This window comes from Pararge aegeria, chromosome 27, assembly GCF_905163445.1.
Source record: "Pararge aegeria chromosome 27, ilParAegt1.1, whole genome shotgun sequence".
NCBI lineage: Eukaryota > Metazoa > Arthropoda > Insecta > Lepidoptera > Nymphalidae > Pararge > Pararge aegeria.
In genome coordinates, this window is record NC_053206.1 from 7,650,130 (window position 1) to 7,794,308 (window position 144,179).

The 144,179-nt window shown below is 37.0% G+C and overlaps 3 protein-coding genes across 3 annotated transcripts in view; 2 read left to right on the forward strand and 1 right to left on the reverse strand.

The window, feature by feature from the left end:
• Window positions 1-25,887: 25,887 nt before the first annotated feature.
• On the forward strand, window positions 25,888-118,478 carry LOC120635765 (nucleolysin TIA-1). The gene is made up of 9 exons (XM_039906911.1): window positions 25,888-26,218; window positions 83,225-83,312; window positions 89,621-89,696; window positions 95,174-95,276; window positions 104,091-104,271; window positions 105,977-106,106; window positions 111,443-111,624; window positions 116,730-116,889; window positions 118,106-118,478. Exons 1-9 carry the CDS (start codon window positions 26,017-26,019, stop codon window positions 118,145-118,147), a joined length of 1,164 nt encoding a protein of 387 aa, XP_039762845.1. The 5' UTR covers window positions 25,888-26,016; the 3' UTR covers window positions 118,148-118,478.
• LOC120635766 lies at window positions 112,480-113,556 on the forward strand. Its single transcript, XM_039906912.1, has one exon. The coding sequence runs from the start codon at window positions 112,480-112,482 to the stop codon at window positions 113,128-113,130; it is 651 nt and encodes a 216-aa protein (XP_039762846.1). The 3' UTR covers window positions 113,131-113,556.
• Window positions 118,479-138,276: 19,798 nt separating the features above from the next.
• LOC120635846 (ras-related protein Rab-24-like) overlaps window positions 138,277-144,179 on the reverse strand; it is a 7,571-nt gene continuing 1,668 nt past the window's right edge. The window contains exons 3-5 of the mRNA XM_039907034.1: window positions 143,298-143,424; window positions 141,087-141,234; window positions 138,277-139,508 (exon numbers count right to left, since the gene is read on the reverse strand). Of these exons, the coding sequence (XP_039762968.1) occupies window positions 139,372-139,508; window positions 141,087-141,234; window positions 143,298-143,424 (412 nt within the window). The 3' untranslated portion in view covers window positions 138,277-139,371. The remainder of the gene's footprint in view (window positions 139,509-141,086; window positions 141,235-143,297; window positions 143,425-144,179) is intronic.

The following is a 144,179-nucleotide window of genomic DNA, read 5'->3' on the forward strand; positions in this document are numbered from 1 at the left end:
GGTGGCACCCTGGATAGTTTAGATTCACAAATCAGCCAGACAGTTGGGTCCCCTAGTAATTCATAAACATATTCATCAGTCATCTTCATTCATTCATTCAATGCCGCGTGCGGCAACAGCGAATGGTTCTGTTTTTTTTTTTTTTTTTTTTTATTTCCTTTTTTTTAGATTAGATTACATGTAAGGGCTTCGCCCATGCGCCCTGATGTGACTTATATATCCTATTTTAGCACTAAATATGCGTGCACAGTGAGGACATGTAAGGGTACCGTCAACGTAGTTATAGGTAATATTGGAGGGTGGCCTTGCTTTAAGATGGTCACGATAAGCATCATGTTCGATCCTCCTTTTGTCTTCGAAGTAGCTGGTACTCTGCTGGACTAAATGCCTCCAATGCGTCATTTGCATCAGTCATCTTATTACCCATAACACAAGCTACACATACTTTGTGGCTGGATAGCGATCTGTGTATTGTCGTAGTATATTTATTTTTTAGTAGTGGGACCTTTTGTTATATACCTCGTCCGGGGAAGTACTAACGTCATGCTTATTTCTGCCGCTAAGCAGCATTGTTGCAATGCTGTGTTATAATCTGAAAGTATTTCAGATCATACCACATATCTCTTAGCCATTCATTAGACCCTGGTACTTCTTAGCCAGCCACAATGCCATATCTTTATATTTTTGCCAGTTTATTCTGGCACTCCTTGAATCATGTTGTAGCAGTAGTATAGCTTTTTGTGACAGAGCTCGTCCGGGTAAGTGCCGCCATGCTTATTTCTGCCGCTAAGCGGAATTGTAGCATTGCTGTGTTACGTTGTGAAGCGCGTGGTCGCCGGTGTAGTTACAGGCGCATGTGGCTTAACACCTACGTCTCGGGTTGGTGGACACATGCGGCATGTTGCGGGACGTGCTCCTTGTACATTTCCAGCCATGTAAGCAATCAGCTTGGTCAGTCTTTTAAAAAAAAATAGTATTTAAAAAAAAAGAATTTACCTTTTGAAGTTTTGCTCTTTTTATAGGCGATGATTTTCCACTTACCGTCCGTCCGTTGGTCCGTCAATTATTATTACAAAAAAGAACATTTTCTCATTGAAATTAATTTTCTTTACCAAAATATAAATGTATTTATAGTTTTAGTTTAAAGCATTTCACTCTTTCCCTAGTCTCGAAATTAACTTTGATCTAAATAGAATATGAACTGAAAAGGATAAAAATCCATGCGCTTTTTAACTTGCCAAAATTTCGCAGTTTAAATTGTAGAGAACGCTTCGGGTTTTGCGATGTCGTTGATTTTTTGCTTGCTTTCTGCTGATGAGGTTTGGGCTACGTCTTTATTTTTGAAGTTATACTTCTTTAGCGGCGTTAGGAAAAAATCATGGAAGTGCAATTATACGATGTAACGAAATGCGCCCGCATATGGTTACACGATTTTAAGAGGATGAAGGTAATTGCGAAACCGAGTGAGAGGGGAATGCATCGTCCGCCAGCTCACTTTTTACGATGCGTGAAACCGACACGTGAAACCGACACCCTGCAGGTTTGACAGTGTACACTATCAATTGTCAAAGTCTGCGGGCTCATTCCGGGGATTGTACAAAAATCTCAAATTTTAATGCTCAGTAAAACTTTGTGGTCTGATATTAAGATAACTAGTAAAGAACAGAATAGGATAGAATACAACAGAACATAAAAGAATAGAATAGAAATATACAGAAAAGAACAGGCCAGAACAGAATAGAATAGACTAGACCATAACAGAAAAGGAAATAATAAAACAGAAAATAAAGGATCTTAGCTTCAACGGTGAAGGAAAACAGCGTGAGGAAACCTGCATGACCGACGGTTCTACATAATGTTCACAAAGGTGTGCGAAGTCCACCATTCAGCACTGGGACAGCGTGGTGGACCACGGCCCCTTCTCATTGTGGGAGGAGACCAGTGCTGTGTAGTGGGCCGGGAATGGGTTGGTCTTGGTGATGATGAAGAAAACGCTTTCATTAAGAAATTAATCAATTGTTTAGTAACCTCGCTGTAATAAATGTGTTTTACCACATTCTTTAAACTTATGCATTGGTAGGTCCAAAATTACCTTAGGAATCATATTATAAAAGCGTATACTCAATCCCACAAATGACTTCTGCACGTTTCGCAGACGATATGCAGGTGTCACTTATTTATGACCATTTCTGCTAAGTCGACTGTTTATAACCACGTTTTGTTTATAAAGACGAATATGTTGTCTTAGAAATACTCTATTATTCTCTATCATTTATTGATTTTTATTTCTTTTTAATTCTTAATAATGCTTTAAAAAATTCAAAACACTATTAAACATCCACTCTCCGCTTGCGGGGCTTTTGAATGCCCAAGCAACCGGCGGTCAGGGCTCCAGAGTGAGGAACCTCCTCAAAATACGCGCCGTTTCAAGGACTACTGCCTTCTGTATTATATTGTATAAGTAACAGTTAAATATGCAATCGCGTAACTGTGTCACAAAGCCTACCTGTTTACTGAGCAACCCCTATTTAACACCCCATATAATATTCATTATACCCCTAACGTAAAGCCATTAAACATATTAAGCGCACAAACATAATTAGAAAAAAAATATTCGAAAAATATTTCGTGACGACGTCGCGTGGCGATTTCACTGGAGTGTTTAGGCTTGTGATCTATTGGAAGCTGTTTATAGCGACGTATGTTTGTACTTGGATGGTTATCTCTTAAAGTCGAAATTGCCTCGATGGCATTTCGAATCAGTGGTCTGAAGGTCTGATGTATGATAAAGATATCCTACAGATTATCTTTTCATATCTGTCGCCCGCGTTCTTCGTGAGTTTATTACGGTTGTTTTATTCGGAGTTGAGTTGTCTTAACAATTATTCATTAGAAAATCAACATCTACTGAGGATGTTTCGGTTTCACAGAGAAACGTGCGTAGAAGGTACATTGCCGAAGATCAGTTTGGTGTTGAGTATAAGGATTGAAGGAGTTATAAATTTCACCATACAGATTCTCCTGCCTTTCGCGGAGTATAGCAAATTAAGCTTAATTTTCATAATATATCATGGAATTCCTCAAAGTAACACCTGCTTCTATCCAATATTTAGAATAGTTTGGATAATATAATTTTTCAATGATTCAATTTGTAGTTATTAAGCTCCTTAATTATTCAGATGTTGTTCGACGCTGGTAGACAGACAGACCGACAAAAAACACACACGCTTACTCCAAGATCTCGCTTTGCTTAGTCAATATTTATTTTATGGGTATATGTATATATGCACCGCCTAATTATTTTCTGTACTTGTTTTTTATCTTTGCCATTGGTTGCCTGGAAGAAATCGCTATGGCCGCCATATTGTATACGTTGTTTTGTTATACTTTTCTTTTTTTTTTCCTCTTATTTTTTTGGTGTGCAATATAAGTACTCGTATAACATTACAGTATATTAATGAATTAATTCAATTAGGTATGACAGTGGCTTGAGAGTTTTATTTTAATTCTACTACAAATTAGCCCTGGACTGAAATCTTACCTAGGGGGCGGTGATGTTAATAAATAATAAATAAATAAATATACTACGACCATACACACCCCCATCTAGCCCCAAAGTAAGCGTAGCTTGTGTATGGGTACTAAGATGACTGATGAATATTTTTATAAATAACTAGCGGATCCCAGCGCCATCTGTCGGGCTGATTTGTGAATCTAAACCATTCAGGGTGCCACCCAAACGCATACCAAAAAATTCATTCAAATCGGTCCAGCCGTTTAGGAGGAGTGACATACACACGCACACAAGAAATATATATATATAAGATAAGATATGCATAAATTAAAAACTTAAAAATGACTTATATAGTTCAGCGGATACATACCACGATAATTTTTTTGTATTTGTCGATATTTTGACCCAGTTGCATGGATCGTGGTCACGAGACTGCTGTAGGTGACTGCTGTCAAGTTGGATGTCACGGGCAGAATCTGACTACCCGCTTCTGTGTTCTTTTTGTCGGTACGCCACCATCTTAGACTGCATCATCACTTACCAATATGTGAGATTGCAGCCAAGGGCTAACTTGTAGTGGAATAAAAAAAAACATACCAAACAAAAAAAAGAATCATCAAAATCACACATTAAAAAACATACAGTCGAATTGAGAACCTCCTCAGTTCTTAAGTCGGTTGAAAAACAAATCATAGCTAGTAGCTTCCAGTGGTGAACAGGTTTTAACCCGCGGCGTTGCGTGCCGTTATCAGTTTAAACGAACCCCGTTGGGGAAATATGAAAATTAACACCAGTTAGAGGCGGATACGTCTCTCTCTCTAACCGACTGTGAAGCGAGGCGTTCAATGTTTAACCACACTGTTAGTATAGTTTAACGGCTGGTAAAAGTATAGATATCCGGTACTTGCGTACGAGGGTGGGAGCGGGGGGGGGGGGAGGTAGGGGAAGCCCCCCCCCCCACCTTTCCCCTTTGTCGGAAAAGTATAGTTTTCGAGTAATGATTTTTTTTATAAATCATAACCTCACTTCTTTTACATAGGAATATTGACCTATATATTAAATATCCTATGTTAAATATACCTTTTTAGTGTCAGATTCTAGGGGACGTCACGCTCCGCTCTGCTTCGCTCGGCTCTCAATGGTCTTTTATGTTCTAACCTAACCTAACCTAGCTTCATAAAATAGATTTTGACCTATGTATTAAATATCCTATGTTAAATATACCTTTTTAGTGTCAGATTCTAGGGGACGCCTCGCTCCGCTCCGCTTCGCTCGGCTCTCAATGGTCTTTTATGTTCTAACCTAACCTAACCTAGCTTCTTAAAATAGATTTTGACCTATGTATTAAATATTCGCGTGACCACTAGAGAAACGGAATGACGATTGACAATCTCAAAATACATATCTAGCTGCATTTCGTTATACGCAATTTTTAGTGAAATTTATTTTTATCGTAATTAATTCAAAATGCATTTCCGAAATCCAAAAACAGTGTATATGGACCAAGTTTAACCCAGACAAAGCTCCTAAGCAAAAAACATATGTAAAATCAAGTACCGGATATCTATACCCAACCCTAACGGCTAGCTTTAATGGTAAAATTAAAGAAAGCGATTCATTATATTAACTCATTATCAGCCCACTATAGGGCACTGGTCTACTCATACAATGACAAGTGCTTAAGCCCGTAGTTCACCCACCACGCTGGCCCAGTGCGGTTTTGTGGACTTCATTAATGTCCTCAAAGGTTTATAAGGGAGAACTCTCAGGGATGAAGGTCTTCTCAAGATGTTTTCCGTCACTGTTGAAGCACTTGTATTTTAATTGCTTAAAACACACATAACTTAGAAAATCAACTATCTACCCTCAATATAGGTCAAAACTGTATTATATACTGTTTGTATAGATATCTTATGTTTATTTATTTATTTATTTAAGGGACAATCAACAGGTTACAACAACAACTGAGAAAACATATAAATGTAATATTGTTGACCCACTTAAAGACTGCCACAACTTGCGAATACAAAACTATATTGTCAGTTAGAAGGAGAAAAAACGATTAAGAGAGACATTAGAGTACTTATTAGCTGTAAGATCCATCAGGCTGTGACAGAAACTTGACGAATCTAGCACCGCGAACAAAAACATACATTTAGAATAAATTAAAAATAATATTAAAAATGTTGACAATAAATACTACGAGTATATAACAAAACTAGCTAAACTAACACAAAAAAGAACAAAGGAAAAAAAAAATAATAACTAAGTTTAAACAGTACCACAGTATTGCGATAGGAAGTGGTCCTTTAGTTTCTTTTTTAAATATAGGGAGACTATCCCCTATGTTCATAAAGTTACATCCATTGAGACCTGCATAAATAGTTTTATGAACAGCCATGTTATTTATTAAACTGCCTTTTAAGGTGCAGAATAGGGGATCAAAGTTTCTACGGAAATTCGCGCTTATCAGTATATGTACGTGCAAAGTTGTTTTATAAACTTTCATTCGTCTACTTTACTATGGTAAAATATGTTCCGAAGTTTTTAGATGATCGTATAGGAGCTACATTTGAATGAATGAGGGCGAATTGTATGGCTCTTTTGTTTTATTTACAAGTAACATAATTTATCAAGATTGGGTGCAACTTCGATGCAGTCCCATACCACGAACTTTTTTTAAGTTATATGCGTTTTATGTTATTAAAATATCACTGGCTTCAACGGTGAAGGAAAACATCGTGAGGAAACCTGCATGTTTGAGAGGTCTCCATAATGTTCTTAACGGCGTGTGGAGTCCACCAATCCGCACTGGGCCAGCGTGGTGGGCATTCTTAATAAAAAACATATTTTCTGGAAATAATTGAACTGCTATTGTATAATGATTAACGAATTTTTGCACGCCAATCTTGGCAGGATATGTGACGCTTATAAAAATAAATTAACACCTATGTAAACATGTTGCGTATTCAAGAAAAAAATAATTTAAACAAAAACTAAAAAACACGCTTTTTATAGAAAACCGAAATAAAAAATCGAAAATAAATTTTAATAAATTTAAATGAATAGTGTCAAAAATTTCAATAAATATAAATTATTAATAGTGTGAATAAAAAAAATATATTTTATTGTAAAAAAAGCGTAGGGTGCTTTTTAAGATATTATCAAAATAATAAATAATCACTCGTTCACAGTTCACAGTTCGGTTTTCTATAAAAAGCGTGTTTTTTAGTTTTTTTAAACTATTATTTATTTTCTACTTTTTAGTTTGGTTTATTTTAAACGGTTTTTTTATCTAATCTACTATCAATTCCGTGATAACTCTAAGCTGTCATTAATTATTATTTTAAACAGGCCATTAAAAAGTAACAGCTGACGCCCTCTACCATCTAGTAGCTTAATGTTTTCTGTGGAATTTGTTAGGTACGCGAACGCCATCTGTTGGTAAAGCCATAGGTTTTTTACATTGTTGGTAACGCCATAGGTTTTTTACATTTGGGTCTAGATGGCGCTGTAGTAATTAGTGAAAAATCTTATTTTTTATATTGAAAATTGGAATAATCTTCTCAGATTAGTGTATTGTCATCGGTCCTCGATATGTCTACAAAGTTTGAAAGAAATCTGTCCGTTCAAAGTGGGACAAAATCGAGCTCAAAGAAGTCGGTTACAAACATACAAACATACATACAAGTGAAGCTAATAAAAAGCGTATAAAAATAAAAATTGATTGATTGATAATCAAAATTTACTTCACTAACTCTGTTTTGCCTACTTATCTATACTTATAACAGAACTGTAACTGGACGATTTCTGTACATTTAATATATTTTGAAAATTTTGACCGGGGGATGCTTTATAATCGATACTGAGTACAAAACAGATTTTTATTTAAATTTTTGTCTGTCTGTCTCTCTGCCCTGCATCACGTGAAAACTATCGCACGGATTTTAATTAAATTTGGTATAGTTGTAGCTGATATTTCAATATAATACACAATAAGTTTCTTCCGGGAAATACGATGAAATTTTTTATCAATTTTACTTTATAGCTTCGTTAAATTTGAACCGATTTTAATAATTCTTTTTTTATTTAAAAGTGTATAAAACATGTAGTGTCTAATTTTAATGAAGATCTGATAAATATTGTCGGAGACAAAGGACATAACTCTTCACAAATAACAGCAAGTAGCGAGGCATATGGGACAACGATCGAATACATGCGTACCATACTACTTAATATTATAAATGCGAAAGTTTGTGAGGATGGATGTATGGATGGACGTATGTATGGACGGACGTATGTATGTATGTATGTATCAACTAAAATAATGACAACTTGCTGACTTATTACACAGTGGCCTGTACTTGGTTTCTTACCAGGGTACAGTAGGTGCATACAGCAGTAAAATTGCATAAAACGGCACAAATCCTCATGCTATACGAGATATATATCAATTTTAGGGTATGCAGTGCTTTTGTGCATGTATTAAGTGCACGCCACTTTCAGTACACAACGTAAAATAATAGCTAACCACGATGGTTAGCATCAAATCTATTTTAGCTTCTCGATTGACTCCTACGCGGACAAAGTCGCGAGGGTCCGCTAGTCATTTAATATTATTAATGCGACATTAATTAAACATTGTGATCGTAATTAGATTATTTACTTAAGTTTATAGTATAATATTTGATGGCCGTCTGTTTAGATTGCTTTTCTGGGCCGTGTCGACTGTCTTTCGTTATGTAAACGGTGTGTCATATAAATGTTTTATATTCTATTCCATCTAAGACTGCATCTGCGTTTAACACCGGGTGAGATTTCACTCGTCCTCATCATCATGTGAACCATTTGACGTCCACTGCTGGACATAGGTCTTTTTTTGGGAGTTTCACAATACACGGTCCTGGGCCGCTTGCCTCCAGCGGCTCCCAGCGACTCGTCTGATGTCATCTGTCCACCTCGTTTGGAGCCGGCCTACGCTGCGTTTACCGGTGCGGGGTCGCCATTCCAGCACAATAAGACCCCAGCGTCCATCGGTTCTCCGAACTTGTGCGAGACTATATGTGAGATTTCACTCAAGTACCTTAAAATGTCAATTTCCCAAGACATTATAACAAATATTTTCTTAATAAACTGCGTAAAACCTGACTGATTCCATGCAAACTCAATTGAGACTGTTTTATTATTTGCATTGACTGCGATATCGGACATGAACCTACGATTTTGTAGCGTAGAACGTAACAAAGGAAGGTTTCGTACGCATGCGCGGCACGAAAGAGACGGACAGCCGGTCGAAGGCATTGACTGTTACGCGTGCGAGAGGGACGGGTGTACTCATAAATTTCGTAGTAATTAGGTGGAGGGAGTTTTCAGTGGGTGCTAGATTTTTTAGTGTGTTAAGTACAGCGAGCTGTTATCCGCTGTCCCGTGGAACGTTTTCACCTGTCACGAACTCTGCTATGTGGTTTAAGCCCACCACGCTGGCCGAGTGCGGATTGGTGGACTTCGCACGCCTTTGAGGGCATTATTGAAGACTCTCGGGCGTGTAGGTTTCCTAACAATGTATTCCTTCACAAGCAAATGATAAACTCTGTATTGGATAGAAGCAGGCGTTACTTTGCGGACTTCCGTGATCTTCTATATCTATATATATAAAAGAAAAAGTGTGTGGGTACGTTCCGTAAAGGCTCCGAAACGGCTGGACCGATTTCAATGAAACTTTCAGGGGATCTCCGGATTGACCTGGCGAGTAATCCTGTAAAGTTTGGTAACAATCGGAGTACTCCTATTTTTGAAATGTCAAACTGTCAAATACAGCTTTTATTTACTATGATGATATTCTATTATTGGGTGTACATGGGTGTAGATAATGATCTTCACCCGCTCGAGAAGAGAATAGAAGAGAATGAATACGGAGAGAAATAAATGATTTAATAAATTATGAGACTTAAATTAAAAATTTAATGATGTAAGTTTATTGTTTAAATAAAATGAAGCAAAAGAAGAACCCGGCGAAGCGGGCTGGGTACGCTAGTATATTATGAAAATTAAGCTTAATCCTTCTCGCGGAGTATAGTAAGTTAAGTTTAATTTTCATGATAAACTCTGTATCGGGAGGGATTAGGCCTCAGTTTTGCTTCAAGCAGCGGCGTGCACTTCATACGTGCACAAAAGCACTGCCTACCCAAATTATTTTATATTACTCGTATGCAAAGGGAAATTTTGCATTTTATGCTGTATTCCTGTTTTATGCTTACCCTGGTAGTAATAAGAGAATTCCAGAATTTTATGATACCATCATGAATGACACGTTTGTAAAAAAAAATTGTCGACCTCCCTGGCGCAGCGGCGGTGAGGTTTTAAGTTGGAGGTCCCGGGATCGATTCCCGGATGGGGAGGTTTGGGAATATATTATTTCCGAATTTTCTGTGGTCTGGTCTGGTGGGATGCCTCGGCCGTGGCTAGTTACCAGACTGGCGCAGTGGGCAGCGACCCTGCTTTCTGAGTCCTAAGCCGTGGGTTCGATTCCCACAATTGGAAAATGTTTGTGTGATGAACATGATTGTTTTTCAGTGTCTGGGTGTTTATCATTCATAAAAATATTCATCAGTCACCTTAGTACTCATAACACAAGCTACGCTTACTTTCGTGCTAAATAATCTTAATATATATAAATCTCCTGTCACGATGTTTGTCCGCGATGGACTCCTAAACTACTTAACCGATTTTAAATTAAATTGGCACACCGTGAGCAGTCTGGTCCAACTTAAGAGATAGGATAGCTTAGATCTTTAATTATAGTCGCAATTTTATTTTATTGCAAGTTATTTGTCACATGTTATATGTATATGTATATATACTACAATACTCACTTAAGGCTAAGCGATACTGAATACTTTAAAAACAAAATCAAACGCAGACGAAGTCGCGGGCAACAGCTAGTATAATATAAATAAAGGGCGGTGTGTGTATTGTCGTAGTATATTTATTTATTTAATCCTCACAGCACTTTGCGCCAGTGGCACAAGTGGAAATAATATCCAAATAATATATTATGTGTAATAATAAACGGGGTAACTTTCGCTTGGTTGTTGGATCAAGGGTCGGATACAGAAGGCAGTAGTCCTTGAAACGGCGCGTATTGTGAGGAGGTTCCTCACTCTGGAGCCCTGACCGCCGGTTGCTTAGGCATTCAAAAGCCCTGCAAGCGGAGAGTGGATATTTTTGTTTAAAAAATTTTAATAGTGTTTTTTATTTTATATTTAAGCATTGAAAAGAAAAAAAAAAAATTAAAAAGAATAAATGATAGAAAATAAGCTTAACGGGGTAAAATTCCGTACATGTACAAAATCCCGTTCAGTTAAGTTAATGTGACCTCTATCTTATAAAACGATTTGTATTATCGCTCGCTAACTTTTTCTTTAACCACCCGCAAATAAATTTACTTTTGAAATAATATAGTACATTTGTAAAGTACTTTAAGATTTTGTAACTAGTAATTTTAAAATATTATTGTATTCTCGACGTGAGTGAACTATTGTGTTCTTTTTGAGAAATGACTTTAAGCCGAAACTTCTCCTATTCCACGTTCCCGAGATTTAGCAGGTGGCAATAATCACACAATTAGAAGGGGTTAAGGGCCACCATGCTCGCCCATTGCGGATTGGTGGACTCACTCACACACACTCTTTCACAAGAATACTCAACTCAAAATGTACTTTAAAACAAAAACTACCGCGGACGAAATCACGGGCAACAGGTAGTATATATATGTGTATATACATTGTTGTATTGTATGATACGACAGCTTATTGGCGCAGTGGACAGCGACTTTGCTTTCTGAGTCAAAGGCTGTGTTCGTGTATGACACTATAAATCTCAGAACATTATTTTATATAATTGAAAACAAATAAGATCAATTATATGACTTAATGTCTAAACCAAATCTTAATGTCTAAATTTTGCATGTTAATGTATTAACAGAATATGTTGGAACTTTAATAATAATTATAGGTAGTTTTGGACCTACCAATGCATAAGTTTAAAGAATGTGTTAAAACACATTTATTACAGCGAGGTTATTATACAATTTATGAGTTTCTTAATGACAAGGTTGCTTGGAAGCATCCGGCTCCGCTTTCATCTCTCACAAGATAGAAAAATGAATGTTAAAATATAAAATTTAAATTTTTGATGTTGGAAAAGAGCAACTGCTGAGTTTCTTGCCGGCTTCTTCTCGGTAGAATCTGCCTTCCGAACCGGTGGTAGAGTCACTACACACGGACAGACTTGACGTTTCAAAAGTGCTTGTATTAGGCCTACTTGAAATAAATGAATTTTGAATTTTGAATTTTGAAAATTTATATCCTAAACACCAATAATTAACCCATATTTAGCAAAATAAATATTTCATTTCATTTCGATTCCCACAACTGGAAAGTGTTTGTGTCATGAGCATGCACGTTTTCCAGTGTTTGCCTCATCTGTATGTTATAAGTATTTATGTAAATTATTCATACAAATACAAATATTTCAAGCCACATTATGGCGAACTCTTAATGCATGCAGTTTTCCCCACGATGTTATCCTTCACCGATCGAAACAATTGATATTTTAATTAATAAAATCGCACCTACCTTACAAAAGTTGGAGTTTGGATTCGAACTCGGCCCTACGAAAATGAAGCCATTTCGCTATCACCGCTCGCAATAATATGAATAAAATATAAAGGATTTTCCGGATTATAACCCAGCTAATAGTTTTATAATAATATCAGCAATTTTTGCAATAATCACTGACAGGTATATTACAGCTAATAGACCTGATATAGTGCCAGTCGATCGATCAGTGCGCCGTGCAATAATTGTTCACATTACTATTCCACATGACGATAATCTGGTGAAAGCTGAAAAGGAAAAAGTATCTAAATACTTGGACCTTGCTCACGAGATTACCGCCATGTGGAGTGTTCAGTCGATCGTTATTGTTCCGATCGTCGTTTCAGTCAATGGTCTTCTCGCGAAAAGCTTCGACCAACATCTTAAGAAGCTCTCGCTTGGTTGTTGGATCAAGGGTCCAGTCCAAGGCACTGCCTTGGACTGGACCCTTGATCCTTGAAACGGCGCGTATTGTGAGGAGGTCCCTCACTCAAATGCCAAGAGGAGAGTGGATGTTTTTTTTTTATAAATTTTTAATAGTGTTTTTTATTTTATTTTCAAGCATTGTTAAGAATTTAAAGAAAGAAAAAAATGATAGAAAATAAAAACTGCAATTTAAAAAAAACAACCTTCTCTAAACTCACTGGATTCACAAAATCATTTATGTACATCCTTCCGTAGGGTTGAATGTTTAGATTTCTATTTTTTTACGATATTGAGCTGTGTACATATTCATAAAAATATTAATCAGTCATCTTAGTACCCATAAAACAAGCTACGCTTACTTTGGGGCTAGGTGGCGATGTGTGTATTGTCGTGGTATATCTGTTTATTTACTTATATTTGTATATATACGTACGCATCAAAAGTGCCACCTACGGGCCTACTTCAATAAAGATATTTTTTGACTTTGACTTTGACTTTGACTATATTATGTACTAATGATTAAATTTGCTTTGTTACAGATGGTCCTAACAGTGTGAAAACGAACAAGGATATGTCAGGTGTGATAATAATTACTTTAATAGAACTACGATTTCTGCCCCTTGCCCTCTTATAAAAAAACAGTCAAATGGGAGTCGGATTCACGCACAAAGTGTTCCGAGCCATTATCTATAAAAATGGCAAAAAATATCATGTCTATTGTATTGGCGCCCCCTCAAATATTTATTTTATTCAGTTCTTTAACCCCCGACGCAAAAACGACGCTTTGTATTATGAAAATTAAGCTTAATTTGCTATACTCCGCGAAAAGCAGGAGAATCTGTGTTGTGTAATTTATAACTTCTTCAATCCTTATACTCCACGCAAAACAGATCTTCGGCAATGTACCCTACGCACGTTTCGCTCCAACACCGGAGCATCCTCAGGAGATGTTGACTTTGTAATGAATTATTGTTAAATTACGACGGGCTGTTTTAAGTTTGGCGTATAGTGTGTGTGCGTGGCTGTCTGTTGCGTCGTATTTCCCGAACGGATGAACCGATTTTGATTTAGTTTGTTGTGTTTAAAAGGTGAACTAGTCGGAAATGGTCTTAGCTATTTAAGATGAAATTCGGCCCAAGTTGGCCGCCCCATCTTACCGCCCCGGCGCGTTTAGTCATTTTAGTACCCACATATATATATTTAACATAACACAAGCTACGCTTACTTTGGGGCTAGATGGCGATGTGCGTATTTTCGTAGTATATCTATTTATTTATTTAAAAATAAATTCTATATGTGGGAACCGAACCCACAGCCTTGAAATCAGATAGCATGGTCACTGCCCATTGCGCCAATCGGCAGTCAAGTCAAGTCAAGTTGATTAGACGTTAAGTGAGGGCGTGAAGAAAGGACAAACAAAAAAACAAACAGACTTTCCATAGTATTAGTAAGATGCTAAGGATTTGCCGGATTATTTACCAAGCAAATAGTTGTTCAAAATTCATTTATTTCAAGTAGAATATAAGCACTTTTGAAACGTCAAGTCTGTCTGTGTGTAGTGACTCTTCCACCGGTTCGGAAGGCAGATTCTACCGAGAAGAAGCCGGCAAGAAACTCAGCAGTTGTTCTGTTGCAATGTCAACAATTTACATTTTACATTTTAAAATTCATTTTTCTATCTTGTGAGAGATGAAAGCGGAGCCGGATGCTTCCAAGCAACCTTGTCATTAAAAAATTCATCAATTGTATAATAGCTGCTACCTAGCTGTAATAAATGTGTTTTAACACATGCTTTAAACGTATGTATTGGTAGGTCCAAAATTACCTTAGGAATCATATTGTAAAAGCGTATACTCAATCCCACAAACGACTTCTTCACCTTTCGCAGACGATATGCAGGTATCACTAATTTATGACCATTTCTTGTAAGTCGACTTATACAGTGTGACTGAAATATTTAAAAAAAAACAACCTACTCTAATCCTTGAGCCAAAAACGTAGTGAAAAATCACTAGATTCATAATATAATTCATGTACATCCTTCGGTAGGGTCGAATGTTTGGATTTCTATATTTTTTTAAGATACGGAGCTGTGTTTTCCTAAAGCACCCCGTGGAATGGAGAATCTTCAGAAAACATTATAATGTTTTCACAGGCATACCGTAAGACAAATAACCTTTCATATCACCGAGGCTTTGTATTCTTTTGTGTTTAAACGCTACTATTTATTTTGAGAAAATATAACGAACGAATAATAAATTAAGAGTGTCTGGTTGTAGGCTTCGGCCGTGGATTACCGACAAAGTGCCGTTGAGCGATTCAGCGTTCCGGTACGATGTCGCGTAGGAACCACAGATAAATAAAACTACTCACAATTAAAAACTAAAACACAAACACGACGATACATGGATTTATAAGCAATGCAAAATACTCACAGTAAAACAAAAAATTAAATTACAATTAGTCATCGAGAACTTTTTTAAATATAATGAAAATAATACGTATAAGCCGGCAATAATAACCAGAAGAATGCATGAAAAAAAAATAAACCTTACAGGAGCGAATAATTATTACGGCAAGAGAACCACTAAATATTTGCTACCTAGATTAATAAATGAACTACCCCTAACGTTGAGAAATTCAGTGACAGGCACTTATGAAGCGCTCATACATACATGTTTACATAATTATAAGGGGATGGTGATAACTTCGTTCGCCAACTTAAACCTAAAGCTACGAGGGTTCCAAACGCCCTGGTCTCAGAAGAGCCCACAACAAACTTAGCCGGGTAATTTTTTTTTGTTATCACCATCTTCCAGTAAATTTAATTTAAGCTATGAAGCTAGAGCAATTCACACCCAAGCTTTTTTATCGTTTAAGATGGTGACGCGTTAATACGACTGTTATATGCCTAACAGGTTAGCCCGTTACTATTTTAGGCTTCATAATATACCAGGGCTAACTTGTAGTGATATTAAAAAAAAAAAAAAGATTTCCAGTTCCAGATAGCCCAGTGGGTAGGAGCTCAACTTTGGCCGAGTTCGAATCCCAACTTTTCACCTCACCTCTAACTTTTCTGAGCTATGTGCGTTTTAAGCAATTAAAATATCGCTCGCTTCAACGGTGAAGGAAAATATCGTGAGGAAACCGCGGATCACAAAGTTGCACTGAACATTACAATTTGAGATTTTTGTACAATTTAATAATAACCGGAATGAGCCCGCAGACTATGACAATCGAAAGTGTACACTGTCACTGTCACATTTTAGTTTTTCAAAAAAGATTTATTTTTTGAAAAACTAAAATGTCGACTATAGCTAACTTGGGTGCCGGTTGTTTGAGACGGTGAAGGCGCGCGCATCGTAAAAATTTACTCTCATAATTTTTCCCTGACGCGGCAAACGAAGTACAACTTTAAAAAAAAAGTGATCGGGCGGAAGATGTATGGGGAATATTCCGCCCGCTCACTCTTTTCACTCGGTCTCGCAACTACCTTAATTCTGTTGAAATCGTGTCATCATGCGCGCGCGCATTTTGTTACATCGTATAATTTCACTCCCATGTTTTTTGATGTGAAACATCTATAGGCGGAGGGTAAACCTGATTGTTGGCGTGGCGACACATGCCGTGGCAACGCATCGCCACGCTATATGATTGAATTTTTGGGTTTCGTATTTAACAATAAAAATGAATATTAATTTTGGAATAAAACAGTCATTATTAACCGACTTACAAAAAGGAGTGGTTATCCATTTGGTATTTCGTATGTAACGATAAAAATAAATTAAATTAAATAAAAAATTATTAACCGTAAAAATTATTACAAAAAGTCATACATTTGCTTGTATTTGTTTTATTTGTGTTTCATATTTTGTAATGCTATATATTTTCATTATGAAATATCTGCAATAACTTACAGAAAACAATTTCGACGTTTCACATCTGCTAGACGTCCCGTGACAGCTCACACGTTTTTTTTCTAAAGCCGCTAAAGAAGCATAACTTCAAAAACAGTGACAGCACCCCTTCGTGTACATTCGGGCGAAATAAAACGGTTTAAAAGCCAAATCCTGGAAGGCTTATCAATTTACAGTTCCATTATTAGGTGGCTCCTTTGTAACTTAAATGTAACTTCAAACTTAATTGAAGTCGATGAGACCTCGAAAATATCAAATTGCTCTCTAAAAAGGTGTCATAATAGACGATCAAGTTTACTTTTTATTATTTATTTATCTATTTATTTTTATTACACAAACTACTACAATTATTATTCTTCGCATCCTGAAACTCACATGAGTTTATTTGGACGCTGCACATTGCTCTAAAATCTAATAAAATTAAATATATACAATATCATCCCTATCCCTACTCCCTACTAATATCGTAAATGTCAATGTAAGTTTGTTTGTTACGCTTTCACGCAAAAACTACTTCGATGCTCATGAAACTTTGTACACATATTCTTAGAAGTGTTAGAAGTAATATAGGCTACTTTTTATCCCGACATTAAGCTCGGTTCCTTTGGCGACTCGCTTGATGTCGTCTGCCCACCTGGTTGGGGGTCGACCAACGCTGCGTTTACCGGTGCGGGGTCGCCACTCCAACACCTTGGAACCCCAACGTCCATCGGTTCTCCGAGTTATGTGCACCGCCCAGTGCCGGATTAAGTGCGGGGCCCGTCGCAAATTGTTTCCAAATTCTTTCCAAAAAATGCGTTTACCGGTGCCTTGGAACCTCAGCGTCCATCGGTTTTCGAGCTATGTGCTCACCCATTGCCACTTCAGCTTCGCGACTCGTTGAGCTATGTCGGTAACTCTAGTTCTTCTACGGATCTCCTCGTTTCTGATTTGATTACGTAGAGATGCTCCTAGCATAGCTCTTTCCATTGCTTACTGAGTGACTCTCAGCCTTCTTATGAGGCCCATAGTTAGCGACCATGACTCTGATCCGTAAGTCATCACTGGCAACACGCACTGTTCGAAGACTGGTATAGTAGAATTAAAAATAAAAATAATGACGAAGACTCCGCACGTCACATTGTTAAAACGAGCGAAGTAGCGTTCACAAAACATATCGACCCGGAGTCCCCCTAATCTGGAGCGAGACCAAATTTCGGCAAATATGTTGAAATGGGACACACATTTTACCCTTTTTACGGGACAAGACATCGGGTAAAGTCAGCAGCCGCAATTCGAGAATGGCGACATAACATAATATTTAACTTTTATTGCTGTTTAATTTTAGTACGATTTATACGTGTTCTGAATTAAACCGATTACTAAAATCATCATCAAAAAGCCTATATAATAAATGTATGATATTTACCTTTTATTGTTTTCTATTTATTTTATTTCGTAGATTTATACGTGTTCTGAAATCAACCAATTATTCAAAAAAAAAATCAAAATATAAAAATGTTTTATTTATCTAGACCTTATTAAAGAAAAAAAGAAAACTTTATTTGGACATACACACTAGAATTAAAATACAACTTAATAGTCTACACAAAATAATAGGAACGGTGTCTTCACTCAGCATGTATGCAGTGCCTGTCAAGACCCAGCGCTGATCTACCGTGAAGCCAGACGTGACGTTTGGACGGTAGGCACTGACAGAGCGACGCTTAAAAACTATGGATAAAATAATATAATTTAAAAAAAAAAAGATATACAGGCACTATGAAGCGTTCAGTGATGGTGATAACTGCATTCGTTAACTTAAAACTAAAGCTAGGCGGGTTCCAAATCCTACTATCTATCCTACCCACAAAGACGTGCCGCCAAACGATTTGGCATAACCGATCGTGGTATAGAAAAAAAAAAGATAGTATACTTTATTAATCCCTACTAATATTATAAATGTCAATGTAAGTTTGTTTGTTTTAACGCAAAAATCTTTGCGTTAAAGCGTAACAAAAAAATCCCGACATTAAGCTTGGTTCCTTTGGGAGGGTGGATGAGTGTTTAACGATTTTACACCATAACTCCGACAAATTATAACCGATTTAAATAATTATTTTTGTGCTATAGAGGTTATAATATGTGTTTAATTTTGCCCAAACTGTGGTTGGAGATAGAGGGCAGAACTCCTCAGCGGACAGCAGCAAACCCCTCATTCAACGCTTAGCGATACTGAGTACTTTAATTTTTATTAGATCTACAACTAAATTTAATGCCACATCAAAAAACCAAATCAAACACAGACGAAGTCGCGGGCAACAGCTAGTAAATTATAAAACAAAATATTAAATCAGTTATACTTTAATTCATCCTACAAGCGTCCACTGCTGAACTGCCTTTCCAAGAGCGCGCCACCACACACGGTCCTCCGCCTTTCTCATCCGCTTCCAGCCACCTTTATAAGGTCATCTGTCCAGCGGGCTGGAGGTCGTCCCACACTGCGCTTACCGATTCGCGGTCTCCACTCTAGAACACGTCTGCCCCAACGGCGATCGGTCCTACGACAGACATGACCCGCCCATTGCCACTTCAAAGTCAAAGTCAAAGTCAAAAATATCATTATTCAAGTAAATCGCATCAAAAGTGCCACCTATGGGCCCATAGGTGGCACTTTTGATGCGTACATAAGAATTACGCGGTAGTGAGATGATAGCGATAACCACATTCGTAAACTTAACACTAAAGCTACGAGGGTTCCAAACGCGTCCTGGTCTAAGAAGAAGCCCACAACAAACTTAGCCGGGTGTTTTTTTCGTTTTTTGTTATCACCATCTCACAATGTCATTAATTTCAACTTGCTTATCCTTCAGCTATGTCGGTGACCTTGGTTCTTCTACGGATTTCGTCGTTGCGAATTCTATCCCGAAGTGAGATTCCCAACATTGCTCGCTCCATAGCTCGTTGCGCGACTTTAAATGTGTGGATCAGGTCGACTGTCAGTGTCCACGTCTCGGCTCCATGTGTCATTACAGGCAGGACACACTCGTTAAAGACTTTCGTCATGAGGTATTGGGTTATCGGCGGATCGAAGACCTGACGCAGTTTACCAAAAGGTATAGTTTAATTATAGTTTTTAATATAACCTACCAACTCAGACTGCTAGCTTTAAAAAGCTAACTTGCAGAAGAATAAAAAAATAAATATTTAGTACCAAAACAAAGTAAAACTACGTATAAAAAGTCAGGACGTTTAATTATTTATAATAATTTTTTTTTTTTTGCAAAAGTTTTTTTTTGCTGACCGTGGCAATGCATTCTATACACCATTAAAAGGTAAATATGTTACTAGTACCCACATTAAGTTAAATTACTGAATACCGCCGCCATGTTTGTTAGGGCCTTACCACACCGCGCGAGTGCAGGTAAGTGAAAAGTTGAAAACTCAAAGTTGCCTTTCAACTAACTTCGCAAGGAGCGATGTGTTGAAAAACAAATAAAAAACTTTGTAGAGTATGCGTAGAACACGTCCTACAAACTGCTGTCCTGAGTCCATCAATCTGGGGCGTAGGTATAAGGCTACTTGAATAAAATAATAATAATTAAATAGTTCAAACAAACTAAAAAAACACGCTTGGTATAAAAAACAAAACTAATTTCTTTCTTTTAGTTTATTCATAATAGCGATTTTTTTTAGTTTTTCTTGATCTATTATTTTTATTAGAGCAAAATTAATCGGTAACCCATCCACCATTAAAGAGATAAAATTTTTTTTTTTTATTCAGTGTGCCCGTCTTTAGAAATGCAAGTTCTAATTATTATTTAAAACAGGCCATTAAAAAGTAATAGCTAACGCCCTCTACCATCTAGTTGCTTAATGTTTTCTGTGGAATTTGTTAGGTACAAGAACGCCATAGGTTTTTTACATTTGGGTCTAGATGGCGCTGTAGTAATTAGAAAAAAATAGTATTTTTTATAGTGAAAATTTGAATAATCTTTTCAGATTAGTGTATTGTCATCGGTCCTCGATATTTCTACAAAGTTTGAAAGAAATCTGACCGTTTAAAGTGGGTCAAAACAAACATACAAGTGAAGCTAATATAAAGCGTGTAAAAAAATTTAAATAAAATAAACAAAAAATTGTTGCTTAAATACTCGTATTATTCTTTTGGAGATCTGAACGGAGTGATACCATCTAAGTCTAGTTGCAATAATAGGGGTCAGAGCGATAGTCAATGTTGCCCACTCGTGGGCGCCGCGATGACGATGAATCAAAGTCAAAGTCAAAGTCAAAGTAAATTATTTCTTTATTCAAATAGGCAAACAGATGGCACATTTGATGCGAACATTAAATGTAAAATATGACATAGAAGTGAGTTGATGGCGATAACTAAATTCGTCAACATAAAACTTTGCCGCCTAAGGCTGACTGCGCTTGCTCTAGGCAAACGTGCGTAGAGGATACATTGCCGTAGATCCGTTTGGTGTGGAGTATAAGGATTGAAGAAATTATAAATTACACCGTACAGATTCTCCTGCTGATCGCGGAGTGTAGCAAATTAAGCTTAATTTTCATAATACAAATATATTATTTGAAAATTATTTTCACTTGCGTGCCAGTGCTCTCAAAGTTGATAATGCTATTACCGGGCCACTACAGGGCACGGGTCTCCTCCACAATAAAAAGGGGTTAAGGCCGTAGTCCACCCCGCTGGCCCATTGTAGATTTTTTTTTTTTTTTTAATAAATAAATAAATATACTACGACAATACACACATCGCCTTCTAGCCCCAAAGTAAGCGTAGCTTGTGTTATGGGTACTAAGATGACTGATGAATAGTTTTATGAATAATATACATAAATACTTAGAATATACGTATTGGTGGATAAAGCTGTGGGAGAAGATAATTTTATAATATATATATACCCCTATAGGGGATATAACTGTCTCCTGCCCATAGTCGTGCAGACGAGAGAAAATTCAGAAATTATAAATATCCAAATTACCCCGCCGGTAATCGAACCCAGAACCTCCCACTTGTAAGGCAGCGCTCATTGCTGCGCTAGGGAGGTCGCCAGACGCGTTACTTTAGAAACAACCGCGTGACTTCGCACTCCACTCTTGGTAATTGATTACCTACTGTGCTAACACAAAGCTGGAACGGTTTACATTAAGTCGCTCTGTTTGCTTTAGCTCTTACAAACATGATGTATAAACTATACCTTAAACATAATTTACCAGGCTACGTGATAAACGGGGGAAACAAAAATTCCATTATGAAATTGTGAAATAATGAATGAATAAACTAAAGTAATTTACACCAACCCAAAGAAAAAAGTTGTTACACATAAGAGTGAACAAATATTTTGAAATGACAATGTGATAACAAAATGAACAGCCAACTAAGTTTGTTATGGGCTTATTCTTAGACCACGGCGCGTTGGGAACCCTCGTAGCTTTAGTTTTAAGTTTACGAATGTAGTTATCGCCATCACTACTCACTGCTATGTACACATTTTGTAAGCAACGCATCAAAAGTAGCATTTATATGCCTATGTAAATAATGAAATATTTGATTTCACTTTTGACAAATTTGGGGCATTTTTTTTTTATCAAAAGTATTAAACCCCGGCCCGTAAGTGAAGATATTACTTATGAAAATTAAGACAAGAGATTTTGACCTTACAATGAATTTTTAAAATAATTATACATAGTAACAATAACAATATCTTCTGAGGATACTCCGGTTTAGGAACGAAACATGCGTAGAGGGTACGTTGCCGAAGATCTGTTTGGTGTGGAGTATAAGGATTGAAGAAATTATAAATAACACCATACAGATTCTCATGCTTTTCGCAGAGTATAGCAAATTAAGCTTAATTTTCACAATACGTCATGGAATTTCGCAAAGTGACGCCCGCCGCCCGAATATTGGATATATTTGAAGATATTACGTTTAATGCTAAGTCTACGATATTGGATAATTTCTTTAATTGGAAGGAAATTGCATACAATTCTACAATAAACTACCCATTGACATCTTGGAGATGTCTCTTAAAAAGTTCAAAGTTTAAACGTAAGCTTATAGAAAAGTCCTATTATAGTATAAAGGACTACGTAATCGATAAAAAAGCTTGGGTGTGAATTATTGCTCTAACCAGGTTGCTCTTCTAATAATTTTAAATGACAATGTGAGATGGTGATAACAAAAAAAAACACGCGGCTAAGTTTATCGTGGGCTTTCTCTTAGACCAGGACGCGTTTGGAACTCGTAGCTTTAGTTATAAGTTTACGAATATGGTTATCGCCATCATCTCACTACCGTGTAATTCTTATGTACGCATCAAAAGTGCTACTTATGGGCCTACTTGAATACAGATATTTTTGACTTTGACTTTGATTGTAACTAGATGTACAAAAGCCCATATATGATATGTGGTAGTAAATCAATAAATGCATTAGTTTTGGCAAGCCGCGCGACATTGTAATCCACTCTGGGTAAATGATTACATGCTGTGCTAAAACCTAACTGGGATACGTTCCCAGTTACATTGTGTAGCTTTTCTTTAAAAAATTAGACTGTACTTGTCTGTCTGTTTCTGTCTTTAAAAAACGAGGCACAGTTCGCCGCTGCCAAAAAAACGTGTGTGTACTTATGTACACGCGTTAGAAGTTATACTGCTTTGGCGTACCGAGATATTTTTTTTTCAAAAATGTTATCTTTCATCTTATTATACGTTTAAAAAAACTACACTAACACTAACATTATAATAAAACTATATAATTCATTGAAAGTTTTATTATAATGCATTATCTAGTTGAATTTTTTTTTTTAAATATTATATTAGTATGGGCAAACCGCCGCGCGACATTATTTCCCACTTTTGGTAATTAATTACCTACTGTATTCACCCCCAACAATAACATATTTAATACCGAACTATAAACATAATCCAAAATTAAAGATTCATTTATTTCAAGTAAAGAAAGAAAAATCGTATTTATTGTCACACATTTGTGTAAAATGTTACATTTGTGCAATAAAATAATTGTTAAAGCATAAAAATTAAAAAAGAAATGTGTGACAAAGGAGCTGGCTCAGTATAGCTGCAAACTAAAACGCGCAGCACTGGTTTTCAGCCAGCCTCAAGTAGGTCCATTTTATAAGCACTTTTGAAAGTCAGTCTGTTTGTAGTGACTCTACCACCGGTTCGGAAAGCAGATTCTACAGAGAAGAGCTGGCAAGAAACTCAGTAATTGCTCTTTTCAACATCATTTTACAGTTTGCAATCTTTTAAATTTACTATCTTGTGAGATATGAGAGCGGAGGCTGCTTCCAAGGAGCCCAGTATGCATAAAATCCTTTTTCCATTCAAAATACATGTATTTCAAGTAGACCTACTTTATAAACACTTTTGTAACGTACAGTACGAGTACGTATGTTTGTAATGTTTCTATCACCGGTTCGGAAAGCAGATTCTACCGAGAAGAGCCGGCAAGAAACTCAGTAGCTGCAATTTTCCAACATAAACATTTACAATCATTAATATACATTTTTATTATTGAGTCCGCAAATCCGCACCGGGCAAGCGTGGTGGACAGAACAACCAAACTGTAGGAGGAGATCCGTGCCCTTCATTGGACCGGTAATTACCAATAAATAAATAAAATAAATAAATATACTACGACAATACACACATCGCCATCTAGCCCCAAAGTAAGCGTAGCTTGTGTTATGGGTACTAAGATAGCTGACTAATTTTTTTTATTTTTATGAATATAATACACATAAATATTTATACAGATAAACACCCAGACATTGAAAAACATTCATGATCATCACACAAACATTTTCCAGTTGTGGGAATCGAACCCACGGCCTTGGACTCAGGAAGCAGGGTCGCTGCCGTAAATAAATACATTACCCTCGTTTTAGTCGCTCGGTCGGATAAAAAAATAGTCAAAATGTAGAACCTTTTTGTCCGTTAAAAACAGCGTGTTTTATTTTTACGTTATACAGGGTGTTCTGTGATGAACAAAGAAACGTAGGGCAAACGGCCGCGTATCGTTTGTGAAGATAAAAAACGTATGAAACGATATTACAAAAAGAGAGAAAATAATTATTTCGCTAATTAAAAGATCACTCGCCCGCGGGCAAAAAGCAAATTGGCTGTTATTTCTCCTTTACAATTCGTTTTATTGTGCTTTTTTTTAATTTTTTATATCTCTCCCATTTGATCCCGAAAAAATATGAAAAGGCCGCAATCGAAAAATGAAACTAAAGAAAACAAATTACATACCCTATTAAAAAATGCTTTAAGGCCGGCTGTACATTGGTTATGCGATGAGATACAATAATATGCGATACTATAGAAATGTACTATTACACTTCACTCTACCACAGCGCTATCAAATTTGAACATTCTTCACAGTATCAAGGGAGGCGAGCCTTCCTTCTTTTCATTCTAAAAAAGATTACCGAGAAATATTAAATATTTAGAGAATGTTATGTGGAATTTTTAATCATTAAAATCACCAGCACGTATATTACGATAGGCTCTGGTATTTCCTAGAAATATACGTGAAGCTCGTTCCAGAAAAACCTATTTTTCTCCCTGCACGCACAACGTAGGTGGTGCTAAGCGAGCGTTAAAAGATAAGCAAAAATGAGCGTATTTACAAATAAAAAAATAAACAACGTGTTTCATTTTATTAGCAATAATTAATAATGCATGAGTGCATAAATATACTGTTATTATACACCACAAAGAACATAAAATAAAAAAGCAATCCTTTCACACAATTCTAAGAATAAAAATTAATACTGACCCAGTTCATACCACTAATTAGACTTTCATACTTCAAGAAAGGATTTTCTTGGAGTGACCCATCCTTGACTAGAAAAGATTATAAAATCTAAAAGAGCTTGTTTATCAAATTACATCCACTATGATATACTTTTGCGTCAAATGAATAATTAGTATTATTATAGAACAAAATTTTATCCTTTTGAATGAAACAAGGTTGTCATACGAATATCTAGTGCAACAAAAGCTGTACTGAAGCCACTTTTGTATCGCTGTGCTTGAGTTCTATTAGGAATAATTCGTTATTGCTTAATTCATATATCGCATCGCATATTCAGTGTAGAACTGTCCTTATCTTACAAATGTTTCATAAAGTAATATTTTTCCACAGACGCCATTTATAGTTTAGATTGAATGACATAGGAACATAGATTAATAAAAAAATATATATTTTAAATATATTATAAAATAAAATAAATAATAATAAAACAAAACCAGTGATTTTAGTGAATACGAAAAAAAAAAATATTATGTGATTTTAAACAAAACTAGATAAACTATTTACACCAAAGAAACAAAACGACATAATAAAAAAACTATTGACTCAATTTGCCCCAAGAAATTTCTGGATTGTCCCCAAAAATTTCTCAAGTGTACCCAAACCTGTGAAATAATGGCGACGGTATAAAAGCTGATTAAGATTGGTAGCGATCAAAATGTTAACCATGTCCACTTTAATGATGCCTGCCGCCACTATGACAACAATGACCAATGCGGGGCCAATACCAGTGGCTGCAGCGACGAAACTCGAACCCAAATTACTGCAATTGCCCCACCCAGCGCTGATGCCACAGATACAACAGCAACCACAACAGCAGCACCACCACCAACATCCGCACGGGAACAGCAACAAACTCGGTAAGTCAACCTATTTTCACCGTATATTACGTCTAGCCCCATTTTTTCTACAACTCGTGTACATTTTGACAACGTTTATTGTGTTCGATTTTTAATCTATACAGGTGCATATGCGATATAAGTGGCGACGGAGGGAAACGAGACTTTTTTACTCTTTTTCAGCCCACTTGCGAGGTCAAACTTGTATTTTTATTAACTTTTAATTTTCATTGAAGCAATAAGTGAAATAACTGTTTTTAAAATGATACCAAAAAAAAATCGTTTTGTTTTTATGATATGGAATTCTATTTTTATTACGATATACATTCGAAAAAAGAAAATCAAATGTTGCGTATCTAATCTAAGAACAATGAATAATACATGTTTAACAGTTCAATGGCTTTGCAACACTTTTAGTAGGTTTTTTATTCTTTATTCCATTACGAGTTAGCCTTTGACTGCACTCCCACCAAGTGGTAAGATGATGCAGTCTAAGATTGTAGCGTGCTAACCTGTTAAAAAATATGGCAGTTTTATTAAGCCAATAAACTTATCAGCCTATAGTCGACATCGCACCGGAACACTAAATCGCTCAGCGTCTTTGTCGGTAGGATGGTTACTAGCCACGACCCAAGCCAGACCAGACCAGATAAAATCCAAATTATAGATTCCAAAATCGCCCCTGCCGGGAATCGAACCCGCGAAATCCAACTCACAACCACAGCGCTTACCACTGTGCTAAGTGGGTCGTCAAAAAATAATGTATCCCCAGCATAAAACAATCATCTTCAGCATCATCATATCGACCCATTAACGGCCCACTACAGGGCACGGGTCTCCTCCCAAAATTAGAAGGGGTTAAGGTAGTCCACCACGCTGGCCCAGTGCGGATTGGTGGGCTCCACACACCATTGAGAACATTATGCAGAACTTCTCAGGCATGCAGGTTTCCTCACGATGTTTTCCTTCACCGTCGAAGCAATTGCTATTTTCAATTACTTAAAACGCACATAACTTAGAAAAGTTAGAGGTGCTGGAATTCGAACTCTGCCCCCGGAAAGTGAAGTCGAGCTCCTACCCTCTGCGCTATCATTCAGCTATATGAGGTCTTAAATCAACACAGTTATTAAGAAAGTGCCATAATGTAAAAGCATAATATAATAATGCCCTTTTTATAGCCCCGCCTGTTTTATTATCCAGGTAAATGGAACCTGACTAGCTTGCCAACTGTAGCTTTTCTGAAACCGTGACTTAGAAAATATTATATTTATTTTTTATATAATTAGGTATTCTGATATTTCGCGGATTATAGCAAATTATGCCAAATGTTCATAATATTAATGAATCATATATTATTTTTTTTAATAGTGTTTTTTATTTTATTTTTAAGCATTGTTAATCATTAAAAAAAAAAGAAAAGAATAAATGATAGAGGAATTTAGTTATATTAATGATGAAATAATATAAATGATCTACCATACCATGTCAGTGGAGCGTGCGACATTTTATTGTTTGCAGAAGATACATCTCTAATTTTTAAGACTGACAAGAGTAAAGATTTAAAAAATGTAAATTGTCGATGTTAGAAAAGAGCAAATGCTGAGTTTCTTGCCGGCTTCTTCTCAGTAGAATCTGCCAATTCAAATCCAATTTAAACTGTTCATTTTAATTATTAACAATTGTTAGGATTTAAATTTAACTAGCATTGTAATTTCCACTTCTTTGTTATTTTTTTTTTATTTAATCTTATTTTTGAACGAGACGATCGGTTGTCATTCTCCGATTGGTTAACGCCGGTAGACGCATAACGGCGGGAACCAATCAAATTGCTTGGATTCTACCTGGACGCTATGAGTTTTGGCGGGAAATTGGGTTTTCTTCTTGGCGGGTTGGATCGTTCTTTAGAGGGTTATGAAGTGAATTGCGAGGTTGTAAAACGATAAGTTCATATTGTCATAGTTTATAAAGTAAATTAATAAAGTGATATTTGTATGGTATGTTTATTTGCATCTTTTCGTGGCCTCATCGCTATCCTACTAAAGTTCTAATACAATTGATCAAAAACGTAAGTATTAGCAAAATTTTTTTGGCAAAATGTATTTCAGTGGCTGGGCGTTCATCAGTATATTATAAGTATTTGCGTGTATTATATTCACTAGCTGACCCGTGCAACTTCGTCTGCACCAAATCGGTTATTACCGGAAAACACAAATAAAATTACATTTTCTAAAAATGAATCCTAGCTAGATCGATTTATCGCCCCCGAAACCCCCTGTATACTAAATTTCATGAAAATCGTTGGAGCCGATTCAGCGATTCCAATTATATATATATATATATACATATATACAAGAATTGCTCGTTTAAAGATATAAGATAAAGGTATCCATCAGCTATCTTAGTACACATAACACAAGCTACGCTTACTTTGGGGCTAGATGGCGATGTGTATTGTGGTATTATATTTATATTTACTTATACTCACCATTGCGCCAGTGGGGTGAAAGAGCTACAAGTTTATTAACGGGCAACTCTTGCAAACTCCACGGTGGAAGTTATCGGTGCGGGCGACCATGTTTTCAAGCTCTAATAATTTCATCGATATTTATAAACCCACCCCTTTCCATAGTTAAAGAGCTGATGGCGGAAATGTTCAACTCATTAAACTTTTCGATTGACAGTGATTGTAAATAGGGAATGATTGATTCATAATACAAATGTAGTAGTTTCAGTAACAGTGGATTATTTCTGCTGTAAAACAGCATCCTTGCAATGCTGTTTTCAGCATGGTGATCAATTGTCACTTATACTTATAAAAAAAAATTATAAATGACATTTGACAGTAAAGATTGCAGATTTACGCTTGTCGCTCGCTTGTCGTGAGATACGTAAACACCCGCGGTAGTCTGAAGGCCCGTGAGGTTTAATAACTACGCCTCAGGTTAATCGACTCAGGGCGCAACTTTCACTTTCAGCAGCACGGGCATGCAAGGACGTGTTCCTTGCATGCTCTGCGAACTTTTAGTCGGTTTATAGGAATTATTGCCGATGGTTTACTTTTTACCATAAGATGGGCCATCAAAGTCAAAAGTCAACATCATATCTTACGTGCTTGGCCCGTCAATATGACGTCATAAAAAATGTGACAAGATTTTTGGATGCTTTGTTGTTTGTTCTTTGACACCGAAAGCGTGTTATGCACATAAATAGTTTATGGTCGGCACAGCACATTCACATGGGCAGGAGACATTATCTTTGCGGGGAAGTAACAAGTATCTTGTTCCACAATATTATCCACTCTCCGAGCAAGGGGAGGAAATAATATCCAAATTCTATACGTGTGTTATCAAACGCGGGTACTTTGGCAGGTTGACAAGTAAATTGTATTCTTTATCAGTGGGTATAATCTGGGGATAAAAAAACTGTCACCTTCCTACGCTAGGGGTGCTAAAGGGCGACATATGCTACTTTTTATCCCAAAAAAAAAAGAAATTCTATTAAATATTAATTTTTTTAGCGGCTATAGAAATATACACAGCGTAAATTCCAACTGTATATTTTTTACGTTTCATGAAAAACTATGAATGCTTACATGGAACGATGAAATTGCATATGGACAATAAATTCGAACAAATTAATACTTAAAACTGAAAAAAAAAGTTATTCCGCCGCACCTACAGACAGACGGATGGAATTAAATTCTAAACAAATTGAAACTTTTGTCTAGATACTTTATGTTTTGATAACATACGCTAGCTCGTGGCTGTCCGAACTATATAGTTAAAAATTAAAGGTATATATAGTTCCTGTGGTAGATTAAAAAATTGTTAACGAGCGAAGCCAATTCTGAAGTCCACGTAGAACAAGTCGCGGGCAGAACCTAGTATGATATAAAAGCTTGTCGCAAGATTAATGTAGCTACTCGTATTCAATTATTGCGAACATTAAATAGTAGTAGTATAAAAGAGTGATAGCCTAGCAGTAGAGTCACTACAAACAGACACATAGACCCTCGTAGCTTTAGTTTTAAGTTGACGAATTTAGTTATCGCCATCAACTCACTTCTGTGACGGCCGATTGGCGCAGCGGGCAGCGACCCTGCTTTCTGAGTCCAAGGCCGTGGGTTCGATTCCCACTACTGGAAAATGTTCGGTGATGAGCATGAATGTTTTTCAGTGTCTGGGTGTTTATATGTATACTAGCGGACCCCAGCGCCATCTGTTGGGCTGATTTGTGAATCTAAACCATCTAGGGTGCCACCCAAACGCATAACAAAAAATTCATTCATATCGGTCCAGCCGTTTGGGAGGAGTTCAGTGACATACACACGCACACAAGAAATATATATATAAAGATTATACAAAAAAATATTCATCAGTCATCTTAGTACCCATAACACAAGCTACGCTTACTTTTGGGCTAGATGGCAATGTGTGTATTGTCGTAGTATATTTATTTATTTATTTATATTTTACATGTAATGTACGCATCAAAAGTGCCATCTATGTGACTATTTCAATAGAGAAATATTTGACTTTGGCATACTGCTTATAAAGGCGGCCTGCTTAAAATAAATGAATTTTGAATCTTACGACGGTCTTTTAAACGGCATCTAGTCAAGCAAAAGGTTAACATTAACTATGCGACATACGCATATCGAGTATACAAAATTAAGTGATATTAATTTTAATACCACTGCAGTTAGCGTACGTTAATTAATACGATATTACGATAATACGATATTTTACGACCATTATTCGGGTTAATTTCTCAATTTGCCCCAAAAATGAATCGTCGTTACATTAAAATTGAAGTATTTTCTGGGTGTAATGATCGGATTCGGATGCTTATAAACGTTATTGACGACGACGACGAGGTTTTCAGTTTGAAGTCCCGGGTTTGTTCACCTGCATTTACCTGGATAATGAAACCCGCGTGGTATAGCCACAGCCAAAAAGGCATTATTACAGAGTCTCGTCACAAAACGAGAAGGGGTTACAGACGTAGTACACCACGCTAGCCCAATGCGGATTTGTGGACTCCACACACTTTTGATTACATTATGTAGAACTCTCAGGCATGCAGGTTTCCTCGCGATGTTTTCCTTCACGGTTGAAACAAGTGATATTTTAATAACTTAAAACGCACATATCTTAGAAAAGTTAGAGGTGAGTACTGGGATTCGAACTCCGCCCCCCGAAGTTGAAGTCGAACTGCTACCCACTGCGCTATCACCGCTTCTTTGTAACCGCTTTCTTGTAAGTGTCTCTGTAATTTGAGTTAGTTTTTCGGGAGTTTGAAGCTCTCCGATAACCTCTAAGATATTTATTTGAATGATATACTGTAAAGGACAATTTTGATTTACTCCGAACGCACGACGTATGTAATATATATTTTTATTTTTTTCTGCTTCAAGTAGGCCTAATATAAGCATTTTTGAAACGTCAAATCTGTCTGTTTGTAGTGACGTAGCGTTTGTTTACGACATAAGTAGCCTCTAAAATTATCAGTACTATTTATCTCTATTAAATAAATACAGAGATACATATAATCAAATTAGAGTGTCTTTTTGTGATATTGAAATAACGGTTTTTTACTACGTGTATATGAATACCAAAACTTTTAACACCAAAATCTGTCTGTCTGTTTGTTTCGTCTAATCTCTGAAATGGCTGGACCGATTTTGATGGGACTTTTATTGGCAGCTAGCTGATGTAATAAGGAGTAACTTAAGCAACGTTTATTTTATGTAATCGTGAGTTTTAAAAAAATAAGGACACCTAAACAAAACATAATTGGAAAAGTTATATTTAAAAACTGCACCCGATTTTTTTTACAAGAATACACAACTTAAAAACCTGATTTGAATATAACAACAAACGCGGACAAAGTCTTGGGAGACAGCTAGTTAAACATATATGTGTATCTCTTGAATCATTTTTTCTATTTAAAAAACCGCATCAAAATCCATTGCTTAGTTTTAAAGATAAATAAATAAACTAATATACTACGACAAAACACACATAATATCTAAGCATATATAAGGACAGACAGACAGCGGGAAGCGACTTTGTTTTATACCATGTATTGATTATCAATTACAATGTAACTTTTAAACTTTTAGTAGTAAAAAAGATCATTACTTATAATAAAACTGTAACCGGAAGATTTCTGTTCATTTAATATTTTTTTTAAATTTTGACCGGGGGATTCTTTATGATCGATACTGAGTCCAAAACAGATTTTTATTTAATTTTTGTATGTCTGTCTGTCTGTCCGGGCATCACGTGAAAACTACTGAACGGATTTTAATAAAATTTGATATAGTGGTAGCTGATATTCCGGGTCAACATATAGACTACTTTTTATCCCGATAAACAATAAGCTTCTCCCGGGAAATGAGATGTACATTTTTATCAATTTTACTTTATAACTCTGTTAAATTTGAACCGATTTTAATAATTCTTTTTATTTGAAAGTGTATACTATCAAGCATGTATTGTGAAGTTTTAATGAAGATCTGTTAATAAACAATATTGTCGGAGATAAAGGACATAATTCATCATAGATAACAGCGTGTCGTAAGGCATCTGGAACAACGATCGAATGCATGCGTACCATGCTACTTATATTATAAATGCGAAAGTTTGTGAGTATGGATGTATGGATGAATGTATGTATGTATGGATGGATGGATAGACATGTTTAAAGTAATCATTATTACCTACAAAAAAGTCCGGGAGGCTAAATGTCTAACTGTTAAGACACAATGTTATAATTTGTCAATCACGGGTACAATCTTAAGATGGTGACGTTCCCATCAGATCCTTATCCAAATAAATAGTTTTATAGTTAAAATTGATTATGTACCTGCAAATTACTCTTTAAATTATTCAAATTGGACCTATCGTTTAGACGTTACGACGGGTATAGAAATGCTAAAAAATATTAAATCCGATAATAACCGATTTGATGCAGACGAAGTTGCGCGGGTCAGCTAGTATTAAAATAAAACACATAATATTTTAATTTCTAGTTTGAGAACGTGTTAAACGCTAACAAATCGCGATTTCTAATTGTTTCTGCCGCGGACCCGGCTGCATCCATGCGTGAAAACCGCAAATTTTATTATATTTATCCATGTATGAAATTACGCAATTAATTTCAGACTCGCCCAGCTAGGTGGTTAAAATTAAAAATGGCGGCAGGGTGTGGCATGTAGGGCGACCTCTTAACCGGGGATAGAAAGTAGACGGACGTGCTGCGGAATTATTTACTTAGTAATCGCCCGGGAGTTCAAAGTAGACCTTTCTGTGACAGGGCTCGTCCGCGGAAATATATAACCTAAAAAATTAAAAAAATCATTTATTTCAAGCAGACCTATTTTATAAGCACTTTAAAACATCAAGGCAGTATTATTTGTAGTGAATAATCACATGTACTCGTCCAGGGAATTATACTACCTAAAAAATTCAAAATTCATTTGTTTCAAGGCCTTTTTTTTTTTGTTATCGGGGGGGATCTTCAAAGATACCCGATCTCAGGGAAGATCGGGTTGTGTGGGATTTTTACTCACTAAAACCCCCTCTGTGGCCATCCTCGGCACATAATTGGGAGGCTCCGGGATCTCGTAAGAACGCACCGGTGCCTCCGACGAGGCAACAATACGAGATTGTTTCAAGGCCTAGTTCATAAGCACTTTTAAAACGTCAAGTCAGTCTGTTTGTAGTTAATATCACAGGTACTCGTCCAGGGAAGTGCTACCTAAAAAATTCAAAATTCAAAATTAATTCATTTCAAGTAAGCTTTGTTTTTAAGTACTTTGGAATCTGATTTTAGTGATCTACTACCGGTTCAGAAGGCAGATTCTACCGAGAAGAGCTCAGAAACGAGAAAAACTCATCAGATTGCTCTTTTTCAACATCATTTTACAATTTACAATCTTTATTATTCTAATTCTACTATCTTGTGAGAGATGAGAGCGGAGCCTACTTCCAAGCAGCCTTGTAGTTAAGAAATTCATCAATCGTATAGTAACCACGATTTATTAAATGTGTTTTAACACATTGTTTAAACTTATGCATTGGTAGGTCCAAAATTCCTACTTTAAATAAACCTAAAAATTATTTGTATTTGTAAATTGGCATTGTGTTTCCAGTCATATGTATAAACTTTATTTAAAATAAATTTTAATAAATTCAATAAATTCATTGGTTTTTTTTTATTACAAAATTACAAAGGTGTTTCCCAATCGATTTTATTGTGCATGGAATAATAAAATCGATGATTCCTTAAAAAAAACTAAATTTTATTCGCGGTTTCTCAGACAATACTTAGAAAAATAGAACATCCCGTTCAGACACGGACTATGACTGCTCCTGCTAACATAGCTTATATGTATGTTAGTATTACATACATATACTGACAATTAGTCTTGATTACTTGAAAATAAAAATTAATTTAACATACATAAAAACAGCACTATTAAAAATTTATAAAATAAACATCCACTTCCCCGCTTCCGGTGCGTTTGAATGCCCATGCAACCCGCAGTCCGTGCTCGTAGTCTATTTATTTATTAGGTTAGGTTTAAAGACATTTATTCCCATAAAAATACCTATGTCACTTACACAGGAAACTTAAGAAATTAATACACTTCGCCATTAGACTAAACAAAATTCAATTCGACTATTATCTACTCATTCAATGTATTCATCTTTAAATTTATTGGTATTACTTAATATATAAGAAGCTAATTTAGTTTTGAATACATTGAATGAGTTAACATTTTTTTTAGGTTAAGGTTTTTTACTATAAAACTTGGCGCCTTCAAAGGTGAGGGAGTTTTTACCATAATTTGTTATAGTTCTAGGTAAGGTAAGGAAACTGGCTCGACGAGTTATATATATAACTAGCTCTTACCCGCGACTTCGTCTGCGTTTGATTTTGTTTTTAAAGTATTCAGTATCGCTAAGCCTTGAATGAGTATAGTAGTATATATATAAAACATGTGACTGTAAATTAATTATAGACAATAAAATAAAATTGCGACTATAATTAAAGATCTAAGCTATCCTATCTCTTAAGTTGGACCAGACTGCTCACGGTGTGCCAATTTAATTTAAAATCGGTTAAGTAGTTTAGGAGTCCATCGCGAACAAACATCGTGACAGGAGATTTATATATATTAAGATATTAGTGTGGATTGTTTTGTTTATTGATTTTCTAATAAAGATGTTCGTGCTTGTAAATATAATTCATGAATGTTCATTACGGCCGAGTGGCGCAGTTGGCAGCGACCCTGCTTTCTGAGTCCAAGGTCGTCGGTTCGATTCCCACAACTGGAAAATGTTTGTGTGATGATCATAAATGTTTTTCTGTGTCTGGGTGTTTATCTGTATATTGTAAGTATTTATGTGTATTATATTCATAAAAAAATATTCATCAGCTATCTTAGTACCTATAACACAAGCTACGCTTACTTTGGGACTAGATGGCGGTGTGTGCATTGTCGTAGTATTTTTACACTCTTAATATTATTATTGGTAAACCACGTAATTAACGTTTCAATTAATTTATATAAATACGAAAGTTATCCAATTAGTCAACACACAATAATAATTACAAACTAAAATTAATATTTACAATAAATACAAGATGTCTAACTGTTCACTTATGGGCATGGTACCCAAAACGCTGGCGCTATTGCCCCTTTGAATTGCCTAGCTAGACTAATTGTAATTATGTATTAAAATTAATATACAGGGTGATCGGCCACGTTTTGACGTCACAAAAAAAAATTAGGTTCGCTATGTTTTGGAGTATCCGAATCACCCCCATGTATGTTCCGCGATTTTTTATAGTTTTGGAGTTATGATTTTTAAAAAATATTTCTAAAAAAAAAGCAAAAGACTTTTGCTTGTTAGTTTTTTTTTGCAACTGAATTCTCACGAGCTGTACTTTTAAGCATAAAATAATCAGCTTCGTATCTTTGATGAAAGTTAAGAAAATGTTAATCTAAACTTTAAAATTTAAGTTCCTAGAATTATTACTTAGATTTTTAATTTAAAGTTGAAAATTTAAGCTAAACTTTTAACTTAAATTTTTGCCTTCGTGGAACATTCGGGTACCCCATAACATACCGGCCCTAAATTTTTTTTGACGCGTACAAGTAACGCGGATAAAATCGCGGGAAACGAAAAATAGGTCAACAGTTATTTTTTAATATTAGTGGATACGGTTTGATGCGTCCGTGCGTGCGTCACCGGGACAGTCCCATAATAGCTCACGCCACTGCCACCCCACTCTCCGTGCCGCTCGCCTATAAATGTTATATTTACCCGTAACCATAACTTAATAATGACCTCATTTGCTCCACAAACATGAAGATTGTTACAAACTTTCCTTTATTTAGTTGACTGTTTATGACTTTATAAAATTGCTATAATGGTTATGACGGAGCTGGCAAAGGCTTACGCGGTCTTACCTGCGAGTTAACTCACACTGGAATTCATAGTCTAGATAACATATCATCTTCTCACAAGATAGAAAAATTAATGTTAAAATGTAAAATGTAAATTGTTTCTTGAATGTAAATTCAAACTGCTGAGTTTCTTGCCGGCTTCTTCTCGGTAGAATCTGGCTTCCGAACCGGTGGTAGAGTCACAACACATAGACAGACTTGACGTTTCAAAAGTGCTTATATTAGGCCTACTTGAAATAAATGAATTTTGAATTTGAGATAACTATAACTCGTTCTTGGGCACGATTCAGACGCTATGCGGTGTTTCCAACATTTATATATTACATAGAAAATATAAACTAAACCCTGCGTTTAGCCATTTTTTTTTATTTCTCTGTAAGTTCTTAGTTCTGTGGCAGTATCACAACACATTTCTTAGTTCGTACGAATGAAATGCCATGTACAGGATGTTCTGTATGAAATAAATACAATCGGTCACAAATAAATAACGTGAGCGTTACTCACGTTATTTATTTGTGTTTTGAATATGAGCTTATGGTTTTTTTTTTATTCTGTCACTGAAATCTCTTCTACTAGTAAAATTCTCCCTAAGTTCCACTTTTGTTAAAGCGGTCTATATTCCATACAAATCGTAGTTAACTTTTACGCAACCGAATAAGTAGAGAGGTAGTAAATTTCGCATTACGCAATCAGGTAATTTATTTTTCGCTCTGTTCGTTTCCCGGTGTGGGGTCGCCGTTCCAGCACCTTCGGAACCCAACGTCCATCGGTTCTCCGAGCTATGTGCACCACCCATTGCGCTTGTGTGTTATATTTAGTGTTTTGTTTATAATTTCATTCTGTAAGGTGTACAATAAAGTGTAGTGTGTGTGTTTTCATTTCATTTTCATTTTGATTCTCCGAGCTATGTGCACCACCCAATTTCACTTCAGCTCTACAAGCGTCAAAAATAAACTGGCAACTTAATACATTAGACTACACAAAATAAGCAATTCATTTTTAGGAAATTGTATAAAATTATACAATAAATTACCGGTTGATATCTACGCTTATAGAAAAGTCCTATTACAGTATAAATAAATAAATAAATATACTACGACATTTCACACATCGCCATCTAGCCCCAACGTAAGCGTATCTTGTGTTATGGGTACTAAGATAACTGATGAATATTTTTATGATTAATATACTTAAATACTTATAATATGCAGATAAATGATTACGTAACAGAAAAAAACTAGGGTGTTAACTATTGCTCTAACCAGGTTGCTTCTTAAATATTTCAAATGACTGTGTGAGATGGTGATAATGAAAATAACACCCGGCTAAGTTTGTTGTGGGCTTCTTCTTAGAGCAGGGCGCGTTTGGAACCCTCGTAGCTTTAGTTTTAAGTTGACGAATGTAGTTATCGCCATCACTACTCACTGCTATGTACACATTTTGTATGTAATCAACGCATCTATGTGCTTCTGTGAATAAAGAAATATTTGACTTTGACTTTAACTCCAGATATGTTGGTAGCACTGGTTCTGCTACGGTTCTACGTATTGTTGTAGACCCTCTACGCTGTCTCTACCACTCTACGCGCCGCGTATATGCAACGGGACATTTGAGCTAAAGATCATCCTTTTTTTTAATTTTCCAATTTTTTTATAGAGTTTTTACCAACATTTGGAAGAAATATTAACATTATGAAAATTAAGCTTATTTGCTATACTCCGCGAAAAGCAGGAGAATCTATATGGTGTAATTTTAATTCCTTCAATCTTTATACTCCACACCAAACAGATCATCGGCTCGTGGCTGGCTCTTTTCAGTGGAATCTGCCTCCCGAACCGGTGGTAGAGTCGCTACAAACAGACTGACTTTACGTTTCCAAAGTGCTTATATTAGGCCTTCTTGAAATAAATGATTTTTTTATTTTGAATTTGAGTATTGTGGACTTATGAGTTTCTATTCCCAGGCAGAGACAAATTAACTGCTATTAGTTCATTGAGTTTGTCTGGTGGGACGCTTCGGCCGCGGCTAGTAACCACCCTAACGACAAAGACGTGCCGCAAAGCGATTTAGCGTTCCGGTACAATTTCGCGTAGATACCGATTAGACGGGAGGGCATAGATTTAATATAACTGCCATTCCCCTAACAGGTTAGCCCGTTACCATCTTAGACTGCATCATCACGTTCCACCAGATGAGATTGCAGTCGAGGGCTAACATGCAGTATTATGAAAATTAAGCTTAATTTGCTATACTCCGTAACAAGCAGGAGAATCTGTGTGGTTTAATTTATAATTTCTTCAATCCTTATACTCCACACCAAACAGATCTTCGTCAATGTACCCTCTACGCACGTTTTGCTCCGAAACCGGAGCATCCTCAGGATATGTTGACTTTACAATAAATAATTGTTTACGGATTGAAGAAATTATAAATTACACAATACAGATTATACTGCTTTCCGCGGAGTATAGCAAATCAAGCTTATTTTTCATAATATATAATGGATTTCCGCAAAGTAACGCCTGCTTCTATCAAATATTTAACATGCAGTAGAAAAGATACGGCAAGTGGAAACAATTTCGGAACTGAATTTAGGGGTGGAAAACACATCCACACTGTAGTTGCTTAACAGTTATTAAACCAGATGCACACCGGCTTACATAATACCAAGGATAGTGGGGATAAAGCTGAATCCGCACTGATGTACGCGGAGGGTGCGCAAATGTTATTGGTTAGATCGCGTCGCCCGTGCGCCACTGAGCCCGCGGGACAAAGCATACGCGGTAGCGGGTTCGATACAATGCTAATATTAAGGTCAAAGTCAAAGTCGAAAATATCTTTATAAAAGTAGGGCCGAGATATAGATGGCGCTTATAATGCGTACATGAGAAATAAATAAATAAATATACTACGACAATACACATATCGCCATCTAGTCCCAAAGTAAGCTTAGCTTGTGATATGGGAACTAAGATGACTGACGAATATTTTTATGAGTAATATACATAAATACTTAGAATATACATAAAAATATATATAAAATGTGTACACGGTAGTGAGATGATGGCGACAACCATATTCGTAAACTTAAAACTAAAGCTACGAGGTTTCAAAACGCGTCCTGGTCTAAGACGAAGCCCACAAAAGCCTTTTGTGGGCTTCTACTTGTGTCTGTGTTCTGATTTGTTATCACCATCTCACATTTTCATTTAAATTATTAGAAGAGCAACCTGGTTACAGCAATATTAACACTCAACTAAGAAACCAATTAAATTGAATTGTTACTTAGTTAGAGCGAAGGAAAACATAGTATTTTTATGAATGAGTGAATATAGTTCTATGTTACACCACACTTGAATGAATATACCTACATTTACTTTAAAAAAAAGTAAAATGAATCTATGTATACAATTTGGCGGCCTTATCGCTTCATAGCGATTTCTTCCAGGCAACCAAAAAAGAAACACTTCATTGCACGTATAACAAACTGGAAACGAAACAGTAAGGAGTATACAGTACACAAATGTAGACACGCAAAGGCGGCCTTATTGCTGCAAGCAATCTCTTACAGGCAACCTTTGTAGATACGACTTACAGCAAGATAACAGGATGGTGCCAAGAGTGTTGATATATCTATATATATACTAGCTGTTGCCCGCGACTTCGTCTGCGTTTGATTTTGTTTTTAAAGTATTCAGTATCGCTTAGCCTTAAGTGAGTATTGTAGTATATATATACATATATATATAACATGTGACAAATAATTTGCAATAAAATAAAATTGCGACTATAATTAAAGATCTAAGATATCCTATCTCTTAAGTTGGACCAGACTGCTCACGGTGAGCCAATTTTGTTTAAAATTGGTTAAGTAGTTTAGGAGTCCATCGCGGACAAACATCGTGACAGGAGATTTATATATATTAAGATAAGAGAAAGTGTGTGGGTATGTTCCGTATAGGCTCCGAAACGGCTGAACCGATTTCAATGAAACTTTCAGGGAATCTCCGGATTGACCTGGCGAGTAATCCTGTAAAGTTTGGTGACGATTGGAGGACTCCTATTTTTGAACTGTCAAACTGTCAAATACAGCTTTTATTTACTATGATGATATTCTATTGTTGGGTGTACATGGGTGTAGATAATGATCTTCACCCGCTCGAGAAGAGAATAGAAGAGAATGAATACGGAGAGAAATAAATGATTTATTATATTATGACACTTAAATAAAAAATTTAATGATGTAAGTTTATTGTTTAAATAAAATAAAGCAAAATCTAGCCCGGCGAAGCGGGCTGGGTACGCTAGTATAAACATAAATACCAAAATAATATATGAATATATAAAATACATAACACATATAAGTAGATTTTAAAACATAATTTACAAACAATGATACAGAATCTACTTTAAATGCCATCGCTCTAAAATACGACTCTTAAATATCGCTTTATTTTTATAATATATCATGCATTTCCGCAAAGTAACGCCTGCTTCTATCCAATAATTATGACGTCACTTACCCGTAAACAAACAGCCGCTTATGACTTAGCCCACACCGTGACTGGCGTAAAAGCATCGGCTAACGAACCGAGAGACGGGTGATGCTATAATAATTTACATATATACAGAGTGTCCCGCCTATCGATCAGCACTGTCTACTCGCTCCGTGGCGGCTACATATCGCAACGCTCTGATATTGACGTTTAGTTATTGATAACGGCTAAGACACCGGGAGGTATCTTTGCATCGTTCGAGTCGATGTAGGACTGTATTGTATTGATAATGCAGTAGTAATCAAAACAGTAAACATCAAAATACCCACTAACTAACTTAACGTCATTAAAATTGGTTGGTAATCAAATATAATTTAAATTGTTTCCTGAAAATTATTTATTAAATAAAATTTTCAAAAATCAACATGAATTTATAGTTATCAAAAGTTTTATTGTTTACGCACTTTATAAATTTACTGTAACATTGTTTATTCCTTACTCATTAGCGTTCGCGCGGATCGGTTTTTAACCAACAACGTAAAAACGACAGGGTGTTTTATGTTTCACGAGTGTGTGGGTCTGTCTGTGGCATGGAAGCGCCCGAACGGATGAACCGATTTTAGTTATGTTTTACTGTTTGAATGGTGAATTAGTCGGGAGTGTTCTTAGCTACGTTTGATGGATAGTCCAAGATGGCCGCCACTGTGCAATGACGGTTTACATATTATTTCACAGCTCTCTCAAAATGGATTACGACAAGGCTAGTTGTAAGCAGACCGCTCCCCTCTCATCTTTCACAAGATAGAAAAATTCCAAAGATTGTAAAACTGTGAAATTTTGTTGGAGAATAGCAATCTGTTGAGTTTCCTGCTCTTTTCAGCGGAATCTACCTTTTAAACCGTTGGTAAAGTCACTACTAACAGACTGACTTGACATTTCAAAAGTGCTTATAAAATAATATTCTTGCCTATTTACTACGAATAAATTCAAACATATATGTGTATATGTAATTTTTTTTATGAATTTTTTGAACGGTATAACTCGTATATTTTTTCCAATTCTCCCTCAATATTGTTTTCAAATGGCTTGACTAATAGAATAATGTACACGACATTACAAGTTTGGGGGTATTCAAATTTTAAACGTAACTTGGATTATATCCAAATAGAAACATTTACACGCGCTGCCTAATTTTGTTATCTTGTCATCAACTTCAACAAGGACTTCTCATAAAATCTCGATTACTCAGCGGGAGATAAGGAGAGCTATGCTAGGAGTATCTCAAGATGATTGAATCAGAAATTAGGAGATCTGTAGAAGAACTAGAGTTACCGACACAGCTCAGCTAGTAGTGATGCTGAAGTGGCAATAGGCGGGCCTTTAGCTCGGGGAACCGATGGAAGGTAGGGTTCCAAAATGCCAGGATGGCGACCGGTAAACGCAGCGTTGGTCGACTCAGAATGAGTTGGACAGATGGCACCAAGCAAGTCGCTTCATCATGCTTTTTACCCTGATACCGAAATGTTGATACGTCCCACTTTCACCCGCGACTTTGTCCGCTTTGATGTGTTTTTCTTGGCTATAAAACATCCTTTTTTTTTGTTATCGGGGGGGAAATCTTCAAAGATACCCGACCTCAGGGAAGATCGGGTTATGTGGGATTTTTACCCACTAAAACCCCCTCGGCGGCCATCCTCGGCACATAATTGGGAGGCTCCGGGATCTCCTAAGAACGCATCGGTGCCTCCCTCGTACAGCGCATGTGGAGCTCGTCCCGGGAGAAAATATTCCCCTGACCTCATTTGCCTCGCTATGGCTACGGCAAGCTGCTGTCCTATCCGGGTCGTGTAAATTGACGTTAAACGGCAAGAGCCCCATCCTGTCCGACACGACCCGATGCCCCTTCATCTGGGACTATTGATCAGACGGAATTGGGCGATGATTGCCATCTGCCCGCCTCGGTCGTCTCCGAGAAGGATCGGCTCTCTCTCGATCGCGCTCGGCAGCCTCCTTTTTAGCCATTATGATCTCGCAGAAGGTGATCATCGCAATCCATGCTTCATCCTCTGCTTGCATTGCAGCTACTACTGCTAAGAGAGAAACATCGCACCCAACGTAAGTAATCCCAAGGAATAAATAAATAAATATACTACGACAATACACACACCGCCATCTAGTCCCAAAGTAGCTTGTGTTATAGGTACTAAGATAACTGATGAATATTTTTATGAATAATATACATAAATACTTATTATATACATATACTGACCCAGACACTGAAAAACATTCATGTTCCTCACACAAACAATTACCAGTTGTGGGAATCGAATCCACGGCCTTCGACTCAGAAAGCAGGGTCGCTGTCCACTGCGCCAATCGACCGTCAAACAAATACAGAAATATAAAACATTCTATGTAACTTTCTGTAACTAGTTTCGCGGCGACATGCAATCGTAGGATGTATCTACTTGATTTGACGAGATTGAGTGAGTTCTTTATTTCAGTAAAGACTAAACCGGTGTTTACATCACTTTCACAGTCTTGCTTCTTCTTGGTATCTGCTTTCCAAACTAGTGGTAGAGTAACTACAAACACACGTACTTGAAGTTCCTAAAGTGCCTTTAAAGTAGGCCTTCTTGAAATGCCTTAATGAAAAAGTTTATGTAGATTTTGAAAGGGATAAAAACGAGAATTAAAAGATAGTATTAAATTGCTAGGTTTATGAAGTATGTTTAAAATTTAAAAGCGTTGTTTTACACAATTCTTTAAGGTAGTAGAGAGATAAAAAATTGTTTAGAACTATTTAAATTGGATTCTAATTTGATCGCTTATAGAAACTCCGAATAAATTTCTATCCGTCCCCAGCTAACTAACTAATATCTGAACAATTCATTAAGTATTACAGCATTTATTTCAAATAAGCAATTTTAAACATACAAGGGACTGTGTAAAAGCTATGAAAAATAGATATATTTATATCTATTTCTTTGTATTTACAAAAAAAAAATTTTATACCAACTTACTCCAATAACGCGTATTCCAAAACACAGCGTATCCTATAAAAACAGTTACCAAGTAAATGTTATACTACAAAAAAAAGTCGAACAATAAAATAAAAAATTCAAATCACCCTCTATACGGGCTTAGCCGAAATTGCTGGGGTGCAAATAATATAATTACATACAAAATTCAACTTTAATACCCAACTTTGAGGGCTCAATTTCCTTTGAAACGATTGAAAGTTTAAGCTTATTGGAAAGTTATCTTTGTAGAACGAGGATTTAAAGTCGATTTTTCCACAGCAAAGTACCTAAGAGATGAGTGTATTGAAATTTAAACTTTATTCCAAAGGGCTTAGAGTGGGATTTTCCATGTGCCAAGATTTCGTTTTAGGTGTATATTCCCGGATAAATACGATACGGATAAATCTTGTTAGGACGATGACCTTTACCATCTTCCAAGGGAAGAGAATGTTAAGTATAGTTCTGACGACCTGGGATAGCGCACTGGTGAGAGTCTTAGAAGTGGGAGGTGCTCGTTCGATTCCTCGAGACTGGGAGAGGCATTCCTTAATGACAAGGTTGTCAAAGTCAAAGTCAAATATTTCTTTATTCAAATAGGCACATAGATGGCACTTTTGATGCGTACATTACATGTAAAATATGACATAGAAGTGAGTTGATGGCGATAACTAAATTCGTCTACAACGTCTTACGTCTTAAAACTAAAGCTACGAGGGTTCCAGACGCGCCTGCTCTAAGCCCACGACAAACTTAGCCGGTTGTTTTTTTTTGTTATCACCATCTCAGATTGTCATTTAAAACTATTAAAGAAGCTACCTGGTGAGAGCAATAATTTACACCCAAGCATTATCGTTGACGTAGTCCTTAATACTACAATAGGACTTTTCTATTATCTTACGTATAATAAAAACTTTGAACTTTTTAAGAGACATCTCCAAGATATAAGTTGGTAATTTATTGTAAAATTGTATACAATTTCCTTTCAATTAATCATTTGTATATTTTTGTGAACATACATTAAATTTTCTGTGTATTGGAAAACAACTGTCATTATCTTAACATCTTTAAATTTATCAAATCATTGTTTCTTGGAAGCATCCGGCTCCGCTCTAACAAGAAATGTATGTTAAATTTCAAATTGTTGATGTTGGAAAAGAGTAACTTCTGACTTTCTTGAATCTGCTTTCCGAACCGGTGGTAGAGTCACTACAGACAGACAGACTTGACGTTTCAAAAGCCTATACGAGACCTACTTGAAATAAATGAATTTTTAATTTTTAATTTTTTTGAATTACATATTTACATTTTTGCTGCTCTGAGACCTAGTTTAGTTACCAATTTTTCAAATAAATTTTCGCTTGTATTAAGGGTTGTTAAATTTTTATTGGCAATTGTGGATTTTATCGATGCTGGGTTTTTAACGATCTAATTGAGATAAGTGTAGTTTCAGAGCTTTTTGTGACAGAGCTCGTCCGGGCATGTGATAATCTGTGAAAACATCGTGACCCGACCTGCATGCGTGAGAGTTCTCCGTAATGTTCAAAAGGCGTGTGAATCAACTATCTGCACTAGCCCAGCCTGGTAGACTAGGACAAGTGATATTTTATTGTTTTAACTAAAAACGCACGTAACTCTTAAAATTTAAAGATGCGTGCCGGGATTCAAACTCGGTCCACCGAAAGGGAAGCCGAAGCTACCACTTCGCTGCTAGAATATTTAAATTAGACGCTGGACTCGGCTGTCTGAGTCCTTATTTCCAGCGGCCCTCATCGACTCGTTTGATGTCGTCTATCCACCTCGTTGGGGGCCGACCAACGCTGCGTTTACCAGTCGCCATTCCGGCACCTTGGAACCCCAACGTCCATCTGTTCTCCGAGCTATGTGCCCCGCCCATTTCCACATTCCAGCTTTGCGACTCGCTGAGCTATGTCGGTAACTCCGGTTCTTCTACGGATCTCCACATTTCTGATTTGATCACATAGAGATACTCCTAACATACCTCTCTCCATCGCCCGCTGAGTGACTCTGAGCTTTTTCATCAGGCCCATAGTAAGCGACAGCTTTTCGGATCCGTAAATCATCACTGGCAACACGCATTTATGTATATCTTTATATATATAATATTGGTTGTGTGCGTGTGTATGTCACTGAACTCCAACTAGACGGTTGGACCGATTTGAATGAATTTTTCGGTATGCGTTTGGATGGCACCCTGGATGGTTTAGATTCACGAATCAGCCCGGCAGATGGCGCTGGGGTCCGCTAGTTATTCATAAAAATATTCATCAGTCATCTTAGTACCCATAACACAAGCTACGCTTACTTCGTGGCTAGATGGCGATGTGTATATTGTCGTAGTATATAGTTATTATTATACTAACTAAATAATTCAAAATAAACATTATTTAGATATTATTAAATTTTATTTGTACCTTTTCCTTTAAACTCGCGTATATAATCATTTTCACCACTTAACTGAAGGGTAGTGAGCCCTTAGGCAAGATATTAAAAATAGGAAATAAAGGAAATAGGTCAAAGCTTTCGTCCTTTCTTACGCTGCATTTAACTTGAAGCCTTCCTGGCGAAGGTCCGACACGCCCAGTGCGGTCGTGGCTTAAACTAGAAATACCACGAGACGAGACTCTTCATAAATAAATAGAGAATAAAAAATAATCTTATATATATTTCTTGTGTGCGTGTGTATGTCACTGAACTCCTCCTAAACACTTGGACCAATATAAATGCATTTTTGGTATGCGTTTGGATGGCACCCTGGATGGTTTAGATACACAAATTAGCCCGACAGATGGCGCCGGGGTCCGCTAGTATCTTTATATATATATGTTACGTGTGTATGTCACTAAACTCCTCCTAAACAGCTGGACCGATTTGAATGATTTTTTTGTATGCGTTTGGACGGCACCCTGTATGGTTTAGATACACAAAGTAGCCCGACAGATGGCGCTAGGATCCGCTAGTATCTTTATATATATACGAGTATATTACGTGTGTATGTCACTGAACTCCTCCTAAACGGCTTGACCGATTTGAATGAACTATTTTGTATGCGTTTGAATGGCACCCTGGATTGTTTAGATACAAAAATCAGCCCGACAGATGGTGCTGGGGTCCGCTAGTATCTTTATATATATATATATATATATATATAAGTGTGTATGTCACTGAACTCCTCCTAAACGGCTGGACCGATTTGAATGAATTTTTTTGTATGCGTTTGGACGGCACCCTGGATGGTTTAGGTTCACAAATCAGCCCGACACATGGCGCTGCTGTCGGTATCTAGTTTATTTATCTATTTCAATTGTGGGAATCGAACTCACGACCTTGGAATCAATTGTTATAAAAAATACATAGGTCTTTTGTAGTTATTTCCACTCGCTACGATTTCCAGCGATTTACTGCGATTACTTTCATGCTGTCCATCAAGGGTCGATATAAACTCCTTCTTGGAAGTCATTTATAAATACATAAAATTAAACGACGTGATTCCAGCCTACCCTTAAACGAACAGAATCTGTTCAGACGGCCCTAAATGATAGTATTACTTCGATTTCCTCAACTGACTCCTAACTGTAGAGGTTTATTTACAGTGAGGGGCCTGAAAGAATACACTTTGGGATCTTTGCTTTAGAATAACTACCCCGGGTTCTATACTCGGTAGGGGTAACGAACTAGGTTAGAGAAAATTCAGAAATAATAAATTCACAACATTTTGACAGCTGAATGGCGCAGTGGACAGCTAACCTGCTTTCTGAGTACAAGTACCCTGGACAATTCCAACGACTGGAAAAGTTTGTGTAATGAACACGAGTGTTTTTCAGTGTCTGAGTGTTTATCTTTATATTAATTAATAACCCATTCCCGGCCCACTACATGGCATGGGTTTCCTCCCATAAAGAGAAGTGTTTAAGGCTGTCCACCACGCAGGCCCAGTTTGGATTGGTGGACTCCACACACCTTTGAGAACATTATGTAGAACTCTCAGTTAGAGGTCGAAGTACGCATTTTTTTTAACTACATTTTAAATTTATAAAAGAGTTACCACCGAAGTTTCGGTAGGACTATCATACTTGACACGGAGTCACCCTTGGCTCTTTCATTAATTCAACCATTCCCCTGTACAGTCCTTTCATTAAAACTTCTCTTTTGGGAAAGTGCCTTTTCTCAACTCCACTTGGAAACATAGCAATAATGCATGGGACGGTGTGCGACTTTTCAAGGCATGAAAGAAAATTATTTTCTTGCACGTTTATTATGCTCGGAAATTTTTCATTCGCACGAGTTTCTTTTTAATTTTATTCGTTCGTATTTCTAACTGTATTTCCGGTTGGAAATGGATAGTAACTTTTATCATCATCATTCTACCACCGGCCCACCTACAGGTTCGGTATCTATGAACTTGTAATAAAATCTCTTTGACTATACTATTTATATCTGGCTGGTTTTGGTATCATTGAAAGTTATCAAAATTAAGCTTAATTTGCTATACTCCGCGAAAAGCAGGAGAATCTGTGTGGCGTAATTTATAATTTCTTCAATCCTTATACTCCACACCAAACAGATCTTGCGCAAGGTACCCTCTACGCACGTTTCGCTCCGAAACCGGAGCATCATCAGGAAATGTTGACCTTACAATGAATAATTGTTAAGTAGGGTATATTGCCGAAGATCTGTTTGGAGTGGAGTATAAGGATTGAAGTAATTATAAATTACACCACACAGATTCTCCTGCTTTTCGCGGAGTATAGCAAATTAAGCTTAATTTTGATAATATATCATGAATTTCCGCAAAGTAACGCCTGCTTCTATCCAATATCATTGAAAGTTCAAATTTTAAAGAAGATAATTCCAAGTTCAAATTAGGAAATTGTGTGATTTTTATTTGTTTAACGGACTGTGAAGATGAGTGAATCTAATGAAGAAATTTGATTCATTTTAAAATTTTACAACAAAAAAGGTAAATAAAACGCAAGCCGTGAAAAAAATTTGCGATGTTTATGGACCTAGTGCAGTGTCTGTGAGAGTAGCACAAATATGGTTTAAGCGTTTTCAATCCGGAAATTTTTATGTTAAAGACGCATCTCGCTCTGGTCGCCCTATCACGGATAAAATAGATGCCATTTTTGAAAAGTGGAGCCAGATCGGCATATAAGTAATTACAAAGTAGCTGAAGAACTGGGAATTGACCACAAAACAGTTTTGGCGCATTTAAAAAAAACTGGATACACAAAAAAGCTGGATATTTGGGTACCTCACGATCTCACTGAAAGAAACCTAATGAACCGTGTACTAATTTGTGACTATTTATTACGACGTAATGAAACCGAACCATTTTTGAAGAAACTGATAACTGGTTATTAGAAGTGGATCATGTACGACAAGAACGTGCGCAAAAGGTCGTGGTCAAAGGCTGGTCAGGCCTCACAGACTGTGGCGAAACCCGGGTTAACTCGGTGCGGTGCAAGAAGTTGAGAGAAAGCGGTCAGAATAAATCAACAGAAGGTGTGTGGTTTTTCATCATGATAACGCTAGACCTCACACATCTTTAGCCAATCAGCAAAAAAAAAAGTTTGGCTGGGAGGTGTTAATGCATCCGCCGTATACCTTGCACTTGTCCTGACCTTGCACTTTCAGATTTCCACGTGTTTCGGTCTCTTCAGAATCCTTAAGGCAGTGTCAGGTAAACATCACGAGAGGACTGTTAAAACTACTTGTCGCGGTTTTTTGATAAGAAGCCTTCCAAAATCCAAAAGCCAAAATTTCTACAGCAATGGGATTATGTCCCTACCTACAAGATGGCAAAAAGTTATCGAACTAAATGTACCTACATAATCTAGTTAAATGTATTGGATATTGGATATTGGATATTGGATAGAAGCAGGCGTTACTTTGCGGAAATCCATGATATATTATCAAAATTAAGCTTAATTTGCTATACTCCGCGAAAAGCAGGAGAATCTGTGTGGTGTAATTTATAATTTCTTCAATCCTTATACCCCACACCAAACAGATCTTCGGCAATATACCCTCTACGCACGTTTCGCTCCGAAACCGGAGCATCATCAGGAGATGTTGACTTTACAATGAATAATTGTTAAGTGAAAAATTCGCCAAATGTGTCGCCTTTTATACCTTTCTGACCCCCACCTAATCTATCTAAACCACTCCCACCTCATTAGTGCCTCTGAATATGTTCAATAGAGGTGAAGTTGATAAATTTATTTGTTCGTTTAGTAATTCGAACCTCCCATTCCTATGTTTAATAATTTCTAATTGTTCCCTCAAATCAAGTCTCAACCCTTTGTCGCAAGCATGTAATATTTCGTATGAATGATTACTGGTTACGTTATGTCCACTGTCTAAAAGATGTTTTGCAAAATGAGATTTTTCAGGATGGTTATGATTGAAGGCTGCCATATGCTCTTTGTAACGTGTTTCAAATTTACGTCCGGTCTGACCCACATATGTGGCGTGGCATTCAGAACATTGGAGTTTATATACCCCTGATCTGTGCTTATTGTCCAATCTGTCCTTACCGTTACAAATACCTCTCAGTTGGTTATTTGTTCTAAAAGCCACATGAACTCCATGTGATCTAAGTATCCTTGCTACACGCTCTGATATAGATCCGAAGTAAGTCAGACTGGTCTTATACCTATTCAGTTTGTCCATTGGTACGGCGTATAACTCCTTAGCAATCAGCCTCTGTTGTTTCTTTTTAATTATGCTATCAACCAAACCTGAATTGTAACCATTTGCATTTGCCATGTTATAAATGACATATAACTCTTTCCTATAATCCTCCTTAGTTAATGGAATAGATAATAATCTATGAACATAATTAAGAAATGCTGCATGTTTATGCTGCCAAGGATGACACGATGAAGCTGGTATGGTGTTATCTGTATATGTAGTCTTACGATAAATCTCAAATCGATGCTTATTGTTACTACGAGTTATTACCAAATCCAAGAAATTTAATGAATTGTTTTGTTCCATCTCTGATTTGAATTTAATTTTTGGATGAATTTTATTAAGCTTTTCCACAAAAACATCTAGCTGTCTATCTGTCCCCGTCCAGCATATAATTATATCATCTACGTATCTATAGTAATACAAAATATTATTATGAGTTACTATGTTCTTATTTTCAAAATAATCCATAAATATTTCAGCCATTAAGGACTTAGTGGAGATCCCATAGCTAATCCCTCTCTTTGATGATAGAACATATCATTAAATCTAAAATAATTTTGCTGCATACATATCTGTGTTAATTCTATTAATTCTGATACTTCTCCTGGATTTAGACGTTTAATTTCTAATAATTCAGTCAAAATATGTAAAGTTTCATTAACTGGAACATTAGTAAACAGACTGTCCACATCCAATGACAGCAATTTGCAACGGATAGGTAGATTTATATCTTTGATTTTGTTTACTAATTCAATACTATTTTTGAGGTGAATGAGGTGGGAGGGGTTTAGATAGATTAGGTGGGGGACAGAAAGGTATAAAAGGCGACACATTTGGCGAATTTTTCACTTAACAATTATTCATTGTAAAGTCAACATCTCCTGATGATGCTCCGGTTTCGGAGCGAAACGTGCGTAGAGGGTATATTGCCGAAGATCTGTTTGGTGTGGGGTATAAGGATTGAAGAAATTATAAATTACACCACACAGATTCTCCTGCTTTTCGCGGAGTATAGCAAATTAAGCTTAATTTTGATAATATTTTGATAATAGTTAAATGTAAATAAACTATATACACATAATATAAACTATATAATAAAATTTTATTATGATTTAAAAGAATATTTATTATAAACTAAATAATTTTAAATATAAATTATGGATCATTTATTTCGATTTGGTTATTTATTTATTTATTTACTGTCATTTTATCATGTGTTTGTAGTGTTTTAATTTGACATTTAATTAAGGTTGATCTTTTTAATATCCTTGAACCAAATTTGCACACTATTAATTTAGTATAATTTATGCTCTCTAAAATAACTATATTGTTTACCAACACCTTGTTTACAAACGTTCTTGCAAATAAATGATTATTATTATTTTTTATTATTATATTAAAAAATGTTTTGAATGTTCTTAAAAAAATCGAAGAAACTTTTTCCCCAACCTAATATATACCCAGGCTAGTTTGAGTGCAGCCATTTTTTAATGATTCTACGCTTATGAACCGTGAAAATATTACACTGTGGTCGGTTAGTTAGGACGTTACGTTTAGCTAAAAGCACGCACTCATATACACACGTAAAAAGTTCCAAGTTTGTAATAAACGTAAGCTTATAGAAAAGTCTTATTATAGTATAAATGACTACGTAATCGATAGAGAGCTTGGGTGTGAATTATTGCTCTAACCAGGTGCTGTTCTAATAATTTTAAATGACATTGTGAGATGGTGATAACAAAAAAAAAACACCCGGCTTAGTTTGTTGTGGGCTTCTTCTTAGACCAGGACGCGTTTGGAACCCTCGTAGCTTTAGTTGTAAGTTTACGAATGTGGTTATCGCCATCATCTCAATACCGTGTAATTCTTATGTACGCATCAAAAGTGCCACCTATGGGCCCCACTCGAATAAATATATTTTTGACTTTTGACTTTATTACTTAACTTTACTTTGAAACAGACCTGACTGCTGTACACAACGTAACTTCAGCTTGCTACAGAGTTACAGGTTTTTAAGGCGTGAAGTACTCCTTGACATTGTTGAGGACTTCAAGCTTTTCAGCAGTTTAAGACTTCAGTTCCCCTCGAAACCGCCTTTAATCTCTGCTATAGATAATAAATAAATAGAAAAATAAACTATGAAAGTACAAAATTGAAAAAATTCATGATTCATTTATTTCAAGCAAGCCTAATTATAAGCACTTTTGAAACGTCAAGTCTGTCGGTGTGCAGTGACTCTACCACCGGTTCGGAAGGCAGATACTACCGAGATGAAGCCGGCAAGAAACTCAGCAGTTGCTCTTTTCCAATATCAATAATTTACATTTAACATTTTAACATTCATTTTTCTATCTTGTGAGAGATGAAATCGGAGCCGGATGCTTCCAAGCAACCATCGCCATCTAGCCCCAAAGTAAGCGTAGCCAGACCTCTATGGCGCATCGGTGAGCGCTGTGAATTAAGGTAGGAGGTCACTGGATCGATTTCCGGCAGGGGCAATTTATAGTTTCAGATTTTTTGGCCATGGCTAGTTAACGAAGACGTGCCGCGAAGCGATTTAGTGTTCCGGTGCAAAGTCGCGTAGAAGCCGATTAGGGGTACGACTACTGTACTCCCTTACAGTTTAGCCCGCTACCACCTTCTGCATCATCACTTAACACAGGTGAGATTGCAGTCAAGGACTAACTTTTAGTGATAAAAAATGAATATTTGTATCGCACCTAAAACATAATTTATGTAAACATTTCAAGCTAAGTTCAATACAGATAAACACCCAGACACTGAAAAACATTCATGTTCATCACACAGAAATTTCCCAGTTGTGGGAATCGAACCCACGGCCTCGGACACAGAAAGCAGGCGCCAATCGAACGCCCACCGCATACATAACTTAAGTTAGTCTTAGGAAGTCCGCTAAACGGTAAAGGAAAACATCGTGAGGAAAGGTGTATGGAGTCCACCAATCCGCACTGAGCCAGCGTGGTGGACTACGTCCTTAACCCTTTCTCATAGTGGGAGGAGACATGCTCTGTGAAGGATAGGTAATGGGTTTGACATTGATGATTATTGTAATTAAATAAATAAATATACTACGACAATAGACACACCGCCATCTAGCCCCAAAGTAAGCGTAGCTTGTGTTATGGGTACTGAGATAACTGATGAATATTTTTATAAATAATATACATAAAATACTTATAAGAACTGAAAAATGTAAGATGGCATATTCTGGGGTTAAGTGAAGTCCGTAGAGAGGGGGAGGATACTACAACTCTAGAATCAGGACACGTGTTCTACTATCGACAAGGAGACAGCCCATCTCATGGTGGCGTCGGATTCCTCGTCAATAAGGTCCTCATTGATAACGTTGTAGAGATATCCAGTGTATCGTCAAGGGTAGCGTATCTTATAATTAGACTCACCAAAAGATACTCTTTGAAGGTTGTACAAGTGTACGCTCCAACTTCATCACACTCGGATACCGAAGTCGAAATTATGTACGATGATATTTATAAAGCCTTAAACCACACCACTAAGGCCCACTTCAGCGTTATAATGGGAGACTTTAATGCAAAAGTCGGCACACAGAGCGGTCCCGAATTTGTTTTGGGTCAGCATGGATATGGGAGCAGAAACCACAGGGGCCAGATGCTGGTAAATTTTCTTGAGATGAACAGTTTGTTCTTGATGAACTCGTTTTTCAAGAAAAGGCCACACAGAAAGTGGACTTGGAAAAGCCCGGATAACATAACCAAAAATGAAATAGACTTCATTATAACGGATAAACGCTATATATTTAGAGATGTTTCTGTGATCAGTAGGTTTAATACAGGAAGCGATCACCGACTTGTTCGAGGCACTCTAAATATCGATTATAAGCTGGAAAGGAAACGTTTGATGAAGTCTTCACTCCGGCCTACAATGTTTCAGACCCAGGCTGGCTCAGATCGCTTTCAGATGGAACTAACAAACAGATTTCAAGCTCTGGAACCTTTAAGCAATATTGACGAGGATTTTGAAACAGTTGCAAATATCATACGGGAAGAAGGCTATAAGTTCTGTGGTACAAGGCGTATGGGCAAAAAGTCTAAGCTCTCAGATGAGACTCTTCAGCTTATGAAAGAGAGGCGTGGAAATGTATTTAAAAGTCAGGCAGAACAACGAGCCATTAATAGAAAAACAAAAAAATCTATACGTAGAGATCTCCGGTGCCTAAATACTCAAAACATACAAAAAGCTATAGAGGAAAACAGGGGGTCCAAGGTATTTACACAAAGTCTTGGAAGAAGCCAAATGACTAAGCTGAAGACTCCAAGTAGTAGAATTGTTAGCACTAAGCCAGATATACTTGCTGAGATAGAAGACTTTTACGGTCGACTATATGAGTCCCAAGTTCCTCAGCCAGAGGAATGCAACCAAGATCCCAGAGCCAAGCTAACCCGCCACTTTACTGACGATCTTCCCGAGGTAAGTTTGGATGAGATCGTTTTGGCCCTGAAACAACAAAAAAATGGAAAAGCCCCAGGTGAAGATGGAATCACCTCAGAGCTAATAAAAGCTGGAGGTACGCCATTACTTAAGGAGCTACAGAGGCTTTTTGATTCTGTTATTCAGAATGGGAGAACTCCGAAGGCGTGGAATAGGAGCATAGTAGTTTTGTTTTTTAAAAAGGGTGACAAAACACTCCTCAAGAACTACCGTCCTATCTCGCTCCTAAGCCACATCTATAAGTTGTTTTCAAGGGTCATCACGAACCGGTTGTCACGTAGGCTCGATGATTTCCAGCCGCCGGAGCAGGCAGGGTTTCGGAGTGGATACAGTACCCTAGACCACATACACACGTTGAGGCAAATTCTACAGAAGTCCAACGAGTACAACCAGCCTCTGTGTCTTGCATTCGTGGATTATGAGAAAGCGTTTGACTCAATCGAAACCTGGGCAATTGTGGAATCCCTGCAGCGATCCCAAGTAGACTGGCGTTACATCGAGGTGCTGAAATGCTTGTATAGCGCAGCTGTTATGTCTGTCCAAGTACAAGGCGCGTTTACAAGACCTATCCAATTGCATCGCAGGGTGAGACAAGGAGATATCCTGTCTCCAAAGCTATTTTCAAATGCTTTGGAAGATGTCTTCAAAACGCTAGATTGGATAGGACATGGCATAAATATAAATGGTGAGCTTATTTCACATCTTCGATTTGCAGATGATATCGTTATCATCGCGGGTTCGCTGCAGGAGCTTCAACAAATGATCGATGGCCTTCATGCTGCCTCGCAAAATGTCGGCCTCCGGATGAACTTGGACAAGACCAAGATTATGCTTAATAATCTGATCGTTCCGGGGCAAGTCACTGTCGATGGGTCTATTCTCGAAACTGTTAAAGAATATACATATCTTGGACAAATCGTTCAGTTGGATAAAAACAGTTTCGAGAAGGAGATCGATAGAAGAATACAGCTGGGCTGGGGAGCGTTCGGCAAACTCCGCCGAGTCTTCTCGTCACCCATACCGCAATGCCTGAAGACAAAAGTTTTCGATCAGTGCGTCCTGCCGGTCATGACTTACGGTGCCGAAACGTGGACACTGACAGCGAGGCTAATTCAGTATCATCATCATCAGCCATTGTGCGTCCACTGCTGAACATAGGCCTCTTTCAAGCAGCGCCAACTTTTCCTATTTTCGGCTTTCCTCATCCAGTCGATGCCTGCCACTTTTCGGAGGTCGTCGCTCCATCTAGTAGGGGGGCGTCCGACACTCCGTTTACCGACACGCGGTCTCCACTCGAGAACCTTTCGACTCCAACGTCCATCGGTCCTCCGACAAACGTGACCAGCCCACTGCCACTTTAGTACGCTAACACGAAAGGCTATGTCAGTTACTTTAGTTCTTTGGCGAATCACTTCGTTACGGATCTTATCCCTCAAAGAAATACCAAGCATAGCTCTTTCCATAGCACGCTGAGCGACTTGAAGTTTGTGAATTAGCCTCGCTGTCAGTGTCCACGTTTCGGCACCGTTTTTGGTAGCCGGCTTTTACCCGGAGATTCTTACACCCCCTGCCCCACCATCCCCTCGACCGCTACCAGAGTCGGAAGAAGTGGGGCCGCCGGGAACTAGGGGCCTATTTTTTGTTGTGCTACTCATAAGGATAATGCCCTAATCACCACGCTGGGCAGGCGGGTTGGTGATCGCAGCACTAGACTTGATTGCGCTGATATCGCTGCTGCCCGACATCGGCAACTGTCATTTTTTCAAGTCTAGCTAGTTTAGTTTAATGGTTATCCCGCCACTAGTCGGCCGCCAGAGCCTCGTTCGTCAATCAGCAGGTGGTACCACGAGCAGGTGAGGTTGGCATTTGGAGTGTCTAGATGAAAGTGCACTCCCTTACCTCCCTAGTTCTTTTACTCGTAATAGTATTAAGGACTACGTCAACGATAAAAATGCTTGGTTGTAAATTATTGCTCTAACCAGGTTGCTTCTTTAATAGTTTTAAATGTCTATGTGAGATGGTGATAACAAAAAAAACAGCCGGCTAAGTTTGTTGTGCGCTACTTCTTAGACCAGGGCGCGTTTGGAACACTCGCAGCTTTAGTTTTAAGTTGACGAAGTTAGTTATCGCCATCTATGTTTCATTTTATATGTAATGTACGCATCAAAAGTGCCATCTTTGTGCCGTTTTAAATGAAGAAATATTTGAGTTTGGAAGTGTGTTTTTTTGTTTGTCTGTGTTTGTTTGTGTACGCTCTAACTAAGGAACTAATCGACTTGATTTCTAGTATAGAGTTAGTTGGAAGAACGGAGAGTAACATGGGCTAACTACCAGAAACGGACATAAATTAGTGATATCTGCATATCGTCTGCGAAAGGTGCAGAACTCCTTTGTGGGGTTGAGTATACGCTTTTACAACAAGATTCCTAAGGAAATTCTTGACCAACCAATGCATACATTTAAAAAATGTGTAAAAACGCATCTAGTACAGCGAGGTTACTATACATTTGATGAATTCCTCAATGACAAGGTAGAATGGAAGCAGCCAGCCTCGCTCTCATCTCCCGCAAGATAGCAAAATGATTGTAAATGTTGATGTTGGAAAAGATTTACTGAGAGAACTACTGAGTTTCTTGCCGGCTCTTCTCGGTAGAATCTGCTTTCCGAACCGGTGGTAGAGTCACTACAAACATACATACTTGACGTTTCAAAAGTGCTTATAAAGACATTTCTACCGCGCACTTGCAAATTATGGAACAATCTCCCTTCTGATGTGTTTCCTCAAAAATACAATCTAGGGTTATTCAAGGGGCGGATAAACAAATTCCTTAAAAGCCGGCAACGCATCGGTGACTCCTCTGGTGCTGCAGATGTTTATGAGCGACGGTGATCACTTATCATCAGGTGACCCACTTGCTCGTTTGTCCGCTATTAATATTAAAAAAAAAAAAAAATAGGCCTACTTGAAATAAATGAATTTGAATTTTGAATTTGAATTTAGTTTTTATCCCAGGGAAAAATGGTTCCCCCGGGATTTGTAAAAACCGTAATAAACGGTGACAAAGAAGTCTATAACAGGCTGGACTAAAGGCCTCTTCAGACGGGAGTGTTTGCCAATATTCAGCACGCTGGGCAGACGGGTTCGTGATCACAGAAGATACTAGTAGTAGCACATACCGCGATGTGCACTGGATTTTTAACCAGCGCATGCATGAAGAAGGAAAATGGCATAAAATCCTGCTCCTTCAAAGACAAGTCAAAGTCAAAGTCAAAAATATCTTTATTCAAGTATGCCTTGTATTGTATTTTGTATTTCCGTAGTATATTTATCTATTTATTTTTTATCTATAGCAGAGATTAAAGGCGGTTTCGACTGGAACTGAAACTGCTGAAAAGTCCTCAAAAAGGTCAAGGACTTCACGCCTTAAAAGCCTGTAACTCTGTAGCACGCTGAAGTTACGTTGTGTACAGCTGTCAGGTCTGTTTCAAAGTAAAGTGAAGTAATCAAGTCAAAAGTCAAAAGTCAAAAATATTTTTATTCAAGTAGGCCCATAGGTGGCACTTTTGATGCGTACATAAGAATTACACGGTAGTGAGATGATGGCGATAACCACATTCGTAAACTTAAAACTAAAGCTACGAGGGTTCCAAACGCGTCCTGGTCTAAGAAGAAGCCTACAACAAACTGAGCCGAGTGTTTTTTTTTGTTATCACCATCTCACAATGTCCTATTAAATTATTATAATTTACACCCAAGCTTTTTTATCGATTGCGTAGTCATTTATACTATAATAGGACTTTTCTATAAGCTTACGTTTGATACAAACTTTGAACTTTTTAAGAGACATCTCCAAAATGTCAATTGGTAGTTTATTGTAGAATTGTATGCAATTTCCTTTAAACCTATTATGAATTTTATGTAAGCTAGTATATTGCACTGTAAGTTTATTCTTACTTCATGAGTTAAACAAAAATTTTAGGGTAGCCAGTGCTTTTGTGCATGTATGAAGTGCACGCCACTGCACAGAGACCGCTGCTGCCCGCTCTCCGCGGGGAGAGGAGAGGTTGAAGCCACTGTATTCTGATCTACCGTCACCACACGCTAAATAACGTTTAGTTTATTGATACAAATAAATAAATCTTTCCTCTTTATAAAAAGAGTATACAGATTTTAAAAAAGTGCGAGTTAGAATCGCTCACGACGGTTTCAATACAATTATCTATACAAACGGCAAAGTTGACGGCCGAGTGGCGAACTAGTTTGACGGCCGAGTGGCGCAGTGGGCAGCGACCCTGCTTTCTGAGTCTAAGGTCGTGTGTTCGATTCCCACAACTGGAAAATGTTTGTGTGATGAACATGAATGTTTCTCAGAGTCTGGGTGTTTATTTGTTTATAATAAGTATTTATGTGTATTATAATCATAAAAAAATATTCATCAGTCATCTTAGTACCCATAACACAAGCTACGCTTACTTTGGGGCTAGATGGCGATGCGTGTATTGTCGTAGTATATTTATTTATTTATTTATATTTAAGTTGTGAAGGAGCCCCTCTGAAATATTTGTTTATTTTAATTTAATTATTTATTTTGTAAGTGAATAAATAACTTAATTACTATAATTACTTAATATTCTGTAATATTAGTCTACCGGTTGCCGCTCTCAGTATCGCATTAAAAAAAAAAATACTTTTGTGATATGGGAACTCGCTATAAATGTATATTTTATTCCATTTTTTATAAATAGCGGCACAGAAATACACAATCTGGAAAATTTCAACTATCCGTGACAGACGGACAGACAGATAGACGGACGGATAACGGAGTCTAAGTAGGGTCCCGTTTTAGCCTTTGGGTACGAGACCCTGAATTTAAAATTGTTAGCTACCTTTAAAACCACGGAACCCCCAGTGCGAGAGACTACTCGCGCTTGGCGGTTTATTTTTATTACTCCGGGATATATATTACGCGTAAGCCATCGTCTTAGGACTCGGGGAGTGAAGTGATACGAGAATGTCGGGATTCCCGCCGGGGGGAGCGGGGGGGGGGGGGGGGGATGGAATAATTGAAACCCGCCCCGACCGGGTTCAAAGGCAGCAGGAATTAGTTGGAAATCTTTCCGGATGGTCGACCTTGTAATTTTCCAAGTATCCTATGTTTTATCCGGCTGCTCTACGATAAGATATTTTTAACCCCCGCGAAAACGACGGGGTGCTATAAATTTGACGTGTTTATGTGTGTGTGTGTGTGCCTGTGGCATCGTATTTCCAGAAGGATTGAACCGATTTTGACTTGGTTTTTTTATTATTTTAAAGGCCTTATATGGAACCAATCCAAGATGGCCGCCGTAACAAAATGGCGGGTTAATTTTTTTTCTAAAATTCCCGCAATATGGCTTCACTAGAATACTATCATCATCGTCATAATCATATCAACTCATTACCGGCCCACTTGGCACGGGTTTCCTCCCACAATGAGAAGGGGCTAAGGCCGTAGTCCACCACGCTGGCCCAGTGCGGATTGGTGGACTCCACACACCTTTGAGAACATTATGGAGAACGCTCTCTCTGAAAGTATATTTATATAATGTTCACTTTTTGACAATCACCTTTGTGGATCTTCCAAGTATACGTGACATTGGCGAAATACAACCTGCCGATTTGGCACACCTAGAAGCCAAAAAAAGCAAAAAAAGAAGAAGAAGAAAGATATCTTACTAGCCACAGTGACAGATATGTTTGCGTTAGTATTTATTTAATTATTTAAACATCTTTATTGCGTAGTAAAGGAGAAATTACAAATATACTTAAAAAAAATTAAAAGCAAAAGGCTAAAAGTGATCTCTGCTAGGTAACCTTAACGATAGTATACATGAGAGACGGGAAATCGCAATTAAAATTAACAATACATAAATATACACACTCAAGTACATACTACTAATAACTAATATAATAAATTATTAAAAGAGTTAGTAATGCATATACAATTAAAAAAAAACAAAAAGTTTTTAGTCTGTTTTAAACGTCAGTAAATAAACGAAAGAATAAACATACGCGCTCGACTTAAATCGTGTTCTAAAGTGGAAATAAAAAGAAGACAAAGTACAGTCTCCGCAATTTGCAAAGGAAATTCTCATTTGAGAATTTATAAAAAGGCTTTTTAGATCCCTTTGAGTGTGGCCCGGTTCAGAACGCTTTGCGAATACATCTTTTTTTTCCACTATTCAGTTCTCGCTGATAAAACACGACTTGCAGCGAATTATGCGAATTAGTGCTTGTCTGCTTTCGGCTGTCTATCGAAATTACTGGTTATTATTTACAATTATTTATGTATAAACAAATCGCCTCTCTATGGGTCTCATTAGAAGGCTCAGAGTCACTCAGCGGGCGATGGGGAGAGCTATGCTCGGAGTAACTCTACGCGATCGAATCAGAAATGTGGAGATTCGTAGAAGAACCGGAGTTACCGACATAGCTCAACAAGTCGCGAAGCTGAAGTGGCAATGGGCCGGGCACATAGTTCGGAGAAAGGATGGACGTTGGGGTCCCAAGGTGCTGGAATGGCAGCCCTGAACTGGTAAGCGCAGCGTTGGTCGACCCCCAACGAGGTGGACAGACGACATTAAGCGCGTCGCACGTAGCCGCTGGATTCAAGCGGCACAGAACCGTGTAATTTTGAACTCCCTACAAAAGACCTATGTCCAGCAGTGGACGTCTATTGGTTTTTTTTATTTTTTTATTTTATTAACATCACAGGTCTTAATTTAAAGGTGTAAGCATAAACTCAAAAGAATTTTTCCGTACACCTAGCCGTTGACAAATTTTTGCTTTGTTAGTCTAATAGATTAATATATTAACATTCACAATTAATGCTACAAAATCGTTACTTATTCACATTACCATTTAGAATGTGGGTAGGTAGACAATGATAAATGTAAAAACCTTTTTTTTACGTTGATATACAATATTACTGAAGTACTTTCAGTCAGGAAAATATATATCCTTCATGTCATTTTAAGGAAACACCGTGAATTGCTTTTTAATCCAAGTGTCTATACGGAAAAGAGAAGATCTAATCGCGTCTGTCAGATTAAACCATGCCGCACTATGCTTGCTAAAAGACAATTTCACAATGTTCTGTAGTAGCTGTACCCTTTATAACAAAATTAATTTTACTTTAAATATATATCCTTTAACTGTCCATAAATGTAGAAGTGCTATTATGCATTGGCTGTAGGATAAAGTGATGTAGACAAGATAATAAAATGATTCTTCCTACTTCAACAGATTTTTTTAAAATAGGCCCAAACTATAGACATTCACATAACACACATGCATATACACACACAAACACACACACACTCACACACACTTGAACACACACACACACACACACCCGCACTAAATAAGTCGCTGCATGTTTTTATTATTTTAATTGACTCATATGCTCTATTTTTTTTATTGGCATTTACTATGTTCTACTTTTGTCTTATTGGTACTATACATTTACTGTTGGAGGTGGGCGTTAATTGTTGCGACACAGTTTATACTACTGCGACAGTTATCGTGGCACCATTTTTATTGTGTCAATTCTGTACCCTTACCAATATTCTGAATAAATGAAATAAACGAAAAAATTAAATGATATGATCATTATGATGAAACAAATCGCAGTCGTTTTATAATTATTCGACGATCTCCCTGGCGCAACAGTGAGCGCTGTGAATTTTGTGAAATTAAATAGGAGGTCCAGGGTTTTATAATTTTTGAATTTACTCTGGTCTGGTCTGGTGGGAGGTTTGGCCGTTGCTAGTTACCACTCTACCGACAAAGACATTCATTTATTTATTTATTGTATTGTATGCAAAGTGAAGGACGAATAGAGAGAAACACAAAGTCTGGAGTAGAATACAAAAGGCGGCCTTATCTTATCGCTTAAAAGCGATCTCTGGTAGGCAACCTTAGGATTAGGACAACAAGAAATAGGCGGTGTAAAATTATGTAATTAAAATACGAATACATAAACAAAATATACACAAATAAAAAAAAATATATATAGTTTTTTTATTTGCTTATATTTTGTTATATATATCCGATTGTAACTGATGAGACGTCAGCCAATGCACCGACCACAGATTAGAGAGACAATTTCCGATCAATCAAATCAAATTTCGAATCAAAGCCGAGCCACCATGTTGTATTACCTCACCGCCATGCCAAAAATGCCGCCATTATGGTGTGGTACGTCAAGCTAGCCCGCCATTTCTTTGAAAAATTATTAAATTATTTTGTTGTACGAATATTGTTTTTATTTTGGTACCCGCTACAGTTATATATAAAATGAATATAAAAATAATAAACTAATACATATATTGATAAGCTATATTAATGAATAGATGGAAAAAAAATAAAAATCAGTCGTCTTATTGCGCGTCATTTGATAATAAGACTTAACTGCATTTTTAAACATATCAAGCGATTTTGCCTGTCGTATGTTCGTAGGGAGAGCATTCCATATTGTGACATGTCAACAAGTCTTTTAACAATTCACCACCTAAAGATTGGATTTTCTATGAAAGAATTATTAGTTTCCACCTGGAGTTAGGAAAGTGGCAGTGTCAACCCCGTGCCCCGGAGAGCACGTTAACCCGTCGGACCCATTAAAATCTCGTTGTCCCATTTATTGCCTTATTTCATATAAGGCAATTTAACCTTGACGATCTTTAATAGTAACTAATTCTCCTGACATCTGATATATATTTCTACTAACACTAATTAGAATCCTGAATACGTGTATTTGCAATAGTTATAAGGGTCGAACTGTTTGTTATTGTTACGCCCTGACAGGGCCCCGTGACTATGTAAAGCCATGGATGCAAAATAAATAAATAAATGAAAATAGCTGGAGAGAAGAATGGAAAGCTACCAGATCTTTTCGATCCCACAACGAAACCCAAGGGTTTCCATCTGCCTTGTAACCTGTGGTGTCGACTGAACCGGCTTAGAACAGGGTCATGGACCCTGCAACTATCTTTTGCATAAGTAGGGTTGGAAACCATCAGCTACAAGTGCCTGTGGCGAAGAAGATCAGACGATGGAGTCATCTTTTTTTAAGCACAGAATTCAGAACACGCACAAGCCGTGTCCACGGAAGAAATAGGTATACTTACGGTAGCATCACAATATATTTATAACAATATCGTATTGGTCTATATAAACAAAAAGTGGATATAAACAGTGGACTTACAAGAAATGGTCATAAATTAGTGACACCTGCATATCGTCTGCGAAATGTGCAGAAGTCATTTGTGAGATTGAGGGACGCTTTTATAATATGATTCCTAAGGTTATGGACCTACCAATAAATGCATGTTATAGCGAGGTTATTATACTATTGATGAATTTCTTAATGACAAGGTTGCTTTTAAGCATCCGGCTCCGCTTTCATCTCTCACAAGATAGAAAAATGAATTATAAAATGTAAAATGTAAATTGTTGATATTGGAAAAGAGCAACTGCTGAGTTTCTTGCCGGCTTCTTCTCGGTAGAATCTGCCTTCCGAACCGGTGGTAGAGGCTCTACACACAGCATACTTGACGTTTCAAAAGTACTTATATTAGGCCTACTTGAAATAAATGAATTTTTGAATTTTTGAATTTTGAACGACTAATATTAAAGCATCAAAAACCACTCCATTTTAGAAGTTTTTCTCGAACAGGCGTTTAGTGACATCAGTCCATTTAGCAGTTGACAGTCATTATTTTACCCCTAATGTTCTAAAATTTTACCCTAAAATAGGGAAAATGGGAAAAGTTTGTGAGCTAGCAACCTTACGCGGGTGTGAAGGGAGACGTGCGGGGCGTTTTCAATGTTTTTGGACAGAATGCACTGCATTCAGCTTAATGAAGGTGAGCATCATATAGCTTAATGAGGGTTCTGTATGTTCTCAATGTGAGATGTTGATAGCAAAAAAAATTACAACCGGCCAAGTTTGTTGTGGGCTTCTTCTTAGACCTTGGCGCGTTTGGAACCCTCGTAGCTTTAGTTTTAAGTCTACGAATTTAGTTATCGCCATCAACTCACTTCTATGTCATATTTTACATGTAATGTACGCCAAAAGTGCCATCTATGTGCCTATTTGAATAAGGAAATATTTGACTTTGACTTTTACTTAAATAAAACGAAACTTAGATTAAGCAACATTTTTCGATTTGTACCACACGCGAATCTAAGAACGCGTATCTCGTATATTTATTTTTTTATAACTCCGTTTGTATTTTTAATGTCCCTCTGATAAAACCCCGACCTCCCCGAGGGCCTTTTTCTATTTCTTTTTGTTTTCGCTGCCCTCCCAAAAGAAATGTAATTTGGATTTGGTATTAAAACAATAAATGACAAATGAATTCAACATGAAACCTTTTCGCTCAACCGTAAATACCTTTGGCCGACTACGAAAACGAGGTTAGGAAAACTCTGATGTGATGTGATTCATATTTTTTTTATTAGAATAGAATAAAATAGAATTTGTTTATTTACCAGAACAACACAAACAGACTTGCATACGAAGTAACTTAAAAATTTATACTGAATTATTAATAACCTAGCTTTAGTTTTAAGTTTACGAATACGGCTGCCATCATCTCACTACCGTGTAATTCTCATGTAATGTAAGCATCAAAAGTGCCACCTATGGGCCTACTTGATATAGATAAAGATATTTTTGACTTTGACTTTGACCTTGAATAGTTTGTTATTTTTAGGTTATTTTTTAAACCCCAGACTGAATAACGACGGGGTATTATAAGTTAGACGCGCCTGCGTGTGTGTGTATGTCCGTCGTATTTCCCGAACGGATGTGCTTTTGTACTTTTTTTGTTTAAAAGGTTAAAATTAGATTAGTCGGGAGTGTTATTAGTTATGTTAAATGATAATCGGTCCAAGATGGCGGCCGATGGGGTGTTATAAGTTTGACGCGTCTATGTATGTGTTGTAATAATCTTTCTCGTTCTCTACATACTGCTTTTGACGTATCGGAGTGCGTTTTGCTAGTTTACATTTTGCTTGTCACGTATAACATGCCAGTAGGAAGGGTCAAAGCGGAGGGACAAGTTAGCGTACTGTTTGTTGATCAAAGGGCCGTTGGACCCTTATTTATTAATTAGACACGTCTGGGACGCTTGCCTACGAGCGTTTGTCACAAACAAACTACACAACGGTTACAGATTCTCCTGCTGTTCGCGGAGTATAGCAAATTAAGCTTAATTTTCATAATAATTTATTAAGTTTCAACAATGTGTTAAAACACATTTAATAAATCGTGGTTACTATACGATTGATGAATATCTTAACGACAAGGCTGCTTGGAAGCAGGCTCCGCTCTCATCTCTCGCAAGATAGAATGTTTATTATACATATATACTTTTTCATTGTAAACTGTAAAATGTTGTTGAAAAAGAGCAATCTGCTGAGTTTCTTGACGGCTCTTCTTGGTAGAATCTGCCTTCCGAACCGGTGGTAGAGTCACTACAAACAGACTGACATGACGTTGCAAAAGTGCTTATAAACTGGGCCTACTTGAAATAAAGGTTTTTTGAATTTTTTTAAATCTTTATTAATATTTCGTATGAAATACATACTCGTATATTATTATTAAATTTTGAAAAGCCGTAGAACAAAAGCTGCTAGTTTTAATGATCCGAAACACAAGGTTAAGAGCTTTCTTGTTTTTTTTAAATTAAACTCTATATATCTTTTTAAAATACCGTCCCTAAGATAGTTATACAGGAGATGAAATGCTGTTATATTACAGTCGAAAATCGATATTTAGGTTGTCAAATATAATTGCAAAATACATTTTTCAGGATAAATAAAAACTCCAACCCCAAAGGGGTTAATTTGTTGAAAAAAGTAGACCACAGTTCTAATAAAGTCAAAGTCAAAGTCAAAAATATCTTTATTCAAGTAGGCCCACAGGTGGCCCTTTTGATGCGTACGTAAGAATTACACGGTAGTGAGATGATGGCGATAACCACATTCGTAAACTTAAAACTAAAGCTACGAGGGTTCCAAACGCGTCCTGGTCTAAGAAGAAGCCCACAACAAACTTAGCCAGGTATTTTTTTTTTGTTATCACCATCTCACAATGTCATTTTAAATTATTATATTAGTGATTAAAGTCCGATACTGACAAAGCCCGTCGTCCAAACGACGAAAGATAAAATATAATGCTCTTATAAAAAAAAGATTGCTACAGCGAAAGATTAGTTAAACAAACAATAATTAAAAGTAACTGATGATATTCGATGGGCGATGGATAACAAGCAGCTAACAATTCTTATTCTGCTTGACTTTAGCAATGCCTTTAATACAGTTGACTTTGACATCTTGCTTAGTCTTTTACGCTCTATTAACATATCTCCATCAGTAATAGACTGGTTTCGGAGTTACCTCAATGGCCGTCGACAGCGCATTCAGATTGACGAGTCCTTTTCGTCTTGGTGTGATGTAGCGGCTGGGGTACCTCAGGGTGGCGTGTTATCTCCTTTACTTTTTTCTATTTTCATTAACTCTATTACTCAAAACATCTCTTCTCTCTATCACATGTATGCAGATGATATCCAAATATATCGCTCATCTACCCTTCAAAATCTTGGTTCTGCTATTGCAGCTATAAATAATGATATGGCTGCAATTTCTGAGTGGAGCAGGCAATATGGGCTAAAGGTCAATCCTGCAAAATCAAAAGCTATCGTTATTGGTAGCTCAGGAATGATCGCGAGGGTTGATTGGCTGAGCATTCCTTCTGTTATTTATAATGGCATCGCTATTCCTTTTTGTGACTCTGTGAAAGATCTTGGTGTATACCTCGACCGGGAATTGTCATGGACAGTGCATGTCAAAGAGCTGAGTCAGAAAGTGTTTGTGGCGATGAGCTCGTTGCGAAGGCTGCAATCATTTCTTCCAATTCCGACCAAAGTTATGCTAGCACATTCTCTTTTTCTATCTATTCTCGATTATGCGGATGCAAGCTTTCTTAATCTGACCGAGGATCAGCTTAATAAACTTGAGCGTCTTCAAAATCTGGCTATTCGGTTCATATTTGGCCTTCGCAAATATGACCATGTTTCCGTATTTCGACAAAAACTCAAGTGGCTTCCTATTCGTCGTCGCCGGGATATGCATGTACTTTCTCTTCTGTACTGTGTGTTATTTCATCTAAATACTCCCTCGTATTTAAAAGAGAAGTTCACTTTTCTTGGTGAGCAATCTGGTGTAAGATCGTGCCGTGCGCTGACGCTGTGTATGCCTTATCATAAGACAAAATTTTATAAGCGTTCGTTTAGCGTACGAGCTGTGGAATTGTGGAATGCGCTTCCATTGAGCATACGACGATCCAAATCACTGGCGATATTTAAAAGAGCAGTTAAGGCCCATTATATTGTTAACGACTTTTAATAGTATGTATATATGTACTTACTCATTTATTGTATGTTAAAGTATTTAATTATGTAAGTGTTGTTATTATATATATTAGTTTATTTTTATATTTATTTATTTATTATATTATTTACTTTTTATCTATTTGTGCACACTAGTTTATGTATTGGCATGTAGTTATTTGCATGTATGTATTTTAATATTTGTACCACCAGCAGTCTATTCTCCTCTTCTTTTTTTTTTCCTAATTCTAAGGTTGCCTGGCAGAGATCGCTATTAAGCGATAAGGCCGCCTTTTGTATTACTACTTCTTTCGATGTTTCTGTTTTTGTTACATTTTAAATGTTGTGGTATACAAATAAAGAGTTTAATAAATAAATAATAAATAAATAATTATTTTCATTTGAAACAGTTTTATGGGTTCCGCAAACAAGGGTGCTGATCCTTATAGGGCGGGCATACTCGTAAAGATTTGCTCTCCGTCTGTCCATCTATCGATGATGTCGATATTCGTGAACGAGGTCTAGGTCTAGGTGTTCATCTGTATATTATAAGATCTATATATTATAAGTATTTATGTATAATATTCATAAAAATTATTCATCAGTCATCTCAGTACCCATAACACAAGCTACGCTTACTAGGGGCTAGATGGCGGTGTGTGTATTGTCGTAGTATACGTATTTATTTATTTTCACATCATCATCATCATCATATCAAGCGCGTCTTTTCGTGGGAGTTCAAAATTCCACGGTTGGTGCCGCTTGTGTCCAGTGGCTCCTGCGATGTCTGTCCACCTCGATGGAGGGCGAAAAACGCTGCGCTTACCAGTGCGGAGCTGCTATTCCAGCACCTCCCAACGTCCATCCGTTTTCCGACTATGTGCCCCGCCCCGCTATTTTGTACATATGACAATTCAATACAGAACCCTCCCTCTGAAAACCCAACACGTACTTACCGGTTTTTTATTTATAATTTGGAATGCGCTTCGCTAAGTCCGCTGCAGACCATTACACTAATCTCGGCTAATCCCTACAATAATTACGGCTGTCACATTACGTTGTGCCCCTTTGTATTTAGACTTACACTTTGGACAGTCGCGTCTCGCGGTGGATGCGACAGTCGCGTGTCACCGATACGCCGCGACGGCCTCGCTTTTAAACCACAGCTCTCACTGTTGTACCAGGGAAGTCGACAGAAATAGTTGCGACTCGTGGTAGATGGTCCCAGTAGATAGAGAAGATGCGTAGCCAGCGGCACGCGACTGTCAGATAGACAAACTGATTACATGTATGTCAAACAGAAGGACAGAGGGCAGAATTCAAAAATTCAAAATTCCTTTATTTCAAGTAGGCTTCTTTATAAGCACTTTTGAAACGTCATTTATGTATGTTTGTAGTGACTCTACCACCGGTTCGTAAAGCAGATTCTACCGAGAGGAGACGGCAATAAAATCAGTAGTTGCTCTTTTCCAACACCAACATTTACAATCATTTTTCTATCTTGCGGAAAATTAGAGCGAAGTTGGCTGCTTCCAATATACCATGTCATTAAAAATACATCAATTTTATAGTAACGTCACTGTCCTACAAGTTTTTTAAAACATTCTTTACATACAGAAAGCAGAATTTATTAAAAAATATTTTTTTTTGCTTAAAAATATTTTTTCGGTATGACCTCAAGTCCGCTGCAAATCATTACAGTAATCCCAGAAACCTCTACTTAAATTAATGATGTCCGAATTGTGCCCCTTTGTGTTTAGACTTAAACTTCAGACAGTCGCGTTGCCTGGATGCGACAGTTGCGCAATGCGTCGCGACTGCCGCATATAAATTCATGTACAAACATCCCAGTCCATATTTTACTTTGACTTTAGAATTATAGGCAAATTCAGGCTTTTACACAACGCAATTAAGATCCATTTTACTCCGTTTCAAGTATTTCCATACTCGAAAACGTCCTCGAAAAAAGTTAGTGTTTTATTTTTTGTGCCTATGTAATTAAATAAACCGGAGGAATCTATATATATCAACACAGCTCGGTTAAGGTGACATATATTTAAAGTTGTAAGTGTACCGCGGGCCTTTAAAGGTTGGGAGCGCCTGGCCTAATATATGAACGGTTGAAACTTCAACCATTGCTTAAAGATTTGAATTTATAATAAGGTCAAATTGGGTTGCAGGGCAGTTCCGAGTTTTGGGACACTTGGATCGATAAAGTCGCGTTGCTGTTACAAAGTTTTCGCAGTCCGTTGCGTCTATCGTCTAGCGTGTCTCAACGAAACATATGATTCGATTGAGATGAGGGTTCGATTTTGTTTTATTCCACCACAAGTTAGCCCTTGACCGCAACCTCACCTGGTGGTAAGAGATAACCCATACCGGACGATTGGCGCAGTCAGCAGCGACTCTGCTTTCTGTGTCCAAGGCCGTGTGTTATGGGAATCCCATAACTGGAAAATGTTTGTGCGATGAACATAAATATTTTCAGTGTCTGGGTGTTTATCTGTATATTCAAGGTATTTAAGTAAATCTATCTATCTATATAGATAAATAACGTGAAAAAATATATAAAAGAGAAAGTGTGTGGGTATGTTCCGTATAGGCTCCGAAACGGCTGGACCTATTTCAATGAAACTTTCAGGGAAACTCCGGATTAACCTGGCGAGTAATGCTGCAAAGTTTGGTGACGATCGGAGCACTCCTATTTTTGAACTGTCAAATTGTCAAATACAGCTTTTATTTTATTATATTATGAGACTTAAATTAAAAATTTAATGATGTAAGTTTATTGTTTAAATAAAATAAAGCAAAATCTAGCCCGGCGAATCGGGCTGGGTACGCTAGTTATTCATAAAAATATAGGTATCAGTAGGTAGATTTCCTCCAATCTATGCATCGAATCCAAAGCTAAAACTGCTGGCATCCTCAACAAAGTTAAGCGCTACTTCACGCCGGAACAGCTTTTAACCCTAGCTCAAGTCCGGCCATGCATGGAGTACTGCAGCCATTTATGGGATGGCTCTGCCAAGTACCAGCTCGATGCTTTGGATTCGGTGGATCGTCGTGCAAGGAGACTCATTGGCAACGACCTTGTAAACTTAAAAGTCTTGAACACCGGCGCAAGGTTGCCTGTCTAGCTGTATTCTACAAGACACAGGGCTCAGGAGCTATTCGATTTGGTTAAACCATCTCCTTTCTACCATCAAACTGCGAGGTACCGAAAGAATCTGCACCGTAACGTTGTTGAAATACCATTAACACGTACGAAGCGTTTTGCTTCTTCCTTTCTGATCCGCACCGCAAAGGCCTGGAATGCCCTCCGATCTTCCGTCTTCTCCGATACCTATAATCTGGGTACCTTCAAATCAAGAGTGAAGGCTGCATCACCACTTACCATCAGGCTACGCTTACTTTGGGGCTAGATGGCGTTGTGATTATTGTAGTAGTATATTTATTTATTTATACCCCTAGTGGATTTCTACGTGACATCGTGCCACGTCATGTGTCACGTGCCACATCTTTGCCTGTAGGGTAAGCTGCGGTAAGTAGGTACGGCCGAAGCCCACCAGACCAGACCAGAGAAAATTCAGGAATTGTAAATACCCAGTTGAATAAATGATACACTCTACGCACGTCTCGCTCACAAGGGCATCCTCAGGAGACGTTGACTTTACCATGAATAAGGTTAAGGTTTACAATTATTCCTGCTTTTCGCCGAGTATAGTAAATAAAGCTTAAATATCATAATAATATTAATCAGTGAATTCCGCAAAGTAACGCCTGCTGCTTTCTCATAAAAACTTTGGGGTGCAATAAAAAAAAACAATTCCATTGTTTTAAAAGTTGGCATTTAAGGCTTATGATATTTACGCACGCATTAAGCGTACGTACTGCTGTATTAGAAGACTAAAGTCTTCGAACAGTGCGTGTTGCCAGTGATGACTCACGGATCGGAACGTGGGCGCTTACTGTGGGCCTCATAAGAAGGCTTAGTCACTCAGCGGGCGATGGGCAATACTGGGAGTATCTCTACGTGATCAAGTCAGGAATGAGGAGATCCGTAGAAGAACCAGAGTTACTGACATAGCTCAGCGAGTCGCAAAGCTGAAGTGGAAATGGGCGGGGCACATAGCTCGGAGAACCGATGGACGTTGGGGTTCTTACTTTATAGACCTCAAAATCACGACATGCATTATCTAATCGGGTGTATTTTAAAAGTAGATAATAGGAAATAATAAATGTATACTAATATTATGTTATATAATATAACATAATCGCCTTATTTAAATTTTTTAACATAATTTCATAATTCAAAATTTCATGACAAAACAATTGGCTGAGCAATTATTTAATATTAAAATTGATTTCTTCACGATCTTTTATGGTAACTAATTATTCTGACATCTGATATATATTTCTACTAACACTAATTAGAATCCTGAAATTGTGTATTTGTTATAGTTATAAGGGTCAAACTGTTTGTTATTGCAATGCCCCGACAGGGCCTCATGACTATGTAAAGGCATGGATGGATCCAAGATAAATAAATAAAATAATTGGGTTCCAAGGTGCTGGAATGGCGACCCCGCACTTACCTGTGCGGGGTCGCCATTCCAGCACCCGCAGCGTTGGTCGCCCCCCAACGAAGTGGACAGACGACATATAACGAGTCGCTGGGTGCCGCTGGAGACAAGCGGTCCAGGACAGTGGATTTTGGAACTCCCTACAATATATATGTCCAGCAGTGGACTTCAACCAGTTGGAGTGATATTAATCAATTTGCCACCAAACTAGCTGTTACCCCCAACTTCTAGCCCGTTTTTTTCTAATTAAGAAATGATTTTAAACTAATATTCACGTGGTTATGCAACATTTCTTAAATATAGTTCAACGGGTACTTACCACGATAAAGTTATGGGACGGGACTGCAGAGGTACGAAATGTCAAGTAAAAAAAAAATTTATATACGACTACATCAATACACACATCGCCATCTAGCCCCAAAGTAAGCGTAGCTTGTGTTATGGGTACCAAGATTACTGATGATTTATATACAAAAATACTTATAATATACAGATAAACACCCAAAAGAGAAAAACATTCATGTTCACCAACATTTTTCTAGTTGTGGGACGCCACATCTATACATTTATAATGTAAAATAAATAAATATACTACGACAATACACACATCGCCATCTAGCCCCAAAGTTGTAGCTTGTGTTATGGGCGTGCACGGGGTTTTTGACCAGCGTATGCATAAAGAAGCAAGATGCCATAAAAGGGGAAAATCGTTCGTATTTATGAGTTAAACAAAAATTTTAGGGTAGGCATTGCTTTTGTGCATGTATGAAGTGCACGCCACTGGTTATGGGTGCTAACGTTAATTATGAATAAACTATTTATAATATACAGATAAGATAAACACCCAGACAATGAAAAATATTCACATTCACAGCAACATTTTTCCAGTTGTGGGAAGCCTTTGGACTCAGAAAGGGTCGCTGCCCACTGCGCCAATCGGCTGTTTTTGTAAGATTGTTTCTGATTAAAATCCCTTATTATACATTATAGCCCTTTGTTTTAAAACGTCTTTATTAACTCCGGCCCTTGCTGTCCCGGATCGTAAAAACTTTGGGGGTACAATAACAGAACAATTTTATTGTATGAAAAGTTAGCATTTATTTCTAAGCCTCTTTTCAGTTCAAATTGTGCGAGACTCTTTGTCTTGGGGGAAACTTCCACCGCGTTTACCCGCCAGTGAAGCCTTACCCCGGAGCTATTTGGTAATATGGATTAAAGGTAAAAGTTAAAACAAGTGGGTAATTAAAAAAAAATCCATGAATGCGGTACGTATAGAATATTTAAACAATAAATTATTCCAATATTTAAATGAATTAGAATTATGATTATCTACATCTTTACTTATAATAAATTGTATCTGAAGATTTCTGTACATTAAATATTACACATCGCCATCTAGTCCCAAAGTAAGCGTAACTTGTGTTATGGGTACTTAGATAACTGATGAATAATTTTAAGAATAATGTACATATATTTCGTCGTCATCACACAAATATTGTCCAGTTGTGGACAGTGGACCAGTTGTGGGAATCGAATCCACGGCTTTAGACTCAGAAAGCAGGGCCGCTGCCCACTGCGCCAATCGGCCGTCGGAAAAATACATTAGTTAGAAAAACTCGGTAACTGTTAACCGACGAAAACAGTCACCAGATAAAAAGTACTCTTATATGTGTTACAATTAATATTTCATAGAAGCTGTGTAAAGAGCGTTGCGGTGACAGCCCAATGGGTACGACCCCGACTTCACTTTCGGGGGGAGTTCGAATCACGACACGCACTTTTAACTTTTTTAAGTTTCTAAGTTTTTTTTATTTTATTTATTAACGATAGGCCAGCGTTTGAAGACAATCATGCCCGTTAGAAAGCAATGATGAGGTCTAGGTTGGAGCACGCTTGCCTAGAAGAAGCCTATTCACTCAAGCCTTGAAGGTACTCAAATTATACGTGGCAGGAAACACAGTTGCCGGGAGGGCGTTCCACATCTTAGCGGCACGTATCAGAAACGTGGATAAAAAACGTTTCGTACGTGTTGATGGAATATCAACCACATAAAGAAGCCACCGCTCACGGTGTGTCGCTGTTCTGTGGTAGAACGGGGATGGAGGAACAAGACTGTGAAGTTCCTGAGCACACTCACCGAAGTATATCCGGTAAAAAACCGATAAACAGGCAACATTGAGTCGGTGCTGGAGACTATGTAGTTTCGTTCAGTTGCGTTGAAAGCAATTGAAATATCACTTGCTACAACGGTGAAGGAAAACATCGTGAGGAAACCTGCATACCTGAGAGTTCTCCATAATGTTCTTAAAAGTGTGTGGAGTCCACCAATCCGCACTGGGCCAGCGTGGTGGACTACGGCCTGAACCCCTTCTCTTTGTAGGAGGAACCCCGTGCCCTGTAGTGGACCGGTAATCGGGTTGATAGGATGAGCAAAGAGCTATGCGAAATCACAGACAAAAAATTCAATTTTATTGTATATATTTTTTGCATTACGAGTTGAAAAATGCCTTCTCAAGGGAAATTCCGAATTGTCAATTCTGTGCGTAAATTGTTTGTGATGCTATGGGAATACGCGTCGATTTTACCAATATCAACTTTTTTATCGGCGAGGTAAAGTTGATTTTTCTTTAAAAAAATATGTTTATTCACGCGAGTGATTACATAATCAAATAACTGGACAGTGGCGTGCACTTCGTATATGCACAAAAGCATTGCCTACCCTAATTTTTATCTGGAACGTGTACAAGATGAGCCTTTTGCCATTTTAGTAGTAGTAGAGTTATTTGTGACAGAGCTCGCCCCGGGAAGTGCCTCCATGGTTATATCTGTCACCAAGCAGGATTCCTGTTTACCGTTCTGAAGGATGTGGTTACGGGTGTAATTTTTTTATTCGACTACTAGTCAGCACTTGACTGTAATCTCACCTGGTGGTAAGTGATGATGTAGTCTAAGATGGTAGCGGGCTAACCTGTTATTAGTAGTAGTTAGTATGTAGTCATACCCCTAATCGGTTTCTCGGAACACTAAATCGCTTAGTGGCACGTCTTTTCGTCAAAGCGTCCCACCAGACCAGATCCAAGAAAATTCAGAAATTAAAAATTCCTAAAATGCCCCTGCCCGGAATCGAATCTGGGACCTCTCGCTTAAAATCACAGCGCTCACCGTTGCGCCATGGAGGTCGTCAAATACAGGAACATAAAGGTAAAAACGTATTTTTTTACACAGTTGAAGCAATATAAATTAATTCTATTCTAACACCTACGCCGGAAGCTGCGTGGCGCGTCATTAATTACAACGAAAAACTTATTAAAAATGCGATCTCATCTTACGACGACCGATTCCGAAAAATCAAAGATATGAAAATGATTTTTAAAAACTAGTTTTGATTGAAATAACGCCTTACGAAATCGAATAGCACGATCAGACGGGCGATGAATTGTGGATGAAAGTTTGTGAGGGAAAAGTTTACTTATCAGAAATTGTACGCGAAATAAGTCGCGGAGAATCGCTAGTTCTCACAATAAAGCAGAAGGGCATTTTTTTATTTGTGTGAATGCGGTTATCACTGAAACTTGAAACTACCAGCCGGAGTGGAAGGGACGAGATGAGCTATGATATCACGTTATTAAATATTTAACATCATCATCACATTAACGTATTAGCGGCCCACTGCAGAGCACGTTTCTCCTCCCACAATGAGAAGAGGTTAAGGCCGTAGTCCACCACGCTGGCCCAGTGCGGAGTGGTGGACTCGACATACCAAAGTCAAAGTCAAAGTCAAATATTTCTTTATTCAAATAGATGGCACTTTTGATGCGTTATTATATACAAAATGTGTACATAGCAGTGAGTAGTGATGGCGATAACTACAATGGTACACTTAAAACTAAAGCTACGAGGGTTCCAATCGCACCCTGGTTTAAGAAGTTCTTTTTGTTATCACCATCTCACATTGTCATCAGAAAATATTTAAGAAGCAACCTGGTTAGAGCAATTGTTTACACCCAAGCTTTTTTATCGTTTACGTAATCCTTTATACTATAATAGGACTTTTCTATAAGCTTTCGCTTAATACAAACTTTGAACTTCTTTAGTGACATCCCCAAGACCTTTGAGAAACATGTGTGGAACTCTCAGGCATGTATTCCTTCACCGTTGGAACAAGTGATATTTTACTTTAAACGCAGATATGAATGGGGTTCGAACTCGGCCCCCCGAAAGTGAAGTCGAGCTCTCCTACCCAATACGCTATTACCGCTTAATTAAATAATTAGTTTATTTAATTACGTGATATCATAGCTCAAACATTTACTAACCTATGTTAAATTAATTTATTTTCCGTTTTAATTTTATATCAACACTTTTCTTTGTATAGTATTGCAGGTATTCAGGTTTAAATTTTGCTTTGTTATTTGATTAGCTTTTAGTTTATTTTAATTAAGCATGCTGTGGTCATTTCTAGAAGGTTTCGATCTCCTGTCTTTCTCTTTTATTTATGTTATTCTCATAACAACGTCATTGATTGTTAAAAATCTCTCTGCTGTGCATTTTTTTTAAATAATTGTCGATAAGCTGATGACCCACCAGACGGTACGCAGGAACCATTGACTATGAATACAGCAATACTTCGCGCGGTATGCAAGGAAAACGTCCTTCAAAGTGTCGCCCTGTGTCCATCAACCTGATGCGTATTTGTTAATGCTCATGTAGAAACCAGTTAAACCCAAAGCCATACCCATAGCCAAGCAAAACACACATCCACACTCACTGCCACACCCACAGCCACCGCCACACCCTCGGCCACACCCACCGCCACACCCACAGTCATGCTCAATCCAACTGTTGCACACAGAGCCACACCCACAGCCACACCCACAGTCATGCTCACTCCCACTGCTGCACACAGAGCCACACCCATAGTTACACCCATTGCAACATCCACAGCCACAACCACTACACAGACCCATCCACATACACTCCCACTATGTCACCCACTACTAGACCTACTGCACACCCACAGCCATACCCACTCCCTCACCCACCGCCACATCCACAGTCATGCTCACTCCCACCGCTGCACACAGAGCCACACACATATTCACACCCACTCCCACTGCAACATCCACAGCCACAACCAATGCACAGACCCATCTACATCCACTCCCACGGTCAAACCCACTACTAGACCTACTGCACACCCACAGACACACTCACAGCCACAGTCACAACCACAGCCTCACCCACCGCCACACCCACAGTCAAGCTCACTCCCACTGCTGCACACAGAGCCACACCCATAGTCACACCCATTGCCACACCCACTCCAACTGCAACATCCACAGCCACAACCACTGCACAGCCATATCCCCATCCACAGCCACACCAATAGCCACTCCCACAGCAAGTCCCACTGCCACTGAATACTTTACGATTGTCAATTAATGACAATGGCGTTCTTTTACATCGTCTTATAAGCTATGTACAATTTTTTGTTTTTATTTATTAAGTTTATTTAGATAGCATTTAAAACTCTTCACTTAAAATAAATCCCTTTTTTTATTCAAATGTAAACTAGTGTTCACATCTACAATATCAATAAAAAGCTGATAATATTTTAAATGAGTTTATTTATGAATTTTTACTATTTTATTTAGGCATATTATCACGTTTTTATAAATTCGAATTTAGTAACATATGCATTAGATATATAAGTAGATAAAGATACATACGTAGAAAAAGTGCTGAGTTTTAATTGTGTGCAATGATTCCAAAATACAGTTAATTTAAGTATGTTTTTTTAAACCAAAAATGAACTTATCTCCGTAACTATTCAGTCATGTACGCACATGCTACATGCACGTATACACGGCACTTATCAGGCGACACGGCGTAATCGTGTTTCCAGGTCAACCCGCGTCTCACGTGTATACATAATGCATTAACAATTTACATACACGCCTCGGCCACTAACGAGAACCCAGGTCGTGCCACACGTCACTACCGCGGGAAGTTGCGAGTTAGTTGCGAGTTTGTTGCGTGTTTTTACCAGACTACGCGAGAGTAAAGAGTTAAAATCTTTAAACTATATGAATGTTATTTTTTATTCCTCTACAGTCTACATGTTAGCCATTGATTGCAATGTTATCAAATTCATATATTTCAAGTAAGCCATTTCGTTTATCCATAAGCACGTTTGATACGTCAAGTCTGTCTGTTAGTAGTGACTACCACCGGTTCGGAATGCAGATTCTACCGAGAAGAAGCCGGCAAGAAACTCAGCAGTTGCTCTTTTCCAACATCAACTATTTACATTTTACATTTTAACATTCATTTTTTTACCTTGTGAGAGCGGAGCCGGATGCTTCCAAGCCACCGTTCCGTAAAGTATCTGATGAAGATGCCGTTTAGAATGGTTGAAGGCTAACAGGTTAGAGATATGACAGTCATATGAAAGCCGGTTGGCGCAATGGTTAGCGACCCTGCTTTATGCGTCCAAGGCCGTGGGTTCTATTCCCACAACTGAAAAATGTTTGAATGAAAAACATGAATGTTTTTCAGTGTCTGGGTGTTTATCTGTATAAGTATTTATATGTATTATATTCATAAAAATATTCATCAGCTATCTTAGTAACCATAACACAAGCTACGCTTACTTTGGGGTTAGATGGCGATGTGTGTACCGTTGTAGTATAAAAATTATTTATATGTAAACCCGTACCCCTATGATAACGTAGAAATACGGGTTTAATATTGTGAAAACCCATTATTGCCGATTTTAATAACTTGGTTTTCGTTGGCTGCCACAGCGTGACAACTTTTTAATCTCAACCTCTCGTAGGGTACATTACAGAAGTTTCACTTCTTGTGAATTGCAAAGGATTTTTTTTTCAAACATTAACTTATCTTAATAACTATTCAGTCATGTACGCACATGCTATATGCACGTATACACGGCACTTATCAGCGACACGGCGTAATCGTGTTTCCAGGTCAACCCGCGTCTCACGTGTATACATAATGCATTAACAATTTACATACACGCCTCGGCCACTAACGAGCACCCAGGTCGGGCCACACTATCGGGAAGTAGCGAAGTAGTTGCGAGTTTGTTGCGCGTTTTGAGCGTTTTACACCTACTACGGAAGAGTTATGTGTTTAACATTCTATGTATATATAGATGTTTGTGAAGCCGATTTTAATAATACAAAATAAAAAAAAATCTGTATTTGGAAAAGCTATGTTTCTTAAAAAACAATGTTTCTTAAAATATTGACCATAATATTGATTGACGGCCGACTGGCGCAGTTGGCAGCGACCCTGCTTTCTGCGTCCAAGGCCGTGGGGTTCGATTCCCACAACTGGAAAATATTTGTGTAATGAACATGAATGTTTTTCAGAGTCTAGGTGTTCATCTGTACATTATAAGTATTTATGTATATTATTCATAAAAATATTAATCAGCTATCTTAGTACCCATAACACAAGCTTCGCTTGCTTTGGGACTAGATGGCGGTGTGTGAATCGTACCCACGGCCTTGGACTCAGAAAGCAGGGTCGCTGCCCACTGCGCCAATCAGCCGTCAATATAGTAGCTTCATAGCCGTAAGTATAATAGAATTACGCTATTTCCAGCCTTAGTGCTATATACATAAAGGTCAATAGAGTTTACAAGCTCTAAAAATCACAAACTTCTGTCTAGATTCGACCCGAGAAATGCTTTACCATAAATAAATCTAATCACGAAGGCGTTGTAGTCCAAGAGACCGCCGTATAAAGATTTATGTGATTTATTCATATTTTTTACTTGCCTTATCATGTAAACAATCTTTTCATTTACTTTAGTGTTAGTTACGTTTTAAATACACAAAAAATAAAAAAAAACAGTCAAATATAAAATCTCTGTTATTTATTTTCTGTATTTAAAACATAATCTCCCAAACGTAAATATAGATTTTCATTGAACACGTAGTTCATTCTTAATTTTTAGAATGAATACTTGGATCCATAGGAGAAGAGTTCTTTTAACTTTGTAAGCATTAAAATTTTATTATTATTCTATTTTGTATTTTTTACTTTATGTAAACTTCGCCTTTTGCCTTTAATAAAAACTGTATTATAACTATAACTTTTTTGATATTTAAAGTATCATTGGTCCTTCCTGTGGATGCAAGATACATTGCATGTTTCTTTGTCAATATCAGTGCAAATGTAAAAAAAATATATACAACATCACATTAGTACATACAAAAGGTAATTTTTCCGTGATAAATAATAGCTTTTGTGCTATTCCGGACTAAAATCTATCTCTGTGCTAAATTTTTTCCAGGTCGGTTCAGCCGCTCTGGCATGACTGAGCGACAAACATCCATCGAAACTCATTTATAAAATAAGTACAGATATAACTTTGTGGAAAAGCAGCCTGTCCCATTATCTTCATTATCGTGACTTAAATACCGGTATTATTAACCGTTGCCTCTTGGACTATAACTCCGGATCCGGCCAAACTCCGGTTCGATTCCCCGTCCGTGCAATCAACGCGATTAATTAGTGTTTGCTCTTTTCGCATAATTTATTCTCAATTGTGCGGAAAAAGGGGGAGCGTTTTCCGCATTTTGCCTAATTTCCGAGTTTATTCATTTGTAAAGAAGTAATTCTTTGGTCTAGTATTCAAACACAAAACACAGCAAAATCTTTGTGGATGTCACTGCGTAATTTTTATGAAAACTTTTTTCATTTTTATGATCAAGAATACTTTAATAACCCTATCGTCATATAAATTCATCATTTTAAACGGCTGATTGGCGCTGTTTGCAGCGACCCTAATTTCTAAGTCCAAGGCCGTGGGATCGATTCCCACTACTGGGAAAATGTTTGTGTGATGACCATAAATGTATTTCAGTGTCTGGTTGTTTTTGTTCTTAGTATTTATGTTTTTTATTCATAAAAATATTCATCAGTCATCTCAGTACCCATAACACAAGCTACGCTTATTTTGGGGCTTGATGGCGATGTGTGTATTGTCGTAGTATATTTATTTATTATTCATTTCATTCTTTATATAATTGCTATACTCCTGAGAGGTTATGCCGTACCATCTTAGACTGCATCATCACTTACCATCAGGTGAGATTGTAGGCTATCTTATAGTGTAATAGAAAAACGGTATGTTCTATTGCACTTGAATATGTACGGAGTACTTATTCATGACGTGACGCGGCACTAAAGTACGTCTCATTTTTTAAGTTACGTCAGGGGGAAATGCTGAGAGTAAATTTTTTCTATGCGCACACCGTCACAAAAAACCGACACCCTGAAGTTAGCTGTAGACAACATTTTAGTTTTTCAAACAAAACAAGACAGTGTACACTTTCAATTGGCAGCGCCAAGCCGGTCGCTAGTAACGACTGAGCGACGCGATGGCTCGCAGTACAGAATTACCTACACTGGATTTATTAGTGTACTACCTGCTGTATGCTGTATTGCTTTTTAATGGTTAATATATTATATTGTATATATTTAAACTTATGAGAGTTTAGAGGAATGTGCAGCGTCCAAATAAACTCATGTGAGTTTCAGGATGCGAAGAATAATAATTTTAGTAGAATGTGTAATAAAAAAATAAAAAAATAAAAAAATAAAATAATAAAAAGTCTTTTTATTAAAATTGTCAAAGTCTGCGGGCTCATTCCGGTGATTTAATATATTTAGATAATAAAGAAGCATAACTTCTAACGTGTGTACATAAGTACACAAACATTTTACTTTTTAATAATTAATGTATTTTTTGTCCTTTGTTCCAGAACATTACCACATCTTCGTGGGCGACCTCAGTCCGGAAATCGAAACGCAGAACCTCCGTGACGCATTCGCACCTTTTGGTGAAATATCGTAAGTATACCTATTGTATACTAGGTTAAGTAGTAGCTGTGCTTTTTATGTCAGAGCTCGTGCGGGGAAGCACTGCCGCCATCTTTATTTTCTATTCCGCCAAGCAGTATCGCTGCGTTCCGGTCTGAAGAACGGTCTGGAGTTGCTGTATGGTATATAAATGTGAATAAAACTAAAACCATGCTGATTTGCTTTAAAAAATTAAATAAATAATAATAAATATACTACGACAATACATCTACATCGCCATCTAGCCCCAAAGCTTGGGTAACTTGTGTTGTGTTGTGCCGCCCCCTTCCTTCGGACCCATTACAACAACGTGAAATTAGGCAGATGCAAATATCGCAATACATAATAAGTTAATTACAATGATGTGATTGTTTTTTTTTTTGTGGAATTGTGGTGTGTGTGTGTGAGTGTGTGTGTGTGTGTGCATGTCTGCTCACGGTTACACAAAACGTCAAAAGTTTTGTGTAACCGTGAGCGGTGGCATCCTTATGTGGTTGATATTCCATCAACACGTACGAAACGGTTTTTTATCCACGTTTCTGATACGTGCCGCTAAGATGTAGAACGCCCTCCCGGCAACTGTGTTTCCTGCCACGTATAATTTGAGTACCTTCAAGGCAAGAGTGAATAGGCTTTTTCTAGGCAAGCGAGCTCCAATCTAGACCTCATCATTGCTTTCTAACGGGCATGATTGTCGTCAAGCGCTGGCCTATCGTTAATATAAAAAATAACCCTAAAATTCCATTTTCCACTAGGTATCGTGTTCTCAAATGCTATGTGTGGTCTACTCTTTTTAATGGATGCGAATATTGGATTTTAGAGAAAGAAAGTTGCGAGTTAGTTGCAAGTTTATTGCGAGTTAGTTGCGAGTTTTAACTCGACGAATGAAGTGTAATATCTTTAACAGGCTATGTACTGTGTAACAAAGGCTATTTAAGTGTAGAAAATTATCAATTAAGATAATACGAGTTACTTTCGAATTAGTTTCAAGTTTGTTGATTTTTACTCGACTACGGAAGAGATTTATTAGAAACTTTTACTTTTACTAGACTACATAAAATAAGTAATTCATTTAAAGGAAATTGTATACAATTTTACAATAAACTACCAGTTGGTATCTTGGGGATTTCTCTTAAAAACTTCAAAGTTTGTATTAAACGTAAGCTTATAGAAAAGCCCTTTTATAAAATACTTGGGTGTAAATTATTGCTCTAACCAGGTTGCTTCTTTAATAGTTTTAAATGACAATGTAAGATGGTGATAACGAAAAAAAAAAACAACCGGATAAGTTTGTTGTGGGCTTCTTATTAGACCAGGGCGTGTTAGGAACCCTCGTAGCGTTAGTTTTAAGTTGACGAATTTAATTATCGCCATCAACTCACTTCTATGTCATTTTTTACATGAAATATACGCATCAAAAGTGACATATGTACTTTCTTCTTTTGATTTATGGCTTTTCGTAGTGCCAAAACAGCACAATGTACTTTGCCAGTGTCAAGTAGCTTGGAAAAGGCACGAACTAGAGTGGTCAGTAAAGAAAAAGAAATGTCTATTTCATAACTTCGACCTGCAATAGTAGTTGTTAGTGAAATGAACTAAGTACGCATGAATTTACATATGTACTTTATTGGTATAAAGAAATATTTGACTTTGACTTTAATTTGTTGGACTAAAACAGTCTATGTACTCTGTAACAAAGGCTTTTTAATTGTACAATATTATCAATTAAGATAATACGCTACATAAAATGGCGTCCCTCAAAATAATCTGGCTGAACCATAAGCGATGAGATCACGCTGGAGCCTGCCAGACAATAAACACAACTGGGGATGCGGCGACTGGCTTATTGCCAATGGGTGTGGCGTCAGTGACAGCGGTTAGCGTCCGCTTATGAATACGTCTTGCACAGCCGCTTTCCTTCTGCATAATGTTTATCGCCTGTTGCCATGTTCATCGATTTCAGGTTGGGCTTGCTAAAAATTAGAGTGTCATTAACAACTTAAATATTTTGTTCATTGGCTGCGACAACAATCGTTTCATACCTACATTTCAACTGTCGAAAGTCATTCGGTCCAAAATAACAGTCCGACTTTATCACAAACTAATAAATGCCTCGGTCCAAAATAACAGTCGTAATTCCGACTCTAATAAATGTCAATTTCATTACTAAAAACGGCGAAAATATTTTGCTACATATTATTGGTAAAATCGTTTATTTATTCAAAAACACTAATGTCATTTAAAAATTCATTTATTTCAATTAGTTTATAAGCACTTTTGAAACGTCAAGTCAGTGTATTTCAGTGACTCTACCGCCGGTTCGGAAGGCAGATTCCACCGAGAAGAGCCGGCAAGAAACTCAGAAGATTTATCTTTTTCAAAATCATTTTACAGTTTACAATTAAAAAATATATATATAATAAATTTTCTATCATGTGAGCGATGAGAGCGGAGCCTGCTTCCAAGCAGCCTTGTCGTTAAGAAATTCATCAATCGTACAGCAACCACGATTTATTAAATGTATTTTAACACATTCTCAAACTTATGCATTTGGCAGGTCCGAAATTACCTTGGGAAGCATATACTTAATTGAAGCCTCAATATTTCTATATAAGTAGGCCACTTAAATTGTCTTTTCCGCTATAAATCGGACCGCGCTTTCAACATGAAAAGTTGTCTTCAAGCCAAAAAGTTCTTTCCTTACTGAGATGTTACCCCAAATTCATGTTGACAGCCTTCAAGCAGTACTTTCACCAACTTCTAGAAAAAAGAGGTTCAGAAAATCGGATATACAAAAAAGGATTGTGTGGTTTTTATGAAACCACGGTAAAAGTAAAACCTTTTTTTCACATTATAGACATTTAACTAAAAATTTTCGGTATAACATTCCATAAAGGGTATAAAAATCGCTTCATCGTTTTTAATTTTATACTTGGAAAATGATAATGGGAAATGATAAGAGTACGACATACATAATACTTAACGATTATTTAGATTGCGATTATACACATATCAAAAAACTGAAAACAATATTTTATAATTAACATTTTGAACCGTTTTTCAATTATTTTAAATCAATTCAATCAATCAATTTTCAATTATATTATCAATTCCATCTTCATCATATATGTAACCAATATTGTATGGAGCACTGGTACAAATGTGTGATAGTCTTTACACTGCGCGGTCAGCTGATGCGAACTATAGGCGCCGCCATATTGGACTCGGCTGCTCTGACGAGCGCCTGTCACTTTATCCGTACTCCGCGGCCGACCGTCACGCGACATGCAAATTTGTTATCCTTTCCCAGAAGAGATAATTGTCTCCTGTCTATGCTAGCCGTGCTGGCAGGAGACAAAAAATATATTCCCCGATTATATCCCTGACAAGAGATATTATTAACGTGTCCACCCGCTAAAGCCGTAAAGAATTTTATCCCCGTTTTACGCGTCCAGTTGTGCGCCAGTACTCTGAGAGCTGAAGCTGTGGAAGAAGATACATTTGTATCCTTTCCCCGTTGAGATAATTTTCTCCTGGCCAGCTAGCCGTGTTGGATAAATTAATACAACCTTGCGATGTCATGCACACAGTTTATTACTCAAAGGATTTAAATGTTACAGGCGGCCTTCGTTTTACTTATTGCCTCGTCCCGCGGGAACAAAAAATTCAGTCCGCCATCGGTTTAATAAACTGTTTCCGACGTGTCACGTATTTAATTCAGAAATATGCCGCAGTGAGCCTGATGGCTCCAAGATACACTTAGTATATGTGCTCCGAGAAGTCGTTTTAATTTATACACTTTATTAGAACACCACAAAAAGAAGAAAAAACCATAGACTTAAAAAGGGGGATAAAAAGGCGTCCTTATTAGTAGCGATCTCTTCCAGGCAACCTTAGGATTAGGAAAACTAAGAGAAACCGATTGGTATTATTATAACATACATTTTTACGAATAATTACACACTAATTTTTATCCCGAGTACATCAACATTGGAGTAAAAATAACTCATCGTCAGTTTTTTTTAAATATAGTTCAAATTCAAATTCAAAATTTATTTATTTCAAGAAGACTTAATTAATAAGCACTTTTGAAACGTCAAGTCAGTCTGTTTGTAGTGACTCTACCACCGGTTCGGAAGGCAGATTCCAATGAAAGAGCCGGCAAGAAACTCAGCAGATTACTCTTTTCAGACATCATTTTAAAGTTTAACTATCTTTAGAATTTTTCTGTTTTGTGAGAGATGAGAGCGCAGGTGCCTGCTTCCAAGCAGCCTTGTCGTTAAGGAATTCATCAATCGTGTAGTAACCACGATTTGTTAAATGTGTTTTAATCTATTGCTTAAACTTAGGTAAAGGTAGATCTAACATTACCTTCGGTATCATGTTATAAAAGCATCTACCCATCCCCACAAAGGATTTCTGTACTTTTCTCAGACGATATGCAGATATCACTAATTGATGTCCGTTTCTAGTTAGTAGACGGTTTATATCTACTTTTTGTTTTTAATTACTTATGTTTTGTTTAAAAAAAGATTATATTATTATAAATATATTACGAGGCTACATGGTTCAACGGGTACAGACCACGATAATATTTTGGATTTGTCGATATTTCGACCCAGTTGCATGTATCGTGGTCACGACCGGACAGTGCCCCCTTGTAGAAACGAACACGAAAACAGGTAGTCAGATTCTGCTCGTGACATCCATTTTGAAATCTCGTACCTACGCAGTCCCGTCGGGACCACGATCCATGCATCTGGGTTGAAATATCGACAAATCCCAAAATATTATCGTGATATGCACCCGTTGAACTATATTTAAGAAATGTTGATTTACCACGAAAATCTTAGTTTAAAATCTTTAATTATCGTCTTCTTCTTCTTCCTTGCGTCCTACGTCCCCCCTTTGGGGCAAAGGGCACACACAACACTTCTCCATTGCGACCTGTTTGTGGTCGCGCGCTTAACTTTACTCCAGGTAAAGCCAAACTTCTGAGCCTCCTTTATGTCACTCCGCCGCCAGGTTTGCTTTGGTCTTTCCCTTTTTCACTTCCCTTGTGGCTTCCAGTCATGAGCCTGTCTGGGAACGTGGCTCTGGTTACTCCGCAGGGTGTTTCGACTGTGCCATGGAGATCCAATTGAAATCCAAATACGCCGCCGCAAATAGAAGCGGATTGGTTATCAGTGTATCAAAGCTTAAATTTATCCGCAATTCTATAGCTCCTGAGGGAAATTTCGCAACCCCGCCTCAAAACTTTAAGTAGTAAACCTTATTGTCATATTAAGCAGTTACTGGTCCACTACAGGCCACGGGTGTTCTCACACAGTGAGAAGGGGTAGAATAGAATAGAATAGAATATTTTAATATTTAATTTTTTTTTGCTTTAACTGTGTACATGTTTTTGGTGGTGTGGGTGGGAATAGTTAAAAAAAGTTTGCCACTTTCTGGTGTGCAATTTGCTTATATATTTTGAGTTTATTTTACATATGACTATTAAAATTTTGAATATTAGACACTAAATAAGAACTGTCACAAAAATATTCGTTAAAATTATAATATGCCTTACTTATTAAACAAATTCTTAACCTATTTTTAAAAATATTTCCGTTTAATTTTTTTACCATGAGTGATAATTGGTAAAAAAAAAATTATACTACAAGCGTAAGTACTTTTCGCAAGTACGTAAGGTTAAGTGTCCACCAAGCTGGCCCAGTGCGGATTGATGGACTCCACACGCCTTTGAGAACATTATGAACCACTTTGAGGCATGCAGATTTACTCACGTTTTCCTTCACCGTTGAAACAAGTGATATTTGAATTGCTTAACATGCCCATCACTTAGAAAAGTTAGCGGTGCGTGTTGGGATTCCAACTCGGCCCCGTGAAAGTGAAGTCGTAATCCTAATCACTGGGCTATAACCAATACTCGTAGCTTGAGTTTTAGGTAATGAACGCATCAGAAGTGTCATCTATGGGCCGCAGCAAATTTATATTTTCTTCAATCCTTATACTCCACACCAAGAAATTATAAATTACACCACACAGATTCTCCTGCTTTTCGCGGATTATAGCAAATTAAGCTTAATTTTGATAATATATCATGGATTTCCGCAAAGTAACGCCTGCTTCTATCCAGTAATTTTTGTTTATTTATTGTATGGAAAAGTGCCGTTTGACAGAAGTGATTGCAAGATTTACGCCTGTCGCAAGCCTGTCGCGAGATACGTAATCACCCTGCCGGTTTGAACAAAGAAATATTTAAATTTGACTCTAACATATTTTTTCTTTTGTTGCAGCGACTGTCGAGTGGTCCGAGACCCCCAGACCCTTAAATCCAAGGGATACGGATTCGTTTCATTTTTAAAGAAATCGGTGAGTACGCCTTTTAGCAGTAGGTACTATAACAACTCGGATGGGCAGCGTTCGGGAAACTTCGTGACATCTTTTCGTCCAAAATCCCTCAGTGCTTGAAGACCAAAGACTTTGAACAGTGCGTGTTGCCAGTGATGAGATACGGATCTGAAACGTGGTCGCTTACTGTGGGCCTGGATGTGTGGTGGTGGATCAACCCATTACCGGCCCACTACAGGGCTTCCTCCTCCCACAATGAGAAGGGGTTAAGACCATAGCCCACCACGCTGGCCCAGTGCGGATTTGTGGACACCACACACCTTTGAGAACATTACGTAGAACACTCAGGCATGCAGGTTTTCTCACGATGTCGACAGTCGACTTACAAGAAATGGTCATAAATTAGTGACATGTGCATATCGTCTGCGAAATTCAAAATCAAAATTCAAAATTCATTTATTTCAAGTAGGCCTAATATAAGCACTTTTGAAACGTCAAGTCTGTCTGTTTGTAGTAATTCTACCACCGGTTCGGAAGGCAGATTCTACCGAGAAGAAGCCGGCAAGAAACTCAGCAGTTGCTCTTTTGCAACATCAACAATTTACATTTTGCATTTTAACATTCATTTTTATATCTTGTGAGAGCTGAAAGCGGAGCCGGATGCTTCCAAGCAACCTTGTCATTAAAAAATTCTAGGTGCAGAAGTCATTTGTGGGATTGAGTATACGCTTTTATAATATGATTCCTAAGGTAATTTTGGACCTACCAATGCATAAGTTTAAAGAATGTGTTAAAACACTTATTACAACGAGGTTATTATACAATTGATGAATTTCTTAATGACAAGGTTGCTTGGAAGCATCCGGCTCCGCTTTCATCTCTCACAAGATAGAAAAATGAATTTAAAAATTTAAAATGTAAAATGTAAATTGTCGATATTGGAAAAGAGCAACTGCTGAGTTTCTTGCCGGCTTCTTCTCGGTAGAATTTGCCTTCCGAACCGGTTGTAGAGTCACTACACACAGACAGACTTGACGTTGCTTGCTACGTCAAAAGTGCTTATATTATGCCTACTTGAAATAAATGAATTTTGAATTTTGATGTTTTCCTTCACCGTTGAAGCAAGTGATATTTTGATTACTTACGCACATAACTTAGAAAAATTACAGGTGTATGCCCACGGCCCTCCGAAAGCGAAGTCGAGCTCCTACCACTGTCCTATCACCGCTTGTTATCTTATTATTATTGTCCCTAAATTCGAAAAAAACGGACGAAGTCGCAGGCAGCGTCTAGACTTTTACAAAGGGTGTGCGGGAATTTAAATCCAAATGGCGGCGAATCGATTTAAATATTTAATTAATAGCAATGAGTGGCCATGTGCGATTTCTCACAGTTTGAATTTAATATCGGACTATAATTCACTCAATATTATTGTAAGAATGATATCATTCACTCGCTGCTGTCCGCGACTTCGTTCGCGTTTGTTTCAATTGATCTCTTTCTACGGATGCTTTAAAAACAAAACCGCCGACTTTTGATGAAGTGTACATTATTGTACTAGTAAAACCCCTTTGTGCAATAAAGTCAAAGTCAAAGTCAAAGTCAAATATATCTTTATTCAAATAGGCACATAGATGGCACTTTTGATGCGTTATTATATACAAAATGTGTACATAGCAGTGAGTAGTGATGGCGATAACTACAATCGTAAACTTAAAACTAAAGCTACGAGGGTTCCAATCGCGCCCTGGTTAAGAAGAAGCCCACAACAAACTTAGCCGGGTGTTCTTTTTGTTATCACCATCTCACATTGTCATTAGAAAATATTTAAGAAGCAACCTGGTTAGAGCAATTGTTTACACCCAAGCTTTTTTATCGTTTACGTAATCCTTTATACTATAATAGGACTTTTCTATAAGCTTTCGCTTAATACAAACTTTGAACTTCTTTAGTGACATCCCCAAGATATCAACCGGTAATTTATTGTAAAATTGTATACAATTTCCTTTAAATGAATTGCTTATTTTGTGTAGTCTAGTGTACTGCACTGCAAGTTTATTTTTGCTTCTAACGTTCAAATTATTGCAGTCACATTTTCTTTTAAATTTTGATATATTTTTGTGAACATACATTAAATTTTCAAATATGTATTGGCTATAGAGTGTCATTATTTTAACATCTTTAAATTTATCTTTCAATGACTCTCTCCGACCCATTTTATAGATCGCACGAACAGCCTTCTTCTGCAGCACGAAAATAGTGCCAATATCAGCAGCATTACCCCATAGTAAAATTCCATATGACATAATGCTGTGAAAGTAACTAAAATAGACTAGCCTAGCAGTTTCTATGTCTGTCAGGTGGCGTATCTTCTTTACTGCAATATGCACATATGCACATTGTGCCATGGCACAGCGCGAAGAACCTTTTAAGTTACGCAGTCAAAAAATTGACACCACCTGTAAGTGCTCGTAAAAGACAACACTGGATGAGCGATAATACTCTGGCACTTGTAGAGGAAAGACGAGAGATGAAAACTGTAGGAACTGATGTGAGGACACTGAATGAAAAGTCTGCACAAATACAGGCAGCATGTAGACGAGACCTTAACACCCAGCTTCAGAATATATGCGCAGAAGTTGAAGCTCATGCTCACAAACATGAATCTAGGGACCTCCATCAAAAAATCAGATCGATTACACGATCTCTCTCTACGAAAACATGGGCTATAGAAGACACAGATGGACAAGTAGTGACAGAGATAGCAGATATTTCAGAAACATGGAGAAAATACTGTCAGTCACTATTTGAAGATCCAGATTCACAGTGTTTCGCCTCATTAGAACCCCTGGATAAAGAAAAGGAGCCAAACATTCTCAGGGATGAAATCAGAGCTGCTATAACACATTTGAAGGATAGGAAAGCCACAGGATCAGACTCAATTCCTATTGAGACTATTAAAGCCTCGGGTGAATATGGCGTCCGAATCTTTCATGCACTTTGTAACAAGTTGTGGCAATCAGGGAAGTGGCCGCAAGAATGGGCTCATACTGTCTTCGTTCCACTCCATAAAAAGGGTTCTACTAAGGTGTGTAGTAATTCTCGCCTTATCGCGCTCATTCCACATGCTAGCAAAATCTTACTACACGTACTAAACGAGCGTCTAAAGTCCTACCTGTCCAAAGAAATTGCACGTGAACAAGCAGGTTTTGTTAAAGGGAAAGGTACCAGAGAGCAAATCCTCATCGTACGCCAAATTATTGAGAAATCTCGTGAATATAACAAAGCAATTTACATTTGCTTTGTGGATTTCTCAAAAGCGTTTGATTCTGTTCTGTGGCCTAAACTTTGAAAGACTTTGCTTGAAATGGGTACACCAAAACATCTTGTGCATCTGCTCAGGTGTTTATACGAAGATGGTACTGCATCCGTTAAGGCAGACGGCACATTGTTCAACCCCTTCCACCCAAGTGCCGGCGTTCGTCAAGGATGTATCATTTCCCCGCTACTGTTTAATAACTACACAGAAATAATAATGAGGCGCACTCTTGAAACTTGGAAAGATGGAATCGTAATTGGAGGCCAGAGAATTTCAAACTTACGCTATGCGGATGATACAACCCTATTCGCAACTAGTATCCGCCATATGGAAGATTTTTTGCAGAAAATGGAGGACGTAAGTCTTGAATTTGGCCTCAAGATCAACCGCAGTAAGACGAAAGTTATGATTGTCGACCGCATGAACAACAACTTGCCAGAAGTTTCTAAAATAGCAAACTGTGAAGTTGTCCAATCATACGTCTATTTAGGAGCGTTGGTCTCGAACAATGGAGGTTGCATAGATGAAATTAAGCGACGCATGGCGATATCGAGGTCCGCTATGGATAAGTTGCAGAAAATATGGAGGAACCGTAACATAACCAAAGCCACGAAAATCCGGCTTGTTAAAGCGCTTGTGTTCTCCATATTCCTCTATGCTTCGGAGGCGTGGACCCTGCGGGAGAGTGAGAAAAAGAAGATAGACGTTCTTGAGATGTGGTGCTGGAGAAGAATGTTAAGAATACCTTGGAATGCATTCCGGACCAATAAGGCCATTCTTGAAGAACTCGGCATCACGCAACGTCTATCCTCCATAGTACAGGCTCGTATTATCACGTTCTTTGGTCACGTATCCAGAAGAGACAACGACTCCATTGAACGTCTGGTTGTCCAAGGAAGAATCGAGGGCACCAGATCACGCGGAAGATCGCCCATGAGATGGGCTGACCAAACAAAGGCTGCAGTGGCTGTCCCCTTACATGAGTGTGCAAGAAAGGCAGCTGCCAGAGAGGAGTGGCGACGAATAGTTAAGCGTGCCACAACCCTTAAATGACGACCACGACCGCTCTGACAAGAGCGAACCGACTGAGAAGATGAAGAAAACCCCTTTGATTTGTTACCATATTGAGGGAGCTGTGGAAAAGGCAACGTAATTCGCCATTTTGTGGGGCGGCCATTTTGGATTAGAAATTTGTCTAAGCGTATAGTATTCTACTAGTCAAGGGCTTGACTAACTTTTTGATAAACTCTCCCTACGGGATACTTTAAAAACAAAAAACCGACGCCTGTTAATAAAGTGTACATTATTGTACTAGTAAGACTCTTTGATTTGATACCCATATTGAGGGAGACACATAATTTCATACAATCATTCATTCACCATTCCGAATGATACCTACCGAATGAATTACTTAACAATTATACATTGTAAAGTCAACATCTCCCGATGATGCTCCGTTTTCCGAGAGAAACGTGCGTAGAGGGTACATTGCCGAGGATCAGTTTGGTGTGGAGTATAAGGATTGAAGAAATTATAAATTACACCATACAAATTCTCCTGCTGCGAAGAATAGCAAATTAAGCTTAATTTTCATAATTCGGAATAAACTTGTACATTAGGGCGTGTTTCAAAGCTGAGTTTCTTAAATTCAAAAATTCAAATTCAAATTCAAAATTAATTTATTTCAAGTAGGCCTAATATAAGCACTTTTGAAACACCAAGTTTGTCTGTTTTTAGCGACTCAACCACCGGTTCGGAAGGCAGATTGTTCCGAGAAGAAGCCGGCAAGGAACTCAGCAGTTACTCTTTTTCAACATCAACTGTAACATTTTTCATTTTAAAATATTACTTTTTCTATCTTGTGACAGATGAAAGCGGAGCCGGATGCTTCCAAGCAACCTTGTCATTAAGAAATTCATCAATTGTATAGTAACCTCGCTGTAATTAATTTGTTTTAACATTAAACTTAAACTTATGCATTAGAAGGTCCAAAATTACCTCAGGAATCTTTATACATAAAAATGTTATGTTGGTTTGTGTACGCTTCAAAAACTCAAAAGTTCTGCACCGATCGAGCTGAAATATTTTTCTCAACCACAATGTGCCACAGCGCAGCGTGGCAGGGTATAGCTAGTCATATTATCAAAGCGTATGCTCTATTCCACAACATCTCTTACAGGAGGCGGAGTCCGCCATCACCGCGATGAACGGTCAGTGGCTGGGGTCCCGGTCGATCCGCACCAACTGGGCCACGCGAAAACCGCCCGCACCGAAAAACGAACGTGAGTAATCAATCAAGCTACCTTTATTTTTCTATCATTTATTGACTTTCATGTTCACGTGTTTATTTATTATTTATTTATTCAAACAAAAATATTAAAAAAATTATAGGTTCTCCACACCCTTAAGCTTTGTCGACTTGTCAGGGAACTGCACATTCCTATTACATTACAGATTAGGTACTTAAATACTAAAATAAAACAAAACAACAGACATAATGCTCGCAAAGTAAACAATAAAATAAATAATAACAACACAACACACACACACAACAAAAAAAACAATAACTTCTCCGCTTGCGGGGCTTTTGAATGCCCAAGCGGTCAGGGCTCCAGAGTGAGGAACCTCCTCGCAATACGCGCCGTTTCAAGGACTACTGCCTTCTGTATTGTATTCAACCCGGAAGGAAGTGCTTTAGAAATCACACACACGACACAGGGAATCCTAAAAAATCACAGACTCTATCTGTACTCTTTGGATTAATTTATATGTGTTACCGCGGCTTAGCTAGTGTAGCGGTCTCCACATTACAGAACTAGGATGGCGCCACAAAAATCCTGCATCGCGCTTGCGAAGTGTTCACAAAGAATGCCTATACAACTTCCAAAGACCTTGTTCGGGCCACTGCGTGTACCGAACACTGCACCGTCAGCAGTGGCCATAACTAGGACAGTGCACTTCGGGCCGCCACTCGACGCGTACTCATTATCAATATCATTATATCATTTACATATCATTATCAATTATATCATTGGAAATACAGTCCACTCTAGCAATCTCTATCATTTATCATCACTCCACAAAGGACTACACCCCACAGACCTCGGTCCCCGAGCACGATCACCCGCTCGGAGGAAGATCTTCCTATTGTTACGGTCGAGCGTATCACCATAGCTCCCGTACAGCTAGTAAACAATTTTCAATTTTCCCTCGGGAACTACTTAGGGAATCAGGATAAATTAAAAATTCCTTTATTACAAGGAGGCCCAGTTTATAAGCACTTTTAAAACGTCAAGTCAGACTGTTTGTAGTGACTCTACCGCCGGTTCGGAATGTAGATTCCACCGAGAAGAGCCGGCAAGAAACTCAACAGATTGTTTCAACATCAACATTTACTGTTTACAATAAAAAATATATATATAATCTTCTATCTTGCGAGAGATGAGAGCGGAGTCTGCTGCCAAACAGCAATAAAGGGTAGCATATATTCTTTTCCATGTCAAAGGCTACATGCTTACCAAATTTCATCCAAATCCGTTCAGCCGTTTTTGCGTGATACAAACATCCACACTTTCACATTTATAATATTAGTAGGATTATCAATGCGAAAGTATGGCATAATTGCAAATGATTGCGATGAATTAGCGTAAGAAGCGGCTGACAACGGTATTCGCTACAGCTGTGTACCATCAGAACTTTAAAATATTAGTAGGTAAGACTAAGTGTAATAAGTTATGGAGAGAGTCACTCAGCGGGCGATGGAGAGAGCTATGCTAGGAGTATCTCTACGCGATCAAATCAGAAATGTGGAGATTCGTAGCAGAACCAGAGCTACCGACATAGCTCAACGAGTCGCGAAGCTGAAGTGGCAATGGGTGAGCACATAGTTCGGAGAAAGGATGGACGTTGGGGTCCCAAGGTGCTGGAATGGCAGCCCCGAACTGGTAAGCGCAGCGTTGGTTGACCCCCAACGAGGTGGACAGACGACATTAAGCGCGTCGCAGGTAGCCGCTGGATCCAAGCGGCACAGAACCGTGGAATTTGGAACTCCCTACAAAAGACCTACTCGTATGTCCAGCAGTGGACATCTATCGGTTGATATGATTATGATGGAGAGAACACTTTGATGGGAGATCATAGGTCAAAGGCATTTGGTACTGGTGATTTTTAGTAATTGTTATTGAAAATACGGATAGTAACATAGGCTAGCAAAACGAACGGTTCCCACATGATTTGTAAAAAAACATAATAAACGCGGACTCAGTCAAAATTCAAAAAAATTCAAAATTCATTTATTTCAAGTAGGCCTAATATAAGCACTTTTGAAACGTCAAGTCTGTCTGTTTGTATTGACTCTACCACCGGTTCGGAAGGCAGATTCTACCGAGAAGAAGCCGGCAAGAAACTCAGCAGTTGCTCTTTTCCAACATCAACAATTTACATTTTACATTTTAACATTCATTTTTCTTTCTTGTGAGAGCTGAAAGCGGAGCCAGATGCTTCCAAGCAACCTTGTCACAGTACATCCGACATCCAGTATTTTACTATTAATTAATTAAAACAACCGATATAACAGCATAAGATATTCAATTCGAATCACCCCCACCCCCCGGATCCCCGTTCCACCCCCTACCGTTTGTGAATAGCAAATGAGGAGCTTTAATGTTAAACGAACGATTAGATTGTTAATTTATCAGCAAGTATCAACTCACTTTGAGATATAATTTTAAACGGCATACCTGAGTTCAAAGCACAGAGGATTTTCGCCTCGAAGGTGTTTCTATTCTGTCTTCATAAAATAACATCTTGAAAATATATAAAGGTAATAAATGTTTAGAAGCGAGAACGACTACGTTCAGGACTCAGGTGTATTATAATATAACTAGCTGTGGCCCGCGACATCATCTGCGTTTGTTTTTGTTTTTTGAGAGAAATGTGGCATTCAATTTAGGTGCAGTTCGACAGAATTTTTTAAGTTTTGTATTCTTAAAAAAAAATACTTTAAAAATTCAATTCACATAGTTAACAATGTCTAAAAACAACTTAAAAATTATTCATTGTAATGTCAACATCTCCTGAGGATGCTCCGGTTTCGTAGCGAAACGTGCGTAGAGGGTACATTGGCGAGGATCGAGTTTGGTGTGGAGTATACGGATTGAAGAAATTATAAATTACACCATACAGATTCTCCTGCTGTTCGCGGAGTATAGCAAATTAAGCTTAATTTTCATAATATATTATGGTTTTCCGCAAAGAAACGCCTGCTTCTATCCAATATATAAAAACAACTGTCTGATCAGTCTCAACTCTTTCTATCACATACAGAGAATATTTCCTAATCGTTAAAGGAAGAATCGAAATCGCATTGTCAGTTGATATTTTTGTTACAATATATATATATATATTTTTGTCATAAAATTTCCTTATTAGTGAAGTCATTTGTTTTTTTTTTTATTTTTTTTTTTATAAAGTAATTTTTTTTTTTGTAATTATTATTGTAAGTAGAATAAAGTTTAAGTTTTTTTTTTTAAATTAAATAAAAAATTCAAGTTTTTTACATTTATGTAAATTTTATGTAACAGAATATTCAATTTAAATATATTTGTTGCTCAGTATTTTGGATATAATGGCTTCCACGTAAAAAATAGATATATACTTTTGCGGACTTTTTTTTTTCTTTTAGAACTCTCTAAGAGTCTTATTATTTTTGGCAGATGGCAGATTTTTTTCCGAGTTACTCAAAACTTATTGTTACATTTGTATACAGAATCTTTATAAATATATTTCTTGTGTGCGTGGGTATGTCACTGAACTCCTCCTAGACGGCTGGACCGAATTAAATGAATTTTTCGGTATGCGTTTGGGTGGTACCCTGGATGGTTTGTATTCACAAATCAGCCCGACAGATGGCGCTGGGGTCCGCTAGTATCTTTATAAATTATAGTCCATGTGTTATTCTTATGTATAACCTATATCATTGTGTAGTTTTTTTAGAATCCGTTCAGTAGTTTTTGTGTGAAAGAGTAACAAACATCCATGCATCCATACAAACTGTCTCGTTCTTATTTTATTTTTTATTTAAACTCTTTATTTATACACCACTACACCACTACACAGTTAAGAAAATAAAGGACGAATAGAGAGAAACACAAAGACCTCTGCCAGTCAGCCTTAGGATTAGGATAACAAGAGCGAGAACAAATAGGTGGTGTAAAATTGTTATAAACCTACATTCAAATAACTACACAAATAAAAAATAAAAAAAAGTTCTTAAGATTAGTAAGAACAGCATTGTACAAATGTAGAGAAACGGTAATAACAACTCAATGTGTCAAGATGTAAACAACACTTTAAATCCGAACACCTATTTTGTACGCCGCTATCGGATGTATCAACGTATGAATGGCGGATGAATTAAACAGTGATTTGTCACTGTCGAACGCACAATGGCTGATAAAATCTGACAAAGTGAATGCGGCGATTAACAGTTTCCAACGAACAATACCGCAACTTGGCCATTTTGTTTGTTATTATAATGACATTAATACTAATGGACAAACAACTAAATTATAATATAATAACTATATTATGTATGTTAGCGGTGATAGCCCAGTGGAGCTCGCCTTCACTTTCGGGGGGCCGAGTTCGAATCAATCCCGACAAGTAATATTGGATAAGCATGAATGAAAATTAAATATAAGATTAAGTAGAAAATGTATAGTTCATATATTTACATTTTTTATAGGTATAGGTATTGACGTGCCAACGTCTTATAATTCGATGGAGCCGGCTGCACGCACGAAAAACATGACGTATGCGGCGTTACCTCGCTCTGAGGCGTTCCAGTCAAGGCTTGACTTGTGCAAGTGAAAGCGCGGAACGAGCGACAAAGAGGCACAGTCGGCCTCCGCGTTCGACATCTGTCTCTCTCCTACTTGAGTGAGCGATGCATCCGCGTGGACAGCTTCTATGCTCATAGGTTGCGTTCTGGACATTATCCATCTAATAAGTTCGCATTTCTAATGAAGAAAGCTAGTTCTGCCAACTGCGATATTTGCGGTACGATGGATGATGTCTAGCATGTACTGGTGGAATATAGCAGATACAATTTGGAGCGACTGGATGTTATGCGGCGGTACAAAATCAACAGATTTGACGTGGGTGCTCTAACGAGCCTTCTCTCTCAACCGACCACAGAAGGTTTCAGGTCTGTTGTTGAGATATTTGTGCATAGGCAGCAATAACAGATTTTATCTGTTACATTTCCCTTATATTAATATAATTATTAGGTTTTAAGTTTACTAGTTACTTAAGGGACGATGGGGCTGGCATATCCGTGTTGGATAAAAGTCCCAAATAAATAAAGATTAAAAAAAAAAGGAGGCCGACTGTGCCTCTTTGTCGTTCGTTTCGCGCTCTCGCTTGCACTTCAAACCTTGAATGGAACGCCTCAGAGCGAGGTAACTCCGCATACGTCATGTTTTTCGTGCGTGCAGCCGGCTCCATCGAATTATAAGACATTGGCACGTCAATACCTATACCTATAAAAAATGTAAACTCATTCTAATGTATTCAAAACTAAATTAGCTTCTTATATATTAAGTAATACCAATAAATTTAAAGACGAATACATTGAATGAGGAGATAATAGTAAAATTGAATTTAGCTTAGTCTAATGGCGAAGTGTATTAATTTATTATAGAAAATTAAGTTTCCTATGTAAGTGACTTAGGCCTTTTTATGGCAATTAATGTCTTTAAACCTAATTGTCAAAAACGCACATAACTTAGAAAAGTACCTCTTACATTTCTAAGTTATGTGCTGCTGGGAAACTGGGAATTCAACTCGTCCCCTCGTAAGTGAAGTCGAAGTCCTACTGGGCTATCACCACCACACGTCATCACACTGACAACTAAATACAATACACAACACTAACCCCCGCACCCCATCTTAACCTAAACACCCCACCCACTAATCCCCCGGAAGTCTAATAGAGTTCTAACTGTAACAAGCCCTAGCATTGATTATTACGCGACCGGAAACAGCCAGCTCCACGGGAAGGTATTAGTCTGTGGCGGAAATTGCACGTAATTACATCGAGTTGATATAACCCCCTGTCGTATTAACTTTGTTTATTTATTTACAACTGCCATGATGGTCTAGGAATCTGGGATAGTGTTTTACCGATAAGAAGGTCCTTGGATCGATTCCACAACCATACATAGGTTATATAATAGGTGCACTTAATGCTACAGCATTTACAGCCTATTGGCGCAGTGGGCAGCGACACTGCTGTCTGAGTCCAAGCCCGTGGGTTCGATAGGAATCGAACTGGAAAATGCTTGTATGTTAAACATGAATGTTTTTCAGTGTCTGGGTGTTTATCTGTATAAATAAATAAATATAATACGACAATAAACACATCGCCATCTAGCCCCAAAGAAAGCGTAGCTTCTGTTATGGGTACTGAGATAGCTGATGAATATTTTTTTTAAGAATATAACACACATAATTACTTATAATATACAGATAAACACCCAGACACTGAAAAACAATCATGTTCATCACACAAACACTCTCCATTTGTGGGAATCGAACCCACGGCCTTGGACTCAGAAAGCAGGGTCGCTGCCCACTGCGCCACTCGGCCGTCGAATAGTGTATATTATAAGTATTTATGTGTTTTATATTCATGAAAATATTCATCAGCTATCTTAGCACCCATAACGCAAGCTACGCTTACTTTGGGGCTAGATGGCGTTGTGTGTATTGTCGTAGTATATTTATTTTATTATTATTTTATTTTGAGTTAAATTATAGCTATTTCACAGATCTCGTCCAGGGAGCAGCAATGCTGTGTTCCGGTGTGAAGGGTGTGGATGCCGGTGTAGTTACAGGCGCATGAGATCTGATCGCCTACGCCTCAAGATTAAATAATTCTTAAATTCTTTGCCGAAAATTATACGTCATTACATCGAGTTGCTATTAACCCCTGTCGGATTAACTTTGTTTATTTATTATGGAAGCTTAATTTGCGATACTCCGCGAAAAGCAGAAGAATCTATTTGGTTTAATTTATAATTTCTTCAATCCTTATACTCCACACCAAACAGATCTTCGGCAATGTACCCTCTACGCACGTTTCGCTCCGAAACCGGAGCATCCTCAGGAGATGTTGACTTTACAATGAATAATTGTTTGAATTAACAATAAAAAAAGGTACATCGCCAAAGATCTGTTTGGTTATAAGTATTGAGGAAATTATAATTATACTAGCTGACCCCAGCGCCATCTGCCGGGCTGATTTGTGAATCCATACCATCCAGGGTGCCACCCAAACGCATACCGATAAATTCATTCAAATCGGTCCAGCCGTTTAGGAGGAGTTCAGTGACATACACACGCACACAAGAAATATATTATATAAAGATTATATTTTCTGAATGAGAGTCATCCTTCGAATATTGTTAGGTATTTGATTTAAAGTAGGTCCCAGCCCGGAGTAAGGAAGCTTGTCATGTCCATTCCCATGCCGGAGTAAGTCAAGAGGTCGGACCTGGTTACCATCATCATCATCATACCAACCCAATACCGGCCCACTACAGGGCACGGGTTTCTTCCTACAATGAAAAGGGGTCCACCGCGTTGGCCCAGTGCGGATTGGCGGACTCCACACACCTTTGAGAACATTATGGAGAACTCTCAGGCGTGCAGGTTTCCTCACGATGTTTTCCTCCACCGTTGGAGCAAGTGATATTTTAATTGCTAAAAACGCAGATAACTTAGAAAATTTAGAGGTGCTGGGATTCGAACTCGTCCCACCCAAAGTAAAGTCGAAGTCCCACCCACTGTGCCATCACAACTTACTAGTTACTATACTTTGTAATAATTAACGTTAAACAACCGCTATCGCGCGTTATACTTGTACCAGTGCGTTACGTGAATTCTCTGATTGTCCACGATAAAGACGGCATGTGACTTATAATGGCGTAAGTCTCGTAACGGAAATTGGTCGTAATTACACAGAGTTGTTACGACCCCCAGATTATTGCTGTTTATTTATTCAGTTGTTGTGTAGCGCGAAACAGTGGAAATCGATCGATTGAGTTAAATAATGGTTTAGTTGTGCGGTAACTATGCTAACTGTTAGCTACTGTTGCTCTGTGGTTACGGGGTGTGGTAACGGCAGTTGAAGACAGTTGTCACCAACACTCTTCTTCCCACGGCTAAGGGAAAGTTAGGTTGGGGAAAAAGTTCCTTCGCATTTTTTCTCTCTTTCTTTTTGTGCCTCTCTACTAATGGAGGTTGGCCGTCAGCTCAGCGCACTTCTCGCGGTCTTGCGTCAAGCGGAACAATGTTTCCACGCTTATAATATTGGTCCGTCCGTCCGTTCACGGATGTTGCGCAACCATGACTTCTTCCTCCTTCCAACACGAAGTTTGCTCTCTACTTTGCCCATCATTATGAGCTGGAGCAATTGGTATCGCTCATGCCTCAGACGTGGCCCAAATATTTGACATTACGCTTTTTAATGATAAGCAATAACACCCGGCTTCTGGCGACGCTTTATTAAGAATTTCGCATTTTTTAAGAAAGTTCAAAACATTTTTTAATATAGTTTATTTACATTTAACTAGAGTTTGTAGTTACCATTTTGTTTGATAACTTATTGCCATCTTTGACGGCCGGTAGGCGCAGTGGGCAGCGACCCTGCTTTCTGAGTCCAAGGCCGTGGGTTCGATTCCCACAACTGGAAGAATATTAGTGTCATGAACTTAAATGTTTTCAGTGTCTGGGTGTTTATATATATATTATAAGTATTTATGTGTATTATATATTCATAAAAAAATATTCATCAGCTATCTCAGTACCCATAATACACTCTACGCTTACTTTGTGGCTAGATGGCGATGTGTGTATTGTCGTAGTATATTTATTTATTTATTTTATTTATCATCGGAAGATCACGACTCGTCTACCCATTACCCCCCCTAAATACACTCTAATTTTTATCCCGGAAAGTTTCCCGGGGGCCTTATACTCGTAAGCAAAAGGCAATGTAAGTCTTAAATAACCAAGCCGTTTCGAATTTCCAGTGAACTCAAAACCCCTGACCTTCGACGAGGTGTACAACCAGAGCTCACCCACCAACTGCACGGTGTACTGCGGGGGCCTCACCACCGGCCTGACGGAGGAGCTGATGCAGAAGACCTTCCAGCCCTTCGGTACCATCCAGGAGATACGGGTCTTCAAGGACAAGGGATATGCTTTTATCAGGTACCCTTTATTGTTTTATTTGTACTCTTTATTTGTAAACAAAGCTAGGTAAACAAAATACGAAAAGACACACAAAGACGGTCGATTAGCGCAGCAACCCTGCTTTCTGAGCCCAAGGCCGTTGGTTCGATTCCCACAGCTGGAAAATGTTTGTGTGATGAGCGTGAATGTTTTTCAGTGTCTAATGTCAAGTATTTATGTATATTATTCATAAATATATTCATCAGTCATCTTAGTTCCCATAACACAAGCTACGCTTACTTTGGGGCTAGATGGCGATGTGTGTATTGTCGTAGTATATTTATTTATTGTTTATTTATATATTTTCACAACTCCCTTACTATAGGGATCAAATTAAACACATTATCCTATTTCCACATTTGTATTGTCATAGTATATTTATTTTTTATTTTTTTATTAACGATAGGCGAGCGTTTGACGACAATCATGCCCGTTAGAAAGCAAATATGAGGTCTAGGTTGGAGCACGCTTGCCTAGAAGAAGCCTATTCACTCTAGCCTTGAAGGTACTCAAATTATACGTGGCAGGAAACACAGTTGCCGGGAGGGCGTTCCACATCTTAGCGGCACGTATCAGAAACGTAGATTAAAAAACGTTTCGTGCGTGTTGATGGAATATCAACCACATAATGATGCCACCGCTCACGGTGTCTCGCTATTATTTATTTATTTAAGACGGCCGATTGGCGTGGCGTAGTGCACAAGTCGGAAGGCAGGGCTTTCCGAGTCCAATTGTGTATGTGTGTGGATCCTTGTATCGGGTTGAGGATTAGTATTCGGTTTGTCTAACAAGAAATTTTTAGTAACAGAGACCAGATTTCAAAATGGCGGCGGTCACCCCCGTGCCTCGGAGAGCACGTTAAGCTAAACAGCTTAACGTGCTCTCCGAGGCACGGTTAGACCTACGCGTGATATCTGTCAGGTCTTGTCGGAGCTGCCGTCCCATCGAACTACGAGAGTCAGGGAATGTATAGTTCAACTGCGTTTGCGCACACACTAGTGCACTATATAGTGCTGAATTTTTAAAATTTTAAGCAATAAATGGGCGTGAATATAATATCTTAATCCACGCGAACGAAGTCGCGGGTATAAGGTTGTATTTTTTTGACAATTTTTGTAGTGTTTTTACCTACACCTGCAGGAAATATAAATTGTATAAATTTAAAATGCTGTTAAAAATTTTCGGTACCGACAAGATTTGAACCTGTGACTGTCTGGCAATCGCGGCCTGAGCGCTTTGACCACTAAGCTACGGCTATCCAACGTCTTATAGTGACTGTAGCGCCATCTAGTAGGAAACATTGCAGTTTCGATCTACTTTCCAAAGGTCCATATTACAATGAGACAATGTGTAACTTTTATAGTGTTTCTACCTACACTTGGAGGAAGCGATTGCAAGAGAATCGCAGGTTCAAATCCTGTCGCTTCCGATAGTTTTTATATGCATTTTAAATTTATATTTCATCCAAGTGTAGGTAAAAACACTACAAAAACTATTAAAAAAAATTCGAGCCGATACCCGCCGACTTCATTTGAACCGGTTCCTTAAATTTATAAAATCAGCTAGTATTATTATAAATATACTGCGTAGCTACTGTAAGTATACCTATTTGTTTAAGAAGAAGCGATTCGCGTGATCCAAGTTTGATATACCTACCGATCTCTGAAGCAACTCTGTTCTCCAGATTCTCCACGAAGGAGAGCGCCACCCACGCGATCGTGGCCGTGCACAACACAGACGTGAACGGCCAGCCCGTGAAATGCTCTTGGGGCAAGGAGTCCGGCGATCCCAACAACGCCCAGACTCAAGGACAGGTGGGTCAAGTTCCAACATGTTTATTTTCTTCCAACTCCAAATAAACACAATGTAAGCAGTGCTGCAGTGCAGTGCAATATACTAGGTTACATAAAATTCATAATTCGTTTAAAGGAAATTGCATACTATTCTACAATAAACTACCAATTGACATCTTGGAGATGTCTCTTAAAAATTTTAAAGTTTGTTTAAACGTAAGCTTATAGAAAAGTCCTATTATAGTATAAACGACTACGTAATCGATAAAAAAGCTTGGGCGTGAATTATTGCTCTAACCAGGTTGCTCTTCTAATAATCTAAAATGACATTGTGAGATGGTGATAACAAAAAAAAAACACCCGGCTAAGTTTTTTGTGGGCTTCTTTTTAGACCAGGACGCGTTTGGAACCCTTGTAGCTTTAGTTTTATGTTTACGAATGTGGTTATCGCCATCATCTCACTACCGTGTAATTCTTATGTACGCATCAAAGTGCCACCTATGGGCCTACTTGAAAGATATTTTTGACTTTGACTTTGACTTTGTAAAGGAGCATTATCTATCGTTGTCATAGTATATTTATCACTGTTTACTTATTATAGATATATATTTATATTTATATTATATAAATATTTATTATATTATTTTTATGTATTTTAGTAGTTATTATGAAGTATATTGTACCTTTATTTGACTTATACCACAATTAAATCATCTTACTGACATCCTGGGGTAGCTGGAAGAGATCTCTTATAGAGATAAGCTTGCTTTTCGTATACTTCATGTATCTTATGTTCACAATCACAATTTATGGTACATAAATAATAAATAAGTAAATAATGTCGGGACAAAGAACAGACACTTTGTCATCGCTCAGTAAAATAGTGTCCACGAACGTTTTGTTTATTTCATAAGGGGGCGTCCATAAATTACGCTATTTTACTATGATTAATTGCAGGTATACACAACATTGAAGTTAGTACGGTTAAAAATAATTCAATTAAATTGAAAACAAGAATAGTAAGAGCAAAAGAAATTAATGTTAAACAAATTATAAAAATACTAGCTGTTGCCCGCGACTTCGTCTGCGTATGATTTTGTTTTTTGATATGGCATTAAATTTAGTTGTAGATCTAAAAAAAAAAAGTATTCAGTATCGCTAAGCCTTAAATGAGGGATTTGCTGCTATCCGCTGAGGAGTTCTGTCCTCTATCTCCAACCACAGTTAAACACATATTATAACCTCTATAGTACAAAAATAATTATTTAAATCGGTTATAATTTGTCGGAGCTATGGTGTAAAATCGTCAAACACTCATCCCCTCTCCCAAATGAACCGCTTAATGTCGGGATAAAAAGTATCCTATATTACTTCTAACACTTCCAAAGAATATGTGTACAAAGTTTCGTGAGGATCGGTTAAGTAGTTTTTGCGTGAAAGCGTAACAAACAAACTTACATTGACATTTATAATATTAGTAGGGAAGTAGGGATTAGTCTGATTTTAATTTCGACTTGAAGCTAAATAAAGTGTCATGAAAGATGTCAGTGTTTCTTAAGTTGTTATAAACATTATTCAATCGGTTAAAAGGTGAGAATGTGCCTAGGTGGGTATTGGAAAATTTTAAAGCGAAGGATTGCAGGGTATCTCGACATACGATGGATTTTAGAATGAAAACTTATATAAAAGTCCTATTATAGTATAAAGGCTTACGTAATCGATAAAAAAGCTTGGGTGTGAATTATTGCTCTGACCAGGTTGCTCTTGTAATAATTTTAAATGACAATGTGAGATGGTGATAACAAAAAAAACACCCGGAACCCTCGAAGCTTTAGTTTTTAGATTACGAATCTGGTTATTGCCATAATCTCACTACCATAGAAAGCCTTTATATCACTTTATGCCAATCGCCTATCTGATACTAAAAGTCCTATCTAAATAGACAAAACATTAAAAAAGTTGCTAATGTTTAAATACCCTCTACAGAATGCAATCTTATTTATTTGCTGCATTTCATCAAGATGGATGGAGAAACGAAAGTACGAACTTCCACGGATAATTATAGTACGAATAGAAACATTTCATCTCATTAAATCACCATAACATTATGTTAATCTCAAATATAAATTATTCATAAATTAAAAACTTCAAACGTAAAGGACAAAGAGACGGCACCCAAAACAGACTTTGGGCGGAGACATTAATACTGGATGTTAATTTTATAGCTCGCTCTTGCCTATCTGATACTAAAAGTCCTATCTAAATCGGACCAATAGATAGACAAAACATTAAAAAAGTTTCTACTGTTTAAAAACCCTCTGCAGCATACAAGCTTATTTCTTTGCTACATTTCATCAAGATGGTTAGATAAACGAACGTACGAACTTCCACGGATAATTATAGTACGAATAGAAACATTTCATCTCATTAAATCACCATAACATTATGTTAATCTCAAATATAAATTATTCATCAATTAATAACTTCAAACGTAAAGGACAAAGAGACGGCACCCAAAACAGACTTCGGGCGGAGACATTAATACTGGATGTTAATTTTATAGCTCGCTCTTAAGACCTTTCTGATGCAAATTATCTAATGGATAACTCGGAGCGTGTTGCATAAATGATAGATCGCGGCGTACGTACTACATTTTATAGATACAGTAAAGCAATGAGTCTGTCTTTAAGCAAATACCCAAAAAGGCCTGAATGTTTCCCTCTTATTTTTACTGTTGTTGTAACTTACACCGCGCCTCATATTCATATGTACTCCGATGCGTTGCACACACATACACACACACACACGCACACACACACATACACACACACACACATACACATACACACACACACACACACATACACACGCACTATATGTCGGTAGTTATTTTTTTTGGTATTAGTATTTCGTACCCACAACGACCCTATATCTAAGCCACTACTGCCCGTCTGCCTAATGAGCCATTACAGATAGAGAGTTGAAATTATATTTCTTCCGAGTGTACGTCAAGGGCAAACAGACAGACATACATACCACCCGAAACTTCAATTGGAGTGTGAAATAGAAATAGAAAAATTCCAAACTTTCGTAGCAAACAATGATTATTATTAGTTTCAATCTTCACAAAAAAAAATTTATTGTTTATTTTAAAAAACATAAGTTTCGGTTTTAATGACAAAAATCGAGTTCGAATATCCGTTTAATACGCAAAACATTAGCGTTTTTTAAAGGCCGATTGGCGCAGCGGCCCGGCTTTCTGAGTCCAACTGGAAGATGTTTGTGTGATGAACATGAATGTTTTTCAGTGTCCGGGTGTTTATATGTATATTATAAGTATTTATGTATGTTATTCACAAAATATTCATCAGTCACCTTAGTGCCCATAACACAAGCTACGCTTACTTTGGGGCTAGATGGCGATGTGTGTATTGTCGTAGTATATTTATCGCTCGCCTCGACACGGTACCCACAACTAAAACCTAAAAGTACAGAAATATTAACTGAAAAAAACAATGGTCGTAACAAACAAAATCAGGTCAAATTTAAGATCAAATAGCCACGTTGGATATAAAACCGCGCTCTGTTAAACAAGGGCTAAATGTTAAATATATTTTAACATTTTAATCCCCCGGTACGTCCGTGCCCGTAACGGGGATTTAGCTGTCAATGCGGCGGCACGGGGGAATTTCATATTGAAATATTAGTTTGTGTTACATTCTGAAATATTCGTGGACAATATTTTATTGTCTAGACCGTGTCAGGATTCAGAATATCACATATAATAAGCATAGTCCTCAGAGATCCGATAAAGTGTGGGACGACCTTCCTGTCACAGCGGTAAATTCAAAATTTCTTTATTCATGTAGGCCTATCACAGGCACTTATGAAGCGTTCATACATATATGTTTACATAATTGTAAGGGGATGGTGATAAACTAGTTCGCCAACTTAAACCTAACCTACGAGGGTTCCAACGCGCCCTGATCTAAGAGCCCACAACAAACTTAGCCGGGTAATTTTTTTTTTGTTATCACCATCTTAAAGCGTTGTGAATTTAAATGGGAAGTCCTAAAAAAAAGAAATAATTTCTTAGCTATCTCTGAACTGGTCTGGTGGGAGGTTTTGGAACAATGTCGAGTGGAAACCGATCTTTTTTTTTTATTCCACTACAAGTTGACTGCAATCTCACCTACGTATTAAGTGATGATGCAGTCTAACCTGTTAGGGAGTATGGTAGTCATACCCCTAATCTGTTTCTATTATCGGATCAGGGGTATAGGTTTAACTTAAAACCTAGAACCCGTCTAGTGAAAATGTTGCCCAGTATTGTTACTAGATCGCACTCTTTTAATTTTTAAACTAACTAAACTAGATATTGGATAGAAGCAGTCGTTACTTTGCGGAATTCCATGATATATTATATCTGGGGCACGTGCTAAGGCACGAGAGATATGAGCTCCTTCAACTTATTATGATGGAAAAGGTTGCAGGAAGAAGAGGCGTTGGTCGCAGAAAAAAGGCCTGGCTTCGTAATATCAGAGAGTGGACTGGAATCGCGAGTGCAGCAGAATTATTCACTGCCAACCTTCGCTAGTCGGAGAGGCACCGCAAGAAGAAGATGATATATTATGAAAATTCAACTTAATTTGCTTTTCTCCGCGAGAAGCAGGAGAATCTGTATGGTCTTATTATTACAGGTTTATACCTAGCTTAGGGACAGTTGATTTCTGTATAACCGTGTTAATTATAACATTAATATAAGTTATAGCTATTGTGCAGATGTACTGTAAATTGTACCTATGTTTTATTCTCAACATTGAGCAACTATTAATTGTAAAGTCAACATCTCCTGAGGATGCTACGGTGTCGATGCGAATCGTGCTTAAAGGGTACATTGCCGAAGATCTGTTTGGTGTGGAGTATAAAGACCGAAGAAATTATAAATTATTTCCTCCTGCTTTTCGCGTAGTACAGCAAATTGAGCTTATTTTTCATAATAACTAAACAATTTTTTTTTCCTTGTCACGTGACCGAAGAAACGTGTTTCTTCGGTCACGTGTCCAGGCGTAATGACGTGTCCATTCAGCGACTTGTGGTTCAAGGGAAAGTAGAAGGTACCAGAGCACGCGGAATATCACCGATGAGATGGACGGACCAAGTGAAGGCCACAATCGAGGCTCCTCTACATGAATGCCCAAGAAAGGCAACCGTTAGAGAAGAGTAGTGAAGTATTGTCAAGCGAGCCACAGCACCCAGATGACGACCACGACCAGACTGTCAAGACTGAAACGACTTAGAAGAAAACAATTTTTGCTACTACTAGATGTCTACATGATGTTTAATGTTTTCCCCAGCTGGGCGGCACCGCTTACAGTCCGTTCGGCGCGTACACCGGCGGCGTACCGCCCGCTTCGTACTGGTACAACACCTACCCGCAGCAACTCGGCGGATTCCTGCAGGGGGTGCAGGGTGTCCAAGGCGTCCAGGGATACTCTTACGCCGGCCAGTTTGCGGGCTACCAGCAGCAGTACATGGGGTGAGTTCTTGATACAGTGCGGCTTGTATAGCAAAAATATTATAGGACCCAAAATTGAACCTTGTGAGACACCCATTAGGGCGTCACTAGCCTATAACACTGCTTTTTATGCGTAACCTTTTGGGTTCTATGACTGATAAATTACATGAGAAAAACTAATTGCAAAGTTTATTATGCCAGTGAGTTTGTTAGATTAAGAAGGTTAGTTAGTTTAATCAGAAAGGCCAATACATTTTTTAGTTAAATTTAAGCAATTTATATATTACTTGCTTAATTGGTGAAGCGTTTTGCTTCCTGCTTGCTTCTCAAGCATGCAGGATTACTCGCGTAATCCTGCATGCTTGAGAGTCTCCATTTTCTCAAGGCGTGGCAAGTATACCAATCCCCACTTGGCCAGCGTGTTGGAATAAACTAAAACCTACCCATGTTTTTTTAATTACTAAGGTATTAGTAGCTGTCGTCGTTGGCAAACTGTCGTACGTGAAACACGCTAGCTAGTACATAATTCAAATCTCTTTATCTTTTTTTTTTAAAGTACCGACAATGTCTAAGTGTGATATTTGTAAAAAATCTATAACCAAATCCCTGCCCGGAGTGGAATGCAGCAAGTGTGAGAAGATTGTACATCTTAACACTAAGTGTAGTGGGTTAACTAATAAGCAGATAGTGGCATTAAAGGCTGCTTCCAGTTTGGAGTGGACCTGCCTCGACTGTCAGCGTGATTCACCTAGACGCAACTCGTCAATCGTAATTCCTGAGGAAGACGATGATGGTGACGATACACCAGTTCAAATAAATGCGAAGAAGTTGCTTAATAAAATCACGACAGAGGTAGAGAAAGCTATTAAAAATGAAATGCGGGAATTGAGTGAATCGTTGCAATTTCATAGTGCTAAGCTTGAGGAGGTCGTTGAATGCATTGATGCTTTCAAACAAAGTATAAAAGTGCTGGAACGAAAAAATGTGGAGCTAATGAATAGGAACATTAATTTAGAAACACGAGTCGGAGCACTTGAGCAGAGGCTCCATGAAATTGAACAAGAAAAGCTTATAAATTGCGTCGAAATCGCTAACGTTTCTTGCCCAAGCACTGAAGACTTGAGTAAAATAGTGGAAAGTGTGGCAATAAAACTAAAACAACCCCTTGAAAGCGTCAAGAATTCGCAAAGACTCCCAGGAAAAAAAGACCAACCAATGAACATCAAGGTCGAATTGAAAGATGAGTCCGATCAAGAAAAATGGATTTTGGCTGCCAAATCAAGTAAAATCATAGTAGCTGACATATGCCCTAATGAGAAGAATAACCACAATGTAGTATTTATAAGAGAAGCGATGACCAAATCTAACAAAACCTTACTTTGGAATGCGAAACAGGAGCTAAAAACCAACAAAAATTATAAGTATGTTTGGATCAAAAAGGGTTGTGTAAAGGCGCGCAAGGAAGAAGGATCTAAAATATATTCCCTTAGAACCCTGGAGGATATTCACGCACTAGCAAATAAGTAAATAGCTATAAGGCTGCTTTAATTAGGCACTTAATAGACTTTTAAACAACCTTTCATTAGTAAGCTGGAAAGTATAATAGATGATATTTATGAAATTGAAGAATGTGTAAATATAAACGATTTTTTAAGTAATATTGAAAATATGCATATAAACTTATTGTGTGTTCATATTAACATAAGGTCTTTGATAAAAAACTTTACGACACTTGAGCAATGCGTATTGACTTCAAAGAAATTAATTGACGTTATTATTCTTACTGAAGTTAATATTTCGGATAACATCAGCTCTTTATATCATTTGGATGGTTACCAGATGTTTACAGCACTAAGAAAGGAAAGAAAGGGTGGTGGAATAATCATTTATGTAAGTAATAAGCACAAACTCAGCATAAATTCATTAAAAACAAAATATTTTGAGAACATTTCATTTTCAATTACCACTAACTCAAGTTATACGGCTAAGTTTTGTGCTGTTTACCGCCCCCCTGGTTCTAGTAGAAACCTCTTTGTTAATGAACTCCAATCTTTTATATGCAAACACTCAAAAGATAAAGATTTATACTTACTAGGAGATATAAACATAAACCTGAAACAAGATGTTCCTATAAAACATAAATACAGCAACATGTTGCATAGCTTAGGCCTTTTGTGTGGGATCACTGCATATACCAGAATTGAATTATGTAACGGAAAATTAAGTAAATCCTGTATAGATCACATTTACGCTCGATCCCGCACACAAAACCTATTCACAGCAGCGATCGGTACGACACTGGCCGATCACCGCGCGGTAGTTCTCGCTTGCGTCGGCGCACGGACACAGGGTGTCCCATCATACAAAACTATTATAAATAACAAAAAACTACTTGCTTTGCTTGAACAAATAGATTGGGAGCCTACGTTCAACATGACCTGCCCATTAAAAATTTACGATTATGTACATGCACGTCTTACTGAGTGTTATAAAAAATCTGAGTATCTAACTAAAATCAAATCTAACAGTTTAAGGAAAAATAACGCATGGATTAACGGTAAAATAGTTAAAGCTTGTAATTATAGAGATGAATTATTTAAACAATGGATAAAGAACACTAATAACATGATTATAAAACTAAAATACAACAAAGCGAGGAATTATGCAAATTCATTAATTAAAAAAAACAAAAGTAAAAACATGAAATATAGAATAATGTCTAATAAACGAAACCTAAAAATTCTTTGGGGCATATTAAACAGGTTAACAGGCCGAATAAAGTCATCTGTCGATGAAGTTCTAATAAGCTCTTTTAGTGGAAATGGTAATACGCCCAAAGAAATTGCAAACAAGTTTGCGTATACGTTTAAAAATAGCGTTAGGCAAATAATTTCTGACTGTTCTGAACCAATGCTTGACAAAACAACTAATATATCACCAGTAAATGTTACAATGCGATTTCGGCCAGCTGGTCCCAAATCTGTAGGAAAAATTATTAACGCACTAAGTAGTAACAAAGCTCCCGGAGTAGACAAAATAAGAACTATTGACATCAAAATGTTATGTGATAAGATCAAGAAAGTTCTTTCAAATTTTATAAATACTAGTGTAGCTACTGGGAAATATCCCACCTTACTAAAGACCGGAATCGTAAGGCCAATATATAAAAAAGGTAGTCGAGTGGAATATGACAATTACAGGCCTATAACTATTTTGCCTACTATCGATAAAATTGCTGAAAAATACATAAGTGAGCAAATACATAAGTTTTATGAAGATAACAATATTTTGACAAAAAACCAGTATGGATTTCAACCTCACAAAAGCACTACGCAACTGCTATCTGCTTTCACGGACAGCATAAATAGCCACATAGACAACAAAAGGCATGTATTGGCTGTCTTTATAGATTATAGTAGGGCTTTTGACACACTTAGACATACTACACTACTACAATGTCTATCTGATAGCGGAATTAGAGGGAAACTGCTTGACTGGTGTAAAAATTACCTTCAAAACAGATCATACCAGGTGAGGGTTAGCAATTCTGACAGCGACACAGTTCCAGTCACGGAAGGCACAGCCCAAGGCTCAGTTTTGGGGCCTTTGCATTTTCTGACCTATGTCAATAGCCTGTCCAGTGCAATTAAACAATGTGAAATATACCAGTTTGCTGATGACACTTGTTTAGTTGCCGCGGGACGTAATATAATGGAGGTAATTGTGAGACTCCAAAGCGATTTTGATATTTTGGCGAAATGGTCACACGATGTCGGACTGGTGCTCAATGGTAACAAAACTAAATTAATGTATATAAGCACTAGTCACAATAGAAGTTCTATCAAACCTACAATCAAAGTGCACAACCATCAATGTCTTCATTTAATTAACTCCATTACTAACGGTCCTCCTCTCTGTAACTGTGATTCCATAGAATTAGTTCAAAAACATACATACCTTGGACTTGTAATAGACGATCGGCTAAACTGGAAAGAACACGTTAACTTTGTATGTGATAAACTAAGGGCAATACTAGCCAAATATGCATTGATTAAATATAAAATACCGTATCAAACACTCCTATTACTTTATAAAGCATTGGCTGAATCTATCATATCTTATGGGCTGTCAAGCTATGGAAGAACCTTTAAAACTTACCTTGATAAAATTTTTACCCTTCAACTGCGAATTCTAAAAGAATTAGCTCCCAGAAAAATTAAAATAAACTTCGGAGGAGATTACCGTAAACTATTTGCATTTTGTAAAATAATCCCTATTCACGAGAAAACTGAATTAGCATTGTTAAATGAGGAATATTTTACAGAAAACTTACAAAAAGTCCAAAAGTCTTATTCAATACGAAGATGTGACAAACTAAAACTTACTAAATATAATAATCTATATGGTAAAAGACGATTGCTATACGTTATACCTTACTTAATTAACCAGCTTCCTAAAGAGCTTAGGGAAGTTATAACGAAGAAAAATATTAAGTACAAACTTAAACAACATTATATAGAACTTATAACAAACAAATATATTTAATGACAAAATAATATATTTAATGACAAAATATGAGAAAAAATTAAAAACATCCTGTACATGTATGAACGCACTTCGTTCCTACCTATACTGAGTTATATAAATTATGGAACGTAAACAAAAGGTTTTTACATTTATCATTGTCTACCTACCCACATTCTAAATGGTAATGTGAATAAGTAACGATTTTGTAGCATTAATTGTGAATATTAATATATTAATCTATTAGACTAACAAAGCAAAAATTTGTCAACGGCTAGGTGTACGGAAAAATTCTTTTGAGTTTATGCTTACACCTTTAAATTAAGACCTGTGATGTATATTATGTGTAATGAGTTAATAAAATAAAAAAAAAAAGCTAGTTTTTAGTTTTTTTTAGAATTAGCATATTTATCGCATTAGTTTAAACGTGTAAAATAAAGATGGATAAAGTTTTGTAAATAAATATATGTTCAACACGATCGAATGCTTTGGATAGATCACGAAAATTATTTAATCGTCCTCAAGCATCGTAAGCAAATTTTAAAAGCTTAGCAACCGCATGGCTTTAGGTTAATCCGTTCTTCTTCTTCTTTCTTCCGCAGTATGGGCGGAGTGCAACTACCGTGGGCGCTGGGTGGTGGCGTGGGCGGCGTGGGTGGTGTTGGCGGCGTGGGCGGAGTTGGCGGCGTGGGTGGCGTAGCGGCCATGTCGCAACCTCCCCAGGTGCTGCACTACCCGGTGCAGCACTTCCAGGTGCAGCCGGTGAGTGGCAAATTATGTTTTTAATCGACCTTTTAAAGTGAAACTTTTATTACATCGTCTCAGACTTTTTCGACTGTATGTTGCATGTCGCGTGACGGTCGGCCGCGGAGTAGGGATAAAGTGACAGGCGCTCGTCAGAGCAGCCGCGGCCAACATGGCGGCGCCTATAGTTCGCATCAGCTGATCGTGTGGTGCTCCATGAAATATTGGTTACATTTATAAACTGTGAAAGTCATGATGAAGATGGAATTGATAATAGAATGATTGAAAATAATTGAAAAACGGATCAAAATGACTTAACAATTATAAAATATTGTTTTCAGTTTTTTCATATGTCTATGTCGTCTAAATGATTGTTAAGTATTATGTATGTCGTACCCTAAGACACAAAGTTCAATTCAAGGTTACAACAAAAGAATTCAATCGTTCACATTTTCCAAGTATAAAATTAAGATTGATGAAGCGATTTTTATACCCTTAAAGGAATATTATTCAGATTTTTTTTAAGTTAAATGTCTATAATGTAAAAAAAAGTTTCCCTTGTGGTTTTATAAAACCACACAATCTTTTTTTTTCTCTTTATTGCACAAATTTACTCTCTTTAAGGCTTCATTGTAAAGCCAACATCTTCTGTCGATGCTCCGGAGCGAAACGTGCATAGGGTGTACACTGCGGAAGATCTGTGTATGTGGAGTAATAAAGATTTAACCAATTATAAATTGCACCGTACAGATTCTCCAAACATGAAGCGTTACACAGTTCTCCTCCCACAATGAGAAGGGATTAGGGCCGTATTCCACCACGCTGGGCCAGAGCGGATTCGGAGACTCCACACACCTTTGAGAACATTATGGAGAACTCACATGCAGGATGTTTTCTTTCACCGTTGAAGCAAATGTTTTTTGAATTATTCGAACTCGGCCCCCCGAAAGCGTAGTTGAGCTACTAGCCACTGGTCATCACCGCTTCAGTTTACAAATTTAGCATTTAGCACTTTCAAAATAGCCGGAGGATTTCTATTTATCCGAAAAACTCATCCTAAGACAATCCCATTGTTCCCATACATTTATGTGTTTGTTTCTTCATAGTGACGCATTTTCTTCTCATCGAGTTTCGAAACACAATGATTCTAACGAAGTTCTAAACACATCAAAACTTTCACATTTATAATAGAAGTAAAATTTTATGTTTCTCTGAACTTCCTCTCCCATTACAGATTGGCGAGGACGAGTGGCTGGCCCCGAGCTTGCTTGTGTGAGGACAACGCGCCACGCCCCAGGACCCTGCCTGCTGCTGTCTGCAGAAGGAGTGGATGTAAACACCCCAGCACTCCTTGATGTTCTTGCCATTTCCTATAACATCCTTATCATTCTCGTTATTTTGGTTTGGCGCATTCTTGTCGATTCAAATTACATTCTTGTCGAATTAGATCGCATTCTTGTCGATTCGGTTTACATTCTTGACGTTTCGTTTTAAATTCTTGTCCGATTTAGTTTGTATTCTTGTCGCTTAGATTGCCAATCATATTATGATTAGCATTATTGTATGCGATGTTGTTATTTTTTGTGTTAACGTCTAGAATAACATGGCAAGTTGATATTTAATGCATATTATTTTATTTTTATAACATGTCTATTTTAACGATCTGGCTGTATAGCGCTATGATAACCATCAGCCTATATAACACTAAAAGGCAGATGCTGTCGCTTTAATAGAGTTTGCTCTCGCCAATCTGCTTCAAAACGGGTTGGCGGCTACATAAAAAAAGAACAATAACACCACGTCAACACTGCTGTCTTCACATTATTTCTCAGATATAGAGTGGGGAAGAGGGAACTACAATAAAGAACTGTTGTTCCGAACAAATTCCTTAATAGCTTCCTTACATAGTTTCATGGACAAAAGATATGGAAATAACAATAAGATTACCTACGTTCAGTGGTCATAAGAAAAAACGAGAAAAATGTAAATTACAAACATCCTGGATCAGTTAACCATAGACAACCTTGGTTTCAAAGAGCAAAAGCTATTAAAACTTCCTTACCACCACTTCTAGCCAGCCAGCTTTTGAGGACTTGCAGAGCAAATTAAACTAAAAGACCAGCTGTCATTTCAGAGCTAGGTCATTAAAATAAACATGTATATGTTTGGTGAAAATACATTTAACACCCCTTCACTGAACGTGTAGGAAGGATGCCCGGAAACTCGTTACCAACATGCGATCGCACTTCTACCGTCAACGTTATGTTGACAAATGTTCTGTAATTTTTAAGTTATTTAAGCAATTTTTCGCATCGTAAAATTCGGTGATGCGGTAAATACCATTACGGATGTTGCGGCTCTAATTGGTGATATCAACATGTCATCCCGGGGGGGTGTTGAATATTAATTAAAACCAGTTTATGTGCCATATTGTTTGATCTAGTCACAACATTAGTCATTTATATGATTATTCTCAGTTCCTCGTTGTTTTTTAGTATTATTATGCATTTTCATTTTTAAATTAAATGAATGCTATGTATGATTCAATATTTAAATTCTTAATTAAATGAATGCTTTGTATAATCAATTGGGATGCAGCCTTCTATATGATTCTAGATTTGAAGAGGTTATTTTGTATTATGTTTAAAGAGTTTTGAGCATCCTTATTGATAGTACAGGGTGTTTTTTTCGTTATCAATATTTTTGAAGTATTCATTCGCGTCTCTTGGATCAGTATTATTCGCCGTTTGTTTTCTGACTTTTTTTTTATTGGAGAAGCGGCTATTGCGGGTTATGGGCGGTCGAATTAAGACTCGCTGCTTATATTGATAGACAAAGAATGTCCTCATGTTCCGTAAACTTACGGAGCTGAGTACATTTTGACGAAAATGTGAGTCATTCTAATGAAATATTTATTTCTACCGCTGCTTATGATTGTACGGAGAGGCGTATAAATACATATACAGGATGTTTCGATTTACCAGTACTATGTATCTTCAACTGAAAGGATATTGGAAAACTGCCTTTGGTGTTCCTTTATTCTTTATGACGCGTTCAAGATCCCTTCATATGGTCTTGGTTGAATGAAACATTCTGTATATCTACGAGGTCATTTGGAAAGGGATCATTGGGACATTTATAAATAATATAACTAATGTTCGGTCAAGGAAAATGCTGATATAGTAAAGTAACGGATATTTCAGTTTCCATATGAAAGTAACCTTGAAGCAAAAAATTGCAATCCCGACCGTCAAATTTGTTGTAATAACATGACATCAAATTTACACGTGAATGTATACGTGTCAATATGTGTGTGTGTTTTTAAATCATCAAAGATTTTTTTTAGTTGCTGTATCATCTGTATCCGTGATCCCATGCGAACTTATATAAGCACACTTGATGCGTTGGTTTTTGCCTTATATTTAAAAGAAAACTTTTGTTCCGTTATCTCTCTAAAATTATTGTTTTTGGTGGAAACGAATCTTTTTCTTTATCGTGAGTACTTTACTACCTTCTCGGATTGGTACCCCTTTTCAGGTGGCCTTGTATAACTACGAGGTAACTTTTAGAAAATATATATTATTATAGTTATTTAAATATAATGTAACCATAAGTACATAGGATTAAGGAAATATCAGACACACGCGGGCCAAATACGGTTGCGATAGTAGTGTGCGATTTTCTTTTTTAATTTTTCGAGGATTACCAGACGATCTCAGAGTGCAGGGAGAGGATGGATGGTTAACGGAGTTCTGGAAAATGAAGCCGGTATAACTAAGCCGATACCTTGGCGTTGACGTTTATGCTGGCGGCCATTTTGGCGTAGTGTGGTGTACTGGCACCGTTGTCCATATTACGGACATTATCAACCCGGACGATTTTGGGTGATCGTAAAAATTACGTGACGCATGTGACGTATTTATAAATTATTCAAGTGGGACTTGGAGCAGGATTTACACTAAAGTGACCTCCCTGGAGTGGGAGGTTCCGAGTCCGATACTCGGTTGATATCTTTAGCCAGTAAGTAGCTAGTTACTTACTTACAGACCAAGCGTTTCGTTGCGATGCCGCGTAGAAACATACAAGGGTGAAATATAATAATTGCAAAAGCCCGTTACGATTTTAGTGCGCATCACTACAAGGTTAAATTCCAGGGGCTAACTAGTAGTTAAATGAAATACAAGATCTGCACAACATCTGTAGCGAAAACCTCCGATGTCTGAGACCGCCCGGCCTTGGTTGCACGATCTCAGATCAGATCCTGAGTTACCCGAAACTGACACCTGAGCCCCTTAGGATGCCATCACTGTGACGTTTTCCTCGATTTTGTCGAGTGCTAGGGCTCAATATCTGTCAAATCAGAACCAATCTAGTTAGCATGTATATACCGTTTGAAAAATAAGTACATAATTAAAAAAAAACGCGACTGCCAACACTATATTCGTATTTCAAAATTGTATCGCCATTTTGATTTTTTTTTTTTAATTATTATGTATGGATTCTAAGGATACGACATACGTTCAAATCTGTTCAGGCATTTATAGGTCATCCATACGAATATTATAAATGTGAGAGTTTTTGTATGTTTGTCATTGGTTTCCTACCTATGTTCAGACCGAACACTGCATCGTGCTTGATGAAATTAGGCACATATACATAATAGAGATGGACATAGGACTTTATCCTGGAAAAGCACCAGGGTAACGTTTCCGGGGGATCCCAAAATATATATAAACCAAAAACAACAAATGAACCCTGAAAACTTTGCACTTCATTTTGGGGAGTCGTGTAAAAAATTACACTTCAACTCAAAACTAGTCTGGAGAGAGGATTCGAATGCAGCTTATTACCACACTACGGGCAAAGCTATTACAATATGGAAAGCAATTAGGGGTATAGGTTCCATACAGCCCTTACCCATTCCAAAATAGCGCGCTATATAACCTGCATTGTTCACCATCATGAGAGATTGCAGCCATTGACAAACTGGTATTCGAATAATTAAGAATGAAACTTCTTAGCTGGCTTCACATCGATGGACACGTTAGTTCCGTCTATCTTTTTCCTCTCTTCTGTGCTGATATGAAACGGTACCAAAAACATCTGCTGGCCTACTGTCAAGTTTTAGTGACGTTTCGACAATCGTGACTTTCGTCAATCGCACAAACTTAGAGAATTTCTAAGTTTAAAGGCGGTTTATCACTGAAGACGTTTAGTGTTATAATATTGTCGCTCTGTAAAGCTACGTCATAATTACGTATAACAACCGCTCACTTGTCCTATCCTATTTTAAGAGATAAGACGAGATAATGGACAGAAATAACTATCTCCTTAAGACACATCGCAATTAACAAATCACGGAACATAACGTCAATAAAATTCGAATTTATTTGTTTCCAGTTACTATAAAATAGCTACCAGTCCCCTATCTGTTTGTTATGACTCTACCACTGGTTCGGCAGTCAGGTGCCACTGTGAAAAAGCCAGCGAGAAATTCAGCAGTTGCTCTTTTCCAAACATCAACCTTGTCATCAATAAAACATGATGTTAAATTTTAGGGGTCGCTGGCATCCTTCGGGTACTGAACTTTAAATAGGATAGCTCACTCCCTAAACCTTTTAAACCAAGGAAAAGGAATAGATAGAGAACTCATTCCTGAATTGGTCAATTTAGTTCACTTTAGAGCTTTGTACACATCCGGTGTGTGCTACGTTATTTTTCTAACAGTTGCTTTAAATAAGACCTGTTTCTTCGTTATGCTTGCCATCATTCATGCCAGTAGAATCATCCGTGTGTTTATGAAATTTCATGACGTTATCTTATGGATTTGCCATTCAATCCATATAGCTACGCGTTCATATTTTCGAAAGTTAAGTAATGGAAATAAATTAAATCATATAATGGAAGTTGTGATTAAAATAATGCACTTAATGCAACTCCTTCTCTCAATCGGAGGAGAACTGTGCCCTGTAGTTGGCCGGTCATGGATTGATGACGATGACAAAAAGCAATGGATTATCCAATTTTGAATCAAAATTGACTGGCAAAACTTGAAGCATTGCAAGACATCCACCTGGTGCACGGTTTTTTTGGGATGGCAGCTGGCAAGAACGGAAAATTACTATCGAGAAATAAGTAGCTTATATTATAATATTTGGAGTCGCATAAGCGTTATCGATATTATTACAATGGTTGCTGTCATTGACCCCGAATTGCACTACCTATTCAGATAACTGGTGATGCCCGTGGAAGCTGTTGATTGGAACAATCTCGGATGTACTCTCGCTCAAATTGAGTATTATAGCCTTCGGTCAATAATTTACCTACTAAATTCATTTCGCTGTAATACCAACTAAATAGGTTCTCGAATCGTGAGGTTGGTAATTCTGCTATTCACGGACACTCTTTGACACAATTAGTATTTTATTGGTCGAAGATTTCAGCCGATATAGGATTAGTGCGAGGTAATTAAAGCGATCGTCACATTGTCTTCATCATTCCAGAAGATCTTAGTGGAATATCAATAATATTTGACAGTAGGCCCCTGATAGCACAAGTCTAGGTTTAAGATTAGTGGAAAAAATGTAGATTTTTGGAAAAATGTTTAATAGGAAACCTAGAAAAATGTAGGCAAGGTCAGATCACGAGTGAGAAGTTTTTTAAGAAAATTTTATATCAGCTGAGAATGCTAGGGGTGTTTAAGACAAATAGTATTTAAATTAAAAAAAAAGAAGTATATACGAATGCTATACAAAGAGTTTCTAGTCATTTTTCAGTTTACTGGACGTCAGACAATGCCAAATTCAGATCTGTTAGTTAAATCTCACGACATTTAAAGATAACTACTGTTATAAAAAAAAGGTTGTGTCTAATTAATGTAAACATGGACTTGAAGATCAATATTAAAAAAGAACTTTGAGGAAATAATTAAATAAAAAAAAAATACCGAAACGTAGATGAAAAAAATATTAGAATTATTTATCGGATAAGTGAAAAGAAAAAATATTTATTGCTTAGTGTTTAAGAGGCATTTAATCATTTACTGTAGCTAGTTCGTAATAGGATGTGAAAGTGTGTGCGTCAGATTTTACTTTAAAAAAAAAACTTTTGCTGTTTTTTTTTTTTACTGATTTCGTTCTTGTGAATGTACCTCGTTAGAGGAATACTAGTGTTTTTAATGGCAACATTAATGAAGTAGTTCTATTCACTACTTGTCTTTTTTGAAACTTTTTAAAATGGGCGTACTATCTTAAGACGTCGCCAGTCAATATGATATTTTGTAAAAGATGTATTTTATATATTATATTAACGGTTATTCTTTAATCTGTGGTAGTTTCTTTTCTATTTAGCATTATCGTTTGAGCATGTAGTCAAAAAAAATTGTGAGACATATCGCTAGAAAGAAAAACTATAATAAGGTATTTATATTTAAAATTATATATTATTTCTGCTAAGGGACGAATAGATGTGTCAATTTTATTCAACCAGTCAATCGAGAAGGATTCTGGACGTGTTTTAAATATAACACTAATACAAAATTATTAAAGGAATTCTGGTTTACATTCAACTTCAGAATTTCACTCCTGAACTCATCGAATTCTGAGACGCATTTAGCTTTAGAATTGTGATGTTTACATACATTACATAAATACATTACGAGTTCATTAAAATCTTGTTAGATTTGACAACGAAAGGAATAAACGAATTCCTTGTATTCATTCTATATTTAAAACACGATCAAACGAGGTACGACCTCTTGAAATTCCAAATATATATTGTATTAAACAAAAAAAAAGTATGACAATGCGTTTAGATAGTCAAATTTAGCCGTAGTCAGCGTATAATGATGCTAGGTTTCTATGGTTACATGAAGAAAGAGTTAATTTCTGCCTATAATCGCTTGAGTAGTTTATAGTGAGCGATAAATATATATCCAGTTAGTTACATAAGCATAAAATAGGGACATAGTTTAAGACATGCCGACTGTCTCATTTTATTGGAGGTGATGTTTACATCCTTGGATCCAAATTCGACGAGACGTTGCCTTTCTCTTGTTGCTATATACTTCCTTCTAACATAATTAAGTGCTACATTATAATTAAGAGTAAATAGGTACGGCTTTTTCGTTTCCAATAGTTATAACGGCTAAGGTATTTAAACATACATATAAAGAAAAAAGATCGATGAAAGAATCTACTCCATTATAAGATGGATTATTAATACGTTAGCTAGGTAAAATTGCAAGATTTATTGAAGGATATTATATATACAAAATTATTGTGCAAAGTAATTACATATATCGTTTAGATAGGCTATGAAAATTTTAAGTGTTTTCGAACTTTTAATTTTAAATTTATAATTTCCCCGATTTGATTTGTGTTTGTCCATTCCATTGAAATTAAGATATAATATATAATTTTAAGTCCCAAGAATAACACCAAATATTTTATAATCCTCGGCGTAAATTTAAAATGTAGAATTTGGCGATGGTCTTAAACCATTTTCATCTTAAATGAAAATCTTTAAATGCCTTATGTAAAAATAACGTTTCCCAACTATCGTTGTTTTTTATTATTTCTGTACTCGTAGCATTGTGTTTGAAATGGTATCTTCAGAAAAAGTGATGATTTCCACGTTACTTACCCCGTACGTTACATAAATAAGAAAATCCAAGGTTTGTTAAATCACATTCTATATTACACATCTGTTCAAAATTACTATTTCCGTAAGAATATAAAAGAAAATTATAATCAGAAACAATATTTTTAATAATTATCGGTTTAAATGAATACTGTAAAAGACTGCTGTATATTGAATATACCATTTTAAGCACGCAAAGTGCCAAACTATTTTGTTATGAATATATTTATTTTATTCTTCTATAGTGTACCGTCTTTCCGTCTTTCCGAGATATAAAGATAACACCAATGATCAGACTTAAGCGAATAATCCTCTAAGAGCGATTCTAAATTGACTTTTTACAGCCTTGAATAACCATTTTCCATTTATTTCCATAATGTAGGTATTCATATATTCACAGAATATATGAAAGTCAATTAAGAATTCCTTTTTTTTCATTTATTTTTTTAATGTGCAATTCTATTTGTATAGGTTTTAATACATGTGTTTATTGAAGAAAATGTTAAAGTAACATTTATTTCTAGTAATATATTATAAAAATATCGAATGATTTATACATTCAGGGCTGTAAAAAAAGTAGACTATAGTGTTCGTGAATAATGTTTACTCAATGTTTTTCTGTTCTTTGAAAATCTAGTAGTGATTTTACCTTTTTTTTTCTAGAAAAAGCTAGACTTTTGATGTGTTGTAGAGGAGTAAAAAAACCCCAAAGGTCGCGTGCTTAAGAAACCTTGTTTTGGAACACAAAAAATGAATATTTTTTGATAAATGTGTAATAATGGATTCAAATCCATTCGGTGTCACTTAGTGTCGTTTCTTTGAATTCTGTGGCAAATGTAGATGTGAGATTTTGAGACGTTGGGTCTTCGTAACGATGTTGATTGGCGGTGGCATAATATATAGATTATCTTGGCATTTCGCGAGTAATTTTTTTTGTAATAGGTATATTCAGTAAGCTTTGTTTTTGTGGGAGGAGACCCGTGCCCTGTGGAGGCCGGTAATGGGTTGGTATGATGATGGTGACATTTAACAAGATTTAAAATACATTAGTTATTACAATACGGTTTCATGTTCAAGTTACTTTGATCATCCGTATGGCCAGATGATTATATTTATCATAATATCCTGGTGGAGCTATAACTACCATACTCCTTAACAGGTTAGCCCGCTACCATCTTAGACTGCATCACCACTTATCACCAGTTAAGATTGCAATCAAGGGCTAACTAAAAATAAAAAAATATAAGCAAAATTCAGTAACTTTATACTATGCGTAATAATTGAATGATTGAATGATTTATAACGGTACAAATAAAGTACTACAAAAATGTTTATATAAAATATACCGCGTCCAAATCGTAATGCAAGGGCCAGGTGCCTAAGACGCTAGCACTTTTTCCCCTCTGGATTGCAAATTATCTTTTGAATTAAATAAGCATCGGCTAGAAAGAATTTTTTTATCCCAGAAAACAATTGGGTCCTTCGGAGTTGAATGTTTTCGTAAAACTAAACTGATTTCAACAATTTTAAATAACTGGAAAGGATTAATTTGCGTCTCGGTTATGTCCAATTTTCGTAAAGATCTTGATAAATTATGGGTAATTGAAGACAGAACTATTCGACTACAACTACATTCGATTAACTACGAGGGTTCCAAACGCACCCTGATCTAAGAAGAAGCTTGCAAAAAACTTAGCCGGGTGTTCTTTTTGCTATCACCATCTCACATTTTCATTAGAAAGTATTTTAAATAATACCGTGCATAGAAATGCCATGTTTTTATATATTAGGCCACAGGTTCTATGTTGTACCTTATTAATATACGGTATCTCTAATGATATACTGTACGGATATTCAAGATAAATATTGATATTGAATACATAACGATTCATATATTTTTTATAAATATAATTTTTCGTCATAGTAATAATAAATAAACAATTTTTTTTATGTTCGAATTAATTTCTAAGCAATATTATGTTGAAAATGATTAAATCAAATTTGAACCCATTTCATATTGGCTTTGAGTCCAATAATTAATACCAATGCATTTTATTTTATAACTATTTTTTCTGAATTATTTTATTGGCATTCTTGTCAAACTGTGTATTTCATTCAATAGTAGAAGACTGTCAGCCAATCAAAAAGTTTGCGATTATTGCATTGATTGCTGGCAAGTTGTGACTGCCACTAAATTGAATATATAAGTTTGAATAAATCGTTTGTGGGTCAATATTTATTTTGAATATCAAAAAATCACAGCAATAATAATGCAATAGGTGTTGTAGAGATTATTATTTCACGTACCGCTAGTTTGATGTTTAGAGAGTGTCTTTCATCTCGTTCTTTTTTATGTACTGATGAGAAAGAAACCTTTTTATAATCTGTTCAATGACAAATTTCCAAATATGTAAACTGGTCATATCCATTCAATGCATAGTTAATAACTTACTTAAAACCTCGATTTTTATCAAATATTCGTTCGCAAAGTCCCTTTTTTACGTAATTTGGATTTCCAACGCCACATCCTCGGAGATGCACGAATCAGTTTTACCTCCCGCTATCCACATCGTCGCCTAATCATAAGTTTGGCCCTACAAGGACGCCTGCCCTTAGGTCGATGATCTCATTACTCTTAGCCCTATGACTCACTTCAGGCCACTTCAGTACTTTTGACCATAGGTCATTAGATATGTTTAGGCCGCGAAAACATAAATGTTTGTACATAAATAAAAAAAAAAACTAGTTGGTTTTGCACCGACCCTGTTTTGTTATTGGCTGATATTGCGGTAATCTTGCTCAAATACCGCATTTTAGCCAATAAGGTCATACCAGAAAACAATGTGTTCACAAAATTATCTTTGGCAACAATCCGTGCTTAAAACTCTGTGTAAAAAAATATTTGAGTAGGTATCTATTACTAGGATCCTCTTCTGACATTGAATATGTACGCTAAAAGTTAAGCAGACATTTTTGTACAAGAGCGAAAATGAGACGTCACAAATTACCAGTGGGTAAAGATGCCAATATCACAGCGACTTTGGATAAGATAATTATCCATTTAAATCAAAATTATATTTGATCCTTTGAAACGAGCAGTTTTATCTATTTGTTTACATAGCTGGAAATTTACACGTGAACAGACTATAATCTAATCTATTTATGTATAGTAAACTATCGCACACTTTTCTCTTAAATATTAATACGTTATTTTGTGTCCCTTTTCCCCTCCTTTTTTCTATTCTACCGTCCATCGATGTTGTCAAGTAGAGATAGACTAATGGCCGTCACTGGTATACGATACCCTGCTTGCATACAACGGAGAACAATTTTATGAATGAGAAGGTGCATAATCATATAAACTGCCCTTTTTTTGCTTTTCCCGTCCGGACGGCTTGGCAGATCTCCACTCCAGAACTGGTCTACTTCCAGTAGCCACAGGTTCTGCGCAGATATGGTTGTATCCATTGTCACCCTACTTGCAACTCACTTAATTCCAAGGATAAATTCAGATATCTTGCATATTTCGTCTTTAAGTATTTTGTGTTTTGAAGTTACCAGCCAACCATGTAAGATAACCAAGAAAAATAGTCAACACATCAAGCAATAAGGCTATTAAACCACCACTTTGCTCCATTATGGGTTGGCGGACTCAACTTGAACAAAATATATTCGAACATGTTAGCGATAACAGTATCATTAATAATTAGCATCTACGTAACACGACTTAAATTCTATATTTGATTGTTTTGTCCTGTGAGTAAGCAGAGTACTGTTATCAGTGTTGACCTTTATTTTGCTCAGATTTTTAGTTAATTTTTCTATCTTTTATTATCTTTACCAGCCTAAACAGCGCACACGTTGATGATTTACGTAGATCAACCAGATTTTGATTTTTGAATAAAAAAAAATTGTATGTGATCTTGTGAAGTTAATTACTGAGAAAAAAAAATGACCACGTACGATGTTAGTGATTTTACATGATGATATTTTTCCCCGTTTTTGTATGTTTATTATTGTGAAAAAAATCTATCCTTACGCGACTTTTACATGATATATCATAATATTGTGATGTTAAGATGTTTGATGGTATTTCTACGTTTTGACCGGGTAGTTCCACGGAAAAACTTCTACATAGTGAGGTAAAGTACGGAATTAAACCCTGGTTCTCTTCTACAACCTGTAATTTGATTTATCTGGAATATTTAATTTTGAATATTCATTTTTTAATATTCAAAGTAATAACGTCCCAAGCGCTGATTATAAAGCACGTTGCTCACCCGTTTTAAAAGCAATGCGAATTGCGAATCTTTGTATCCAGCTAAGCAGAAATTTCCTATAACAATAGTAAAGCGCTCATTAAAATTTGTGACGTAAACATTGACAGACAGTTCTTGTATGAGATGTCAAAATTGACGTTAATAAATCAAGAATTGAACGTAGAAAATCAGGGTTCAGGTGGGTCACTAAAACATGCCCTGGGACTCCAGAGAACGGGGAAATATGGAAATACGAAAATTTCCGTGGCACTGAGCCGGTCATAGGATAAATATTTCAGTACTGTTTCTTTTTTAAGTTAGGCCCCCCTATTTTTTCTTGATTTTAATTTAAGTCGTTAAATTTAGAAATATAGTGAGTTAAATGAAATAGTGAGTTAAAGTGTAATGATAAGTCTTCGCTTGTTGATTAATTTAACTGTTTTTTATGTTATGTTTTCTGAAAACAATTTTGTTGATGCGTTATTAAGGTGTTTGGGAAAAATTGTTTTACGTTTTCGATTCTAAAACATTCCATTCGTGTAATTGTCTCCACGCACAGTTTTCACAGAATATTATTTGAATAAATGAAGTAGGTAATAAATAATATAACTTCATTTATTCAGATAATACATGAATTGAATATTTGATGAATTGAAGATTCATTCGAAAAACGAATAACATTAATTACGTAATCACCAAATTGGTCTATTTTATTGGAATAAAATAAATTAGGTACCTTCTCAAACATAAATAATTCAAGTGTGTTTTTAAAACTATAAAACAAGGATTAAGTTCTATCGTCTATTTAATTTAACTTAATTTTATGTTTCAAGCCAAAGGGTCCTGAATTGAAATCCTTAATCTTTTACTAGTGCATTTGACGTAAATTTTGACAGCAAATGTATATAAAGAGGTGTCGAAATTGACGTCAAAAAATGCACGTAACTTCTATGTCATGTGAATCAGAGCACTGACTAGGCTGAATAGAACTTAATCTTTGCTGCAACGGACATAAAAAAAAACAATTTCTCCCACTCGCCGCCATTTGTTGATTTTAATAATTCTTAATTTAAAAAGTTATCGAAATGAGAATATACTTAAAACTAAGATATGTTACTCCGTACCTACCTATAGGTTAAAGCTAGGTCATATTATACATAAGTGTAAGAATTATAAGGAGAGATAACAACTCGAATAAACGAAAGGTATTGCGTTTTATTTTACAGCCTCACAAACCCCAAAGTACTGTCATATTAAGTTGAATAGGTCTACAGTTACTAACTACTATCGGTACTAACTATGGGCCTTTTATGTTTTTTGAGGATTCATATTGTGTTTAACGATGGGGTGATAGGTCCCTTAAATAAATAGATTTAAAAAAAAAAAAAAAAACTATGGGCCTCATAAGAAGGCTCGGAGTCACTCAGAGCGATGGAAAGACCTATGTTAGGAGTATCTCTACGTGATCAAATATAAATATATACTACGACAATACACACCGCTATCTAGTCACAAAGTAAGCGTAGCTTGTGTTATGGGTAATAAGATAACTGATGAATATTTTTATGAATAATATACATAAATACTTATAATATACATATAAACACCCAGACACTGAAAAACATATATGTTCATCACACAAACATTTTCCAGTTGTGGGAATCGAACCCACGGCCTTTGACTCAGATAGCAGGGTCGCTGCCCACTGCGCCACTCAGCCGTCAACACATACCGGCCGTCGACATAGCTCAGGCGACTCGCTCGACTCTGGCGGTGCCAGTGGTAGATTAGACACTTGGTACCCGACTATTTCCTTCGCGTACATAATTAGAAAGAAAGAAAGAAAACTTTATTTGGATATACACACACTAAAATTAAAATACAACTTAATAGTCTACACAACAATTATAGGAACGGCGTCTTCACTCAGCATGTTTGCAGTGCCTGTTAAAGACCCAGCGCTGATCTACCGTGAAGCCAGACGTGACGTTTGGACGGTAGGCACTGACAGAGCGACGCTTAAAAACTATGGGTAAAACAATACAATTTAAAAGTATTATATAATTAAAAAATTTGGAAAATCCAAAAGTGCACGACTCATTAATAAAATAGCTATCCAATTATTTGTCAATAAATAACGAAAAAAAAACACATGAGTCGTGCAAAATAAAAAGAAAAAAAAAAATTTTAAAACAGCTGTACTAGGAAAGTGATGCACAGGCGCCCCTGGTGGAATAAAATGTACATAATATCTATAGATATAGATATATCACCATCCATGTTAATTTTACATGGATATATATATATATAGATATACAGTCTTGCAGTTTTCGTTTTTTATTAATTGCCATTAAACTAAACTGAATTAATTAATCATTCGCATTCAGTGACCAATCGTCGATTAGAATTTTTTTTTTTTTAATTTAACTCAAATAATAGATTTTTTCACAAGTTAGAGTGTTTTCGGGTTTCACACATGACGGACAGTAAAATTTTTTGACCTATTTTGGTGTTTTTTTCCAATTCTATTGCAGTAAATCAAATTTTTAAAAGTATGGAATTAATCTCCATTAAATTATCTCGACAATAGTATGCAAAATATCTTGATTCCTTGAACTAACAAGGCTATAATAATAAAAACAGAAGCCGAAATGAGGCGATCGTAAAGCACTCTCTGATGCTTCGCATCATGAGTCGTGCAATAAGAGAAAAGAAAATTCAAATAATTTCATACTGTAAACGCACAAGTTACCATACTACCCTCATATTTTTGCATAATTTTTGCATATGATTATTTTGGCATATGGAATTAAGTTTTTTTTAAACACGCTCGGACTTGCAATGTTAGCAAACTTTATCATGTAAAAGTTTTCATGTAAGTGAATATTGTTCTTATGAAAACAATAGAATTTCTTAAACCGCAAATAGCTTGATTTAAATTGTTAAAATTAATAAAATAAATAATAAAGAAATATATACTACGACATTGTCGCCATCTAGCCCCAAAGTAAGCGTAGCTTGTGTTATGGGTACTAAGATGACTGATGAATATTTCTATAAATAATATACATAAATACTTATAATATACATATAAACACCCAGACATGATATTTTTAATCCCTTTTTATTATTTAAACTAATTAAACAATTGTTTAAAAATTTCTGTCTTGGACGTCCGTGTGTCTGTATGTGCGGATCCCGTATCTTGTGGTCACGATGACGAGCGAAATACTTCACTTATCGAGTTGGTTTTCTTTTTTTATAGGCTTCAGTATTTTGAGGAATAGAAGCCTATTACTTTCACGGTATAATTGGATGTAGTTAAATTATTATTTAATAAACTAGCGTACCCAGCCCGCTTCGCCGGGCTAGATTTTGCTTATGAGAATTCTCAAAATCTTCTGGTTCGAATTGTTTAAAACTTTTAGGAAATATATGTTTGGTGAAACTCAATTCAATTCTTTCAAGCTGTTCAAAGTTATAATAGTGTCACATACATACATCAGATAGCAGATCTAGGGCTCTTGGAAAGAATTTGCTACGGGCCCCGCACTGGGCGGTGCACATCGCTCGGAGAACCGATGGACGTTGGGGTTCCAAGGTGTTGGAACGGCGACCCCGCACCGGTAAACGCAGCGTTGGTCGACCCCCACCCAGGTGGACAGACGACATTAAGCGAGTCGAGTCGAACCGCTGGGTACAAGCGGCCCAGAATCGTGGAGTTTGGATCCAGCATGGATTTGTTGATAATAATGTCTAGTGTTTTCACCACCATTATTTTTGCCCGCAAGAAGCTCTCAATCATTCATATATTACTGTTCTCCGGTCTGAAGGGCGTATTTTGACAGCAACTGTATTTAAAGAGGTCGAAATACGTAGAACAGAAGTTGTTGGTTAGTACAAGGCCGTGAGTTCTTGTATTTTTAATTTACCCTGTAGCAACGTGACAGTGTAGACATACTCTAAGGAAATAAGGAAAAATCAAACAAGTTTTTATATTTACAAAGTCTTTTATTTGGCAAAAATAAATAAGCGTTCTGCTTATTACATTTATCGTACGTATTTTATGTCCGTTGCTTCACACCTGTCTCAAAATGTAAAAAAATCTTTTCAATACTTATTGTATAATAGTTTGTCCTTTATTAAAGTTGCGAATAATAAATTATTTGACTCAACCAATTAAGTGCATACCATTAAATAAAGTTAGCGAATAATTAACAAAACTGGCGAATGGAAATACAGAGTGGGCGACCGTTATACTAAGTGAGCGACTACGAAGTCCGAGGCGAAAAATAAAGTGCTTCTAACATTTTCCAGTAGTGGGAATCGAACCCACAGCATTGGACTCAGAAAGCAGAAGTGTACATTCTAAGATAATTAAGAAGAAATGGACGATTTTAAATATACAAGCTAGCCATCGAGTGTAATCTCACCTGGTGGTAGGTGATGATGCAGTCTAAGATGGTAGCGGGCTAACCTGTTAGGGGTAATGGCAGTTATATCAAACCTATACCCCTAATCGGTTTCTAAGCGAAATCCTACCAGGACGCTGAATCGCTTAGCGGCACGTCTTTGTCGGTAGGTTAGTGGATACAGAAATTATAAATTTCCAATTTGCCGGGAATCGAACTCGGGACGTCCACACTTAAAGCCACGGCGTTCACCGCTGTGCGAGGGTTTCATTCAGCATTATGTTGTTAGAAAGAAACAGAAATGAAATAATATTTAAATATCAGTATATGTAATATTAATAGTATATTGTGCAACTAGTGCGACAAGTTGTCAGCGAAGTTGAACGCACGAGAGAAGCGAGTGCGGTCATTCGCTTGAGTGGGTAATCGATGTCGCACTTTTTGCACATACTATTTTGTATTACTCATGCGGGGAAAGTAGTACGCTCGCTCTTGTGGTTGAAAAAGAACCGTTTGCCCATTTTAAAATTTGTTTATTGTTTGAGTTGTTGTGTTGTTGTTTTGAAGTGTTGTTTGAGTGCGACAATAAACAAAATTTTAAAATGGGCAAACGGTTCTTTTTCAACCGCAACAGCGAGCGTCAAGATACTACTTTCCCCGCACGAGTGATACAAAATAATTTTACATATAATTAGTATCTCACGAAGACGGTTTGATGTTAAAGCTTAGTAACCTAGTAGGAAAATAAAGATATAGATATACTAGCAGTTGCCCGCGACTTCGTCTGCGTTTGATTTTATTTTTTGATGTGGCATGCAATTTTGCTGTAAACAAGTAATCAGTATCGCTAAACCTTAAATGAGGGGTTTGCTGCTGTCCGCTGAGGAGTTCAGTCCTCTATCTCCAACCACAGTTTGGGCAAAATTAAACACATATTTTTACCTCTATAGTGCAAAAATAATTATTTAAATCGGTTATAATTTGTCGGAGTTATGTAAAATCGTCAAACACTTTCAACCCCTCTTCCAAACGAACCGAGCTTAATGTCGGAATAAAAAGTATCCTATATTACTTCTAACACTTCCAAGAATATGTGTACAAAGTTTCATGAGGATCGGTGAAGTAGTTTTTGCGTGAAAGCGTAACAAACAAACTTACATTGACATTTATAATATTGGTAGGGATAGGGATAATATATATACAACGTGTAAATGAAAACCGAAATAATACGTCACAGGCTTTAGAGGTACATTATGTACCGTCTCTGAGACTTATCTGTGAAACCGAAAACCTAATAGTTTTTGAGTAAACCACTGCCATAGTTATTACTGAACGAAATATGGTACAGCCCTAACATCACATGCAAAATTAAAATCAAGTGACTCTTCACGACACTTTATCAGGTACATGTCGCGTAGCGGTCTTTTATCTCCAATAGGGTTGTCACAAGTCAAAGTCAAAGTCAAATATATCTTTATTCAAATAGGCACATAGATGGCACTTTTGATGCGTTATTATATACAAAATGTGTACATAGCAGTGAGTAGTGATGGCGATAACTACAATCGTAAACTTAATACTAAAGCTACGAGGGTTCCAATCGCGCCCTGGTCTAAGAAGAAGCCCACAACAAACTTAGCCGGGTGTTCTTTTTGTTATCACCATCTCACATTGTCATTAGAAAATATTTAAGAAGCAACCTGGTTAGAGCAATTGTTTACACCCAAGCTTTTTTATCGTTTACGTAATCCTTTATACTATAATAGGACTTTTCTATAAGCTTTCGCTTAATACAAACTTTGAACTTCAACTTCAAGTAAAGACTTATAATGTTTTGATTTGTTTTTGTATGGAAAAATGAATATTCTTGTTTTGATTTAATATTTTTACACGTGGATTCCTTATGAAATATACTTATGCACCCTTCAATATTATTTCGTAATTCGGTTACACGTTGTATATCTAAATCTATACTAATATCATAAAGGTTTTATTTAACCATTTTCACACAATTAGAAAGATCAATTATGACGAAGTAACATATGCTATAAATTTTCTCTCTTGACCTCGTACCGGAACGCTAAAACACTTAGCTGCACGCCTTTGTCGGTAGAGTTTTAGACTAGCCATGGCCCAAGCGACAAGACTTTTAAAAAATTTACTTTACATTTAATGTAAAGTTTAGACGAATAGGAAAAAGTTAATTTAAAACCATACACTTAAGAACGTACAGAATCCACATTCAGCCATTATTGCACGCAGTGGATTGTGTCCAAAAACAGTGAAAACGCCCCGCATGTCATACTTCACACCCGCGTAATGTTGCTAGCTCACAAACTTTTTCCCATTTTCCCCATTTTTGTGGTAAACGTTAAGAACATTAGAGGTAAAATAATTACTTTCAACTGCTAAAATAAGTGAATTGACTCACCGCCTTTCGAGAAACACTACTGAAGTGGAGTGGTTTTTGGTATATTATTTATAGAAAGAAAGAAAAATTCTCTTTATTGTCACACATTTGTGTAAAATGTTACATAAATTTGTTAAAGAATTAAAAAAAATGTGTGACAAAGGTAATATATATATATAGTAGTATGTATGTAGGTACTAAATAGTGTACCCCACCTATTCGTTTTTTTTTACCTAATCCTAAGGTTGCCTGGCAGAGATCGCTACTTAGCGATAAGGCCGCCTTTTGTATCCTGCTTCATTCTTCATGTTTGTTTTTTTTTCTCGTTTTTCTGAGTGGTGTACAAATAAAGAGTAGATATAAATAAATAAATTAGTCGTGTACACGGTTTCTATATTATGTGCTTAAAACAGTCTTCGTGAGATATTTATGGTATAGCTACAGAGTATACAAAACTTAAAATTAAAAATATAACTCAATAAGAATTCATAGCTCGTTAGATTAAGATTCAACAAACTGATTAGAGAAACGCATCTATAAACATTGAATTTAAATTAAAAGCGTCGAAAACCTAATTTAAAGCTACCATATAATTTATTGTCGAATTAAGCTGTCGGAATCGGTAGGGTTTATTTATTTAAACTTCGAGGAGCAAGCAAATAATTTACAATTCTTTATGTCAAAAATTTTTTCGGGACATCGCTTTAAGTCTGTGGCGTGCATAGAGGGTATGCACAGGGTATGCAGATTATGTAAAATGAAGAAAATCACAAGTACGAGTTATAAATACTTAAGGGTAGGCTTTTTATAACTCTTACAATGACTATACTTAAGTTTTTTGTAACTTTTACTAAAGATTTCATCATTTTATATTATCTGCATAACCTGTGCATACCCTCTATGCACGCCACTGACTTTAGGTACATCAAAAATGTTATTAACTATTTCTCACAACCGATTGGTAATTCCAGAAATAAACTCTTTCAGCTTTGATATTACTTTCATCATTATCATCATATTACCAAAACATGAATCCCTCCGTGAAAAATTTAAAGAAATAAGTATCCTTACGGTAGCCTCACAATATATTTATAACAATATAGTATTTGTAAGACAACATATTAGTCTTTATAAACAAAAAGTGGATATAAACAGTCGACTTACAAGAAATGGACATAAATTAGTGACATCTGCATATCGTCTGCGAAAGGTGCAGAAGTCATTTGTGGGATTGAGTATACGCTTTTATAATATGATTCCTAAGGTAAATTTGGACCTACCAATGCATAAGTTTAAAGAATGTGTTAAAACACATTTATTACAGCGAGGTTATTATACAATTGATCAGTTTCTTGACAAGGTGGCTTGGAAGCATCTGGCTCCGCTTTCAACTCTCACAAGATAGAAAAATGAACTTTAAAATGTAAAATGTAAGTTGTTAATGTTGGAAAAGAGCAACTACTGAGTTTCTTGCCGGCTTCTTCTCGGTAGAATCTGCCTTCCGAACCGGTGGTAGAGTCACTACACACGGACAGACTTGACGTTTCAAAAGTGCTTATATTAGGCCTACTTGAAATAAATGAATTTTGAATTTTGAATTTTTGAATTACCGACCCACAAGGCACGGGTATCCTCCCACAAAAAGAAGGGGTTAAGGCCGTAGTCCACCACGCTGACCCAATGCAGATTGGTGAACTCCACACACTTTTGAGAACATTAGAGAAATTGTTACTCTTAAACAATTTTTTCTCCTCTTGTTTTACCATCCAAGCAGTCTTTTTAATCTTAACAATCTAACAATTCAATCAATTTTGATTTTTTTATCTGCGATCTTAACAATTATTCGTTGTAAAGTCAACATCTCCTGAGGATGCTCCGGTTTCAAAGTAATACAGTAGTATTTGCGTTTAGTTCTGTATGCTACGTCTTCTTTCTCTGGCTGCACCTTTACCTCTTCTACTTTCTTCTACACCCTGAGGGCCTCTTCAGTAATTGTACGAGTTTTTATGATTGGGGGTGAATATAGGGATTTTGGGGATGAAAACCGCGGGGTGTCAAAACTCGGCATATTTTGTTAGCATTTTCTACGAAGTGGTTTATTACTCGATATCAGGAAAGCAGTAGTATTTGCATTTCGCTTTTGACGCTGAGTCTTCTTTCTTAAGCTACACCTTCGCTCCTTCGACTTTCTTCATCACCCTGAGTGCCTCTATAGTAATTATACGCGTCTTTATGATTGGGGGTGAAGATAGGGATTTTGGGGATGAAAACCGCGGAGTGTCAAAACTGGGCATATTTTGTTAGCGTTATCTTTTAAGTAGTTTATTTCTTAATATCAGCAAAGCAGTAGTATTTCCATTTCGCTTTTGACGCTGCGTGTTCGTTCTAAAGCTACGCCTTCGCTCCTTTGACTTTCTTCATCACCCTGAGTGCCTCTGTAGTAATTTTACGCGTCTTTAAGATTGGGGGTGAAGATAGGGATTTTGGGGACGAAAACCGCGGAATGTCAAAACTGGGCATTTTTTGTTAGCGTTTTCTTTTAAGTAGTTTATTTCTTAATATCAGCAAAGTAGTAGTATTTCCATTTCGATTTTGACGCTGCGTGTTCGTTCTAAAGCTACGCCTTCGCTCCTTCGACTTTCTTCATCACCCTGAGTGCCTCTTTGTAATTTTACGCGACTTTATGATTGGGGGTGAATATAGGGATTTTGGGGATGAAAACCGCGGGGTGTAGAAACACAGCATAAATTCGCGTTATCCATTAAGTGCTTACTAGGTGTCAACAAAAGCAGTAGTCTTTCCGCTTCGCTCTGTACGCTGCGTCCTCTTTCTCCAGCTGAACCCTCGCCTCTTCCACGTTCTTCATCACCCTGAGATCCGCCGCGCAGTCGTCGACGATCTTTTGGAAGAGTTCATCTGGAAGCAATAACTGTTTTATGCTGGTGTCATTACAGGAACGAGTTTAAAACAAAAATTATAACCATTTTGGCACTAATGAGGTGGGAAGGGTCGATAAGGTTGGGTTGGTAGGCTTTACACTTAACAATTATTCATTGTAAAGTCAACATCTCCCGAGGATGCTCCGGTTTCGGAGCGAAACGTGCGTAGAGGGTACATTGGAGATCTGTTCGGTGTGCAGTCAAGGTTTGAAGATATTATAAATTACACCATAAAGATTCTCCTGCTTTTCGTGGAGTATAGCTTATATAAACTAACGGAACCACGCGACTTCGTCCGCGAATGAGTCGCCTTAAAAAAACAGACGTATGTCCAATATAAATGATTCCGAGATTCCAATTTAAATGAATCCTAGCTAGATCTATTTATCGCCATTTATACTAAATTTCATGAAAATCGTTGGAGCCGATTCCGAGATTCCTATTACATATATATATATATATATATATATATACATATATATATATATATATATATCAATATATATATATATATATATATATGTATATTGATAAAAGATTAAGACACCGGGAGGTATTTTTGCATCGTTCGAGTCCATGTAGGACAGGTATGCAGTATGAATGCAGTCGTATTTATATCAAAATATCAAAGGTTTAATTATTTACCCACTTTATAAATCACACACACACACACACGCGCTGTTTACTAACTATTTTTTTATTTCCTTTTTTTTTCGTTTAAGTTTCAATTAAAGCTACATAATAGTAATGTCTTAATTTCAATCTGTCTATGTATATTCGGGGGGCGAGGGCTGGTTATCCTTAACACAGATAAAATCTAGCTAGGGTAGCCAGTTCGTCAACTCATTATATGTGCAATTTTGATGAAAGAAATAAACGATATTATTATTATTATAAATTATAAAAACTCTATTAAAAATTTATAAAAAAAAAACCTTCCACCCTTCGCTTGCGGGGCTTTTGAATACCCAAGCAACCGGCGGTCAGGGCTCCAGAGTGAGGAACCTCCTCACAATACGCGCCGTTTCAAGGACTACTGCCTTCTGTACGACCCTTGATCCAACAACCAAGCGAAAGCTTCTTATATTGACGGCCGACTGGCGCAGTGGGCAGCGACCCTGCTTTCTGAGTCCAAGGCCGTGGGTTCGATTCCCACAACTGGAAAATGTTTGTGTGATGAGCATTAAGTGTTTTTCAGTGTCTGGGTGTTTATATGTATTTTCTAAGTATTTATGTATATATAATTCATAAAAATATTCATCAGTCATCTTAGTACCCATAACACAAGCTACGCTTAGTTTGGGGCTAGATGGCGATGTGTGTATTGTCGTAGTATATTTATTTTTTTATTTATTAATTATTTTTATTATTTTAAATTTACTGTAACAATATATACAAGAATTGCTCGTTTAAAGATATAAGATTTAGCTTAATGTTCATAATATTATATCATGGAATTCCGCAAATTAACGCCTGCTTCTATCCAATATAGATTAAGATTCTCTCCCATTTATATCATCTACCCGCTTGTTGCACACCCTGTATGTTGACTCACCAATATTTTCGCCTGTTTTACTGGAAGTTAGAAAGTGGCCTCTTAAACCCTGGGAGTACGTGGCCACGATATCCTCCGGTACCTCCCGCTGCACCGAACCACTGTCGAGAAGGTCTTTTTTAGTGCCACATAGGTAGACTTTGCAGTCCTGTAAACAAGTTTTACAAAAAGGGTAGTGTGGATCTTATCTAGGATATACTAGCGGACTCCAGCGCCATCTGTGGGGCTGATTTGTGAATCTAAACCATCCAGGATGCCACCCAAACGCATACCGAAAAATTCATTCAAATCGGTCCAGCCGTTTAGGAGGAGTTCAGTGACATACACACGCACACAAGAAATATATATATATATACTAGCGGACCCCAGCGCCATCTGTCGGGCTGATTTGTGCATCTAAACCTTCAAGGGTCCACCGAAACGCATACCAAAAAATTCATTCAAATAGGTCCAGCCGTTTAGGAGTTCAGTGACATACACACGCAACCAAGAATATATAAATATACTAGCTGTTGCCCGCGACTTCGTCTGCGTTTGATTTTGTTTTTAAATTATTCAGTATCGCTTAGCCTTAAGTGAGTATTGTAGTATATATATACATATATATATAACATGTGACAAATAATTTGCAATAAAATAAAATTGCGACTATAATTAAAGATCTAAACTATCCTATCTCTTAAGTTGGACCAGACTTCTCACGGTGTGCCAATTTAATTTTAAATCGGTTAAGTAGTTTAGGAGTCCATCGCGGACAAACATCGTGACAAGAGATTTATATATATTAAGATATAAATATATATAAAGATTTTCACCCATATATCGACTCATCGCGAACCTATCTCTGGAACCATAATGCGTAGAGACTTGAAATTCGGTAAAAAATAAATATTAAAAAAAACTGATCTTATTGATTTAATAAAATCTATTAGACCGGATTTTTGAGTGAGCTCAATTGAGTGAGGTTAAATAATCTATAGAATAGAATAGAATTAGTTTATTTATCAGAACAACACAAACAGACTTACATACGGAGTACCTTAAAATTTTTGTACTTAATTATTAATAGCTTAAGTCTATGATGTGTCGTGCCAATAAAAAGGTTCCGACTCAGCTTAATGTTCCGGATACTAATGTATAACTATAATTTAAAAAAAAAAATTCCTTGATTATAATAGAATTTTAGTTAATGTACTGTTGTTGATGATAATTTAGCGAAACGCCACTCAATTAAGAATTAATTTTATGTATATTTAAAGTGAGTGAAAACAATCAATCAAAATCAAATCATTCAACTTATTTTTTATGTTCTTGCAGTCTTGGTGAGTTTTTATCAAATTAGTTTTTCAGTTTCAAAATATATAATTCAATAAACTTAGTTATTTTCCCCATGTCATTTATCATAATAATCTATACTTATAATTTAAACATTTTTCCATAACGCGCCAAAAGAAGAAGAATACAGGAAAAGAAACAGTAAGGAGTATACAGTACACAATGTAGACATGCAAAGGCGGCCTTATTGCTGCAAGAAATCTCTTACAGGCAACCTTTGTAGATAGGAGTTACAGCAAGAGAACGGGATAGTGTCAAGAGTGTTGATAGATATACATAAATACCAAAATGATAAGATACAAATACATATAATATAATTTAAATAAATATATGTGATATATAAATATAAAATATACATCCCTACTAATATTATAAATGTCAACGTAAGTATATTTGTAACGCTTTCACGCAAAAACTTCTTAACCGATCCTCATGAAACTTTGTACACATTTTTTTGGAAGTGTTAGAAGTAATATAGGATACTTTTTATCCCAACATTAAGCTCGGTTCCTTTGGGAGAGGGGATGAATGTTTGACGATTTTACACCATAACTCCTACAAATTAAAACCCATTTAAATAATTAATTGCGTACTATAGAGGTTATAATATGTGTTTAATTTTGCCCAAACTGTGGTTGGAGATAGAGGACAGAACTCCTCAGCGGACAGCAGCAAACCCCTCATTTAAGGCTTATCGATACTGAATGCTTGAAATTAGTTAGAACTACAATTAAATTTAATGCCACATCAAAAAACAAAATCAAATGCAGACGAAGTCGCGGGCAAAAGCTAGTAATATATATAAATATATAACAAACATAATATATATAAGTAGATTTTAACGAATTATAAGTTCAATTAAAGTTTCTAGCTTACTTCTTCAACAGTCCTCAGCTCCAGCAGCCAATGCCTCAAGCGGGTCCAAGAGGCCTGGGAGCAGGCCTCGTAACAGATGATAGCTGCGTGAGCCCCCCGATAGTACATTCTGGTCATCGCTTCGTATCTGTTGAGAAGCCGAATGTACAGTTCAGTCATCTATAGTCTCTAACAGTACTCCCAGTGGAAGGTATGAGCCATAATCAGGAAAATTAGACAGCTTACCGATGTTGAAACAGCTAGGCTTGTTTATTTCGCATACTTTCACAGTATTATGTCCTATGGGATCTTGCTGTGGGGAAAAGCTGCAGATATTGAAAGTATATTCATACTACAGAAAAGAGCTGTACGATCAATATATAAACTTGGATCACGCGAATCGCTTTGTGAAAAATTTAAACAAATAGGTATTCTTACAGTAGCTTCGCAATATATTTATAATAATACAAGCGGACCCCAGCGCCATCTGTCGGGCTGATTTGTGAATCTAAACCATCCAGGGTGCCACCCAAAGGCATACCAAAAAATTCATTCAAATCGGTCCAGCCGTTTAGGAGGAGTTCAGTGACATACACACGCACACAAGAATTATATATATAAAGATAGTCTTTGTGAGACAAAATATTACTCTTTATAAACAAAAGGCTGAAATTAACATTCTACTTACCAGAAACGGACATAAATTAGTGATATCTGCATATCGTCTGCAAAAGATGAAGAACTCCTTTGTGGGGTTGAGTATACGCTTTTACAACATGATTCCTAAGGAAATTCTTGACCTACCAATGCATACATTTAAAAAATGTGTAAAAAAGCTTCTAGTACAGCGAGGTTATTATACATCTGATGAATTCCTCAATGAAAAGGTAGATTGGAAGCAGC

Excerpts from the sequence above, each read along its gene's own strand:
- LOC120635766 (XM_039906912.1), top strand. The coding sequence starts at position 112,480 with ATGCGGGAATTGAGTGAATCGTTGCAATTTCATAGTGCTAAGCTTGAG.
- LOC120635765 (XM_039906911.1), top strand. The coding sequence starts at position 26,017 with ATGTTAACCATGTCCACTTTAATGATGCCTGCCGCCACTATGACAACA. Across the intron at positions 83,313-89,620 it reads GCACCTTTTGGTGAAATATC|CGACTGTCGAGTGGTCCGAG; the intron begins GTAAGTATACCT and ends CTTTTGTTGCAG. Across the intron at positions 104,272-105,976 it reads AAGGGATATGCTTTTATCAG|ATTCTCCACGAAGGAGAGCG; the intron begins GTACCCTTTATT and ends TCTGTTCTCCAG.